Raw genomic sequence first — 144,179 nt, forward strand, 5'->3', positions numbered from 1 at the left:
GCTGAAAGCCTAGCAAATCCAAAAACCCGCTGCCGCTCTCTTATACTGAGTATTTTTAGTCTTAATCTCACCAACAGGCAAACAGCCACCCCTAAGTGGACTGAATTTCACAGCTCTTGAAGCCATGCAAAACTGTAAATTCATAGCATTGCTTTTTATTGCAAAAAAAGGAACAAAAAGAAAACAAAAAAATAGGGTTGTCACATTGTTTGCCTTGCACTTGTTTCCCTCTTTGCACTCCATAAAATAGCCTCTGGAGCGTTTTTGTGTCCGTAGGCTCGTGCTGTACACCCCCCATGAGAGGTTAGCACCTGCTGTCAGTATATCAGTAAGGGTGCGATAGAGACAAGGCTGGGGACACAAGCGAAAAAGATATTCATACATTAACAGATGAAAGCTTCTGTTGCTTTTCACCTCCTCACACTCTGACAGGTCTGCTTTTATCTGCCAAAGCTCAAGGCGAGGACAGAGCTGCTTTATGGCGCTTTGCACTTCAAAACTACCTGGTTAGTCTTCCAAGGAGGGCCCCGCTTCCCTGCAGCAGCCACCCATCAGCACCTCGCATCCTCTTCTCACGCAGATGCTTACACGCGCTCCACCATTCCACCAAACATTCCTATTTTTCCTTCATTTTTCCCCTCCTCCCCCTAGAGTTAGCCTTTGTTACTCTATGCATAATTCTTTTGGGGATGGGTGCATTTTCTCTTCCCTCCTGGTGAAAGAGCGCTCCCTTTCTTCTCTTTGACTTTATTGTGTCCAGACAGGGAGTCCCCAGAGCTTTCTTTATTTTTCACACTTGCCCAGATATATACTGTGTTTTCAGGGAGAATTCAGTGTGGATGAATAAGGCTTTGTGAGGTTTGTGCGTGCATGTAAATGAGTAAGTTTTTTAAAAAGAATGTTTAGTCAATAGGGCTTGGCATGTCTGGGTTTGCTCATGGTTATGGAGAAGGCTTGATGGCCGTGTTGCTCCTGTGGTGGTGTTCTACCTCTCCAGGGGCTACTGGGAGAAAAAGAGGATAGACAGAAAGCAAGAGGGGGAATTGTAATTAAAATTTTCAGTCTTGTTAAGTTGGTGACAGCTTGCAATCGATGGCAAGAATCTGCCTCCAATACTAACGAACTAAAAGATCATTGGAGTTTTAGGTGGGCTGGGACCAGTAGAGGGAAAATAATTAAGATATTTATGGCCTCAATTAATCAGTTCACTGAGAAACTTGCTGCAGGAATACAGTACAGTTGGAAACTCTGAGAATGTACCTCAACTATATATTTTCTAAAACTCTAATTAGGAAGCCAGAGCTCCCTGAAGCAGCGAGCAGTATGACCTTATCATCCTTATTTACTCCTGAAATCCTAGTAGAGGCTATGGTTGAGATCCCCGTCCTGATCCATGCTGGTTTCACAAGGATGAAAACAGCAGTTTCGCCATATTACATTATAAAACTCTAATGAGGAAATATGAGCTCCCTTGTGATTCAAACTGCAGCACCCAATTATCCTTACTTACAGCTGCACAGGCTGATACACCCAGGTTAATGGCATAACAGAAGCTCTCCCCAAGGTGCTCAGCACAATGTGAAAGGCTGTGACATAGATCAATACATTATATCAGTGCGTCGACTCGGTTCTGGGGAATTCTCTCCTTCTGAAAATGCTGTAAAAAGATAAAAGAATGAAAGAATGAAAGTGGTGCTTCAAAGGAAAACGTCACATTGACAGAACCTCCCACGCGAAAATGTTTTAAATTTGTGCTCAGCTGGCGAGCGCCATGTTGATATTCTGCCCCTCATCCCGCCACCTGCCCCGGGCTTGTTAACAAGGTGCCCGTGGCAATGATTGCCTGGCCATCAAACTCCCAGCTGATAAGTTCCTCCGGGAGAAGCGGAGCTCTGTCATTGAATTCACCCCTGATCACCTCCTCATGCTGTACATTTGAGATAACGCTCGGCCATACCCGGCCTCGCATCCTTGGTAACGAGCGCTTTATATATGAATTATTCTGTAAAAATCCCCCCAGCATTTTGCAGCTACTTTGTGTAAGTGCGGGATGTATATTATTTGCTGCATTTGATAATTTGTTGACAAGATTTATATGCACAATTACGGTGTTGTAGCCTGTCATCAACATGGTATCCGGCGAGACACCTGTCACTTCCAATGTTGCAAGGCCCAAGAATGAGATTGGCTGAATGATTGAAGCCTGAGTGCAGTGAGGGTGAGGGACACAGTGACAGCACTGTGATTGACACAAATGAGAGAGAGGAGGAGATGATGGAAGGGAGCGAGGAGAGGACGGGATACTAAAACAATAGCAGGTTAAGAGAGTGGATAGAGGGAGATTTACAGATAGGCCGTAGAAGAGACAGGTGGCGAGTGGGAGAGGTGGGAAAAAAGCAGAGGACTGGGTGGGTGGGTGGGGGATGGGGGGGAGGGTGCTCTCTACAGTTCATCAAAAAGGTTTACTTAGAGAAAGAGAGTGCTGGGAGACAGGAAGCTGAGAGGAAGATGAGAGAGGAAAAGGGTGAAAACTATTCCAGGAGGAACATCCCAACTTCAGTCATGCCCCAGTGAATGTGCTGACAGGGTCTGTCTGTGCCACAGCGGAGCAAGTGTCATACACGCAGACACACCACAACACACTGCACAGGGCAAGAGGAAACTGCCACTGCTTAATCCACAACACACAGCATACACAGCATGTGTAAGCTTTAAATGCAGTTTTGTAGCATTTGCTGGATTAGCCCACAGGTTTACTGAGATTACTATTCATGATTTAAAATTGTTGTAGTTTGTCTTCCATGATCCCGAAGAAAGAAAATGACCTCGAGAATGATGTTAAGAACTTGGGATCAAGTGTTTGAAAGATGTGAGAATTTTACCAAGAAGCCGTGAAATGTGGCCGTGATGTCCACGTGGGGTGTCCCCATAGACTCACATGTTCAAACGTCCATTCTTTAATGCAGTCTTGGTCTTTGTAGCCCTGTCTTTAATGTCCGAGTTGGACCAATTCGCTCTGTTTATGCCTCTTTGTCTGTTATTGTTAATGTATAATTAATCCAGTTATAAAGTGATAGAAGTTTTAGCTCCAATTATTGGTTAGAGAAAGTCGAATATTTAGAAGTGTTTTAATAATTTGTTTGTGTTTGTGTGAATCAAATATGGATTTATGGATCCAGCTTGCTAATCTTCCTAACATTGGCTAATAACTAATACCCCCCCCCCCCCCCCCCCCACACACACACACACACACACACACACAAAACAAAAAGACAATCAAACAATAATAATGCTAAAGTGACACAACTGCGCCGATCTTTTATCTACAGTCTATGGGATTTATTAATCAAAGATGCCTATTGAATTGACACGACTGAATTGCTGTGTCAGAGCGGCATACCAGCAACTAAAATGTTACATCGCTCCCCGCTGCTTTGGTTTTGACCGTTATTCTATCTCACGCGATTTCTCCAACATCTTGAAAGTGTTTTAGCGAATCACTGGCATTTGGAGTTGAATTACACCGTACACATGCTCGTCTGCCTTTGCACACGTAGTAGCAATAAAAAGGTTTTTATGTTAATGCAATCTGGGAAATAGTCACATTATTGACTTGTCAGATGTGTGGGCTGATGTTACTGAAACACTACTGAAGGGCTCCTGCTCTTATCTTTAAACAAGCACACTGATTGATATCTGACATTTTGATTTGGCGTAGGATTTCCATTTGAGGCTTGAGTGCTTGAGAGACATGCTGAGATTCAGATGTTTACCAACCTTTTAGATCGCTCGGGGCCCGACATGCAACAAAGTGCATCCACGTCTACGGCTTGCATCTGAATTGAAATGTTAACTGACTGATCAAAAGACAGTATCAATCGGGGTAATTAATCACACTTTAATATAACATGAATCTAACTTCATGTCATAGCTGGTCTCCTTCCAGTGCAATCTGAAATCCTTGACAGTTGTTCCCATTAATAAATGCCCAGAGCAATATCTAATAAGAGTTACTCTATCACCTTTCCATATACAATACCGCGGTGATAGCTTTGTCCCTGTCTGTCTCGCGTAAAACATTTCAGTGATTATGAAGCTATAAATTGAATTGCGTTCTTGCCCTAAAAAAGGCCTTTGTGAAATTGTGATTGCTGCACTGTTAAAAGGTCTGTCCTGCCTGTCAGTGACTTCTTTTACCTGTCTGTGCCTCTCCACTTTTAATTAACACAGTGCAATGATTAAAGTTTTAACTTAATTATCTTTATCTTTTCTCTCAGGGTGTTCAACCCTCGGCGGGAAACTGAATGAGACACTTGACGAGAGGAGTGGAGGGGAAAAAAGCAGCGGAGAGAAACTTGGTGAGATAGAGGGAGATATCAGGCAGCTGGAAAAAAAACAAAAAGGAGAGGAGTGACTGACACCTGCCCTCCAGCTCGGTGTGAAGGGCATATAATGGGAGAGTGAGAGGAAGGGCATGAGGAGAGGGAAAGGAGAGGAGAGTATGAAGACAACCGGAAAACAAGGCCTGCCTCAAAGCAAACCTGTCTCCAATTAGGACATCTCACCACAAGACAAGATGATTACGAGAAATTTTCTCTTCTTGGTGTCCTTGTGTCTGTGGGAGGGGCTTGCGAGAGGTGCCTCAGCCAGTAAAATTTTACGGAGGAGAGGAGTGGGCGGATCGCACGTGGTGAAGCTGGGGGAGAGCCTTTCTATGGACGCGAACGTGGATTCGAATGCAATGCCCGTGGTTACTCTTCGAAACCTGATTAGCCACGAGCAGGCGAGCGACGCCAGATCTTTTTCTTACTCCAAGATGTTGCAGAATCATCCTGCCCCATCTGTAGCTAATAAGGAGAGACAAACTTTCAAGCCCAAGCGCGAGGTTGACTCTGTGGCCCCGCGCACATTGGCCGCTAGCAAGGAGTTTACCCAGGACGGGAAGAAAGTCAAAAACAACACCAAGAATGCTGACTCTTCCAAAACAGGGAGGTCAGAGAAAACTTTCACAGTTCATCATAAGCCAGATATTCACTCTAATAAAACCAAGTTTAAATCTGGCTCCAGGTCCAAAGGCAGGCCTGATTTCAGCGTCCATACTACGGGCGTGCCAGGGAAAGGTTTCAGCATAGACTCGAGCCGAAAGCTGAACCTCACTGGCAGTTACGGGGTGCTGAAGCTGCTCTCAAAAGACAACCTGGTTAGGATTGTCAATTCCCAAATGCAGAGCGTTCCCAGCTTGAGCTTTCCGAGCAAGGGCAGTCGGAGCAGGAAGCGAGATTTGATTGACGTTAATCACGGACAGCTAGAGCCTCAGAAAGTGCCGAGACAAGATATAGCTGTCACTCAGTCTCATGTGGGATATGATAATCAGACTGCATTTCCTTATGCCAGCCCAGTCGCCACTACAGATCTTAATCGGGACCGGGGCCCTGACACTCGTATTAATCCGCTAAGTGAAGTCAAGCCAGCTTTAAGTAAAGGGCAGGACAACTTGGGAAAACAGGGTTCAGATAGCGGCGATAGCAAGAGCAAACACTTTGCTCGTTTCCTGTCAACACCTCGCAGCGAGGTCAGTTTGAGCCCTGAGAAGGAAGTAATGATCAGCCAAACAGAACGGCCATTCACATCGACAAAACATCTCCCGCTGTACGTTCCCTCTGAAACAAATGAGTCTCCTCCGTCTGTGCTGACAATGCAACCCCTGGGAGTGAGACCGGGGAACAGAGCAGCAGAGTCCCGTGGAGACCCATTAACAGAGTCAGCTCACACTGCTCAAACAGATCTCAGCACAGCTCAGTACTCCGCAGATGAAGACAACAAACTTGTCAACAGCAGTCATGTCCTGAGGCTCCACCCTGCTCACGAATGGAGCCGCGTCGGGGAAGACGCCAAGATGCACGGCGCGGATCCCAAAAACGCAAAGGGCCTCGTATTTGAAGAAGCAGAGTCAGAGGTGGAAGAGGAGGAGCGCGATCGCATGGAGGTGAAGGGGTCACGGTCTCGCAGCAGGAGGAGCTGGATCTGGAACCAGTTCTTTGTGATTGAAGAATACGCCGGGCCGGAACCTGTGCTCATTGGCCGGGTAAGGAAAAAACTTCATTCATCATTTACAAGGGCTGTGAACTGTTTTATGAATGTTTTATGGATATTTAAGACACTGTTACAAGTCTCTTACATGGCTTATTTAACCCAAGGTCCTCGTTTCAGTTACACATCTCATACAAGAAATCATTAGCATACTTTAGCCCCATAGTCACGCTCCAAGTTTTTTTTTTTTTTTTTTTTTTTTTGTGCATCGTTATAATCTCGCAATTGGAATTGATTTACTTTCCTCCAATATGGTACCTTCCAGGTAGCTGTAAAAACGCCAATGAATCTATGAAGTACCGAGGCGCAACAAAAGCCCCCGATCCGGTGAGCCCAGGGGGCTCGTCATGATCACAACCAATCTACAGCAGCCAATGGGAATTGACATATCCAGGCGAATTAATAGCTTTACTTTTTCCTTCCACCATTGATCCTCCCCGGAAGGCAGAGAGCAAGAGAGTAGTCCAAGTGTTCCCTCATTTCCCTGTAGGTCAGTCCTGTCAGCTATCCTCGCTCTTGGTCTCAGGCCTGCAAGATCCTCCTAATGCTATTTCATTCAGACTGATTTATACTTGCTTTGACAGGATTTATCACCGCATTCGCCCTCAGCACAGTCCTATTGCTCAGGTCTGCAATTTATTTAGATCACTGACTGACTGTGTCTTGCCCAGTACACACACACACACCTCCCCTCTCCCTTTTTTTAAAGAGTGAGCAGACGAGCGTGGAAGAGGTCACGTCGAGTGGACAGAAGGTGTCTCGGAGCCCTGCACTGTAATGGCTGCGCTCTCAGTCCTCAGCATGCGCCAACTGTCTCAGTACCCAGCTGCGGTAGATGAGCTAATTTATAAGCCTGTGTGGCCAGTTTGCTGAGCAAATGAATAGTAATGATCCCCGTGTGACTGCTGTAGGCTGTGAGAAGCCGGTGTGCGTGTTTGTGTGTGTGAGCGCTTCAAGTTCAGAGCTTCAGCTCAGTGGGAGGTGCGTTGAACTGAAAAGACCCACATCACATTGCATCTTTAGGTTTTAATATCCAGGTGCAGGCAGATGGGCAGGACCTCGCGGGCTTTGTGCGCAAGCCTCCCTGATGTTTAGCTAATATTTAATGTGGCTCCTTTTGCTTTGTGCTGTGACTGATGAAGGTCTGAGTGGAATGCTGGGAAGCACTGGAGAAGATGTAAGAGCCAATGGTCCAGCTTACAGATGGCACTGCGTGTAAAGCCATTAGTGCCAATCTGCTGTGTCAAGCAGGTATTTATGCCAGCACATTGTATGGCACTCAAGGAGGGAACAACGCCAGGCCACACACACACACACACACACACACACACACACACACACACACACACACACACACGCCCATATGATAGTGCTGACACTTGGAGTACACCCAGAACACTATTGTGACTGTGTATCTGTGTGTACTGGGTTAGAGATGCGTATGATTAGTTCCCTACTGTATGAGACAAGTGGCGGCACACATGTATAATGCTCTTATAGATCTTAATACGCTTATGAATTTTTAATCTCCCGCTCTGGCCCAGTGTAGGCCAGCTCTATAGGTAGAGAGATCAATGCGCGCTTGTCGGGGGTTTTTTTGTGTTTTTTTTTACCCTATTGAGGGCCTGATTGTGTTTTAATGGAGAAGTGTGAAGAAATTGACTGTGCAGGCCAAAACAGCTCCACCTGCCAGACCTAGCCCAGTCCAAAATCAGGCTCAGTCAGCTGCAAATACTGTTGCCTCTGTTTCAAAACAACGCATCTCACCTAAAACCAACTATACTGTCCTTACGCAAATCGTGGTCATGTAAAGGTGTTTTTCTGCGGGCTTGTTTTAAAATACGCCTTGTGACATTGATTCATGCTGGATTTTTGTGTGATCTTGGACAGTTTGTTCCAAATAAATCTCTACTAAAGCTGGAAACTAGAGCCAAGAGTCTAATCTGTGATGTCAATAGGAGACAAAGGCCCTGCTGCTAAACTGATAATGAATTGGTGGTGTGGAGGGGGTGGAGGGGGCAACTCTGTGGACACAGCGCTGGGCGCAGTTTTGAAAGGACATTTATGAGCACTTCCTCTGATTTCAAACTTTCAGAAGCTCTGTCACAAAAAGTGCTAATCTGTTCATCAATCTAAAGAGAATATAAAATGAAGCAGTCTCTGAGCCTTCCACTATCCATCAGCTGTTGCTTGAAATATCTCTGCACTCTCAGAGATGCAAGTTTTTGTTTACTGTAGCATATTGCTTTTGGAGAGTTGTTCAGGTTCACTAGAGTTGCCTAAAAGGGCAAGAGGTTTTCAGCGGTCTGTCTGAGTCAGTTTTCTGCTCTCTACAAACACCCTTTCGCTCTTTATGTCTCTCTTACACCCATGCAGAGCCCTGCACACACACACACGGGCATGCACAGGCACACAAAAACACGTGTGCACACTTGCAGACCCTGCCATGTTACTATATTTCCTCACAGTGGAGTGTCTCTGCCCCATGATAATTGTGAATTTAATTGATGCTGTCACATGGTCTGTAATGGGGTTTCAAGTGATTGCAGAGGCTGTGTGAAAGAAACACAGATTTTTCTTGAGGAGAAAAGGCGCCTCAGCAGAGCTGGGATTAAAATAAAAAAAAAAACGCCCCTTTTCTGATTAGCTTTTCTTCTCCCCTTACTCTCTCGCTGCTGAAATGCAAACTCCCTAACACCTCATGCGGGGGGAAAACGTGACATATACAGCAGCTTCTTCCTCTCTGTTAGGAAATTCCTTCTTGCCCCGTCTTCACCCCGATAACAGCGTAAGCATATGTGAGACCTGGTGTGTTGGTGAACGTGCATATATAATTCACCAGCGCAACAGGAAGTGGACTTAGGCTATCGTCCTCATTAGCATATCATTTACATCATCATGAGCATACATAATTCATAGTTAGTGAAATATGCTGGTAATACGCAATTAACATTGCTGTCTGTACTATACATGGCGCTCACACTAGGGCATGGCAGGAATCTATAACATGTAGGCATCAGTGGGAAATAGTAATTAGATACTTTTAGCTCCTGACATGCTGAACAATACCAGTCATTTCTCATCATTATTTTTAATTTGGTTGTTGTTTTGATCTGTGTTGTTCAGCACTTTGGTCTGCCTGGTGTGTTCTTAAAGTGCTATACAAATAAACGATGATGATGATGATGATGATGATGATTATATTGAATCATTAACATTCACTACTAAAAATTGCTCTGCAAAGTGCATTTAAAAGATTCCCCCTGCCTCGGGGCATCTTAAGATATATAAATAAAACAGTTAGTTACCGACTGTCCTGCTAATGATAAGACCTGAGCCTCTGGGTGCAACATGCGCACACGAGATATTGGAGAAGTGCTTGTAGGAAATCCTCGGTGTGATGCAATGGTGAGAATGAGGTTGTCAGACGAAGTTAATTCTTAGTATGCATGCTTTTTCTCTAATTTTTACTCTTGCAAAGCTTGTTCCTCATTAGCTACAAGTACATTTATTCAGCTGCATGCAGTATTTCTCTTTTATGATAAAACTATACTGCTCAAAAAAATGAAAGGAACATTTTGAAAGCACTTTATTTCTCCATAGAACAATCATGCTGGATATCTATGCCGATATAGACTAAGTAATGTGTTAGAAACAAAAGAATTCAAGTGAAAAAATGAAACAATTTAGTCCATTTTACCAAAATTGCATTGCACCAACTCAAAATGGTTTGTGTGGCCTTGCCGAGACAACTGATGGTGACCTGGGAAATCTTGTCCCAGTTCTGGATCAGGGCATCACTGAGCTCCTAGACGGTCTGAGATGCAACCTGGTGGCGTTAGACGGACCGAACCAGGGGCCAGTCGAGGTATCAGTTCCTTCATCCTCCAGGATTTGCTGGCATACATGAGGCCGGGCAGGGTAGGGTCATGCATCTCATTCTGATACCTAATGGCAGTCATGTTGCCGTTGCCTAGCCTACCTAGTCTTTGTGTCACTCCAGGGACAAAGTAACAGGCAGCAAAACATTTTCCCTGGCTTCTCCAGACCCTTTCACATCTGTCACATGAACCTGCTCTGATCTGTGAAAAACACAGTTTGCCAGTGGTGGGCTGAGAATTCTGGTATTCTGTAAATCCTAATCTGGCACCACGGTGCTGGGCAGTGAGCACAGGGCGCACTAGAGGATGTCGGATCCTCACGCCACACTCATGATGTCTGTTTCTGATTGCTTGGTCAGAGACATTCACATCAGTGATCTGCTGGAGGTCATTTTGTAGCTCTGGCAGTGCTACAAAAGGCACAAAGGAGCAGATACCTGTCCTGCTGATTGGTTAAGGACCTTCTACGGCCCTGTCCAGTACTCCTCGAGTAACTACCTGTCTCCAGAAATCTCCATGCTCCTGAGACAGTGCTGGGAGACACAGCAAACCTTCCGGCTATGGCACGTATTGATGCGCCATCCTGTAGGAGTTGGGCTACCCGTGCAACCTCTGTAGGGTCCGGGTATCACCTCATGCTACCAGTAGTGTAGTAGTGCACCTGTTGTTATTTCATTAACATCAAAGCAGCTGAAACTGATTAACAACCCCCTCTGATACTTAACTGACCAGATCAATATCTCACAAGTTTAAATGAGTCGATGCTACACTCTGATTAAAAAGTGTTCCTTTCATCTTTTTTCAGCAGTGTATTTCACAGCTTTAGTTACTGGGTATCTCACAGGCTCTACATACAAACACAAGGCAAACAAATATATAGATAGTATGTATTTTACTGCTAATGGATTCAGGTAGCGTAGGCGTGGACTCATGGGAAACATTTCATTGGATCAAATTTGGCCTGAAATGTTCGAATCTTAACTGTAATTTTATATGTGACGCAATACTTCTCACTGTACTATTCCTGCATTTCACCACCGTCTGTTTTTGATCCTTGCTTATTATCGTAAAGCTCAGTTCTTATTTTGCTCCTCCTATGCGTCTTTCTTCTCCGTGTGCCTCCTGTGTTCTCTTTTTCTGCATTTCACATTGTCTGAGTTTATCCTCGGTATCTCTGTTAGTGTTAGCTTCTTTTTTTTAAAGTTTACTTCGTCATGTGGTTTTCTGTTTTTACTTCAATCCTCTCTTTCCGTGTCTCAAATGAGTTCACCTGTGCCTTGTTATCCCTCGCTTTGTGTGTGTGTGTGTGTGTGTGTGTGTGTGTGTGTGTGTGTGTGTGTGTGTGTGTGTGTGTGTGTGTCAGTCTTGGTCTTTTGTCAGGTTGTGGTGGCTTGTATTCCTTGTTTTCCTTCTGCTGTCTCTCTGCTTTTGGATTTCAGTAGTTGATTTTTGTTAAATCAACGTCGAACAAAAGTTTCTCTTTGTGTCAACAACTGGGTCCTACTTAATGAACTCTACTGCACATATGATATGTGTGCCTGAAGTGAAAGCTTCACTACTTCTGCAGTAAACAGACACTTCGTTCCATCCCTGACATGCATAGAAGTTGTGGAATAGACAAACACGCGCACACTTGTAGATTCTAAATACACATTTAAGATAAGATAAGATAAGATAAGATAGAACTTTATTAATCCCTCGGGTGGGTTCCTCTGGGAAATTCGACTTCCAAAAAGCACAGCAACGACCGAAGTTACAGTTACAGAATTGTTATATATATATATATACACACACACACACACACACACACACACACACACACACACACACACACACACACACACACACACACACACACACACACACACATATATAAATACAGAGACAAATATAAATAAAATATACAAAGGGGATAAATAGAATAAATAGGAATAAAAAATAAAAATACAAGTGAATTGCACATTTCAAGTATTGAGTCTATTGCACTGTTGACTATTTACAAAAAGTATTGCACAAGGTATTGTACAGTGAGGTGCAGAGGCACTACAGCTTAGTTGTTCCCCCCTCCTTTGTCCTCCTGTTTCCCCTCCCTCTCCCCTCCAGAGAGGAGTTAAACAGTCTGATGGCGTGTGGGACAAAGGAGTTTTTAAGTCTGTTAGTTCTTGTCTTGGGGAGAAGCAACCTGTCACTGAACAGACTCTTCTGGTTGTTTATGGCCGTGTGCAGAGGATGCCCAGCATTGTCCATAATGTCCATCAGTTTCTTTAATGTCCTTTTCTCTGCCACTGTCACCAGAGTGTCCAGCTTCATGCCGACCACAGAGCTAGCCTTCCTGATCAGTTTCTCCAGCCTGGATGAGTCCTTCTTTGCTGTGCTGCTCCCCCAGCACACCACAGCATAGAAAAGTACTCCAGCAACCACTGACTGGTAAAACATCCTCAGGAGCTTCCTGCAGATGTTAAAAGACCTCAGCCTCCTGAGGAAGTACAGTCGGCTTTGGGCTTTTTTATACATGTGCTCTGTGTTGCATGACCAGTCCAGTTTATTGTCCACCCACAGCCCGAGGTACTTGTACTTGTTGACCACCTCCACCTCCTCCCCCTCTATCTGAACTGGCAGTGGACCTTCTCTGGACCTCCCGAAGTCCACAACCAGTTCCTTAGTCTTTGAGGTGTTGAGTTGCAGGTGGTTTGTGTGACTCCATGCGACAAAGTTCCTCACCATTTGTATCAAGAATAGGTAAAACACACTCCGTCGCTGCAGAAACACATCACACAGAAAACTCGTGAGCCATGCTTCAAAGTTATAAATAAAAGTGTGCAGATAAAAGGCTCTCTCATGAGTCTGGAGGAATGAGAGAGGAAAGAGGCATGGAGAGGCAGACAAAAGATGAGAAGAGCGTGTGATGGTGCCAATAGGAGGGCCAATTGTAACTGTAAACACACACACACACATGCCTCCTGACAAGACACTCATCAATAGTTATTAAAAAAAGGACTCGGTGTTTTCCTGTGCTTCCACTCTCCCTGTAGAAATCATTTAGCCTCCGGGTCTGAGCACAGCAGGGGTGAGACAGCAATTAGAGAGTGACTACAGTGCAGGGAGGGAGGGAAGAGGGGAGGGTGAGACAACGAGGGAGAGCAGAGCAAGATTACCATGCAGGACAAAGAGGGGATGATGTGCAGGGGAAAAGTAAGAGAGACTACAGAGAGGGGGACGTACGGCGGCGTTAATGGCGTGAGGATATATGGAGCAGAGGGAGGGAGGGGAAAAATGTAAGTGGTGGAAAGTGAGGAAAGGTTAATGGCTGACAATTGGTAGATGGGAAGAACGTGTGAGACAGTTAAAGGAAAAAGAGAGGAGGGGGAAGGACCACACGTCTCTGAAGCTGACCTCGCAGCCCGTCGAGGCCTGAAGCGAGTCGGAGGAAGGAAGACGGGCCGGGGAGACGAGGAGAGGGTTATGAAAAGAGGCAGGGCATCAGTGCAGGGACGTGCAGGGTTTACAACGAGGAAAATACAAGAGAGCAGGAGAGAGAGAGGAAGGAATTGAGGATGCAGTTAAATACCATTTTATTGCAAGCCCCTGTGGAGGCCAGATTTAAATGTGTCTCAGTGCTGAGTGGGTGCAGGATCACATAGAGAAAATAATAGACAGGAGGAGGGAAGGAACAAGGCTACGAGGGGAAAGAAGAGGAAGAAAAGAGGAGAAGCTGTGGAGTCTATTAAAGATGGAATTCAAAGGAAACACAGCCCGCCGTTCTCTTCTTTTACTTCCAATCTCCCTGCTCCCTTTATAGCCCCTGTTTCATCTCGGGATAATGTCGAACAAATCAGCAAAGCAAGTATCTGAATTTAAAGCATCATTCTCCCGGATGTGAAGATGGCAGTATTTTATCTCAGGGAGTGTATGAGCCCCCTTTAGAATACATCCAGAACATTTTTAACTTAATATAAAAATACATTTGGAGGTAACCCCAGAAATATCGGCTAGCATTTGTGTAACCTTAACAACCCGTAAAGGAGTGTAACGGCCTAAAATAAAGCAAAAAATTAGAGCCGGGGATGCTCCATTACCTGAGGTTAACCCTACAAGGTTAGTCGGTGTCAATGGTGAGAAATACAGTGAGAGTTTAAGTGGTGGAGTATGAAGGGAAGAAGGCTGTGCAGGAGCTGAATTCATGATTATGCATAGCCCAGTGTGAGCTCTGTGACTGTGACCTTGAGCTAATATTTATGCTTTGGCCTAGACTGTGCGCTCCACTTCTCCCCGTGGCCCTGAAGGAGCCCATGAGTCAGAGAGCTGAGGGCATGGGCAACAGTGGAGGGCAGAGGAGGCTAAAGAAGAGGAGACGACACATGACTGAAAGGAACTGAGTGAGAGAAAAGAACAGGAGGTAGTTACAGTGACAGAAGTCATCCTGCTGTGAACCTGTTGGCTGCTCAAATTTGATTTTTGTACCTGTAAACCCGTAACATTAACACATTACTAATATTAAAGCATTAAATTAAAAAAGCACTTCTCTATTCATGTGAACATTAATGCTGTTTGTAAATGAGGTTGTTGCATGAGCACTGAATTTTAGCTTCCTTAGCCTAGACGGCCACGTTACTGTTAAAGCAGCAAAGCTGCCATCCCCAAAATGTCTTACACATTTCCTCATAATCAGGACATTCATTTCTGCTCAGTCATATACAGTAACTGGCCACACATGAGTCTACTCCAGTCAGGTTTTGTTGACCTAAAAAGAAAAGAAATCACTTTTATCGTGTGCCAAACAAGCCCACAGCTACTCAAGCAGCGCTGTTGGTCTGTAAAGAAGATAGACTGCAAGAGTTGTAAAATGTGGGTCCATGATATGTTTAAGACTTATATACACTGTATAAAGAAGATGGGAGCAGCTTCTGGGTCTGAAAAGTCAAACCAGTTTAAAGTGCTTTAACCTCCTAGGACCTGGCGTCCACATATGTGGACATCACATTTTGGGTTATTTAGACCAAAATACTCAATTTTGCCCTACATGGGCCTGATATCCACTTACGAGGACATTATACTGCTACTGTTCTATCAAAATTTTAAACAAATATCCTCATATGTGGCTCTTATTTTTCTTAAAAACAAAAATAAGGTAAAAAAATAATCTGGTAATTCTTTGTTTTTACAAACATCGGGCCCCAATCAGCCCAAATATCAAAGAGAAATTGAAAATGCATGCCGTGGAAGAGTTCGGGTCTTAGGAGGTTAAACATGTATGAGCTTTAATGACTAACATTGGACAAAAAACAACAAGAAAAAAATTCCCAAGAAATTCTGGGAAATTGATTTTTCCATCTCAGTAAGCTCACTCCTAATAAATTTATGGTCTAAATTGCTAGTTCCAGGTCTTTTTAATAAAGCATGATGCTTGTTTTTGGAAAGTATAGTCAGTTTTAGAGAAAAACATAAAACATAAAAAGGTTACACTGTGGGGTGTGGTTTCTCTGCTGCATGGTTCAATTGTGACTTAATTTATTTAGTTGAATCCACACATCACTTGTGACCTAATGTCTTTCAAAAGACATTGTGGCAGTGGCAGAAATGCTGAACTTTGAGACTTCAAAACAAGATTTTCTTATAGCTACACAGAGAATTGTAGTTAATAGCAATAGTGTGAAAAGGCTGTGAGGCGGGCAAAAGGCTCGGTTACAAAGGTGAGGGGGTGCATGGCGAGGGCACGTCAGGAGATGAGATTAAGGTCGGCGTGAGATACGCAGGAGGCCGTGGGAGGGAGGGCAGAGGGAGCTGGTTGGAGCTGGCCACAGATGGGAGAGGGGAACAGAGGTGAACGAGGATGAGGATAGAATCACACAGGGGCACTCATGTTACTTTTTTTTTAATGCATTCTGAGTAGCAAGCCTGAACAAACGGGCATTTTTTCCCCCAGGTCTTCCCTAAAGACATGCAGCTAGTGGGGTTAGGTTAACTGGTGATTTGACTTCTTAGATGTCTTAAAATATGCCAGTACGCCTTTGAACTGGAAACCTTTTAATCTAACTGGTCAACTAGCTGGTTACATCCCAAACAACACATACACTTTAGAAGCTATATTGTATCTCCTGTTTCTGTTACTGGTATATCTTAAGAGCAATTGTGAGAACATCATGTATTATTCTTGAAAAAAATTATGCTTTCTATGTATATTGAGTAAACTAACACTTGACTAACACCTGATTCTCGTGGTGTAGATACACCATCTGTATCTCAGAGAAAAACGCAGGGAGCTATCAATATAGTAAAACTATGATTCAACTTATTCAAGTTTTCTTGTAATATATTCTCTATTGACATGTAAGACGTTGTCAGCCATTCCTCAGGCAATCCTTCAGCTCGACACCAGTAACTGCAACAAACAGGATGATAAACAGAGCTTGAAAATTCCCTTCATTATTGCCCACTTTACGCACACACAAATGCACGCAGGCTCCTTGGTTCCAAGTTGGTAAAAGCCATTCCTCTTGGCAGTGGCACGCGGTGGCATATATGTGGGCGATTTGCCCTTTAAATGTACAGCAGTGAGTTAAGCCTCCAGTGGCCTTTTCCAAGCTCGTCTCCCTCGGCTAAAAAATATGATGTGAAGTATACAACACTAGAGTGGAGCACTGAAGCAATAAAACACAAACAATCATCTGACTAGCCGCCACACACACTCACATACACACACTCTCGCTCTCATACATCAGCTGATTATGATAATCAAAAGTGGGATTTGCATACTCCGAGGCTAAAAGCACAGTTTTGTCCTGAATAATGTATTGCGGAGGAAGACAACAGTGGCGAGATGCATTGAGGAGCTTATCGTGCTAAAGGAAAAGTCTAATAATGATGAATAATAAATGCTCTGTTAGGAAGTGTGCGAGCAGGAGGAAGTGTGTGTGTGTGACAGAGGACTGTTCTGCGTTCTTCGAGGCCACACAGCATGCCCTCCAGAGACAGATTATATTAGATCAAACGGGAACAGGACAGCGTGTCCACACCACAACCGAATTAACGCGCCGACTGACACTAACCAAACTTCTATGCACAATCGATGGCGGATCGATGCTAAACAATTAACTGCGTCTCATGACGTGTTTGAACCTCATTTCGGCGCAAGACAAACAGACAGGGAGCCAGAGGGGACTCGTTTCAATACCGTCTGACATGTTTCCTTAGAGCGTCGAACAAAAAATGGAGAATTTCCACGGATTTGATTGAAAGTTCAGCCGGAATTTCAAACCCGTCTCCATGCGAAGGTTTCGCCTTCTGAAGTCGCAAGTGCTCCTGAGGGTCTCGCTGTATGCTGCTCACATTTCTGGGGAGCGGGCTGGGTCTTGTGTTTGAGTGCCTCTGCATAATTGGAAGGTGTTCTTATGTGTGTCTGCATTGATTAGAGTGGAGAGCAGGACAGCCGAAAGAGCGCTGTGTAAATCGGCATGCACGCGCGTGTGTGTGTGTGCGAGGCCCACCGGGTGAAACACTGCCTGCGTTCTTGTTGTGGCTGCGGTTGTTTTATGCTGTTCTAATGGTTTGCTTGAGACTAGTAGCGGGTGTTTTCTCATCATGACAATTATTGGCTTTGTGGGGATTCTGGCTTACAGTTATGGATAATTAACTTGTCTTATTTTTGTTATTGTTTGGTTAAGACTCACAAAATAATTGCTGCAAATGTGACGGGGCAAGGCACAAGCAGTTGTCTTGTCAGGTGATATGACCGAATTACAATAAAAAAGCATTTTTTGCCAGATTATGTAATCCCCCCCAGTTTGGTAATAATCCCCCCTCAATCCACTGTGAGGCATGTGGACTAGGTGATAGTTGTGTTCCTTCCTCTGGCACCTTCTACGTGCCTGCATTTACAATACAGTGTTATTATTAACTTAAATATAACACAGAAATGTCTATTTGGTTTATTTTAATACGGTCAGTGATTTATTAGGGATTATTAAGGAATTATTACATCCCGTTTGAATCCACTAATGCCCGGTTATACAACTAGGGCATCATGTGTTTGTTTAGCTAGTTATGACGCTATACTGCATATCTGATCTGTTGTAGCCTGATCTAATCTGATCAGGGACAACATAATCTGACATAATTCATTCTTATGTTTATCATTTTGAATCTGATTTGTCTGTGTGTGACGCTGGTAACAACTGTGCATTTAAATGCTGCTGGTGTAAAAACACATTTTAGTGGGTGATGATGTGGTGATGGCTTATTTTATTATGGATTAGCAGGAAAAACCCACAATAATTTAGACGTCAACAACAAGAGACAACACGGTCCTGAATTTAGAGGCTTTTATTAAATGAAATTGGTTGAACCAATCAATCGTAAAGATACCCCCTAAGGATTTCCCTCACAAAACTTGGAATTATTCATAAATTCAGAGTCATTAAATACATTGCCACTTATCCTTACTTGGTCCTCAGTGGTGCAGTCATCAGATTACACATAAAAATTACATTTTCATAAATTAAAGCCGGTGTAGGCCACATGATTGTTTGATGTCACTGTACAAAAAAACAGAAAAAGACTTCCTGCACACCAGCTGTAAGCGCTGACATACTTTAGCACGTATAAAGCAAAGACAAACACGCCCATATGTGGTGGGGCTTAGAACAAACACGTTAGAGGGGGCAGCTGCAGAAGTAGGGCTATCCATTTTCAAATTGGAAATGTGGATTCTTGATTCAGATTCAACACACGAGCACACTGTAGTTTGCACGAACCCTATCGCACATAATTTAACCTGCATGGGAGGTGCGCCAGAAGAAAGCTAAACAAAATGTTTGCCAGTGAACATTAAAGCAAAGACCAGGCCTTTTGGTATAAAGCGCTCTGGATGGCCACATTCAAAATTGAGCTGTTTGGCCACAGTAACAGAAGACATGTCTGGCACAGATCAAAGACAGCTTTTCAGGAGAAGCGGCTCGTGCCAACTGTGAAGCATGATGGTGGAAATGGGATGGTTTTGGGGGTTGCTTTGCTGCCTCCGGGACTGGGCAGCTTGCAGTCATTGATCCTACTATGAATTCTCCATCATATGATTGAGCGCCTGAAGATTATGTGAGGCCATCTGTCTGAAAGTTGAAGCCGAACAAGAAGTGGAACCTTTCAATGGGATAATGATCCAAAATGCACAAGTAACTGCACCAAGACAAGGCTCAAAAAGAAAAAAATGTGGTGTTATGGGCTGGTCCGGTCAATACTTTACAGATTTAAATACCAAATATCCTGCAGCTCAAGGAGTTTTAAGAGAGTTCTGCACACCGATGCTGCAGACTAGTGGGCAATTACGCAAAACAGAAGCATTCATATTAAAGAGAGCTTTTAAAGAATAATATTACCTATATAAATAACTCAAAGGCTAATTTTTATTTTTCTGTGTATCACAGAGGATTGAATAGGACAGACCAGGCCAGGTGTTCACATGCAGTTTGTGCTCTGAATGTATTTTATTGTTTTGGTTTACTTAGGCTTTGCTCTCCTTTGTCGTCTCACAAGCAGAGATGGAGTTGCATTCCTCTCCTCTTGGGACTGACAGCTAAGACACCTGATGATGGCAGAGCCATCAACGCTTACTGATTTTAGTTATTAGTGCTTTGCAGATGCTGGCCTTAGCCCTGCGCTGTGCTTTAGTAACCTTCCCACACTTCCTGGCCTTCCCTCAATGGTTTCTTCTCTCTCCAGGTCAGTCACCACAGGCTCTCAGTGGCACACAAACACAGACTCAGACACACACACACACACACACACACACACACACACACACATTTTCTCAGTCAAGCCTTGGCTCGCTGTCCACTCTGTGCTAGAACTGTGCCAAGTGGAGGTTCAGCCAGGGCACAAGGAGACTCGCAGTCATTACACCTCTTTCTTTAAAGTTACTGGGGCCGGCACACTCACATACTCACCTGGAAGGCCTGTTGTTAAAACGGTCACGTATAGTAAGACACACATGCACAGTTGCGTGCACACATAAATGCTTACACATACCCTCAAGCAAAACTAATGATATTGCGGTGGTAGGTAAGCTGGCCACAAGGCATAGTTTCATTTCAAACGGGCTCTCTGAACTCATGTGGGCTCTGTCCCAAATTAATTTTCCTGACGTTTTCCCTGATCGGCCCGTTTCTTTAGACATCTCTCCGAATCGGTGGGCCTGCTCCAAATCGATTGGCTGACCCTCTACCCTCTGCCCTGCTTGACACTCCCCGGCTGATATGACGGAGCTGGCTCAGCCTCAGCTGCCCCCCTCCCCACTCACCCACCAACGGTAACCCCTCCCTTTTTACCCTCACCCAGCCTTGCTGCAGAATTTGACTGCTGGAGCTGGTGGTGGTCCCATAGACCTCTGGCTCTCTTGAAGTCACCATGCACAAGATGAATAGCTTCCCCTCTTACAGCTTCAACAGGAGACGGGTCGGTATTCTCACACCTGCCTGCGTGACCTTGCAGACGTTTCCTGATGTGTTTGGGAATTGAACCCTGATAGGTTTGTAGCTTGAACCCATCCGCTGGAACGTTGAAGGCAATATAATTACACTGCAAAGCAAGACACAAGTAGGCAAGCTTCTTCATGTTTCTCGTGCACGGGAGAGAACCGGACAGGCACCGTTCCTTCGCTTGACCCCAGTTGCTCTCGTCCGTTCTCCCGTACCACTGTTCTTTTATTGAGGTTACATGAATATGCATAAGTTCATTAACATATGACGTCTACATACACACAAAGAGTACCTTGCCTGTGTGTGTGTGTGTGTGTGTGTGTGTGTGTGTGTGTGTGTGTGTGTGTGTGTGTGTGTGTGTGTGTGGACTGCTGATCAAAGGGTCAAACATCCTTGGTCAGGAAGAGGGTAGCCTCCCCCTCCCCCTAGATGGTTCATCCTAGATAACACGGTGAGGAAGTCCTGCAGTTCATCTAAACAAAGAGCACTTAGACTAGTCAAGTCAAGTCAAGTCAAGTCAACTTTATTTGTCAATTCTGCCACATGTACAGGACATACACAGAATAGAAATTGCGTTACTCTCAAACCCTAGTGATTAGAAAAATGCAAATAAAATAATTAAAAAGTAAAAATTTAAATAAATACAATACAATTTTACGTATAACAAAAAAAAGCTATGCAATATACAATATACAATATTCAAGTAAGAAGGCATAGTGGTGCAAAATAGGCAAATAGTGCAAATGGGGATTTAGTAGTGTACGGTAAGAGATAGTGTAACAACAAAGTCTTATGAGGTCCAATGCTTAAGCAGTCCAATGCTCCACAAAGTGACTGGAGCAGGCCAGTGAGTGCGTCAGAGAGTGAGTGTGTGTGTGTGTGTGACAGAGTTCAGTGAGACCGTGGTGGAGAAGAGGGGAGAGGGGGGCAGAATCGGGAGGGAGTTTAGCTTCCTGACAGCCTGATGGATGAAGCTGTCCTTCAGTCTGCTGGTCCTGGCCTGGAGACTCCGCAGTCTCCTCCCTGACGGCAGCAGCTTGAAGAAGCTTTGCATTGGGTGCGTGGGATCAGCCGCTATGCAAAGGGCTTTTTTAGTGAGACGGGTGCTGTAAATGTCCTGGAGGGAGGGGAGAGAGACACCAATGATCCTCTCTGCAGCTCTCACTATGCGTTGGAGGGTTCTATGGCAGGACGCATTGCAGGCTCCAAACCACACAGTGATGCAGCTCGACAGGATGCTCTCGATGGTGCCTCTGTAGAAAGTGTACATGATGGGGGCTGGAGCTCCTGCTCTTCTTAGTTTGCGGAGAAAGAAGAGACGCTGCTGTGATTTCTTGGCCAGTGCTGTGGTGTTGTACGTCCAGGAGAGATCCTCTGTGATGTGCACACCCAAGAACTTGGTGCTGCTCACTCTCTCCACAGACGCTCCGTCAATGGTCAGAGGAGCATGTTGGGTGTGCATTCTCCTGAAGTCCACAACAATCTCCTTCGTCTTCTCCACATTCAGAGAGAGATTGTTGTCAGCACACCACGTGGCCAGGCGTCTCACCTCACTTCTGTAGTCGGTCTCATCCCTGTTGCTAATGAGACCCACCACCGTTGTGTCGTCCGCAAACTTGATGAAGAGGTTGGAGCTGTGTGATGGAGTGCAGTCATGGGTCAGCAGAGTGAAGAGGAGGGGGCTCAGCACACATCCCTGCGGGGCCCCCGTGTTTAAAATGATGGTGACGCAACTACGTTAATCCTACCATAAAACAATAAGACACGGTATGACCTCTCATGCTCCCAAAGTGCTGTCTAATACACACAAAGTTTGCAGACTATCAAGGATCAAAACCTCTACCAATCTACAACTAATTACAAAACTCTAAGCATATATAAGTAAATATTTCTAAGCATAAATGACAATCAACAATACAAATCTAACATTTCCCCCCTTTTTGACCTTTATGCTTGAAAAGTTCCCAGGTATGAATACCTCATGTCTGACAGTTTCAATGCAAACATTTTTATACTCAGCATACGTCAAATCACCCTAAATTACTGAAAAGGTACACAGTTCAACAAATGTATTAGCAGTTATCCCATTCCTCATTGATCTCATCTCATGGCAAACTGCATCCTATGAGCAAACAAAGAAATTGTTAATTTAATAGTGAAAATAAGAAGATAACATTTTCAAAAACATCCCAGCTTGGTGATGCTTCCTCCGGGTGTGCACATCACATGTCTCTCTGCAGAGTGGGTTTAAGCTCTGCAGGGCGTCATGAATGCCTCTTCCAGTTGTTTCCATCACTGTCCATAGGACCAGAGTCCAAATGTATGTAGAATAAACATTCAAACATACCAGTTGGTTTTGTTGTTCGTCAACATGGGTCTCAGCTATTTCCAAGCTGCAGACCTCTCAGCACTCCAGTTTTATGGCCTCTTACCAGCCCCCATCACCTGACTTCAGACCTTCGTCTTGTGAGGGGGATATTTATGACTCTGCCATTGTCCACGCTCTGCAGAAAAAGCTCTCTGTGGAAAGGGTGCTGGGTTCCGTCATCTTACTGCTGTTATGATCCCAGCAACCTTCAGAGTGTCATCGTATGCACAGTACAGTGGCACAGCATTAGATGATGTCCATAGGAAATTGCTGTCATCACCACCATAGCTTCTGGTTCCTGTGCTTTTCACAGAATCATGATGTCATCCTCGAACTCCTTCTGCGCTGTCGATGGAGCCCTCATCCCTCGAGTTTTCATATCCCAACGCTGCTGAAGATTTAAGGCAGAGCACGTCGTACACCTTAATTGTCTTTCTCAGCGTCAATATTGAATCTTTCATTTTATTTAAAATCTTGCTGTGGGAAGTCTCCTCTTGATCTCCTGGAAGCTCAGTAGCACAGCTCTCTGTGTGATGTCTGCTGTGCTGAAGATGATCTCTGATCCTCCTGAAGTCTCTCTCCTGGCCTCAGCTCCCATCCTGTGGACGATCCTCTCAGGCACTCCTTCTCGTAATGCATAGTCCTGATTTTGGGCCTGCTGGATCTGTCTCTCTTAGGTGAGAGTTGTCATGTGTCCATCTCCTCTGCCTTCCTCCTGGTTCAGCTGTTTCCGGCACCAGCTGGGGTCCTATAAGGATGAGCGTCGTAGTCAAGGTAACCAAGAGGGTCCTGGTCGCACACAGGTCCGTCACGCCTCGCACTTGGTTGCCCTAGAGTTGATCAGAGGCTGGAGGTTGAAGTGCGAGCTTACCCTACGGGGGCTCAATCAGCACTCCCCCCTCACCACTGAAACAACCAAGTGTGAGATTTCTCTATTGTGCTGTCTTGAGGGTGCCGGGGTTTCCTGGGCCCTCGACCTCTTGCAGTGGCTCTGATAAATCCAGGAGGGTCTCTCGCTATTTTGCAGGCAGTTAAAATGGTCCTTGCTGTGGCTCCAAGGTCTGATCTCATGATGGGCCCCAACCAGCTTGACCTTTGACCTCAACCACTGCCTGGTCCTGTCAGCTATGCGCTTCTCACTGGGCCTCTGAAGATTTCTCAGGAGATTACTGCTGCACCTGTATTTCCTTGCTAGGAAGACAAACTATTTGGAGAGTATGTCAACAATCATCAAACCACATTCTTTAGTTCAGTGAACTTCACTTATAGGCCATCAAAGCCTCATCTGAACATGGGTGCACCACTTGCATAGGTTTAATATTTGTAAATAAAACGGCTAATCACACAAATCACTGCAACAATAATAAAAAACATTGTTTAATGTTAATCCTTGGACCCCTCCTCTTGACGCATGGACACACCCATGCGTCAACTCACCAAACCTGGATTCCTGTCTTAAAGAAAAAGATTAGCTAGATCATATCCCAGGCAACATCAGGGCATCTCCTCCCCTGGAGCAGCACCACCCTGGACCTATAATCCTGCAATAAAAATGTTAGTGTGTTTTGCATAACACCTGGCTCTGCCAGGAGCCTGCATACACACCATCATGGCCTGGAAAGCAAAATCTGGAAGTGAAATCAAACGTCATACCTGTAAACAATTATATCATAAAAGTAATAAGCATTCAGCACTAGCAAGACAAGTGTCATGTGCAGGTTTTCTCAAATCAGTAAACTACAATTATTACCATAATTTGCCTCAGACATGGATCATCCCATGTACTCAGTCAACAGTAATGTAATCAGTGACTTCTCGTAAGCAAAGTCACTCCACTCATATATTATTTATGGGCTCAAGAGTGGCCAGCAAATGAGCCCATATTAACTATTCCATAACACTGCATCTCTTATTTGTTTGTCTCATGTCACTTGTCCGCTTCTGCTGAATCTTGTACATGCAGTCTCAAAAAACAAACATTAGCAACACACATTGATTATCCTGGTGGGCAGGCGTCGGCCATCCACATTCCAGAGGTGCCATAAAAACACCATAAAGTTAGCCATCCCTAGCTGTAGAAAGAATGTCATACACATATAAACCCAGAAATCCTATAGTAAAAAAAACATTAACTAATCCTCTTATAAATCACATGATCAAACACATGAAAAACTGCAATGCTGTAGAAAAGAAAATGCAAATGTTAGCGCTTGCGCAGGCGTATTGCATACTTTGTCACCATTACCTCTGTAAGCAACACAAGGTAGTGAATAACACACACATAGTAAATTCACAGACAGAGAAAATGGCATTTAAAAGATTAAATCATCATGCAACCTCGAATGTTGCTGTCATCTTTCTGCTCCTGTAACAAAAACACATAAAATCATCCACCCTTTTGTCCTGTCTAGGTGGAGGTTAAACTTGAGTCGTGGTCAAGTCCTGTCAGCTTTTACCAGTCAGTCAGTTTGTTTTTATTCTATTTCCATTCATTCATTCTTTCTTTCTTTGCTGATAGTGGAACCTATCGTCGCATTTAGTTTCCACTCTCAGCAAAATGACGTCATTTCAAAAAGAAAAAGAAGTTTAGATAGGATTACATCGCTGAATCCTTTTTAGGACAGGGACTCTCATTTAATATTGTCCCAATAAGTAGCTTTCTCCTGAGCCCATTTCAATGTGGAGAAAACTCACTTGTAACAGCTTTCTCGACAGGTCGTATAGCACTTTTAATTCCCGACGTGCAGATCTGCTTAAAGAAAAGAAATAGACAAACAAAATCAGTGCCTGTTCAAAAAATAAAAATGAAAAATAACAGAGATTATCAAACCAAACTTTCAGTGCACTGTGAAAGTATCAAAATAAAAAGGCCTTGCTAAGTCATGACACAAACTCCTCATCAACTTCACAACAGGAGAAGAATCATCAGCTAGATTCACTCCAAACCAACCATCAGCTGCACAACTCACAACATAAGCCTAATGTCTTCTTTAACTTATGAGTTTAATCACCAGGTCTGTGCTCTTCACTCATTTAGGCCACAGATCTATTTTATTCAGTTTTCCTTTTTTCCCTTCATCATAAAACATGTGACATGCTGTCATGCACTTCACAAAAGAAGTTTGTTCTGACGTATTCAGAGTTGTGTATCTAAATACAGGATTCACTCGCACGTCAAAACAGGAAACTCCACTCAACACACAACAAACTCCAACACATCTCATTCACTCGTGCTAGAATTCAATCACCTTTCATTAATCTAAAACCGATCAACTAATTTGCATATCAGCTATTAACCCACTAAGTTGACAGGACGACAGAAAAGCATGTTCAAAATAGTATCACAAAAGACAATTTCCCTCATACAGTAAATTACATGTGCTGCCTCAATCAAGCAGGAAGCTTCTCCCAATTTACCATTTTAACAACTAAATTTATTGTCTGATCACTGGTTGGTCAAACCAGGATCTTTTTTCCCACAAAAGTTAAACTGTTGTCCTGCAACCTGGAGAGTCAATTTTTTGCATTGGATAAATTCAGTATTTAATAACAAGTGTCTGCTAAATTGACACTATTTTAACACTGATGAAAGATAACAAGCTAATTTTCATTGCATGGGTGTTTGTGCCTTTCCTACACATTTCTCTGCTATTATTTAATCATTTCTTAACTAATGTGCTATGAGTCCACTGGTCTTTGCATCACACTAAGTGACTTGGACAAGATGATAAACAGACTCACATGCTGAAGATGTTGTCTAATCTTCATGAGCTCTCTTGTGTTTGTGTTAGTAGGGTTAATGCATGTTCTGCTTGTGTGTGTGATTTTGTATATGATGTATATGTTTTTTATATTTGCATATATCCAGACTCCTTCTCAATTTTCCAACTTAAGCAGTCAGTTTTCTTTTCCCCAGGTTTGCTAACCCAAATTTTGATTTCCCACATTAAATAACAGCATTCCTCTGTGTTCTCACCTAGTCTTCTCACTCTGTTGTCCTCTCACTCTTTTGTCCTCTCCCACTTCAACAGTCCAAACAGCCGGCAGTTCTCCTTCAGCTTTGTCCTGTGTTCCACTGTCTCTTCTTGCCATTTTACTCCACAGGTGGCAAATGTCAAACTCCAACTGTTCAGTTCTCCTCAAACGTTTTCTTCACATGCACAGTGAAGTCACAGCCTGTTGTAAACACAGTGCCATCCATCCGATCAGTCAGGATGATGGGTTTGCTCTTCTTCTCTGATGCTGTTTGTCCACATTGCTGCTGCTTTGCTGGGACTCTTTGCTCAGGACTTGCTGCTGTCTCTTTATCATGTTATTGCTTTGGAGCTGCATTCCTTGTCTTCAGGGAGGGGTGAGAGCTTGCTTGCTTGTGAGGTTGAGAGACACATGGCGCTGTAAATAAGTCAGCCAGAAACTTGGCCTGCATGTTTCCAATGATGTTAAACTATAACTTTCTTCCGACTGCTGCATGTGGAAAATTGATTCAGGTCTGCTTTTCACCTGAAAGTGACAAACTAAGACATTTCATTATTATCATCACTGCTTAATCAACACACATCTCTCTCTCTGTGTGTGTTTTTGTGAACAGTCTTTTCTTAAAAGCAGAAAATGAAATTGTAGTTGTTTTTGGCTGATCAACACAAAACCTTTTTCCTATGATTTTTCTTTTTCACTCTTTTTTTTTCTTTTTTTTCGTTACAATAGCTGGTGACCTGCAGAATCACCGCTCTCACTCACAATCAAAGGCAATTACTTTTACACAGCGCACAAAAACACTGTGACATCAGACACATTCACACTCACTTTGTCATCTGCAAAAATAAATCACATGGCTGATGATATGTGCCATGGTGATCCGTAAATATGATCACCAGTTTATTTAACTATTTTTCAACCCAACAAACAAATAAACAAAAACATGATGCTGATGTTATGAACACTCTACACACAAGTCAAGATGCAGGAAAACTGCTCATGGAAACGCTGCACACTCCAGTTATCACAGTTATCCTAGCTCTGTTTCCCTCTCTTTGAGTAGTTCTCAGACAGCTCTTGATCTGATAATGTGTAGCTTGCTCATCAGCTCAGAAGAAAAAGAAAAAAACGCAACGCAACATCACACAGTAGTTGCATGCTCTTCCCACAGCGGCAAAGTCTTACACTTTCATATTCAATACAGCTTCTCCATCACGTACTTTTAGATGTTTCATATAGGGTTCAGCATATTAGTTGTTTTCACAGGTGTGCTGTATATCTCAACAATGGCTCATAATAAGACGACAGTCTTTCACACAGGTCAAGTGCCTCTATGCACTTCATTAGCTTAAATATTTATCTATAACACTTCACCTCATATGTCATTGTACTGAATTTGAGCAACCACAAGCTTAATGTAGATTACTTTTAACAACTATCCACCTAAATTAAATCTATGGTCTGGCACACAGGCTGTTGTCGATCAGGGCAAGCTAAAGAATAAACATTGTGTCAGCAAGGGGTGGGGGGAAAGCCATTCACCAGAGCATATCTTAAGTGCTGTGGACTGGCCTTCTCCACACGCTCTTCAAGGCTGGTGTGTTTTCTGAAAACTTCTAACATTTGAATCTCTTCCATTTATAAGCCTGCGATTAACCGCACGGCTCAGGTCCGCGTGACCGCGCTCGCGTGAACCCGCGCAGCTAAGGAGCCATCGCTCTCTCTCTTTTTTACATAAATACTTTGTGCTGCCAGGAGCAAAGTCCAGCACAAACGTCTGTCTCCCTCCGACTCACTCTTGGTTGCTTAGAAACCCATGATAACAACAGCAGTCGGTGTCACAGACCACATGTTCTGCTCCGCACACACTCACACAACAACAACAACAACAACGACGACGACAATGACAACAACACAAAATAGGCCTACTGTCCAGCACAATCTGGACCCCGCGGAACCTCTCAACGCCTCACAAAGTGGCGGAGAACTCACCTCTCGCTGCACAAAGTAGCGAGGAACCTCTTACCCCACAAAGCGGTAAGGAACCTCTTACCCCACAAAGCGGTAAGGAACCTCTTGCTGCACACAGTAGCAAGGAACCCGGGTTTCGCTCCACAAAGCAGCGAACTTCTCAACGCCTCACAAAGTGGCGGAGACTGCACAACGACACGGTTATAGAGTCGGCCTCTGTAAACTTACTTGGTGTTGCTTAGCGTGTAATATCAGCATCGAATCCCGCCGATCGCCATTCATCGAGGAGAAAAGACAGACAGCGAATCCACAGGAACTTCCTGGCTGACGTCAGTCTTTCAGCGTGTCCCTCCTCCCCTCGGTGAATGCGATTCCAGGGCTCCGGCTCTCGAAGGACCAATTAATGATAGGTTTGTAGCTTGAACCCATCCGCTGGAACGTTGAAGGCAATATAATTACACTGCAAAGCAAGACACAAGTAGGCAAGCTTCTTCATGTTTCTCGTGCACGGGAGAGAACCGGACAGGCACCGTTCCTTCGCTTGACCCCAGTTGCTCTCGTCCGTTCTCCCGTACCACTGTTCTTTTATTGAGGTTACATGAATATGCATAAGTTCATTAACATATGACGTCTACATACACACAAAGAGTACCTTGCCTGTGTGTGTGTGTGTGTGTGTGTGTGTGTGTGTGTGTGTGTGTGTGTGTGTGTGTGGACTGCTGATCAAAGGGTCAAACATCCTTGGTCAGGAAGAGGGTAGCCTCCCCCTCCCCCTAGATGGTTCATCCTAGATAACACGGTGAGGAAGTCCTGCAGTTCATCTAAACAAAGAGCACTTAGACTAGAACAGACGCAACTACGTTAATCCTACCATAAAACAATAAGACACGGTATGACCTCTCATGCTCCCAAAGTGCTGTCTAATACACACAAAGTTTGCAGACTATCAAGGATCAAAACCTCTACCAATCTACAACTAATTACAAAACTCTAAGCATATATAAGTAAATATTTCTAAGCATAAATGACAATCAACAATACAAATCTAACAAACCCCACTGCCAATCACAGGGCTCGGTGGTGTACGCCTATCGGCATTTCACGTGAGCCGCCACCTGATTTACCGCACTTTATCTTTTTTATTTTCTATTACTGTAACCTAACCACCATCTTAGCCTCAAAGCACACAAGCACATCAGACGCACACACACACACTGAAGTTGTAGGGAATAACATCCACATTCATTAGGCTAATGCACAGCTGTGGAAAAAACACATTTTCCTGGTGTTTTTATGATTTATTGTGCAGCAGAAATGTGAAATTGTGTATACGGGATATTAGTTATTTAAGTGATTTAGAGGTTGGCAGAGAGTACTTTTCCTCCTCGCTTCATGATTTATGGTTATTGCAAAAATGTGAAATTGAGTATATGAGTATAAGCATATTACCTTATGATAATATAAGTAATTGAAGAGATTTAGGAGTCTGGGGAGGCTGGGTGTTGCATACACAAGAGGCGGTGAAGAAAATGGGAATGGCAGCTTGTCAGGCTGAAATCATTCTGCAAGCAGAGGTGACACAACAGTAAATTTGGCTTTTGTGGCCAGTGGCTTCATATTGTTTGGCTCTTGATATATTTGATGGTATATCAGAGGGATATGAAATGTACGAGTTATGAGATGTCATATCATTCTGATGTGAAATATGGTGATAGCCAGTTGTGTTATATATAAAATTGTTTGGTTATTTTCACACGTTTCTGTAGCCATAAATTACCCATAGCCATTATGTGGTTAAATGCATTCCCTTATTATACTTTCCTATTAATCTTGGAAGAACAGATAAGGGTGAGAGGTCAGCCTTAAATGGATTTGGTTTCCTTAGGCTGGTCTCTCCTGCTTCAGAATGACTCTGAGCAGTGCTTTCAATCAGTGCTGCCACCACTCACTGTGGTAATGATGGCTGGGGCTTCATTAAGAAGCTCGTTAAGTCCCCTCGTTAAGCTGCAGGGCCGTTAAGACTTTGATTGTTAATGGCTCTTCGTTAAGGGGAGTGAGGAACCGGGCTCCCGTGGTGGTCCCGACCAGCCGGGTGTTTTGGCCAATTGGCCCCAGTTGGCCTGCTTAGAAGATGAGAGGAAACCTAAATACTGTGTAGGTCATAATTTAAATACTTTTTAATGAACTTTTGAGACCCTGACTGCAAAAATACTTAATTTGTTCAAATATCAAAACCTTTTGAACCTGCAAATTTGCACTGGTGATGGACTAAAACAAATAATTAGATCTGGAAAACAAGTGAAAAGAAAATTAGTTTGCATATAAACCAGTGCCACAACAATGTCTTGGCCCATTGTCAGCTGTGTGGATGCAGATTTTTTTAAAAGACAGTGATTAGTAAAGTGTCTTTCTAATAAATTTTTTGCCTCATTGGTGCTTTGCACAATTTCCGCGTGTCATTTTGAAATACACTGAAAGTGAGGTGTGCACCAGTTTGCCTGAATGTTTACAACACTGCCTCTAATAGGGTTGCTATATTGTACCGAGGGTATGAGGTACATGGAGAGACCATTTATCTGCTTTATTACTATAGGTGGTGCAATAACATATATTTGAGTTGGGAAATCTGATCTCAAGTGGTGGCTGGAAGTTCATCCATATGGATGCCATGTATGGAGTGTGTTCGACAGAAATGAGACATGCCATAATTGAATTTGCACGGTCAGGTCCTAATTGGGTTGTAAATAATGTGCCTTGTCAGAGTTTATGTAGGTGTTTTGAGAGCTCAAAAGCAGACAGGCAGTGAGGAACCAGGTTCTAAAGCAAAGGTAAAATCAGGCGGTAGCCCAGGGACAAGCATTGTAGTGAAAGACTGGTAAAGAGTTTGTGCTTATGGGCAGGTAGAGATAAGGAGTGGCTGAACTGATTAGGGGGAGTGACAGGCTAGTCATATAACTTGGGAACAGCTTTCTTCACAATAGTATAGGTGTAGTAAAAGGTGTAAAAAAATATATATATAAAAAAGCATTAATTATGGCCTGATTCATTTTAACACCTTTTTTTCAGAGTCGTGAGACTGTGGCTTCCTTCATACTGTAACTCATTGAGATACTTGAGTGAAACTGAGGCATCTTTAATGTCATTAGCAGCTCTTGAGCTTTTCATGCTGTGACTACTCAGAGTCTGCTGTGAAAGAGGCCCATTCAATGAAGGTTAGTGGTGGGAAGTGAAAGTGGGTAAAAGAGAAACTAATTAATAAAAGTAACATGATGATTCATTATTGAGATGTTAAGAATATTAAACACTCACTAAATTTTTGCAGTGGAAAATGTCAGCAGCGAGTTGCATCATAATCAACTTGCCTCCTAAATGTCTCTGTTTTGGGACCCTACTCATCCACGTGCACAGACAGAAAGCCAAAAGTAGGGAGGCGTTGGTAAGAGGCCATGACAAATGGAAGCAGGGATCCTTGACAACAGATATGGCAGTAATATGACCAAATCAAATCATACACAACATGGAACTGAAATGTAGAGGTGGGTTGCAAAGCAGCTTGCAGATGTTCATCACCTATAGACAGGTTAAAGCAGCTTAAATAAAGCCTGCCAACTGAATGGTATCAGTTGGTATCAGATCATGTAGTCTAGCACTGAGGTCAGCTGATGTTTCTTCATAGTGTGCTTCAGCTAATGCTATGTTCAGTTTGGGGTTTTTTTGTTTCTTTTCTCAGCCTGAGCAGCTGCCACTCCTTACACTTGGTCTCTTGGACAATTGCATCAAAATTACTCAGATTACTTGCCAAGGTGGTCTTGGCTACAGGGGCTACATGTTATTTGTAATGTAAATTCTAAACCCCAACAAGGACATATGAGAGAAATATGTCGGAAGTGATCCTTTTCCATCATGTCCTGTCACAAATGACTGGTCATCCAATTTCAAAGAGTTGCAAGAACCCATACATATACATGTTTCCAGTCAACCAGGCATTTGACTGGAGGTAGAAGGAGAAAATGTGCTGGGCCCCCAGAGACAATGAAGACAATTATAAACTCTGAACATAAATAGTCAGCTGGACATGCAAATGTGACAGACGTGAATGTTGATCTGTCTTGTCTGTCAATCCGTTTGCCCAAGGCGATCAACGTGCAGAGAGGGTCATACATAAAGGAGCACGTCTCCTATGTGATAACTAAAGTAGCTTAGAGGAACTAAGCTAACATGAAGATTTTTAAGCTAGTTATTGAAGGCCTTGCATTTTCATTTATAGGTCCATGAAAAGAAAAACATTCAGGAGAGCAGTGCATCTATGTCTAGCTTGTGCATTCTGCTCACGCAACACTCTCTCATGTTGGTGGGTGTGCCTTTAGATTTTCCAATTTACGTTGTCATTAAAATACACAGATCTTCTGAAGGTGAAGTGCTGTTTAACTTTGTGCCATGCTGTTTAATTAGCTTTAACTTTTAACTGACAGTCTAGACTTATGACTGCCATCTTATTTATGAATAAGCCTTGTCACGTGCTTATCGTTTACCCCCCATGAAGCTGGCACATCCACGCCATTCCCCCCCCCACTTGAAAAATAGCAAGCCTTAAAGTAGATGAACATTTCGATTCGCAGTATCCATTCTCATTTCATTTAGCAAATGTGCTTAGCTGTTGCCACGCAACAATGCTTTCCTGAGCTAAACCCACCCATCCCCTCCCCAGTCGCCTCTCTGCTCTCTCCTTTCCATCTAAAGTCACAATGTCACACTTTCTTGCGAGCGGGGCCTAATTTAGCGCTCCTTTTTTTGGTCACAGTTTCTATTCGATCCACGTAGGTTTGGGGGTAATGAGATTGAATCTTGATGTGCTCACCACATCCCGCTGGCTTGTCTCTCGTCGGTCGCGGAGGACAGTGTGGAGCCTTCCCTGATATTACCTCTCCCTGCATGAGAGGACGCCGGTCGCTCTGCTGCTCTGCCATCCCGCTAGGCGCTGATCCAATAAACCTCAAAACAGGGCTGCGATCGATACTGCGTGTCCCATTGCCACACAAACTCCACCCTCACTTATACACACCTATTAGTTACAGAATAATTGATAGGCCTACTGTTTATTATTCCTTTGATTTGGTGCTTTCATTAAATAGCCAAGGCGTTGCATGTGCACAGACTAGTAAACTCTCCTCTTCCACAGCTGCTGGGAACTGAATGGGGGCTTTAAGCGTGAGTACTTGAGCATGTGTTCTGGATAGCTTTAAGATTAAGGAGATCCAGGTTCATAACTGCTCATACTGCAGGAATAGAAAGATGAGACACAGCACAATGGCAGGAAAGTGTGTCTGTGTGAGAGAGGGGGGTATTGTGCCTATTTCTTTTGTCTGCTTCTTTTCAAATTCATTATATCCTAGAGGCATGCAGAAGATAATCTGCTTGTTTTTTGTCTTCACTGACTGGCTCAAAAAAACAAACTTAATTTTTAACTGGTGTTTACTCTTGTCTTTCTTCCCCACTGTTTCCTTACCATTTCCACCCGTTTCCTTCCTCTTTGCTTCCATTTTTCCCTGTCTTTCTTTTTTCCCAATTCTGTCCGTCCTCACTCAGCTCCACACTGACATGGACAGGAATGATGGACGCACAAAGTATGTCCTGCGAGGCGAAGGGGCAGGCTCGGTCTTCGTGATAGACGAGAAAACGGGTAACATCCATGTCACCAAGCCGCTGGACCGTGAGGAGAAGGACGAGTATCGTCTCATCGCCACGGCCACCGACAGGCAGACCGACCGTGCTCTGGAGCCCTCGTCACAGTTCATAGTTCGGGTGCAGGACATCAACGACAACCCGCCTGTCTTTGATGAAGGCCCCTACAGCGCCACCGTACCTGAGATGGCAAATATAGGTACTGGGCGGGTGGAGGGTTAGTTTAGAGTTAGTTTGGGGGTAAGGATTAAACAGTGTGCTGTGCTTCACAGTGAATGATATGAGATAAATAAATGAACAGGTGCCTTTGACCAAACAGTTTTAGTGACTCATTGAGGGTAACTACCCAAGGGGGTTACTTACCTTTAATGGCTTTTTTTCTATTTCACAAAGCCAATAGGAACAGTAAGATGATGCCAGTTGGCAGTCAGTTCGAAACACCTTAATCAAAGCAGTGTGTGTCATATTGTGTGAAGTGGGTTTTGCAATAATAATGCAGTTATAAGGGAGATGTGTAGTTGAGAAAACCCATTTTGTGGTCTTTTAAGTTATAAAATGTAACATTACCAGATATTATTGTTTTTATATTAAGTATGCAAGGAGACACAAAGCATCCAGAGAGGCTTTCTCTGGCAGACTACAGCTCCTGGTGGTGGTAATGATAGCTAAAAGTCAGACTAACTAATCCTTTGTGCCCTCATTAGCAGCAAATGCTGTTCTGTGACCAAGGATAGCTTCCAATAAACCACACCAATTCAGACCCAATATGTGGTACTTTAATGTTAATGCAATCCTCTTTTGGCTTTTTTATATTATCTTTCATTTATGGTGTCCGTATGACCAGGTAGCAAGTTTAGGGGAAAAGCTAGCAGCTAGCTTTAACAAATTAGAATTGCGTTGCAGATCTGCCATTGAGTAAAAAACCTATAATAGACAACTATAGAGACAACTGTGCAACAAGCAAACAAAAGAATATTTTTAGGTCGTCTCAAGTAACGGTGTGCTACTGCTAACATGGCCCATGAAATAGAGTTGGTAGGGTAGGCTGCCACAGCTTCTGTGTAGATGCTGGTAGACTTTTATCAAGATAATGCTTTTAAGACACAAATAGTTGTGTTGTCCTGATGAATTAACGCCGTCTGTTAATGTTACAAACAGTAGCAATGATAACAACATTAATATCACCATCTTATTATTAGCTATAGCACCTCAAAGATAACAACAGACATTTAATGTGGCTATCATATAACTGCTAAAAGTACTGTAGCAAATGAGTACATAATCTTAAATTATTTTTTTTTGCTATACATTTTTTTGACAACTCTGCTGTCGGCTCATTTACCACTGTTTTGTTTCATTTTTGAAGCAGTCTATAATTTATGCCACTAACGTCTTTCTATAGTTCCTCTGCTATTGTTTACACAGACTTTTTAAAGTCACAATACTGTCACTCAAGCTAAAACTTACCCCAGAAAGCACGTTCTATTAACTTTGATCTTTCAACAAGGATCCTGTAGTAAAGACACGGTGTATCTGATATCCCGTGTCTGTCTTGTTCCTGCAGTAGCATAATAGTGTTGGTCCATTGCAACTGACCAATCATATTGTTGCATTGTCATAGCTTTGCAGTGTGGGGGAAAGAAATACCTTTATGCAAACTCTTCTGGAACAAACTGTAAGCATTTCAAGCGCTTTTCTTTCTATTATTAATTTATACAATATAATAACTATTTTTATCAAGTTAAAGGTCTGCTGTTACAGTAGCCAAATTTAGGTAACTCATGTTTGTTTGCTAGTGATCCTTTTTAAAAGCATTAGCTAACTTCTTGGGTAATGCTAGGTGAATGCTCAGACAACTTCATTATTAAAAACACTAACACGGGGATATCAGATCGGGCGTGCCAGCGCACAAACAAGGAGAAGAATCTAGAACTTTGGAAAAGTTGCTCTGGTCCAAAAGCATGTAACAAAATATATGAACCAATTAATAATAATAATAATGGATTGGATTTATATAGCACTATAAGGCACTCAAAGTGCTTTACAATGCCACTATTCATTCACTCTCACATTCACACACTGCTGGAGGCAAGCTACAGTTGTAGCCACAGCTGCCCTGGGGCAGACTGACAGAAGCGAGGCTGCCATATTGCGCCATCGGCCTCTCTGACCAACACCAGTAGGCGGTCGTTGTGTCCTTGGGCAAGTGTCTTGCCCAAGGACACAACGACCAGGACAGAGACCCCGGGAATCAAACCGGCGACCTTCCGGTTACAGATGCGCTTCCCAGCCCCCTAAGCCACGGTCGCCCCGATTAATTAACATTAATTAACTAGTAAAACTAATACAAAACTTTGTAACTCACAATACTTTTCATGATAATGTTGTTGTCACCAGCTGTGCTCGGTCTAAAAGTACTGTTGCCACATGTAGCTACTAGGGGTGCAACGATACACAAAATTCACGGTTCGGTTCGATAGTTTTTCGATACAAAAAAAATGTTCATGCCTTTTTAATTTGTCATTTATTAAAATTATAAATATATATTTTAACTCAAAAGTACAGTTTTTAAATTTAATGTTGCTGAAATAACAAAGTAATAAAAAAATAAATCTATCTGATCGAGAAATCACTCATCTTTGGAAAAGAGAGTTTATTACAGAAAAATGGCTCTTTCCAAAATAAAAGCTATACTATTCGCTTCTTCTGGGCTATATTCTCAGCAGCATATTAAACATATCAGGTCCCCATAAGGAGAATCATGTGCTAACGGCTGTCTAAATGACTCGGGTAAAGTTTGTAGCATGCGTGCTTGTTGTTTTTGTCTGCTTCCACTTGTCTTTGCACTAGGATGATGTCGGAGTAAATGTGCAGTCATATTCGTTGTGTTCCCACTAGTGCTGTCAGCGTTAATCTGAAATGACGTTAACGCCACAACACGGCAAATCTCCGTTAACGAGCTACCGCGGATCGCCCTGTGCGTGGGGCTGGACGGCCAACACGTTAACGAGCTAACTGCGCTAACATACTAGTTCCCACCAATGTAATTGAGCATTGCGTGGCACAACCGACATACCGTTTTACTTTTGTCCATGACGTGCTTACCTTCAGGGTCATACGTCACATGAAAACCAAAATAGTTCCAAACGCCACATCTGAATTAGGGTGGGCGAGGTTCAATTTGCCATGTTGCAAGGAGAGCTTAACTTCTGTCTCGCTAGCCTGCCCCCCTGCGCTCAGTGAATCTGTGTTCGACTACTCCGCCTAGGCTGCACTGTCGAGCGCAGATCCACTGAGCGCTCAACACAGACAGCATCGTCAGAAGGAAAGTTGATAAAATAAATTAAAAATTTTGTATTGTTCGATACATATGCGTACCGAACCGAAAGCACTGTTCAATATCGATACGAGTATCGTTGCACCCCTAGTAGCTACTTGTTGTTGCTCTTATTCACCAGCTCCTCATAGTTTTTGTGTTCACAGACAAGGAAAGCTGCTCAAAACTGCCCTCTAATTTCATTACCTCAACTCTCTGATGTCTTTGGTTTGCTCAGTAGCCGCCTGCAATCCGCTGACTATCTACAAGACAGCACGGACCCTATGCAGTTGTTAGTTTAACAGGCGAACCTCGTTGCAAACATGAGGTAACATATATTGATTTCCACAGGTTTAAATTGTATCTGGAAACTTCATCGCGTCACACATAATCCTTTTTCTCGTCTTTCATGTCCTTTCTCCAGACTGATGGAGTAATAATAGCAAATATGAAATCATAAATAATATCAAGAGCAGGAATAAGATAAAACTTGATAGATCGGGCTATTGAACTTACATTCTGTATACAAACAGAGGCTGAAGCATTTTATTGGTTTACTGTTTAATCAGAATATTGTAGCAGCCAGTGGCTGCTGTCAGGCTCTTAAATGATGGATGTCCCACTTGACCAAAGCTAGACAGTAATGTTTTATTAGTTGTATCTCCCGGGGCTGAATCGTCGGAAGGAATTTTAGTCAACAGCCTAGAATTTGTGGTGTGTATGGCCCTGCAAAGATATGCCAATTATGCAATGAAAAAGTGAGATTTTATCAGTTATTGTCTTTAAATTGAACACTAAAGACCGAAATTTAAAACCTCTGTTAGATCCAATGTATTATAAACACCAATTATGAAAATCACTTCCTTGTGAGCATGAGCTAATAATTGAAATATAATAAGCATATTAATGTAGCCAGAGGAGTCTTTTTGAGGATTTTGACAGCTGCAGCCATACAGTCTTTATACAGTTCAGCGGCCACAACATTAGTGCCTGCAGGGATGCTGTTCACTTTGAATCACCGTTTTGTGCACAGACCTTTTAGCCTTCATCACGATGAAGTTTCAAATGGGTATTGTTTGTGAGAAAACCTGCTGTGGTTAAATGCACACGTTCAGTGTGTGGATAGTTTTTAGTAAAGTAAGCGGGCTCAGGATTTATTTACAACTGAGGACACAGTCTGAATCCTGCATTTAATGCCTTTACATTAAATGCAGCTTAGTAAAGCTTCTAAAAAGAATCTGGAAAGCTGTTGTTTTTTTTAATACGCACTGCATATCACCTGACTGTGTCCACAAGAAGAAAGCAGAAATCTGCATGCTGATGTCACTGGTCCACATTTGCATAATGTTTTATCAGAGTGTGTTTTTTTTGTCTCTCGCAAAAATGGACCTGCTCTTCTTGCCAGGCCACAATTATTGGACTACTTCTTAATAAATGTGCATAAAAACATTTGTTTCCGTGATCAGATTCAAATTCAAAACAGAAAAGGTCCTTAAAAATGCCCTCGAGTCACTGAGTCCCACACGATGAGATTTCTGCCAAACCTGTTTCACGTCGGGGGGATTTTTGGTCACGAGCACTGAACATTTATGGCGTCTTTGGGTGCTGCCGGTTAATTCTGCTTGAACCAGATTTGAATCAAAAGCCCAAATAATATATAACTACACTGAGCATAGAGAGATATTGAAGCTATGTTTGTGAATGCACCAGTGCTGCATAAATAGATACATTAACACTCATGTCAAGTGCTAGAAATTACATTTCATGTGCTGGGTTTCAAGGTAAATTATCACAGTTGTAAAGATTGCTAAGAATAAAGCACCAAGCACATTTTCATTAAGAGCACCCCGGCTTGTCTTCAAGGTTAAGTTATGCACAGGGTGAAGTTTCTTCTGTGAAATTAAAGGGACACACATTCAGGCTGGTTTGCATACAGTAAAATTCAGAGAGACTGCCCTTTCCCAAAGAAGCGACTCCATTAGTTGTTTGCGCAAGCTCTTGTAATGACCTACCCTTGTATTTTAAAGTTAAGCAACCTCTAGAAGCTGTTTGAATAAATGCACATCAAATCTGTCCTGGTGTCATCACCTCTAGATTTAGGGGAACTCTGGACCCTGGTACCATCATGAAAGTCAAACCATGGTGGGTTTATTTCTAACCCTAACCAATAAATTTTCACGGTTAACTCAAACCAAGTAGTGTTTGTGCCTAAAATCAGCAACACATAGATATCACCAGAAATATGAAGAGATATTGAGATATCCAATTCTGTCCCCATCAAATTAGCCTACAAGACAGCCATGCACAGAAATCTAAACAGGCTGCATTTTGATGCAGATGACAGCCACTGTGACTGGTTATTGATTTGCACATTGCCTTTCTGAAACAAAAAGTGGTAAGTTGTCATTGTATCCAACTATCCATCTCCCATTTCCCCATTTTCATAGCTGTGCTAAGCCACGTACAGACAGCCGATTCCAACAGCTTCTCTCTTTTTTTTTGGATTGCAGTAATTTCAGTAAAAGTAGCTGTTGTTCAATATTAGCTCCAGCTCCAACACGACTCAGTTTCAGTCACAATTTGTTGAAAGAAATCAAAGCGATTCAACACTGCAGCGCAGACGTCTTACTGCCAGCATTTTGGAGGGAGGGGCAATTGCAGAGTAAAGAAAGTTAGACAAATCGGAATTGGCGACTGAAAATAATAATCAGCAACAGACCAAGCTGCACATCTCAAGGCAAAGTGAAAGTCATCAGAAAACAAGTCCAGTCTTGTGGTCAAAGCTTGGGTCCTGCATGCTCTTTAAACGTCAGAGGACTGGAGGTTTGGTATGAAGGTTTGAATAGTCAGATGATTTAAATATTAGTCCTGACAGTTTCTTTTTGTGCACTCGAACTGATATTCTATTCAGAACTGGCAGCGAATTAAGCCTCAAGCAAATGACAAATTATCACACTTAAAAGACTGAAAAATAATTAAGTAAAAACAACCTGTTCTGTTTCTAATGAATGTTCAACTCAGTGATGCATATGACATGTTAATGGGGTGTCTATCATTGCTTTATACCTCTTCAAAGTCAAAAAGCACTGTTAAAACAGCAGCACAAACATGTACTCGTGTTATAAATCTGCTCTCCTGATTGACCGCTGGGAGGAGAATATTCTCTGTGCTGTTCCAGCAGAGCTTTGTATTCATGTAGCCGGATACAAAGATCCGGGGACTCACTGGTGCCCTTCTCAGATTCTAACACCTAGATCTAGTTTCTCGAGGGCCAGGCGATGAAGGGCGTTTGTCCTGCTAAAATCCCATTAAAGCATATGGGACATAGAGGCTTTACCTTTCTTTAACGGAGTTTTCAATAATGCATGAAGTGGAACTAGAATATATAAAACACGAAGTCGTGGTTTTAAAGTACTCGATTTGATTTTTGTGAAACTTTTCTGTTAAGTGCTCACGTTCGCTCCCAGTTTTTTCTATCAGGAGTGAACAGGTCAACTGATGCTGTTCAATTTTATTACTCTTTTTGGCATGAAATTGCATCTCTGTTTCTGCCTGCTCACACCAGACACAGAAATTTTCATGGCTGCAGCCAGTAGATATGCACGCGCACACACACACACACACACACACACACACACACACACACACACACACACACACACACAGGCACACACACACACACACACCCACACACACACACACACACTCATAGAGTCACACAAACCTCTTCAAAATCTAAAAAGTCAGATGCAAATACGAACTCATTTTAAATGGGAAGCTTGCAGAATCTGTAATAAGTTAGATTAATAGCTGATTTTTAATGACACTGTCACCAGAGCTGCTTGCAGGATGTATGAGGCCTTTCCCTTTTGTTGATTAAATACCTGTGGCCATCACACAGCGGCAGGACTGAGACACTACATATGTTTCGTCTTTGCTGATTTAAAAGATGTGCAGCATATAATTATGCAAAGGTCAAACCGTGTGGGCTATTAGAAAGATCATACAGCTGTTATTATTATTATGGGAGCTCCAGCTTATGCAATCATGTAAATGACTTAAACAGACTTGTTTTTGTTTTAGCATATGCAGCTGGGTCTTGATTGTGTGCATATAAATGTGGACCAAATATGCCGTATGTAACTGAATACAGAGCATTTAATCGCTCGAGCAAATGTACAAATAGAAACACATTTTAGGGAGCAACATAAAAAAAAGGAGGATAATCTGCCTATTAGGGAGGCCGTCTATTCATACTCGAGTCGCGTATTCTGCGCTGCTGCTTTGGGACTCAGTTTTCTAGCAGCCTGAACTTTCCTCTCAGCTCATTTGGAAACTGACATCCACTTTAAAACGGGATGATGAGCTGATGTGACTGTCCATAACTGAAACCATGTCTCGACTCCAACTGTGAATAATCTATTCCGCCTCTTAATTATGTATGCATACTGCTCCAGCCTCTTTCCCCACACTGCACTGTGAATCAAAATGGCAAGAATTACTTGGTCACACCCACCCGGGCTCGTACCCTGTGATTGCACTCGCACGAGGTTTTTGGGAAAATTGAGCCCCAGTTTGTGAAGCAAAGTGTTGTGAAATGCTTTTGCTGTGACATAAAGGATGGATGGATTTCTCCCAAAAATGAATACATGCAGCCATTCGTGGAAAGGCAATAAAAAGTAGGTTTCCGTGGCAAACACCTTTAAATCCATTAGAAATCAATCGCGAATACCTCGGCCGGCGGGGACCAGCTGCGCAATCTAAAAGCACAATTTTGAAATTCCTCCACAAGGATGAAAAAATCCATGTGAGGGACACTGTTTATCTCAGGAAAAAAAACAGCACACTTCATCTGAATTCATGAGGATGGAGAGGAGGGTTTTTTTTAAAGCCCCGAAACCGACATTTAAATGAAACTGGAAATCCAGAAAATGAAAATACGTTCTAACCTGATCTGCCTCATTCCAAAAAATTATTTCATTTTCACTTGAAACATGGTGATAGAGTTCATGTCACAGCCACGGCGACCCGATAACATTTCTGTGACCGCCGAAAAAGATGTAAGGTGATTGGGATGCGTGGAATAGGAATGAAATACGAGGAGAGGGCAGAGATTAGGAGGGGCGGTCGGGGATTTTTGCGCTCATATTGCAGTGAGATCTCAGAGTGACAATAAGTGTCTAAGATTGTAATTCAAAGCATGACTGCAGAGGGCTTGTAGGAAATAGTTTGTATGTACAAAAAGTACTCTAATCTCCATTTAAACTCTGCTCAGACCCTTGAAAATGAATTCTACTTTAAGGGGCACTCTTCCCTCTTAAAGTGAGCAGAATTACTTTCAGGAAAACTTTAGAATTTGCCAGAAAAGTGGGTATTATTTGAAATAATTCACCCCTAAACTGGTTTGTTTAGAAAAGTTCTGCAAATTTGGCCTGATGTCCTCACCATCTGCCCCTTAGAGGGTTTTCCAAAACATCAAGGTCCCTCTTGCGCTGAATTGTTTAATTCAGATTAGAATAATGACCCCGCCAGCATCCTGCCGGGGCAAAGCCCAGGGATGTGGGGATGAGGCAGACGAGGACTATTTAGTAATCCTATCAGCCACCTTATGAGCGTCTGCTCCGCACAGCAGCTCCGTCTTCAGATTGAGTTGTTCAGTCAATCACAGATTCAATATTTACTTGACGATTCAATATTTACCGAGGCGCTTTGCAGCACGCGTGACTGAGGAATGCAGCGGCGAGGATCCTATCAAACACTCGTTACATCACGCATTTAAGGGTGAGATTGGGAGGGAGGAGGAGAGGATGGAGGATGTCTCATCTATTGCAACGAGACGCTGATGCAAGGTGTGCTGGAACCGAGCCTGATCCGCTGCTCGAAACGTGTTCCCGTTTTGTGTCGGATTCACTCGACTGGTTACACACATCTTGTCAGATGTGTATCAGCATTGCAAGAGAATGACTCACATTTAAAGTTTAACCTTCAGTATAAATATTTTAAAAAACAATATTCTTAGACATATATAGCTGGGGGAATGAGTCTTGTTCCTGTTGCCCCAGAGGACAGATGTCTTACACTACTGTAGGTCTGCTCCTTTTAGCTGGATGCACAGCACTGTGAATATTGGATCCTTGTGGAGTGTGGCTGTATACATGGAGCACGGTTGGAAGGGTGCATGCCAATAGCTTCGCCTCCGCCTAGCACTTGTTGCATCAACCTCAGAAGTATATTGTTTGATCCCTGAGTTTGATTAGTTTTTTATTTTTTATTTTACTGCTGTCAAAAGAAACATTTTGGTCTACTTAGCTCCTTATGTGCATCTGCATTTATCTGCAATAAAGAAAGCCAAAAACATAAAGACATTCAGACGCAGATGCTTTGTAGTCTGGGAGCGAAGCTGCAATAGTGGAGTGCATTGAACTGAAACATAAAGTGCACATAGCGCTGTAATAATTTATGTTCAAGCTCGCAGGAAGATGGGAGAAGTGGAGAGAGAAATCAAAACTGAGAATGGATTAAATTAATGGCCAAACATCTGAAAACATGGGTCCAGAAAAATATTCCTCTCCTGTTCTGCTCTTTTACTGTGTCTCAGTCCCTCAAATAAAATACACACACTACAGGCTTTTTACTAAAACTAAAAGCAGATGTAGGTAAACCATAGATATATAAATATATTTACCATGTAGTTGCACTGCACCCGCCAGCAGGCGTCAATCACAACCCACAGAGTTTGAAATGCCACAGCAGGGTGAGCCGTACTCTGAGATGGATAAATAAATAAATACAGTTGGGTTTTCATTTAATTCGTTTTTTTTCTTATTTCCAAGATCAGACTTCCGCGCAGTTTGTTTAATGTTTTGCCGCTCTGAGCAGCCACTTCATTTCCTTTGGGCATTGCATTGTAAGACAGTAGAGCACATAAATAACACACTCAAAAATCAAGCATTTGCTAGAATGCGCGCCAACTCTCGGGTATAACTCCAGTTTCTTTAATCTCGGTTGTTATTTTTGCCGGCTTCACAGTCATTTCTGTTTACTGTAAAATTATACTTGTCAAGATAACTGTCCAGATGAGATGGAGAAAGAGGAAAAAGTGGTCCAGCTGATTAGACAAACACATCAGAACTGTCAAATGTATTTAGCGGAAGCGTCTCTTGTAAACATCGCCAGCAGCTTCTACCAAACGTTAATCCATTCAACTGACTCGGTAAAGGTTTGTGAGTGACATTATTGATTGTTTGCTTGCAAATAAAATCTAATGACATCTATTTGTCAGAGAAAACTACTCATTCAGCATAAAATGTGTTCCTGTAAATGATGTTTTTGGTATTTTTGTGCACTGGTCAAAAAAAATCAAAGGAACACTTTGGAAACACATCAGATTTCAGTGAGAAAAGACAGTCGTGCTGGATACTGATGACTGGAAATGAAATCAACATACAGAGGGCTGAATTCACAGAAACACAGAAAATCAAAGTGAAAATAATGATGTGGCAAGCTAGAGAGTACAAAAACGATATGTTAGAAGCAGTCAGGATGTCAGGCCCTCAGGCCACCCTCATGAAGTCTGTTCCTGATTGTTTGATCAGAGACATTCACACCAGTGTCCTGCTGGAGGTCATTTTGTAGCTCAGGCAGCGCTCATCCTGTTCCTCCCTGCACAAAGGAGCAGATACCGGTCCTGTAATCTCCTCCATGTTTTTGAGACTGTGCGGGAGACATAGCAAACCTGTTGGCTATGGCACGTATTCATGTGCTATCCTGGAGAAGTCGGACTACCTGTGCAACCTCTGTAGGGTCCAGGTATCACCTCATGCTACCAGTAGTGACACTGACTCTAGCCAAATGCAAAACTAGTGAAAAACAGCCCAAAAATATCAGGAGGGAAAATGTCAGTGTCCTCTACCTGTACAAACATTCCTGTTTTGGGGCTTGTCTCATTGTTGCCCCTCTAGTGCACTTGTTGTTAATGTCATTAACACGAAAGCAGATGAAACTTGTTAACAACCCCCCTCTGATACTTAACTGACCAGATCAATATCCCACAAGTTTAAATGACTTGATGCTGATAAAAGCTGTTCCCTTTGTTTGTTTCATTTTCTGAGCAGTTTATGTTATTATTGTGGTTGTAATGTGTGGCTTCACTTCAAACCCCTTTAAATTTAAAAATGCATTGAGACGAACCAGTTGTCTTTTAGTTTTTTGCTAAAAATGATACAATAAGATATATTTGTGATAAGTAAAAGCATCTTTGTGTGAACCCCTTGTGTAGAAATTGTAGTCGCCACTAAATGTTTCTGGTAACTATCGATCAGTACTTAGAGGAGATTTCGTCTCCTCTAACAAAAGCTTCAGCGTTTGATGTTGGCGGGTTTCCTGCTTCCTTCAGCTCATTCCAAAACATTTCTATAGGATTAAGGTCAGGACTTTGACTTGGTCGTTCCAAACCATTGGCTTTATTCTTCTTTCACTAATCTTTGGCTGTGGGTCATTGTCTTACTGCATGACTCACTTTCTCTTGAAATTCAGTTCGCAGGGAAATGTCCTGACATTTTCTTTAAGAAATCGCTGGTGGAATTCAGAATTCATTGCTTCCCCTATTGAAGGTAAGCTAACCTGGCACAAATGGAGAAAAACAGACCTAAACCATCATACTGATACAGATGACAGTAACTGCAGGTGGGATAAGGTTCTTATGCTGGATTATTGTGTCTTTCTTTCTCCAAACATGAAGTGTCTTATTTAAACCAAAATTTGTTGCATTATTCCAAAAGCCTTCAGGTTTGTTCTCGTGATCTTTGGAAAACAACAGACAGGCAGCAGCTTCTCTTTTTGAGAGCAGAATCTTTCTCACTGCAGCCAAGCTATGCACAGATTCAGATTTCAGTGCTCTCTTGAACTCATGAATATGAACATTAGCCAATGTGAGAAAGACCTTTAGCTGGTTACAGGCTACCTTTGCATAATCACTGACCTCCCACACTATACCTTGCTCTTGCTGTGATCTCTTCTGTGGAGGGCAACAACGGTCTTGAATCTTTTGAATCAATGCACTCGAAACTTTGTCTGAAGCCCTTTGAAAGCGTGTTTGTTTATTTACCTCCAGAAGCTTCCACTTGAGCCCAGTGGTTCTCAAATTCTGGCGGGTGGGGGGCACAACTCAAGCGAACCTTTAATGCTAGTCTGTAGAAATAATCCTAAAGAAAGAAAATAATGGGAATCTGGTCTTTAAGTGATAACGTATGAACCCTGCTTCCGGGTCCAAACTACTCTGCATTTATTAAGGCTACTGTGATTTTAACATATTATAATGCTCGGTATCTTGTTCTATTTAATCTGAACACATCCCATGAAAAAAAGGCAATGATCACTGTTGGGCTCTCTTGGTTTTTATTACCACTGTTCAATTTAAAGCTCTGTTTTTAAAACCTTACAATGTAACTACAGCCCAGCCCATGCAGCAGTATATTAATGACTAACTTCATATTGTGGATGAATTATCTCAATTGTTCACTGTGTTTATATTATGCTAACCATAGCTCTGTAGCCCGCCACCACGTAGCACATCGTTATATACCAGCTAGCCCAACATCAGTAGCACTACAAACATCGCTGCTGTTTAGTTTTCTGTCTTCATTTATTTTGGAAGTGATAGCAGAGCTGTACGTTTTAATTTTTCAGAAATCTCTCAGTCAGAACATGGTGTGTCATCTTTAGATGGAAGCTAGCAAGTTAACTTCCTGCTAACTTCTAACTCTGTTAAATTTCATAAATCCTCTTTTCATGGATGCCTGGATGTTAAACTTAATTGTTACACCTGGTAAAGCAGCAACGCTGATCATTTTATTAAAGATGAAAGGATTTAGACAGTTTTTAACTCTCGGTGATGCCGCAGTGTTTGTTTAACTTTAAAGCGGAGTTTGGACCCAGAAATGGCTAATTATGTCAGACTTAAACACCAGGTTGGACACACAGGTGCGTAAAGTCAGGGAAAATGAGACTAGGGGAAACCTCAAAGAAGGCACAAAGAACAAATAACTATCAAAATAAAGAAGGAAGTGAAACATGATAACTGAATTGAAAAACAAACACGAATTTACTGACACAAGAGGATGAAAAATAAACTCTAAAGAAACAGGAACTGAAAATGGAACAAACCAGCAATATGAACAGAACTATAACCAGGAAAGTAAGTAATACAATCACCAGAAAATACTCAAAATAAAGCAAAACTATAAAGTCCATAAACACGAGATGCTGTGGCAGTATGTTCAAAGCTCATGTTATGTTATTTTCTTGCTGTGAAACCAGTTCAGTCAAGTAGAAAGTAAGACACATCCAGCCAAGCTTGAGCTTTGCTAATATGACAAAGCATAAGCATCAGTAAAATATGTCAAATGTACATGTACTTCGTTGCTTTCTACTATAGATGAAAAGAGCTATAAAATGAGATCCTAGTTGTAACAAACTAAAATGATCTTTTGTTTTTACATGTGCGACTGCATGACGAACTGAATCCACACCAAGTCTTCTTTGAAACAAACAAAACCTCTCTCCCATCAGTCTTTGGCTCTCTGAGGTGCAGCGCTTACATGCTTTACATCTGCTTTCTGTCAATAACCGCTCTGATTCTTAACTACCCACAATGGATCAGTAACCGGTTGATCTCATGCCCCCTTTCTGCTCTCCCTACGCAAGCACACGCGTACTTTAAACTGCACGTTTGTTGTTGTTGCTGTTGGTGGTGGTGGTTGGCTTTTGTTTTTTTTTCTTCCATAGTGATTCTCTCAAGGCTTTGATCAAATAGAATAGAAGCTGCTCCCTCAAATCCACGTCTTCCTCCTCCATCTCATCTGCCTCTGAGTACCGTTGGAAGAAGTCATTCCCCATACACTTCTGTATAAATACAGACATGCACCATACAAATACATGATATATGAAAAGTGTTTACGCTTCATATATTCATATAGTTTCATTTTTTGTTGAAAATATACCCCACAAAAAATTTCCTGGCAAATTGACTCAGCAACAGCCGTAGAAAGAAGATTTAGGAGAGGGTGAGAGAGGGAGAGAGGCCTGTTGAAGGGACAGACAGTCCGATTGAGAGAGGAAGCAAACGGGAATTGGAGACAGAGATGAAGAGAAATGAAGTGAGACAGAGGGAATTGGGGGGGGGAGGAAGGTGAGCGACAAGAGAGAGAGAGTGTGTGTGTGTGTGTGTGTGTGTGTGTGTGTGTGTGTGTGTGTGTGTGTGTGGGTGGGTGGGGGGGAAGGATAAACTATTTGTCACGCTGCTGACGGAGAGAGATTGAAAAAGAAGGAGTGGGAGAGAAGAGTGGAGGTTGTCTTGATATAATGCTTTCTTATGCTCTTAAAGTACTGCTGTAGTCTGTCTACTTAGCTCCAGCTCTGGCTTGTTTTGTTGCTTATTTCCTTTCTCTTCTTCTTTTTTTCCTCCTTTTCTTTATTTCCCTTTTGTCCTTCCTTCCTCGTCTGCCCTCCCCGCAGGCACGTCTATAATCCAGGTGACGGCGACAGATGCTGATGACCCGACGTATGGGAACAGCGCCAAGCTCGTGTACACACTGGTGCAGGGCCAGCAGTACTTCTCTGTCGATCCCCAGACAGGTGAGCGTGCTTATGTGCGTTTGCGTGTAACACACGTGGGCGGACGAATGTAAAAGATGCGCAGATCTCAGAAGGCAAACACGCACGCATGCAGCAGGAAAGCGACATACGTGCAAGATGTTCAGGAGCGAACAGCTGAGCTCGGTCTTCACAGTACCCGACATGTCTGTGCTGTGTGACGGCCTAAGGAGACGCACACGTGTTCGTGTGTGTGTGAGACACAGGTGGAGTGAAACACTGGGGAACCCGTGGACCTGCATGCATGAGTACAGAAACATGTCTCTGACTTTCTCACACACACACACACTGAAAGCAACACTTCCCCCCCAGTGCAACTCCCATTCTCTTGTCACACTTAGTCATCCATCTTTCTCTCTTCCCCTTTTCCCACTTGTGCCCCATCAAACACATACACACTTGCTCTTTCAAGCACACCCCCCCTCCCCCCACCTCCACCTCTTTCCCCCTCTGCGGTTCGCTCCAGCATGAGCTGGCAGAAATGTATTCACGCCGCCAGGCTGCGTGTGCCGAACAACAGCCTAATATTATTATTTCTGGGTGAAGCAAAAGCGAAAAAGACACGTTTAAAGACACACGTCAGCGAAGGCTTATGATCTCTGATGCAGGGCAGATTACAAAAGGGCTTCAAGAAGGCGTCTGGCGTGCCTGTTGTCACCGTGTCGGAGTCTCGCACACGTCACCTGAGGGCAAAAAGTTTTATTGTCGAGCGTTTAGGGGTTGAGGGCGGAGGAGGGTGCTTTATTTATTAATTTATTTATTTAACTTTATGATGATTACTTTTTTAGCAGTCTACCTTGGAGGGGACTTTTAGCTCTGTTTAGTCAGAAATGGAGCACTGACTGTCTTGATGTTGTAGGTGCTGTTTTGATAGGCAGCGCGCATTGAAGAGACATTAAGTTTCACAGTAAAACTCCATATCTATTAACTTTTTCAGATTTTTGTTTTCTGTCTGCCTGTAGAAGTGAGAGCCTCCATGTGAGCGTTTATTTTGCCCACACAGTCACAGGTGGCCAGCACTCGTGTTTTGCTCATTGAATGTCAATGCCTGGTAATTGATTGCCTCGGCACGTGAGGACCTCTCAAATAACCAAAGGGAGCTGCAGGACTCTTTGAAATATAAGCCTAATTCCACACAGTGTGTATTAGCCGTGACACTGTGCTTTCAGAAGAGCTTCAGCATTCCGAACATGTCCGCTCTCCTCTTCTCGACTCCCTATCTCCCTCTTTTCAATCACCCCCCATTTCTCGTCGGTTCCATCACCGAGGGTCTTTTTCAGAATGTGCACTCGGAGGCGAGCGTGTTCGCTCATACATTTACTTTGTTTGTTTATGAATTCTGCTCAGAAAGCTCGACATATTTCTGCCTGTTCGTTCGTTAGCATTCAAAAGCAGCCCAGGCTGAATGTGATTCACCTTGAGCTGCCAAGTCATCCAGGCCGGTGTTTTTTGGTTGATGCTGGGCGAGAGCGGGCAGAATTTGATGTGCAACATCCAATCACATGTAGCAGAATGAGGTCATTTGCACGGGGGAGGTGATCGATGTCGAACGCGAGTAAATGATTCGTCTTTGTGTGCCGCTAAAGAGCATGAGACACAGAACGTGATTTTATGCTCTGTCAGCATGTCTATCTGCTGCAGCGTGGTGATTTGTCTTTTCCAGATGAGCCCCCTTTTCACATATCTGTTTATGTACGTGTGTTTCTGTGCGCCTTCAACGGGACATTAAGTTATATATTGTAGCTGTCAAATGGAAAGTGAGTGTCTCCAAAATGTCAGAAAAACTGCCACATTGTCAGGAAAAGCAGCTCGGTGACGGCGCACGTCGATATCGTCCAATAGGCTGTGAAAGGGCAAAGCAGAACTTTAAAAACACTCCGATTAAACTCAAATTACGGGCTTTTAACACAGAAACAAATTGAGGATTGCTTTGGAAATGATAAAACAACTGCTATAAGTGGTAACTTTACAGTTTATTGTGTCGTAAGCTGAATTTTATACGCCATAAACTGGTCTGTTGTTTAAGTACACCAGTAAAATTACAGTTCTGTTGTCATGGGAAGGATGAGTAAACCACCGTACCAACAGAGATGCCACCATCTAAAATTAAAGCAAGTTTATTTGTTGAAGGTGCTGCCATGCTGTTTGTGTAAAGTTTGAATGAATTTGATATCATTTCTTGTGTTTCCTGATGTTTTCCTTTCACCGCGTCGGCCATGCTCCTCTGTCTCTGCCCTCCTGTTTGTCTCCGTGTTAGTTTTTCGTACTTTCATAGTTTTTTTTTTTGTTTGTTTTGCTTTGATATCTTTTACTTTTTTGTGCGCTTGACAGTTTTCTCTCTCCCTCGGTCAGTTGTCCGTCCATCTGTTTGCCCTCCACTTCTCCTCATGTTCCCAGGTTGTTCTTTGTGCTTTCCTCTACTTTTTTATTGTTTTGTTTTTTTTACCTTATTTGTTTTAAAGCTCACTTGTTGGTGTCTAAACCTTCTACACACATAACAGAACCTTACCCAATTGATTTCAGTGCATTGTAAAAGTAACTTGATTGGTGGATGTCAGGACTTTTAAATTAATCATTTATGAGAATAGTTACACATACAGTCAAGTGAAAAGAATGTTTTCATAGGGCTCTGTGCAGTCCTGTGAGAAATTAAATACGGCTTGTGATTCAATAGTTTGTAAAACTACCTTAAGCAGCAGCTGGATGATTTTATCTGTCTCACAGATCATTGTGGAGACATTTTGGCCCACTCCTCTTTGCAGCATTATTTGTTTATGCACAGCTTAAAGTCCCACTGCAACATTTCAGTCAGATTAAGATCCAAACTTTGACCGGCTCATTGCAACACCTTAATGCTATTCTGTTTTAGATTTACTGCTTCGCTTGGGATCATTGCCTGATTGCATGACCCAGATTTGGACAACATTTGGCTCCAGAATACTTTGATATAAAGAGTAGTTCATGGTTAACTCAATGACCAAAAGGTGCCCAGGTCCTGTGGTTGGAAAACAAGCCCAAATCATCAACCCTCCACCACCATGCTTAACAAGTGTTTGTGTTGATATGCAATGCTTGGTTTGCTCCAAGTGCAGTCCTGTGTGTCTTGGCCAAAAGGCTCTGCTTTGATCTCATCTGTCCAGCAGACACTCCTGGGAAGATTGTAGCATTGCATTAAGCTCAATGCTCCAGACCAGCAAACTGCCAAAACAGTTACAGAGGTGCCAATGATTAGTTACCAATGTTCATTTGATTAGCAGCACCAAGCTGTTACTTACCCTCTTAATTTCTATGGAAGCTCTGATGATGTTTTTCACAGGACTGCATAGAGTCCTATGAAAACATTGTTTTCACATGACTGTATTTATCTGCAAAATATACAAAATAAACTTGCACGGGTTAGCCCACCTGATTTACAGAGGGTGCATGAATAATTCAGAAATTAGTAATTAATCTAGCACGTTACCTATATTTTGCAGAGGCCTGATGGTAGTTTGCCTGCATTAATATTTGCATGGGGGATTCAAGCGGTCCATTTACTGTAATACTATTTTTTATAGCTAACTACATAAAACTACAAATGATTAGCGGCTGTAAAGGAAGAAAGTGAGTGTTGATTTTGTCATTCTCTGCTACAAGTGAGCAACATTTGACAATTCCCAACCCATTTTATTTCATCTTGACTGCTGTGAAGGAATATACAGGCAGTGCATTCCTCAGGCGGCACACACTTGACATTTTTTTCAGTGCTCGTGCAACAGGACTGTGGTTGTGTCGTGCTCACAGGGCGACGTCATCATGGATAAATCTCACAAATCTGAGCCTGAGGAATACATCACTGTGACCAAGCATTTTATAGAAAGCCAGAGCTGACATTCTTGCCCTTTCACATAAAAAGTGGGTTGTTTTATTTTTGGGTGTTATGTATGACCTGTTAACAAGTGGACATTCTTTTGCAATAAAATCAACTGAGTGGTATTTTTCTGCTGGCTTGTGACCTTTTTGTGATACATTTGTTTCATTTTGCATGTACATTGTTTAAGTTTGCGGGAATGTGTACTTTTCAAAACTGGCAACACTGCTAATTAGTTTTTATGTGACTCTAATGGAATAACCAGTACTTAGATTTATAAATAAGGGTTGCAGACCATCAGGACCAAACTGTGTTATATAACAACTTGTTAACATTTATACCTGAAGGCTAAATGGCATACTGGAAATCAAGAATGACCTTTCATTAATGACTTCCTCACAAGTGTAACTGCGGTGCTGATGAAGTCTTTAATAAAGGGTCATGACTTTCTCAGTTCATAACGGGAAGTCAGATCTGTTGTTATAAATGTTAATAAGTCATTAATAAAAGGTTACGGTGTCTGTTTATTAATTTACCACTTCATAGGACATTTAGTTCTTGTCAGATCTATTGGCGGTTCTGACTCAGTCGTCAATAAAGACTTATTACATTAATGCAATTCTTAAAGACTGATCACAGCATGTGGATTTTACTGCAAACAGTCAAATTAACTGTAAACTCGGAAAGCTGTGCCTAATTAGAAAGTGGTACCTTCAAATGTGTAACAGATAGATCCACATACCAAAGGTGTGACTGCAATATTTTATCTGAGAGTAAGAAGACTGTAAGGAAGTTATAGATGTGAAGAGAGCAGGATGAGGTCCTGCTGTGCAGAGAGATTTTCTTCCAAAACAGAGCGCAGGCCAGAAAGTATATTTTTAAAGCCAGAAAGTTCAGTCAATCATAAAGTTATAAATATTGATCACAAAAGAGTTTCAGTCTCACGCAGATGTATTGTGATCATTTGTTGCCAAGTGGTAGAAACCAAGGTTCATGGTCCTTGTGATGCTACCCTATGTGTGTGTTTTCTCCAGGTATTCTACGAACAGCTGTACCCGATATGGACAGGGAGACCCAGGACCAGTACCTGGTGGTGCTTCAGGCTAAAGACATGGGGGGGCACCTAGGAGGATTATCTGGGACCACCACTGTAACCGTCAGGCTTACCGATGTTAATGACAACCCACCACGCTTCACACAGAGTGAGTAACTCAGCAGCTTATACCGCTACCAAATAAAATATAGAACAGGAATAGAGAGGCAGCAGTCTGGGGAAAATTACTGCTGCAGAGAGTGCATCACATCCCACATACATGCACGCTAACTGTACATACTGCCCACTGCTCACGAGAGCACACGCCGTGCAAGAACAGTGGAGCCATCAGCCAGTGTAAAATAACTGTGTGTACTTTTAACCATTTTGTTATGCCTGTGTAAAGTTTCTAGCTTCCGATATAGGGAAGGGATGAAGAGAAAACAAACACTGAGCTGCATAACAGCATAAACACCATGTTTGTTTTGCACCAGAAGGCAGAAGAGTTGTTGGACCTTTCTGACCTGCAGGTCCTGTCAGGATTTTCACAGCAGCAGTCAGGCAGAGGAGATTCCTGCAGGGCTGCAAAGTACCTCATCAAACATTCAGCCATGGATTTAGCTTGCCTCTGCTATGATAGATCGGCTGCTATTTCCAACAGCAGCTACACTGTCAGATTATATCTGACAGCACGTCAATGTAGGAAACCCTAATTGGCTTCCTAATAACTTTGAATATGGTTAATTGAATTACACTGTTTGCAATCATGACATCGTTTTAGTAAAAATCATAGATGTGATAGGTCTTTCGCACTTGCAGTCTATGAAATATGTTTTTGATAAATGAAATCAAATTAAAATTTACTCTTGTGGATTAAACAAAATATAGACCAAATTAGCGGTTGGCATAATGGTGAAGATGATGTAATCAAGACGGGTTATTAGATATTGTCCTGTTGGCGATTATAATGTTAATCATTCTTCCAAATAGGAGGCAGATCTTCTTCTTCATGTACTAGACTGATGTGAATAAGACAGGCTGGGATTAATTAATTCTCTTCTTTGGTATGTCACCAAAAGAATGGTAGGTGTGTTCTTTCATACCCTCGAAAGGTCAAGCTAGTTAGGCCTCCTGTGAATGATCAAGAGAATCATGTGGCCTTGGTCGCCAGGGTTCTCCTCGTATTTTACTTAAGGTCGTCCTTTCTGCCATTTCTCCTCTAAGCAGCTCCGTCTCCTCCAGTTTAATTGCTGACCTTCTTCCAATTAAAGTGACGAGGACAGGAGTTGGGAAATCACTTTTGTATGACTGCTGTAGAGGAGCTGGTAGGAACCATACAGTACTATGCATAGTTTACTTCCAAGGACCTTGACTTTCTTACAATTTTTTAAAATGGTCTTGATCAGTAGCCCTTCAGCTTTCTGAGGGTCTTTCAAAGTTTTTCTTTGGATATTTGCTGATTTCCACTCATTTTCAGTCCAGTCCTTATACTGACCATTTTTAGAAGGTTTATGTATTTATTTAATAATATGTGCTATCACTTATAATGCTGAGATATGAATCATCAAAGCCTGAAAAAAGAAACATCACTCAAGTAGTGAGCCAGTTTTCTGTCTATACATCAAAGACAACTTGGCAAAGAACCCATTTTAAATTGTATCTGTAGGATAGATGATGGATCTTTAGGCACTCTGTTACTCTTAGCCTCTAATAAAAGCATTTAATGTGTAACAGTTTCTTCAGTTGCATCTATAAAAATGTACCAAGAATCTATCATAGTTTGACAAATATAAAGCAGTATTTTGGTAACAAGAACTATTAGCTGAATACTTGGCGTATCTCAGCATAGTGTGCATTATGTAAATAAAAAAATCAGAAGGAACTGCTCAAGTGGAGGACAAAAGAATCGATCTAAAACAGATCAACTGTATGTGACAGTCATGTCCTTAAGAGGTATTAAAAAATTCAGCAAAGACCTGAAACAAGAACTGAGAGATGCATCTTGGCCTTCGGTTGATCCATATTTCCCATTTTCTTAGCGATAGATAGATAGATAGATAGACAGATAGACAGACAGACAGACAGACAGACAGATAGATAGATAGATAAAAAATAACAGCATAAAGCATCTGTGGCATAGCAATTGCATTCTTACACGTTTTTTCTTTTCATTAGAACTTTGGAGCTTTGGTGTGATCTGAAGGCTGTTGTAAAATAGGCGCGACTACAATTTGAAATTCTTTTCTATAAATGAAATTCAAGGCAAAGTCATTTTAAATGTGTGACTGAACCAAGCGTACTCAGACATTAAGTTTGAAAGATACAGCAATTGCTTGTTGTTGAGCTTCTCCCAGTTTTCATACAAGTCACTGAGTCAGAAACTTATAATTAAACGGATTTCATATAATTTCGTTGTCAGAATAAGGATTTTAGCTCACATGGTAGTGGGATTTTAATATTTCCTGGTAATATTTAGACATTTTATTTATCAATAACAGCTGTCGATATGTATGCTGATCATAACAGTGTGTTTAGAGTTTAGATGGAGTTACAATCTTAGTAGCAGTATAACTAGTTTGCATTTCTCTGTGCTGTGCTGAAAAAGTCACTGTTTTCTAAATCAAACAGCATGGGGTGAAAGTGCCGTAGTGTATCAGAAACCACAGGAGCTGTAGAGCATTTCCGATGCTCAAGCACAGGGAAGCTTTCAGCTAAAATCTGATGGAAAACTCGAGATGCATGCATGACTCCATCACCGAATATGGTTATGCAGGTAAAGCCGACAGAACCGCTTCCATTTGACAGTGACATCATGTACCAATTCTTGGAATGAGGTCTAACACGGGAGCAAAGGAAAACAGACTCAGGAGCTTGAGACTTGGTCTGTGCCATGACTGTGCTTTGAAAAATTCATGAGTTTCATTGTTTGTTTTTTTTTGTTTTGTTTTTTATTGTCACATCACATGTGCAGGCACACTGGCACAGCACATGCAAGTGAAATTCTTGTGTGCGAGCCCCACAAGCAACAGAGATGTGCAAACACAACAACACAAACGAGCAAAATACAAGAATGGCCAACCTGAAACTAATAAATATATGTACAATATATAATAGTGTATGCATTTCTGGATGTGTATACTAAATATTTTCCTACGTGTGTGTGTGTGTGTGTGTGTGTGTGTGTGTGTGTGTGTGTGTGTGTGTGTGTGTGTGTATACACATTTTTACAAATTAAATAGTAAAAAAATAAAATAAAATAATAATAATAATAATAATAATAAAATATATAAAATATACAGAGTTGAATATGTGCAAAACAAGTGGCATTTATATACAGTGTGGAGTGCATAATGTTGAAGTTCCAGTAGTGAAGCTGAGGTGTCTATGACGTGTTCAGCAGTCTGATGGCCTGATGGAAAAAGCTGTCTCTCAGTCTGCTGGTACGGGACCGGATGCTGCAGAACCTCCTTCCTGATGGAAGCAGTCTGAACAGTTTATGGCTGGGGTGACTGGAGTCCTTGATGATCCTCCCCGCTTTCCTCAGGCACCGCTTCCTGTAGATGTCTTGGAGGGAGGGAAGCTCACCTCCAATTATCCGTTCAGAGCACCGCACTACTCGCTGGAGAGCTTTGCAGTTGTAGGCGGTGCTGTTGCCATACCAGGTGGTGATGCATCCAGTGAGGATGCTCTCAATGGCACAGCGATAGAAGGTCCTGAGGATGCGGGGGCTCATGCCGAATCTTTTCAGTCTCCTGAGAAAGAAGAGGCGCTGCTGCGCCTTCTTCACTGTTTTGTTTGTGTGTACTGACCACGTAAGATCCTCAGCCAGGTGTACGCCAAGGAACCGGAAGCTGCTCACTCTCTCCACAGCAGCGCCGTTGATGGTGATGGGGGTGTGTACTTCTCTGCACCTCCGGAAGTCCACTATCAACTCCTTTGTCTTTGCGACGTTGAGGGTGAGATGGTTGTCTTGACACCAGTGGGTCAGGGCGCTGACCTCCTCCCTGTAAGCCGTCTCATCACCGTTGGTGATAAGACCCACCACTGTAGTGTCGTCCGCAAACTTCACAATGATGTTGGAGCTGTTAGTGGCTGTGCAGTCGTAGGTGTAGAGTGAGTACAGGAGAGGGCTCAGTACACACCCCTGTGGAGCACCAGTGTTCAGTGTGATGGGGGATGAGGTGATGCTGCCCAGTCTGACCACCTGGCGTCTGTCAGACAGGAAGCTAAGGATCCAGCTGCAGAGGGAGCTGCTCAGTCCTAGATCCTGCCAAATTTTGTTGCCAAATTGCCAAGGTTTTGGAGCTGTGAGAGCACCTCTTGTTAAATTCAGAATTTAAATGAACTGCAGATCTGTTTCACTGATACTTTTATTCACCAATTTGGTTCATTTAAAGTAATTTGTTTTAAACGTAGCTTAAAATGTAATATTTTTGAAAGGCTTTTGTAGCTTAGCTTGCTACGTTAGCTTCAGTGTCATTTGAGGTAATGTAGAATAACTGATGGCTTACTCATATGCTTCCCAAGTAGCACGTTCTAAGCTGTGTAACAGCCTCTGTTATAGCACCACCTGGTCTTCTTTTTTTAATGAGCAGTGAGTAAATCCACAATATGTTCTTAGTGAATGTAGAGCAGTGACACGCACCTGTCCCTTTAGCCAGGTCTCCCTGCTGGAGTCTCAAATACTTCTCTTTTGTGACAGCCATCAAATATCTCATCAAATATGAACACTTTAAAGTACTCCTTGGTCTCACATCCAAACCCATTTGGTAAATGCAATTTTTCAGTGTACAAAGACATGTTTTAACCTAAACAACGACCTGTTTCGAAGTTAATCAGTTAGTTTTTAGTGGCTGAATCTAACCGGTGAATGAAACCAAGGGTAAGCAGCAAGTTAAAACAATAGAAACAAACTGCAGCACTACTCCCACAACCTGTGCAACTGTTGGATCAGTCTACGTTCCACATGCATTACTTGCACAGGGTGATGTGCTATTTGATAAAAGCTTTGCCAAAATTGGGGTAATGATGTACTGGAGTAGCAGATTTGCTAACTGAGCTGAACCTCCATCAAGGATGGTGTTTTGGACCTGAGGCCTGGAGGGCTTCTTGGAGGAAAGCTGGGCCCTGTTTTGATCTTTGTGGGTGATGAGGAGTCTCACGGTGCTGGTGGCGCCTTTAAACCTTCACCGTACACCAAAATCTGTTGGCTGTTACCTCCTCATGTTCTTCTGATGACTCCCTGTATGAGTTTGCTTTGCTGAATGCACTGATGTTAACCTACACGTAACCTAGAGAATTTGTGTGTGTGTCTCGGTGTGCAAACAGTCCACATATTCCTACGTTTTTCTGTATGTCTCTGTGTATCCCTGAGCCTCTGCTTGCCTTTTTTTTCTTCCCCCTCACGCACTCATGCTCTCTTGTGCTTGCGCGAACACCATCAAAGCCTGCCACCCCGCCGCTCTACTCAATTACACACCCAGGCTTTTAAAAAGACACCCTCAAATCCGGCTCCCGCGTCTCCCAAGGTCAACACTGCTTATTCCTTGTGGCATTTAGCAAAGGGAGAGGATTACACTGGTACGTATGAACCAGGTATTGGCTGTACATTATAGCCTTAACAAGAAGGAAAAAAACCAGCCTGCTTTGTGGGCTCGTCTCTTCACAGAGCCCTTGAATTTCTCACTATCCAAAACATGATTTTAGGAACTACGTGGGTTTGTTGTGTGTTCAGTTTTGAAAGCCATCGGGGGATTTCTTGTGCCCGGAGGAGGCAGTATAGCAAAGGGAAAGTAGGCTACGGTGCAGATTGGAGGTTTTTTGTCTAAATGATTAGTGGAGATTGTGGGATATTTTCAGATGCTTCACTGGCAAACATAACGCTCTAAACACTCTTTATCAAATGGCATGCATTGTGCTCCAAATGTATTTGGACAGGACCTTGTTTCTGTTAGATTTTAGTTCTTTGGTGCAGGGAAGGCTTTTAATTTTAGACCCATCCATATCAAATTGTTAAAGAAAAAGCGCTTTTTGAACAGCTGTGTACGGCAACAACGCAAAAGCAGCGAGAAATCGTTTTCTGTAGCCTCCTGACACAAATTCAGAGTTATAGAAGTTTTATGCCAGAAACATGATTCCACTTAGAAGTGTTAATACTGGGAATACCCGCTTCTCAGCGGGTCTGCTTTTTATGACACAAGTAAACTGAAAAATGTTTGTTTTCAGCGACGCGTCGTTAACAAGCCAGACGGCTGTCTGTTACTGTCTCATTTCACATTCCGGCATAATTAACAGCTTAATCAGGAAAAGAGCTTTCCTGATTAAGCTGTTAATTATGCCGGTGCAAAGTGGAATACATGGATGAGTAATTGTGTGAAAGTAAACATGGGTACTGGGTATCAAACGCAAATAATTAACTATCTGTCACCCCGCATCAGGACTGCTATAGTAAATGACTTTCTACTCTTCTGGAAATCCGGCAAAGACGATAGGGCTTTCACAGCTTCATATAATTTGTAGCAGGACCATAGTGGTGTTGTTTGAGGGCTGATTTGAAATTTCATACCCTTGTTTCCATGTAGTCATTTATTCAGACATGTTTTCCCATGTTTACTATAGCTGAATAATTTATGGCTGTGTGTACTCCAAGCTGAATTCTCCCTAGGATAAATTGAAAAAGAGGCTAGCTCAACGGCTGGAAGAGTACCTAAAAATAAGATGACCACTTTATTTATTAACACGTAACACATATTAAGTCCTACCGCTCGATAAGGGAGGGAAACATGGTTAAAATTTTAAGATGCCCTTTTTTTTCTTAAAGCCTTTAAAAAAAATATTAAACTTTTAAAACTTTATCAAAATCATCCAACCTTTACCTTTTCAACCTCATTTTGTTTTAAAAAACCTTTCACACACGCTATCAAAATTAAATGCTAATATCGCCCTGTAGCATTTTCTACACCTGAGAAAATGACACATAAAAGACAGAACAAAGAAAAGGAAAGCAAAGATGTGCAAACACCTGACATCTCAAGAACACAAAAATAAACATGACCCAGTTCTGCCTGTTGCATTAGAAAACTGCAGTGTATTAGAAAACACAGAGATGAATGTTAGATGGAAAACGGGGATCATTTCATTTCATTATAATAATCACATATTGATGGACTTAATATTAGCAGCGACCCAGTTAAGATCAGAGTGTTATACACTAACACGGCCTTTGTGCTTTTGACAGATCAGACTTCTGCCATAATGTTAGCTGAGGACACTGTTTTACTGTATTCATGTAACTTGGTCATGTATGTGCGTAAAGTATTTATAGGTGCACATTACACTGTATAAGATGTAACGTTTATCTTCCCGGCACAAATGCAGCTTTGGGAGCTCTGCACTTTGATCTCACCTGCTAAATTTTTATCAACTAACTTGTGTATTTGAAATGGAAGTGGAAGGTAGCCTCAGGTTCCCTGTGATTATTTATGGAATTATATAGGATATATTGACAATATATACACAATTCAAGGTCCACTTGCAAGCGTCTGGATGTCTCACTTGTGCTGGGTTGAGTTTAAGCTTGAGATCTCATTTTTGACCTTGGATAAAGTCATTTGAGAAATCTCTCACCCCCCCATCCTGAATTTACTAAAAGCTCTTCAGGAGGCTTCAACAATTAATCACAAAATCCTTGCCAGCAGATGGAATTGACTACATTTTTTACTCCAGTTATATATATCGATAAAGAAATCAAAAAGGAGAGAATATGAATAAAAAGCTGAGCCCTGTGATAAAAAATTAAACAGTATAGTGGAAACATATTGTGAAAGCCACTAAGAGACCTTGCTTTAGAGAAATCTTAACTAATGAATACTGTACTGTTTAAAAAAAAAAGGTTTGATTGGTCACCTCTTAACTTTTTTTTAAACTCTTTTTAAAAAACATCCTCAAACATAACATAGGAAGGTTCCTCTTGGGTCTGCGCATTTCTTGTTAATGAAATACATTCAGTAAAGTCCTCGGGCTTTTCACAAAGCCTAATCGCTTTCCTCACATTGCTTTAGTTTGTCCTCATCATACTAATTTAGAATTATGAGATCACGATAAGAAACTCTGTCGTAGTCCTTATTGGTCCTAGCTGTTGTAATTATGTTACGCCGTACTATAACATTTCATGCAAACGTAGTGCTAAAGCTATTGAATAGATAAACACTTTAAAATGTGCGTATAGCACTGTGGGCTAAAAGAAAGGGGCTTGCATTTCAGAGCCAGGGCTTTAAAAGCAGATTGAGAACAATTAAAGCATGTCAAAGAGTGGGGCAAATAATCAAAATCTACTTTATTAAGTGATCGACATCAAAAATGATTCAAAACCACATTTGAAATCAGGACCACTTAAAAAAACTGAAAGTGAAATGTCACTCTGTGTATGCGTCTTCTCGGTGAAATGTCAGCATTTCATTTGATCTGGCCCAATCCTATCTGTACACCAATTCTACCACCTCGAATACGTCTGTCGGCTGTCAAAGGGCAAAACATTGATTCAGAATCTTGTAACGGTTGGAGCAGCAGACTCATAGAAATTCCCAAATGCGTCCGGAGACGCATAACTTGTGCTTGCTGAAATGTACTGGGCATGAGCAGCTACAACTCTGCACGGTGACAACTCCACAGACGGAGGCTCAGGTGCCGCTTTCCTGTTTTTATGTGGTTTCCAAACAACCTTGGCTTGCCAACGGTGCCACATAAAAACGTTGAGGGAGCCATCACTCTCCCAGCAGTTTGATGGATGGAAAGATAGATGAGCTGACAGATGACTACATAGGTAGCGCCGATAAGATCAGTGTCATTTTATGCACCGGGGAGAAGAGACAGAGGGAGAAGGAGCGATAGAGGGAGTAGTTCGGAGAAGGCTTCATCATAAATATTACTAATTCATTTCCCTGGAGAGCTCGGATGTAATAGAGAGAGTGTGAATGGGAGGAGACAGAAAGAGAGAACGGGGAGGTGTGTGTGTGCGAGTGAATACAAAACTCGGTGTGCGTATATGTTCAAGAGCGCCCTTTTTTTCCTGAAAGAGAGGAGAAAAAGAGAAAGATGGAGACGCTGAGGAAGGTGCGATAAAGTTGTCAAAGGAGTGAGACAACAGGAGGGAGCGAACGGGGAGTGGGTGAGAAATGGCTCAGAGAATGTAGAGGAAACCACAGAGAGGCTGAGGAGACAAGGAGACAAATGTGCAAGTACGGGCGCGGGGGTGTAATTGAAATGGAGGGAATCGGTAGGCATTAAAAAGGGTATTATGTCCTTTAGTGAGAATGAGACGCGCAAAAACCAAAAAAGAGGCGTAAGGACAACAAAGGGGGATGAGTGGGCGAGCTAAACGTGTACACACAGATTGACACAATGGCTTAACCTGTGCGTGTGTTCTTTATCTGTGGCTCGAGCTCCTCCTGCAGTTGTTAATGCTTTTCGGCCTCTGATACCTGCGCTCGTGTTTGTGCACGCGCCCACGCGCTTGCGCGATCAGTCAGAGGTTAGGAGACGGGATCGCACACAAGTGACAGACGTTGTCATCTCCTGTCAGACCCAGAGACGTGCACACATCCCTGCCTGCCAGCGCACGCAGACACACACAGGCGCACGCGCGCACGCATACGGACACACTCCTGACTCCCACTCGCTCTCAGTGTGTGCTCTTCACACACCCGGTACCCTTGTGTCCCTTATCACACACTCTCCCATCTGTTCCTGTTTTAAAACACCCTCAGCGCACAATCATTTTTAGTCATTGTGGCAGAAAGTGTCTGTGCTGAGAAATCCCACTCGTCAAACCATTCACTTTCACAGTCCCACCGTAAACTACTGTGGCTACTGTTAATGAACATTTGCCGTCCCCACCAAGCAATAAATTCCTCGCCTGGGGTTAATGTTGGTCATCAAAGTTTAATCATGAAGAATTATTCGCGCAGTATTAATCTTTAAAAAATAACATAAGGAGAACATGAGGGAGGGTGGTGCAGGTTAGAATTTGTGATTTGTATGTAACAGTGAAACCAGCTGGCATGAGCCAACATCATTTTCTCTTCTTATCTTCTTAGCAGTCCAATCACATTCAGCGCAATCTAATGCATATCGAAAATAACACACGTCCCCTTCAATAGGGCATCGATAATGAATTTAGTTAAATGCCATGACTAATGTGCATTTTGTGGACTAGTAATGGGCTCATCAGAGTTAGGGGACACACGCGCAGGCCAATCCGGTCCAACGCGGCCGCCCCCGTCCCCGTCGCACTGTCCAATGATCGCCACCCACGTGCTGACGTCTCCCATTGTTTGGACTGGGACGATAAAGACACGAAGCCGCCACTCTTTAGAATGCATGAAAGCAAGTCCTGGGGGCAAGTTCACCAAAGCGTGAAGGAGGGAGGAGGGAGACGACAGAACGGAGGGATGGAGACGGGGAGAGGAAAGAGGGGCGTAAAAGCAAATGGTTTTGTGGCGACAGTGATAATCAGGCTAACTAAAAATCCCTTCAGCTCACGCAGAGCAGAAGCGATGCTGGGAAATGAAATGAAGCAGGTTTTCACTGATGTGTTTAGGAGCTGCGATGCAGACACACAGATGTGCCTGCAGCTGTTAACGTACACATGTGCGTTTCTCTGCAGTTTATATGACGAGTTTAGGGCTGGATTACTGGATTTTGTTGAAAGCTGTGCGTACTGAAGCGGCCTTTAACTCACAGCTTTTAATTGTTGAGACTAAGTTGGAAATACTATTGTGTGCCCATGGACTGATATAAAGAGCAGTGATGAAACATTAGTCTGTTTGCACAAGCAGCTCTCAGCATCTTTTTTTTCTCCGTTGTTTCTTGTCCTCTGGAGGCTTCGCTGTCCTCGAGCTGCGAGGCGCCTGATTCAGCTGGATTTGGGTGGAAGATACGAGGGGGAACCCTGTTTTTAGCTGATTATATGTGTTTTAAGACCTTCTTGGAGAATTCACACGTACGCACTTGCTCACTAACACGTACAATGGCACATGCAGTGCAGCGCTTAAGCAAAAAAAAAAAAGAAAAAACACTCCGTATATGCAGCCAGCTCAGAGGCGTGAGATAGCGCCGAGACATGAAAAGCCTTTTCCTGAAATGGCTCCCTCATATCACAACGCACAATTAGGCCTGCCATTGCAGTGCCCTGGAGTCAATGGTGGCACAGTACAGAGCTCTGCTTGGATAGATTCCTCTAGGCTTTCACCCTGCTAACCGCATCGCCTGCACGTTACGTGTTCATGCGTGTGCGTGCCATGCGCCCAGCAGTTTGCGTGAGCGTTAAAGTATCAGGGTCAGCTGGCCTTGTTGGTAGTGGCTTTCTTTTTTTTCATTTTACCCCCCTTTTTTCCCCTCTCTTGCACTCTCTTGTTCTTCCTCACATATACATGCACAGCAAATGAGGCTTTACGCTGACATTAGAACCACATCAAATTGGCAGCTCCTATGAGGAATCAGCAGGCAGAGCTTCCCCCTGATGAGGTTTTCTGAAGCAATCCCGTGCAGCCAACAGAGCCTCTGAGCAGAGATTCATTGCGCAGTAATCATCCTATACAACACGAGGTTTCCAAAAGACCTACATGTAGGCAATCCGGCCCGAGAGGCTCTTACATTCTCCACACTTTTCCTGCCATCGCAAGAGGAGAAACTTGGAAATTTAAAACTTAATTAAACTCCCCAAACAGGGCCTTTTCCTGTCCCTGCTTCCTTTTTGTTAGTTTGTGTATCAGCTCTGGCTTCTGTGGAAATTAGGTGAATCCATCACACCTTTTCCAGCAACTCCCGGGCCCTTTGCTCGCAGGGAAAGCACAAAAAATGCAAGGCGACAGGACGCAAAGAGACTGCCTTGACAGTTTTTTTTATTTTTTTATTTTCTGCATTACTTTTTCATCTGACCTGGCAGTGTGCCCCCTCACGCAGAATAATAGGAGCTAAAGCCATTCTCTTTTTGCCGAGCCATCAGTGAGCCATGGAGAGCCGGAGAAGAGGAAGTGATTTCCATGTTAATGGGAACCTTCTCAGCAGCGTCTAAACCTTTCCCTTCTTTCCTTTCCTTCCATCAGTGCTTCCTCGCTTGCCGTCTGCTTTGTGCTTACCTGGCTTTACCTGCTGTCGTTCCTGTGCGCTCAGTCGTTGTGTCTTGCAAAGGTACCTTTCACCTCCCAGTCCCTGTTTACTTCTTTCTTCGTTCCCTCTGCAGCACTCTTTTTCTCTCTGTCGAGCTTGATGAATGGAGTCGCTGGACTGTGAGCGCTACATCCTCAACAGGGTGTGGCAGGCCATTGCTAGCTATCTCACATTAATGCGAGTGTGTGTGTGTTTCTCTTTGTTTTTTTCTTTCATTTACCCTGCCTCCTGTGGTATACATGGGCAAATCCTGCCTCAAACTCTAGGCCATAAAAATGGATTCTTGGAAATGAATTGGACAGATAAGAGCACTCTTCCACAGTCTCTTAAAATCCCTTTTCCCCCGCTACTGCAGAACTACATTGATGTCCACTTGGCTGAACATTTACAATCCCCACCCTAACCCTTTGAGGATCCCTGAGCAGCCAAGTGAACATGCTCCCTGAGGTTTTTTTTTTTTGCCACCCTCTCCTGCCCTCACCACACTCTTGACCCTATTCTCCCTGGGATCCTCAAAAACACAGCTGGAAATGGGCCAGCAAGTCATCTCCCCCAAGATATGATAAGTGGCTCCATCTACTATACGGTCTGTGTCAGAAAAACGGCGGTGGGTAAACTACTCTGCCTCAGGGGTGCAAAACGAATCGCCTCAGTCCTGCATTCTCATCCCTTTTACATAAAGGCAGGCAAGGCCAAACTAAGCTCTCCCGAGACGGGTTACGGCATTCTTATAAATCATAAATATACCTCGCCATATTGGGTAAACAGATGATCAGTCTGTGAGCAGAAGGGATACAAAGTAAACTTTGTAGGATGCAGGAGACAGACGTGATGCCAAGATGGACCCTGCGGGGCCTTGCTGAAATCTGCAGCTTCCCGCTGTTTGAATGGGTTACAGATAGATAGGAGTTTCTTATTGTTTGATGTACATCAGTGGTTCCCAACCTTTTTCATCCAACATACCCCCACAGCCCTGTCAGATGGACAGTTAAACCCATTCCCAAATTAAACTCTTCTTCAACTGGATGTGTAAAACTTTAAGTTTGACATTTCCAAATGTATTGGCAGTTAACCGTACATTTGTCAGCAGTTATTTCAGATGTTCATCCACTGCTTTTACTCCATGTAACAGATAGTCATTGGTCAGTTTTATATGTGTCTGTTTTGAGGTTATTATATTTGTGTTCCTAGGCATATTATAAGGAGCTTTATTTCTTGCGTTATCAGGTTGCTTTGAGTTATTGGTTTAGTTTAGGTTACTCTTTGCATCTGTTTCTGTTCACTACATGTTCTTGTCCTCAGTGTATTCTCAGTTATGCCTGTGGTAGGTTCCCATTGTTGTTTAGTGTGTCTACCTGTCATGTTTCAAGTCTGTCGTCTGTTTTTTGGTTTAAAAGTTCATCTCATGTCTGTGTCTTATTATGGTTCCTGTTTTATTTTGAAAGAGTCTGGTGTTCTTTGCTCATTGTATCCTGTCATTATGTTTTATTCTAGTCAGCTGTGTCCTCATGTGACGCCACTTCCCCTAATCACCTCATGTGTGTATTTAAGTCCTCAGTCTCCGTGTTCAGTGTCATGTCGTCTGCATATACCCCCCATGGTTTCCTTGTCAAGGTCATAGTTTAAAAAGGCATAGTCTTGTTTGCCGTTTTGTTTGTTTATTTATTCTGTCAGCCAAATAAAGGCTCGCTTTATTTTTGAAACGTAGTTTTGTCTCCAACGTGTCTGCTTCTGCGTCCACCTCATCTTCACACCGGCGCACCCCGCTGTGACAGCATCCATAATGTTTAGATTTGTTTGTTCTGTTGTCATTAATTTGAGAAAAATAACTAAAAACCTTTTTATTGACAGTTTTATTCCAGAACCAACACAGATTGTTGGGATGTTACACGTTGGGAGGCATGAGAGCGGGTTGGAATGAATTTATACATGTGTTTTACTGTTGACATGAAAATCAACCTAACAAAGCGTTATGTACGGTAAATCTGTTCACTTTCAGATCCTGAATCACTTTGGAAAACACTGTTAGAATTAAGGTTATGGTTAACGTTAGGGTGTCTGCTCTAAGCGTGTTTTATTGGATTCCATTGAGAACCCAGAGCGTTTCATAAGGACGTGGAGGGGTACTTTTTGTGTTACTATGTGACGCCTTGGGCGTGGCAAATCATCGTTATGTTACGCGTTGGGAATGATAATGCTCTGACTATCCACACTATCAGCCAATTATGTTTGCTACTGTTTACTGTCAGCCAGCTATTCTAACCGTTTAGTCATTTTCAAAAGCATATATGGTTCCATGTGCTCCTATTTTTTCATTGCTTTTAGTTGACTTGTTAATTATAACAGTTTAGATGATCCTTCCATTTACTTCTGGCTGCTGCAGAGACACGTCTGTGGTTGTACACACGGCTGGTTTGAAAAAGAAGAGTAAAGCAGTAAATACAGGGGTAGAGACTGAAGGAAGACAGAAGACTCGTCCTGCATTTATCCACATATACTTGCTTGGAGGAGGAAGCAGACTTTCATCAAAACTCTAAACTATTCTGACTTGAAAGGTGAAAGGAAACATCCACAGTCTGGGCTTCAGATGAAAACATCTGTCTGTTTTTTTTTTTTTTTATCTGTAGGTGGTGTTTTTCTCTCTCCAGACATCGTTGAAGCTGTGCATCTGCGCAGTCATAGTTATTGCACAACTGTACGAGAACTCCCGTGTGGTTTAGCCCGTGTGTTGTAACTGCTGCACTTGCAATTAAGGGTTCAATTCTCATCAGGCTCATTTTGCAACAGTGCAGAGTAAACTGCTTTTCATAGAGTGTGCTAAACAGGAGGGAAAATATTTCTCAAAAGTAGTCTCATAAACTCTTTAAAAACATATTTTCTATATTGTTGTGAATGACAGTTTTTTTTTTTTGTTCTCAGTATACACATTTATTTTAATTGAGGCAACATCTGCCAGCACCATTATTAATAAGTGTAAAACAATGATAATTACGATAAAAACACCAGGTGGAATTCACCGTCTGCTTCTCTTCTCTTTGTATTAGGAGGTACTTGCTGATGGTGTCTAGACAGACATATGTACACGTGTACAGTGGAATCAGAGATATTTGTTAATTATGTTAAGATTCTAAAGATTGCAAGTTGTGTTAAATATTTCTCATTTTTTAATTTTGCAGGATACAAAAGCAAACACATATTTCTTCCACAGAAATGCAAACGTTGCAGCTTGATGGCAAGTGGCCAAATGTAACTGGGCAACACTATGAGAATGCCATAGCCAACTTTTTAATTGGAAAATAGTCTGTAATTGTTTGTACAGGTCCTTATATAAGAAAGATGAGCAGATGTTGTTGTACATGTAGCTTGCTATCGCCAGTGTGTGAATGTGTGTGTGAATGGGTGAATGACTGAATGTAGTGTAAAGCGCTTTGGGGTCCTATGGACTAGAAAAGCGCTATACAAATGCAGGCCATTTACCATTTACAGTAACGTCTGTGTTAGGTTCTCAGTCATCCAGATCATGGTTGCCTTAAGAGCTTTAGAGAGAAGGTGACTGGACTTATTTAAGTTTCTGAAAGCTTCTTCAGTTCTGCAAACAAAAGCTTAGGGGGTCCCAGGTCTTTAATCCCTTTGGGGGTGGCCATTGGTCCACTATTTATCATGTGCTTCATCACATGATTAAAGTATTAAAATAGCACATGCTGCCAAATTTACAGTTTAAACCTTTTAGAAGATGTGCTATTCCCAATTGAAATGAGAGAACCTTTTTTGGGGGGACCGTCCTCTTAGTCACAGAGAAAACTGTGGTGATTATAGCTCTAGAACTGATGCAAGCAAAGGCATGTGTTAGCCCTGTGATGAACTGGCATACTGTCCAAGGTGCATCCATCCTCTCACCCAGGGTCAACTGCCACCAACCTGTGACCCAGAATTAGATAAGCAGTTTACAAAATGTAACCCTGGATGGATGGTTGTCTGTCTTTGTGCTTATGCCAGGAACCAGGTTGCCTCTCAGGCCAATAATCATCATAAGTGCCTCTCACAAGAGGTGTAAGGAAGTCCCGTTTCTTCGTCGTTACGTGCATAACAAATAAGAGTCCTCATTGCATTTCCCAGCCCTGCTGACATTACTTAATGCATTCAATCACAGTAAATTAATTTGCAGAAACAATAATCTACAGTGTTTAATTTAGGTGCTGACAGCTGTTTTGTGGGTCTTCTTCTCCGCGGACTCACAAATGGATGCTTCTTGTCTCAAGAGGAAGCATTTCTCATCTCAGCAAATCTATGTCCAGCCTGCAGCCTGCCTCCAGGCTGGGACAACACTGTGTATTCATTAAAGCTGACCTCTGCATTTGCCTGCTCTTCACTGGTATATCACGACTGAAAAACCCCCAACAACTTTAACTAATTTCGTAGCTCTAATGTGCGCTTGTATTTGCAGAAGAGTAATAATGATTGCACCGATAACATAAACAATTAGGTAATAGGCAATAATTTCCAATAATTGTTAGTCCCTAATTAAGTTTTACATCTTCAGAGACGGAGGAAATGAAATGAAAGGAGAAACTAATTAAAATGGAGGTGGCTAATACCAGCGTGCTTTTTATCCTTTTATTTTCTCTATCCCTCTATTTCTTTTGCTCTGTATTAATATTTCATCTAAAGTTCAGTGCTTTCTGCTTCAATAGACAGTAAAATCACTGCTGGAAACATAGCTCTCAGTCACATCTCTCTCCCTCTCTATCTTTGTCTCTCTCTCTTTTTCACCTCCTCACTCGCAGCCCTCCTTTGTTTCCTTTCACTCTGTTTTTTTCCTTCGCTTTAGCTCTTGCCGTACATTTTCCGGTATCTCCCGTCTCTCACAGTATCTTGTAGGTGGCGGCAAATGTCAGCAGTGAGTCTAACTGGTCTAACTGCACACTCTACTTTCCCATCTCTCAGTCACATCGTTCATTCATCCAGCCAACCAACTAGAGAGCCTGCTTGCACTTTGTCGTTTTATCATTTTGTCAGTGGCGCTCAAGAGTCAATGTAAAGCTTTTTAGCCACCTGATATCCTGGCTGGGCCGCAGCTGGCGCTTGCTTTCTCTTTATAACCTTCAAAGTGGAATTCATTTAAAATGAATACAGAGCAGGTGACTTTGAGCAATACTTAAAGAAAGTTGCTGCAGAACACTTGGTGAATTGTTCGTATGGCTTCTTCCTGCATCAACATAAAAAAGGCATCATTGTGGGATTGATGCAAGGTGCTGGGAGTCAACATTGTTTAGCAGTGAATGCACTTAGGCACCTGGGTGCGCCCACGCTGGCATGGAAGCACAGGCATTCACATACTAATGGATTAATGGACACACGCTCAGGCACACCCTGCCTTTTCCTCCTGCTGCATATGGCATTCGAACAGAGCTCAGTAATGGCTAATGGCCTACCTCTCTGCGCAAGGCAAGTTAAGCAGCAACATGCCGCGCTTATACCCCTGCAGCCTGTAACCAAAGAGATCCGTTTCATTATTAACCCCATTAGCACTGAGATAGAAGGTGCCACTTTCACTTTCTCCGCTGCCACTTGCAGTTTAATTTAACCCCCTAGTGGATCGGAAAGAATAAAAATTTTTGCCTAGGCAGCAGATGCGGCTCTGTTTTCGTCTCTTCATCCCTGCGTGAGCTATCACGTGTCGTGATCGCGCTTAAATTACCCTCTGCGTGCCTTGATCCTGCCTTCCGTCTCTCTTTGGCCTTTTTGCCTTAAGCCCTCTTGGGTATAAGTGCCTGCATGATGGACTCCCTCCACCCCCTTAAATGGATGCAGATTTTATTCAGGCTATTTCCAAAACCAGTCCATGCAGTTTAGCCAGCTAGACATTTTTTTAATGACTCCCCTAACTCGACTCTTTGCACCACCACCACCACCTCCACCACAAGAAACAACCCTCTGCTTTAGATAAGATGCGGTGGAGTCACATCCTCTTATTTTTTATTCCCACTCAACCCCCTGGCTCCTTCACTCTCCCCTCTGTGCTTTTCCAGCACAGGCCCCCGATCCGCGCTTGTCTTCAAAAAGTGCTTCCCTGCTGGGTTTTCACCCTCTTCATTCCCCTCTCTTCCCACCCCCTCTGTCCCTCTCGTGTTGCATCTTCCATTTCATGTGTGCCTGTCCTCCTTACAGTCACCAGCTCTTCCCCTTCCCCCTCCTCTCACCATCCAGCGGTACGTCAATTTAAGCCTATATTAAACTACAACCAATCTAATTAACTCTCACCGCCTGTCATTTTGCTTCATTTCCACATAATCCCCCATGCCAGCATGATCCCAATTCATCCAATCAGCTGCAAAAAAAGTGGCAGTCCCCAGACGACTGTAACATCTCTCACCGAACTCCCGTTTGACAGCAGTCATGGGGAAACAGAGCAGCCCCGTAGGTGAGAAAGAGATGTGAAAAGAGTGTGGTCTTATCTGTGAAGGAGTGCCCAAAATACAGCACAGGAGGGCTTTCGATCCTTCTCTCCCAGGCACAATTATGGCCAGCTCAGTGGGACGCATCTATATTAGTGAGACATGATGCATTGAACCGGCGTGACCACGCTGTTTGCTCGCAGCCCACTCTAATGACTTTACCTGCGCGAACAAAGGCAGAGGACGGGGCACAGCCCCTCTCCATTTCGATCCGACGTGTGATTTTTATCAGGAAACCTGTGCTGCTTTTTGAGGTTCTTTATGTGAGGAATGAGCTGGGAATCTCTCCCTGCCACTCACCATTTCTTTCTTCTCCTTCTCCCCTGCTGAATCGCCTCTTTCTTTCTTTTCTCCCAGTCCATCACAGGTGGAAATGATGTATGACTAGTGTTGCCAGATGCTCTCCTGTGTGAGCAGAAAGCTGATAATGACTTGGTCTAGCCTACTTTACTGGCATCACACCCCTTTTGTCACTCTCCTCTGGAGCGCTCCCTGTGTGTGACAAGTGTGCATGAGAAAGAGCAAGGCTGGGGGACTGCTGGTGTGTATGTGTGCAAAAGGGACTGCCGTACACAGCTTTGCTGTACAAAAACCCGATCAATAGAAAAGACCGTCTCTGACTTGTAAATAACTTCCCTAATTTGCTGTCTCATTAGCAACAGGCCTGTTTATGTTCGAGTTGTCTTCGTCTCAGCCTTCTGGTGCTGTGTCAGTCCCAGATGGTAGGCATGGTAGTCACACCACATAAACTGGCATTTAGCATTGATTCATTGGCACACGCTGTCCCTTTTAGTGGGCAGACCCCTGCAGGGCCACGTGGGAGTAGCCTTACTCTGTTAACGGCAGATTTTTTTTTTTTTTAAATCGCTGTTTCCTAGTTTAATATGCACACGTTAGGGCTCGGGAATGTTTCACTGTTGCAGGTTATTCAACAAGTAAACACCTAATAGAACAACTGTACAGTATGTGCGAGCTTTATCACCCTGCTGTAACATCCTCCGCTCCTCAAGCAAGGCTTTCAGCCAAACTGAGGAACCTGGCTGCAGGAAATTGCTCCCATTCAGCCACAACTGCATTAGTGAGGTCAGGCACTGATGGTTTTTGATAAGGCCTGACCCACAGTCAGTGCTCTAATTCATCCTATGCTGGAAGGTGCTGAGGTCAGGACTCTTTCCCATCAACCTGGGAAAATTCTTTCTTTATGGACCTGCCTGTGCAGAAAGGCACCTCTGCATTGAAAGGAGAAACATGGAGCTTTCTCAAACTGTTGCAAAAATAGTATGTTATGATTAGGGATGGGTATTGTTTAGGTTTTATCCGATACCAGTACCAAATCTGTACTTTTGAAACGGTGCCGGTGCTTAAACGGTGCTCGAACCAGTGCTTAAAGAATGGAGAACACAAAATTGGTCCAAAAACCTCTCATGTTCAGCTGTTTTTTTGTAAAAAGATAACAATGTTAGCCTTTTCTGCAGCTATAGGGAATATATGGTATCACTCTTGGCTGGAAGCAGTGCTTAAACAATGGAAAAAACACAAACTTTGTCCAAAACCTCTCATGTTTAACTGTTTTCCACTTTTTCTTTGGTCATTTTAGCCTTTTTGCCCAGGGTGAAGGGAGCATCTGCCATCAAACAAGAAGACAGCCGCATGTGACTACGACGGTGTTTGCTAGTTCACCTTACATGCATTAATTTAATAACGTGGTTAGCCTACTCAACGTAAATTACACACGGACAACATTAAGCTACTCACGCAGAAAAGAACGGCTGCTGCTGCCATCATCATCCTCATCATTTCTGCTACACTGGCAGGGCTAGGGGCCAGGACTCTACTCTTCGGGTTATTGGGGGGTGTTGCTAACTCCGGGTCCGATAACAGGCAACCCACCCGCAGTAGATGTGCCTGGTGTGAGGTCTTGCAGCAAGCTATCAAACACGGCGCATTTCTCGGCTTTTAACAAAATGCTATACGTCGCCAGGTGTTTCATCAGATTCGAGGAGTTACCTCTTTTGCACCGTATCACCTTAAAGCACTTGTTACAGGCTGCTGAGTTTGCATCTTTTGCTGTGAAGTACAGCCAGATTTGACCGCTTTGCCTTGGGCATTTTTAATCTGTAGCTCTGCTCTAAAAGAACGTACGTACCTGGGCCCGCCTACTATCCTTGGAAAGGTAAAATGATTGGCTAGAATCCAAAGTGTATGACATTTCAGGAAAAAAAGCACCGAAATAAAGCACCGAAATGTGCGCTGGTTTTCGGTCTGGTTACTACCGTTTATGTCTGGCACCGGATACCGGTACCCATCCCTAGTTATGATGTGATATGAAAACTTGCTTTGTTAAGGAAACCTACCTAGCTCAAACTTTGATTAACAGCCTAATGCTTCAACCACAGTAGGTAAAAACAGGTAAAAACAATGGTTGGACACTGCCAAAATTACTGCGACTACAGGTTTGTTGTGTGCAGGGTTTTTTTTCTGAATCCAACTTTCTTGCAACATTTTGGGAAGGCTCCATGTTTCTTGTTTCAACACATCAGTGCCCTCGTGCACAAAGGGGGGTCTATACAGAAAGAATCTTCACAGGTTGATGGGAAAGAGTCCTGACCTCAGCTACTTCTTGCAGTCTTGTTACCTCTGAATGGCTCCTTTGAAGATGGGGACCAGGTTTGCAACTACTCACGGTCAGCCACCATCTTCAAAGAGACTTTGGTGCATTAAGATGACAAAACAGCAACAAGACAGAGTCGGTCTGCCATCAGTTTGTGATTGAAGGAGTCAAATTGGCAATTACATGCAACCTATTTCTGATGACATTCCAAATATATACACAGAAATACACATAAAGTACTCACAGTGAGAGTCCAGCCAGAAACTCACAGATTTAAAAGAGAAATTCATAACATTCCTCCACAAATAGTGACGTGGTTGCTGCAGGGTGGTGATTTAACTCCAAAACGACATAGGCACTTAAATTTGAAATGAGTTGGGTTTTTAAAATCCAAGATAAATCTTTTTTGTAAAAACATTAACCTGATCACGTTCTTTCTTCTTCATCATAGGAGAGGACAGCTCCAATTTGAATTTGTTGAATTATTGGCCCGCCGTTTCGTTTTTGTGTTATTAAGCAACAGGAAGCTTGACGTTTAAATCATCGTGCACCGCTTGAAGGGACGTTTTGCCTGCCTGTCACGTCAATGCATTTTAAGCTATCTACTTGTCATGTAACACTTTTGGTCCACATCTCGAAAATAACCTTAATTTGCCAACACAGAGAGCAGAAATTGCATTAGCGATGGTGGCCTGGGCTGGAAAACACTTCTTTTTTTTTTGATGCCAAGGTCAGCAGTTTGACTCTTTGTCCTTGCCAACACAGGTAATGATTTTACTTTTTTATATTTTAACTCCTAAAAAGGAACAGTGAGAGCAGTAAGAGTGAACCAAAGCAGTAAAATTACAGTAAAATTACAGTGAACAGAGGCTAAAATCTCTGCATGCAGAGATGCAGGAGGTTCCTCAGAACAAGCTACTTCTTTCACAGGTTTTTTGTTCCTTTCTAATAATATGTATATATATATATATATATATATATATATATATATATATATATATATATATATATATATATATATATATATATATCCATAGGTCCCTCATCCTATTCATGTAGCCCCTTCCGCCGGGGTTGTTAATGCAGCATGATGTTAATGCAGCACTACGGGCAATACCTACAACCACGATTACCGACACTAACAAGCTGATCTACAATACGGCAGCAGTGATCAGTGAGATGCTTGGCTACAAGTTGAACAGCCACAAGGGGCAGTACCCTCCATGGAGAAGGAGGCTAGAGGGCAAGATCAAAGTAGCACGGAGGGAGGTTAGCCAACTAACGGAGTTGCAGAAAGGTGCGACAAATAAGGTGCCTAAGAAATACAGCAAGTTGTCCATACCTGAGGCCTTGGAAACTGCCAAGCAAAGACTCACAGCCTTGGCCAGCCGCTTGAGGAGGTACACCAGAGAGATAGAAGGCAGGAGAATAAACCAGCTGTTCTCCACAGAACCAGCAAAGGTGTACTCTCAGTGGCAAGGGAACAATAAGAGAACAGCACCACCAAGGCTGGAGACGGAGCAATACTGGAAGAGCATATGGGAGAAGGATGCAACCCATAACGGCAATGCTCAGTGGCTAGAGGATCTGAGGGCAGACCACAGCGACCTCCCTGAACAGGGTCCAGTAACCATCACAGTGGCAGATATCCAAGAAAGGGTCTCCAGTATGAAGAGTTGGACAGCACCAGGGCCCGACATGGTTCACGCCTACTGGCTGAAGAAGCTGACTGCACTCCACGAGCGTCTGGCAGCACAAATGAACCAGCTGCTAGTTAACGAAAGACACCCGGAATGGCTAACTGAAGGCCGGACGGTCCTGATCCCCAAGGACCCCAAGAAGGGACCGGTCCCCTCCAACTACCGACCAATAACCTGCCTCAGTACTACATGGAAGCTCCTGTCAGGCATCATATCGGCTAAGATGAACAGGCACATGGGTCAATACATGAGCGGGACACAGAAAGGAATTGGCAAGAATACCAGAGGTGCAAAACACCAGCTACTGGTAGACAGAACAATCAGCCGAGACTGCAAGACCAGACTGACCAACCTGTGCACTGCCTGGATTGATTACAAGAAGGCCTATGACTCAATGCCCCACAGCTGGATACTGGAATGCCTAGAATTGTACAAGATCAATGGGACCCTAAGAGCCTTCATCAGGAACTCAATGGGGATGTGGCGTACAACACTAGAGGCCAACTCCAAGCCCATAGCACAAGTTACCATCAAGTGCGGGATCTACCAAGGAGATGCTCTGTCCCCACTGCTGTTCTGCATAGGCCTGAACCCCCTCAGTGAGATCATTAACAAGACTGGCTACGGATACCGACTACGGAACGGAGCAGTTGTCAGCCACCTCCTGTACATGGATGACATCAAGCTGTATGCCAAGAGTGAACGAGACATCGATTCACTGATCCACACTACCAGGCTATACAGCAATGACATTGGAATGTCGTTCGGACTGGAGAAGTGTAGTCGGATGGTAACAAAGAGAGGGAAGGTAGTCAGAACTGAGGGGATTGAACTACCAGAAGGCAACATTGCAGACATAGAGGACAGTTACAAGTACCTGGGGATCCCGCAGGCAAATGGGAACCATGAAGAGGCCGCTAGAAAGGCTGCAACCACCAAGTACCTGCAGAGGGTCAGGCAAGTCCTGAGGAGTCAGCTGAATGGTAAGAACAAGATCCGGGCCATCAACACATACGCCCTGCCTGTGATCAGGTACCCTGCTGGGGTAATAAGCTGGCCAAAGGAGGAGATAGAAGCCACTGACATAAAGACAAGAAAGCTCCTTACCATGCATGGAGGGTTTCACCCCAAGTCCAGCACCCTGAGGCTGTACGCTAAGCGGAAGGAAGGGGGCCGGGGACTGGTGAGTGTCAGCACCACAGTCCAGGATGAGACAAGGAACATCCAAGAATACATTGGGAAGATGGCCCCAACTGACCGAGTGCTCAGTGAATACCTCAGGCAGCAGAAACCCAAGAAAGAGGAGGGAGACGAGGAACCATCATGGAAGGACAGGCCCCTGCACGGTATGTACCACCGGCAGATAGAGGAGGTGGCTGATATCCAGAAATCCTACCAGTGGCTGGACAAAGCTGGACTGAAAGACAGCACAGAGGCACTAATCATGGTAGCACAAGAACAAGCTCTGAGTACAAGATCCATAGAGGCTGGGGTCTATCACACCAGGCAAGACCCCAGGTGCAGGCTGTGTAAAGATGCCCCAGAGACAATCCAGCACATAACAGCAGGGTGCAAGATGCTAGCAGGCAAGGCATACATGGAACGCCATAACCAAGTGGCCGGCATAGTGTACAGGAACATCTGTGCCGAGTATAACCTAGAAGTCCCGAGGTCAAAATGGGAGATGCCCCCAAGGGTGGTGGAGAATGACCGAGCTAAGATCCTGTGGGACTTCCAGATACAGACGGACAAAATGGTGGTGGCTAACCAACCGGACATAGTGGTGGTAGACAAACAGAAGAAGACGGCCGTAGTGATCGATGTAGCGGTTCCCAATGACAGCAATATCAGGAAGAAGGAACACGAGAAGCTGGAGAAATACCAAGGGCTCAGAGAAGAGCTCGAGAGGATGTGGAGGGTGAAGGTAACGGTGGTCCCCGTGGTAATCGGAGCACTAGGTGCGGTGACTCCCAAGCTAGGCGAGTGGCTCCAGCAGATCCCGGGAAAAACATCGGAGATCTCTGTCCAGAAGAGCGCAGTCCTGGGAACAGCTAAGATACTGCGCAGGACCCTCAAGCTCCCAGGCCTCTGGTAGAGGACCCGAGCTTGAAGGATAAACCGCCCGCAGGGGCGTGCTGGGTGTTATATATATATATATATATATATATATATATATATGCTAATCAAATGCTCATTATCAGAACATCAAACAACACCCTGTTTCACGCTTCATATGTCACTGTTGACTTTTTCAGTAACAAACCACAACAACGATCTTTCCCTAAACCTAAACAGGCTGTTTGTGCAACTGTGACAAATATAATCAACACAAAAGCAATAAATGAAAGAGAAACATGTTTCAGCATTTTGAGACTTTTTGAGGCGGAAATACTAATTAACAGTGTCTCTCAGTTATGTTGATGAAACAAAATAAGGGCAGAACTGCGTTTTCCCCTCTCAGAACATGTTTGCTCTTTCCATTCAGAGTGTAAATGTCATTTTGATGAGACGGAGTTGCGAGAAAAGTTTCCTTTTACATGATTTGAATCGTTTGCACTTCATTGCTTTCGACAATGAAGATCCATTTAATTTTCAAAATAAAATAATGTAGGGAATTTGGGAGAGAAAAATGACTGCGTAGTCATGTAGACATAGTTACATTCTGGTATGTAAAGAGTGATGCGTATTAAGACACTGTGGGAGGTCATGTAACTGGGAGTTCTTTTTAGCACTTTAAATTGATCTTAAATCAATCGACTATTTATTTTTTCTATAACAAAGCTGTTAGTCTATATATTATAGTAAGTACATTGGAAAGAGCTATCACATCAGGTATATCACAGATATCAGCTGTGTGAAGCACTCCTTGAAAGAATCTTGAGTAAACTCTGGAAGATGGAGAGAGAGAGGCAGAGGAAGCAATTGTTCACCGGGAGGTAAATGAAGGAAAGTATAAAAGTGGGTAAAGAGCAGCTTGGAGAGCAGCATATGGCAATGGGGCCAGTTCATGGCCCTTTAGAGCCATAAGGCCAGCAGTGAGCTTAATGCGTCTGTCACATTTACTGCTTGTTATGTGTGCAGAGAAAAGTCTGTGGTGCTAGCTAACAGCTAACCACTATTTAACCATGAAAAAAAACCAACTTCCTTTTGAATTTCTGTGAAGCTGTTTCATTTGTGCCGTTATATAATCTCCACTGAGAATCTCCCAGACCATTACAGCAGCGGGCGCAGAAGAACTGCGCAAATAAGCTAATATTAAACGAGTGCCGTCGAGGTGCAGGATTCCAATCAGACAGTGAAAAGGAATTAACACGGTCTAACCAGGTAGGTGTGGAGATCATAGCTAAGAAAAAAATATATTACTTTGAAAGGCAGCTCAGTGAAAAATGGGAAAGTGTTTGATTCACTGTGGTTTCATCTTGATCAAGAAAGAGTTTGCTCTAATCTCATCAAATCCATCTTGGCTGCTGTGTTTTTAGAGAATTTCTTTCCTCTCTGTGTTACTGTGGCTTTACAATGTTGAGTCTTAATTTGACAACTCTTTGTCAAATGACAGGGTCATTAATTTAATTTTTTTATTTTACCCCTGCCGAATCTGTAGCTTTAAATATTTTAATATGTGATCTAAGGTTACATTTCCCCTGACTGATTGAGTTGAGTCTGAAACAGCCCTGAATAACTTATCTCGCAGATAGATGACACAGAGAGGGTGACTTCTTGTTCTGTCACTGCTAATTTGCAGCGCTGTTCATTTTATGCAGAAAAGAGTTTCCATCTGTCCCTTCAGACAACAAAGTAGTGAAGTGGGAGCAACGTCAAGACAAAAAGGAAATTAGTCAAAGGCATTTTGTATATGAACCAACTGTTATAAATCCACACAACTTCAGTTATTTAGTAAATCATCCACATTTAAGTGATGAAAATATATTGCATGCATTACTGCTGGACAAGCATTTGGATAGTTTTTACTTTTTACCTATATTGTTGTTGCAACAGTAATAATGTTCTGAGTGTGGACCTAAATAAATACAAAGGACCACAAATACAAAGAAAAAAAGCAACAATTACAGCCTCAGTTTTGAGCTTTTGCAGTCCCTTACTGCGTTCCTGAGGGTGACAGCTGGAACAGGTGATGTGAAGGATGCATCCCACCCAGCATGGCGCCTGTTCCAGATGTTGCCCTCAGGAAGGTGGTACAGAACAACAAACACTAAAACAAACAGACTGAAGAACAGCAGATATCCCAGGGCTGTTGCAATAATTCATAATAAACAATAGATGACATTGGTATGTCACCTTTTCACTAACCTGTACAATCTTCAGCTTGTGCATTTAGTAATGGTTCAAGCACGCGCACACACACACACACAGATAGATAGCTGTACATATCTATTTGTTTATATTTTTGTACTGTTTGTACTGCGTTTACAGGTAATTCTTTTTATTTGTATTTTTTCCAGAATAGTTAGATTGCTTTCTTTGCACTGACTGGGACAGCAAATAATTTTATTGTGTGTTTTTCACAATGACAGTGAAAGAATAACTTCCTGCGAACTTCAATCACTAAGGAAATAATGCAGTGTTCGTTGCTCTGGGTGAAGTGAATAATAAAGAGGGTGGGGCACCAAAAACCTCAGTGTAACTGTAACTTGGTTGGTTGAGAGGAGGGTGGATTGATCGAAATATCGATAGTACTAATACCAATGCTGGTACTGTTGTGGGACTGATACAACCTCAATAGGATCAATACTTTGTTTCTGTCTTCTGTTTTGTTTTTTGATGAAAATACACCACAGACATACACTATGAAAAATGTCAGTGTTGACAGATAGTATCGACCGTCACATCTATTTTTTAATATCTCATAGCACTTAAAAGTGCTTTAGAGATAGGTACAGTTATAGTCCGGGGCTTCAAGAACACACACAGTTTCAAAACACAAGAAAAACTGGTCCTTTTTTATTGTGTTAACTAATTATTGTCAAAAGTAAAATCACAGTGATTTAGCGGTCATTAAAATGTGTTCAGAATATGCAAACTTATATTGATTTTCATGTTTCTTATAAATGATGACACACTGATTTCCAATTATATGCTACCTATGTAATGTAATTGGTGTCTGTATACTGGACCTCTATTTACTTGGTATCGGATCAGTACCAAAATTGGCAGTACTGCGCATAGTTGCCTGTGGTTTGCATAGAAAAAACTGACTTGTCTGCAAACACTCACTAAATAACCACTCAAAAAAAAAAATGCAACACAAACTGGAGATGGGGAATGTTCACCTTCAAAGTAAAAGTTGTGCCTTACCACTAACATGTTTTAAAGGACACAGCTTTTACTTTGTAGATGAGTGGTGTGTGGTTTTCCATCCCACTCTTGACAGTTTCACTACCACTTGGCAAATAGTTGCCACGTGCTTGCAGACAAGTTTGTGTGTTCCTTAAAAAACAGGCACAACTGAGGCTATGCTAGCAGCCATAGGAGGCTCTCAGTGCAGCACCGCATATGTCACAATGGCTAGTTTCACCTAGTGACAGCAAGCAACCTCTTGCAACCCCTGACTAACAAGCAAGGGGATACTCATTTTTCCTTGACAACCAGTTGTTGCCAGGTGGTTTCCAACTTATCCCTATGTCTGTGTGACTGGGGGCCTAACTAAGTTAAAAAGAAAAGAAAACATAATCTAGACAAATGCACCAGTTGCACCACAACAAAGGCAACGAAAGTTAGTAGTCAGAGCCAAGGAGCTTACATACATGATGCAGCCACAGCTACATGACAGCTCTCTTAAAAATGTGCTTTCTCTTGCAAATGTTCAAATTCAAAAGGGTCAGTAAATGAAAATGTGCTTGAATGAAGTGAAAAAATTATACTTAAAAAAAGTGTGACGTGTGCTAACCGCCGTGCTTATAGTTGAATGAAACCATAAGCACTCGCAATTAACTATTTATTGCTTTTAATGTTTCATAGCGGCACAGCGAGACAGAAATGCTTCAGCCTGTGGCTTTGCTCAGCCCTTCCAAAACATTTGAGGGTGTAAACCTTATCAAAGCACCATCAAGACCCAGCCTGTGGTGTACCCCGAGGTGATAATCATAAACCCATGAAAAATAAAATACAAGTAAAGAAAATGAGAACTATTTGTGATGAATTGGTTTTTTTTACCTACTGTAAAGCCCACGGAAGGACAAATTAGCTATCCTTCTCATGCATCAGTTACTCAGATACAGGATACATATAGGAATAAAAATATCCTGTGCTTCTGTAACAATGTGCAGTTCAAAACATTTTAAGAATTTAAGAATTGCATCATTTTTTTTCTAATGCTGCTCAAAAATTTGAATCCTTGAATCAGGCTTGTGGCAGCGAAAGAATGTGTTTTCCTCTCAATGCCTCCCAGGAGGTCTTAAGATTTGTGTTACCTGAAAAAGGTGACAAGCTACATGTTTCATGTAGCTCTCAGGGCCCTTTGCCCTCCTTGCAGCATAGGCCAGTGACAAATTCTTGTGGGCTCCAGGTCCACGAGTGTCTTGTGATGTTTCTTGTTGTCTTTCTGAGGGTATGCCTGTGCCATCCCTACCTCTTCTTCCATGGGCAGTAAATCCCAATGCTGGAAGAATAGAAGCATTCTGAGGGCGACTAAGAACTAACAAAGCATGAACACTGGATGGAAATCTCTGCATTTTGCAAAAAACTTGTGCGAAGTCTTGAATAAATGTTCTCTCAGCTTGATACCATTAGTTCAAATTGGTTTGTACTGTGAGAACAGTTGATGTGAGAATAGCTCTACGATATCTTTACAGAAGAAAAGTAAAGCAAACATTTAGAGGCCGCACATGCAGCACATAATGCATCTGTCTGCTGTTTCAGTAGCATTTGTCATATCATCTCCTGCCAAAACTAGTTTCTTCAAAAATGACAATGTTAATCTGTTATTAAATTAGCAACATCATGGTGTTAACTGAAATGTTCTGAAAACACAGTGTACCTTCAGATTTAAGATTGCTGTTTCTGTAACAGTGTCTTGAAATTGCCTTGGGAAAACCTGAATAACTGAACAAGTAATATATATATAAAACACCCAGCACGCCCCTGCGGGCGGTTTATCCTTCAAGCTCGGGTCCTCTACCAGAGGCCTGGGAGCTTGAGGGTCCTGCGCAGTATCTTAGCTGTTCCCAGGACTGCGCTCTTCTGGACAGAGATCTCCGATGTTGTTCCCGGGATCTGCTGGAGCCACTCGCCTAGCTTGGGAGTCACCGCACCTAGTGCTCCGATTACCACGGGGACCACCATTACCTTCACCCTCCACATCCTCTCGAGCTCTTCTCTGAGCCCTTGGTATTTCTCCAGCTTCTCGTGTTCCTTCTTCCTGATATTGCTGTCATTGGGAACCGCTACATCGATCACTACGGCCGTCTTCTTCTGTTTGTCTACCACCACTATGTCCGGTTGGTTAGCCACCACCATTTTGTCCGTCTGTATCTGGAAGTCCCACAGGATCTTAGCTCGGTCATTCTTCACCACCCTTGGGGGCATCTCCCATTTTGACCTCGGGACTTCCAGGTTATACTCGGCACAGATGTTCCTGTACACTATGCCGGCCACTTGGTTATGGCGTTCCATGTATGCCTTGCCTGCTAGCATCTTGCACCCTGCTGTTATGTGCTGGATTGTCTCTGGGGCATCTTTACACAGCCTGCACCTGGGGTCTTGCCTGGTGTGATAGACCCCAGCCTCTATGGATCTTGTACTCAGAGCTTGTTCTTGTGCTGCCATGATTAGTGCCTCTGTGCTGTCTTTCAGTCCAGCTTTGTCCAGCCACTGGTAGGATTTCTGGATATCAGCCACCTCCTCTATCTGCCGGTGGTACATACCGTGCAGGGGCCTGTCCTTCCATGATGGTTCCTCGTTTCCCTCCTCTTTCTTGGGTTTCTGCTGCCTGAGGTATTCACTGAGCACTCGGTCAGTTGGGGCCATCTTCCCAATGTATTCTTGGATGTTCGTTGTCTCATCCTGGACTGTGGTGCTGACACTCACCAGTCCTCGGCCCCCTTCCTTCCGCTTAGCGTACAGCCTCAGGGTGCTGGACTTGGGGTGAAACCCTCCATGCATGGTAAGGAGCTTTCTTGTCTTTATGTCAGTGGCTTCTATCTCCTCCTTTGGCCAGCCTATTACCCCAGCAGGGTACCTGATCACGGGCAGGGCGTACGTGTTGATGGCCCGGATCTTGTTCTTACCATTCAGCTGACTCCTCAGGACTTGCCTGACCCTCTGCAGGTACTTGGTGGTTGCAGCTTTTCTAGCGGCCTCTTCATGGTTCCCATTTGCCTGCGGGATCCCCAGGTACTTGTAACTGTCCTCTATGTCTGCAATGTTGCCTTCTGGTAGTTCAATCCCCTCAGTTCTGACTACCTTCCCTCTCTTTGATACCATCCGACTACACTTCTCCAGTCCGAACGACATTCCAATGTCATTGCTGTATAGCCTGGTAGTGTGGATCAGTGAATCGATGTCTCGTTCACTCTTGGCATACAGCTTGATGTCATCCATGTACAGGAGGTGGCTGACAACTGCTCCGTTCCGTAGTCGGTATCCGTAGCCAGTCTTGTTAATGATCTCACTGAGGGGGTTCAGGCCTATGCAGAACAGCAGTGGGGACAGAGCATCTCCTTGGTAGATCCCGCACTTGATGGTATATATATATATATATATATATATATATATATATATATATATATATATATATATATAAAATTAAATATTTTAAGAGTGTCTTAGGATTGATAATGAATGCAGCTGCTCGTCTCCTTACTGAGCGGCGTGTCTCTATTACCCCTGTCCTTGCTGATCTGCATTGGCTTCCCGTTAAGTATCGCATTCAATTCAAAATCCTGCTGCTCACCTTCTGAATTATTAACAATATAGCGCCAAGCTACCTCATTGAGCTACTTAGATTATACACCCCTACTAGAGCACTAAGATCATCTTCCCAGTCACTCTTGGTACTGCCGAGACCCCGGCTGAAGACTAGAGGTGACCGCACGTTTGCCTTGGCTGCACCCGATCTATGGAATAACCTCCCCATCGCTATACGCAAGTCCGATTCCATTCAATCCTTCAAATCGCGGTTAAAAACCCACTTATTTAGCCTCGCCTTTTCTACCAGTTAAAGCTTGCTTGTTAGTTAGCTTAATGCTTATTCTTATCTTTGGTTTATTCTTAATTATTTTTAATCATTTTAAAATTTTTGACTGTTTTATCCCTTACACTTATTGCTCTTTTATGCTTTTATATGCATTTCTTTTGCTTTTGTTTTTTAATGCCATCTAACCTGCTAGCATGTTTTGGTACCTTGCCGTAGCCCTCAGCCTTCCCTCTTACTTCATCTTACCCTCTTACATGTTAAGGGGCGACTGTGGCTACGGGGCGACCGTGGCTCAGGGGGTTGGGAAGCGTATCTGTAACCGGAAGGTCGCCGGTTCGATCCCTGGGCTCTCTGTCCTGGTTGTTGTGTCCTTGGGCAAGACACTTTACCCTACCGCCTACTGGTGTTGGCCAGAGGGGACGATGGCGCGATATGGCAGCCTCGCTTCTGTCAGTCTGCCCCAGGGCAGCTGTGGCTACAACGGTAGCTGCCTCCACCAGTGTGTGAATGTGAGAGTGAATGAATAGTGGCATTGTAAAGCGCTTTGGGTGCCTTGAAAAGCGCTATATAAATCCAATCCATCATTATTATTAAGCACTTTGGTACACCATTGGTTTTAAATGTGCTATATGAATAAAGTTTGTTGTTGTTGCTGTTGTTATAAAACCAACTTAAACCTTGTTATATTTGCATCAACTTATCTCAGAGAAGCTTTGTTGTTGAGGTTTCACAAGCCTGTTTTATCTGACTTTAACTTGGAGGACTTGTTGGAGGGAGAGTACTACAATTACTAGTACGGAAGCCCACATTACAGATTTGATATTAAGAGACTTGGTAAGACAACAAACACGGTGAGAAATAACGTTGGTTTCCATGGATAAAAGACTTTGATGTCTGTAATCCCGATCCACAAAGTCACATAACCTCACAAGTTTGTCTCACTGTGATGTTGTCAAATTTGCCGAATTCTTCAGATTGCGTGTTGTGGGACCAGACACTTGTCAGGGGTGGGCTATCTTTTATTCCGTCAGCCGGTGTGTTTGTGTGATGTTGTTCTCGCTCACATTTACAGGTCTATCTGATTCCTTTAGCTTTAGCTGAGCTGATAACAGCTCTGTTGTGTGCCAAATGGTGATATCTTAACTTTTCCCTTCACTCACTTTCTATCTCCCCTACCTCACTTATTCTTGTCGGTGGCCACTGTGTGCGTGCTAGGACAAAGGTGCTATTTGAATTTAAGTGCATGTGCGTCTGCTTTTTCTATAGAAATATCAGTTTTTTGGGTCCTCCATGCTTTTATCACATACCGGTAGGTGTGCCCGATGGATGAGAAGAGGAACATATTATGTAAACTGCAAAGCCAGCAAAAGGACTGATAATGTACTGCTTTAATGGGCTGACAGCTAAACATAAACCAGCACACATGAACGAGCCTGTTATCTTGATTAATATGTCTCAGCAGAAGGAATGAATGGACAACTCAGAGAGCCAGAGCAGCTTCTCTTAACCGTCTCTTAATCTTTTCTTTTTCTTTATCTCCTTAAACCCTTCTGTTTTTTTAAATCTTAGGCTCTTTTAATTTAGTTTTTTTTTAACAGTAGGTTTTCTGGCCATATTCTACCTGTCTTTTAATAATATCTGTGCGGAGCGCTCAAATGCACACTCTGCTTTTATCTCTCTCCTTCATTCTCTCACTTCTTTTAATTTAAACGCTGCCTTATCGCAGCAAAATGTTGTAAATATTGGCTCAGCGCAGGTGGGGAACAGCAATTTGAATACACTTCAAAAGACAAAATTAAATGTTTAACTGACTAATGAAGCGTATCAGAACTAATGAAATGACAGTGCTCCTCTAATATGTGCCGTTGCGTGTCTCTCCCCAGGTATGTGGTCCTTCTCCGTTTCCGAGCTGGCCATCCCGGGCGCTGAGATAGGACGCATCTCCGCAATGGACGCTGACCTGGGTGAGAACGCCAAGCTGGAATATATCATCCTGGAGGGGGAGAGCGGGGACACGTTCAATATCACCGGACTGAACCAAGAGGCGGTCATCACGCTCAACAAGGTGAATGAAGGATGACAGAGAATGAGGGGTGGACAGATGGAGGGAGATATTGATGAAAGAGTGGGCAGGAGAGGAGGGAAGGGTTTCGTAAAGGTTACCACAGATAGTGGCTGAGGAGGAGAAAACCAGAGCTAGAAGAATGAGCAGTAAAAGAGCGCACATATGGAGTCATTTTGTAAAGGTAAAAGGCAGCAAAGGAGACAGGAAACAGATGATGAGGGGGAGGACAGACGATGACACGGGTAGTGTAGGCCGGTCTGTGGAGAACAGTTTTGTTTTGCCTATGAGTCGAAGCACAGCTAACAACATGCTGCCTAAGCCTATTAACCTGGAATTACCTGGAACTAAACAATAATGCTATATAAACTCACACAATTCATCACTGAACAGCCCTTTCAGCGAGGACTTTAATACAGCTGAGCTGCATTCTTCTTACCTGTTTTCCTTATTTGTCTCCCGTCGAGGAAGAGTGTATTGTTGGGTTTTTTGACAAATGAATCTCCAGCTTGATTCCACTCACTGCGAATCAGCCTCTTTTTATCAGCACGTCCATCTGTTTAAAGCAAACATAATGAAATATCTCCGCAAAACTCAATCCAAAGCGTGACACATCCAAATGCAAATGCTTGCAGTGGCAGAGTTTGCAGCGGTTTGTCTCCGGCCTTTTAGCACATCCTTGCATGAATTGCAGAGCATTTGCATGTACAAGAGAATCAATAAGGCTCTGGCTTTCTATTTTGAGTTCAGTTGGAAAAATGCTATCATGCACAAATGATAGAACAGATCATTAGCCATGCAAATGCAGTCTATATGGATGTCATTTAAATATCTTGCCCTGTGACAGCTGGGATGTGCTCCAGCCCACCGCCGACCCTAAAACTGGATAATCGGAAGAGAATGGATGGATGTATATTGTGATATACTATAAAAAATCATGGTTTGTGTTAAAATAGCTGTATTAACTGCATATCACAGCACAAGCCTCTCCTTCATTTTCTTGGTTATCAGGGTGATGAGTCGTGTAACCAGCGTGAATCCTACCACATCTGATTTTTGATTGGTTACATGAAATTAAGCCACAGCGATGCCACAGATACATTTGAAAAAAGAGATATTTTATTTTATTAACAAAAAGGAACCCAGTTGTCTACATAGACGCCATTCATCAACTTAAGTTGATGCTGGTGTTCATTTTTGTAAATGATGGTCTTATTTACAGAATAAATTAGATAATAAAGCAGGGTTTGCCTTAGCGGATGGTTAGCTTGTGATTGTCTAGACATCACTGTATGAACATGCTGTCTTTGGTTTATCAGTCAGAACCATCTCTCACTCAGGGATTCATGGTTCATGTCTGCTTTAATAAAAATGGGATTGCAACAGCCAAAAATGCTCAAGTTGAGGCTTTAAAATGAGAGGTTGCAGTTGTTACATCTATTCTTTATATACAGTCTCCTTTTTAACCCCAGCAAGAATCCTTCCCAGATGTTTTTTTTTAATGCAGGCTGCAGATGGATATATCCCTTTAGTGTATCCGTATGAGGATACAAGGCACAGGATACAGCAACTTGCCATATGCATTTTAAAAATATACTTTTTATTGTCCTGTGTTTATGGATTTCCAAGCATGTATTGGCAACTGGGACGGTTGCAGTTCCCTCTGGCACTATTCAACATCAACACTACCACATGGTTGAAGGGTGTTTCTCCCATCTGTCTTAAAATTTTTATTTACTGTCCATTAAAAAGGCTGACACAGATATATCAACAAACAGCTCACTTCTGCTGATATATCAGCGTGTCTGAGTAACTGCTGATCCAGTGAGAGAGAGGCCAGAGGCGAATGGCCAGACTGCTTCAAGCTGATAGGAAGGCATCAGTAACTCAAATAACCAAGGTACGCAGAAGATGATCTCAGTAGTTTACTATTTAGTAAAGAAATTAAATTACTACTAATAATAATACAAACAGCAATGCTCTTTTTAATTGTACATAATGCAAAACAAATGCCATATACAGGCAGCTATAGTACATGCTATGGCTCATTGTATGCTCAGACTGTCTGTGTGTCTCTCTTTCAGAATGACTGACAGAGCACTTCTACACTAAATAGGGCTCAATTAGTTCCATCTATTAAAACTGCATAGGCAGAAATGGGTGCTTTTGACTGCGATCCCCCAGGACCCCAGTACATTTGAATGTTTAAAAAAGCACTAGTCACAGCAGATAGCAGGAAACAATGAGTCACAAACTGATTGGCCAAATAGTGACAAACTGGAGCAATAGATCAAAGCATTTCTAAGATGTGACAGACATTTTGCCTCTGGGGTCTGTGAGAACCCCCGTCACCAGGATGAGGTTTTTGTTTGGTTGTAGCATGTTTGACTTTATGGTAGCGCTAAAGCTATTTCTTCAAAATTTGTCACACTCCTCAGCCAACCTGGTGAGTTCTATGCCAGAGTGCTGGAGAGGAGAATCCATCTTTTAGCTGGACAATGCGGTTTTCTTTCTGGTCGTGAATTGCTGAACCAACTTTTAATCCTCTCGAGGATATTGGAGGATGCGTGAGAGTGGGCTCATAATACTTGGCCAGTTATTCCACTGTATCCCTTTGGGAAGTTCCCTTATGGGAGCTTGGTTTGTATTTGCTGGGAGTAAATTAGAATTTTTATATTTTAGATAACTGGATGTAAAAGTCTGCACACTTTGTGCCATTAAATTCCATGAAAAATCTTTGCAAATGCACACGAAGCTTCTGAAACCTTTTCACGTCGTTTTTGGGAAATGCAAACTGAAATCTGGCTAAATCTGCAGAAAAAACAACAACAAAACAGAAAAAAAAGCTATTTGTATTCAAAAATTGATGTTGTTTTTATTTTTGCTGGTGAGTGCCTGACTGCACAAATGCTTTGGTTGGTGTACTGGAAGCCATGCAGGTGTGCATGCGCATGTAAACACTTGAAATTTCTGTGAATTTATCATTGTGTCAGTTCTCAGCCTTGGGTTTGCAGGATTCGTTAAAAACAATCCGCACCCAGAGGTGGCGTGTAGAGCAGGATTTCCAAGTTCCTTTGAAGAGACGCGCCGAGGTAGAGCAAGGACTGGATACGGTGAGAGGTGCAAGAGAAAGAAATCTAAGCCAAGGACCTGGGAACAAGGCGAAAGAGTGCGGGTGAAGAAGGAAAGAAACGATGGGAGAGCTGAAGGAGGAATGTTAAATTGAGGTCCTGCGAGGCGGTGACAGCAGAGAGTGCGGTATAACAAGGGGGTTAGAGTAAGAAGCGACCGAGAGAGATGCGCAAAGAGACAGGGAGAGAGACACAGTGACAGCCATGGAGAAATTAGCTCAGCTATAGGCTGCGAAGCACAGGAGGTTAGAAATACCCATCCGGAGAGACAAGCAGACAAAAAAAGCTGAAAAAAATAAATAATAAAAAAGAGAGGTACAGTTATTAGGAGAGGGGGAGACAGCATGGCGACAATAAGACAGACTGAAGAAGAGTTGGGGAGAATAGGTGAGCATCAGCATGTGGTGAATGGTGAAAATCACATGTAAACAATTACACTAAAGACCTCCCACCTCCAGCATTAGCTGCGCTGGATTCAGCCACAGACGCAAGGCAAAAAAAGTACAATTAATATTTCAACATGGCCTCCTCTGCGCTGCTTTACTCTCTCTGCAAAGGCACCAGAGAAATAGATTAGAATAGATTAGAGCAGGCTTGCTGTTCCAGTTAAATAAAACTGGATAATCACAGGTTACATGTGGATCAATTCTGAATGCTTACAAAGTGGAACATATATTGAATATTTACAGATGCTGCAAGGCACAATTTCCTGAGTATTTACAACAAGCTGTAGCCCCAGCAGTATTGGGATTTAGGTGGGGGGTAAAGGTGGGTGTGTTACACAAACTGTATGTGAATTTAAAATAATCTGACTTCAGTAGGTTAAAAGGATTTAGCCTTTCAGGGAATTCATGCATAACTAATGGAAATCATGTATGATTGGCTACGATTAATAGAATTAAACAAACAAAGCATAAAATTAGCGCTAAGCTCCCCCTCAGTTTATACTTCATGAAACAAACAAAAATAAATAAAACAAAATGTGTGTGTGTGTGTGTGTGTGTTTTCAAGCGTGCGTATGTTTGGGTTGCGTTAATAATGACTCATATGCCCTGCTGTCCGTTTCCCAGAGTCATAAGGCTTTCACAGTGTGAAGAATTTAAACAGAGGAGTGAGATGATCTGTGCGCCTCCGGAGAAGGAAGGATTTCCAAGTGGAACAATTTGTGTTGCCACAGAGCCGGCCTTGACCTCGCTGGTCATCTCGCTGCTGTGGGCTGAATCTCTTTAACCGCTGATCTACGGCGTGCATTCTCTCACAGGCAGAGATACGGAGAAACGAACACGCACATCTGCACAAGCACCAATAAACCACACACATATATATAGATATACAGGCACGCATCAATATTACACACTTGACCTCGCAGCTCCCTGTTTAAACTTTGGAGATTGAAGAAAAAGAGCTACACAGAGAAATGATCGCTTATCTGAGGGTGGGGAGGGCTGCGTCTTTACCTCAGAATGATGGTAGGTGGGTCGGAGCGGCAGGAGGGTTAACAGCAGATTAGAAGGAAACGGGGTCAAAAGAGACGGGAGAAGAGATTTGGGGTGTGTAAAATAAGACAGAGAGAGAGAGAGAGAGCATAAACGAAGGACGCGGACAAAGAATCAGACTCTGGATGGCGCCCCTTTGAATAGAGAGGAGGAGAACATCCCTGTGAAAGGGCGAGGGTTAGGCGGGGACACGCCATAGAAAGCTGGGTCATTAACAGCCTGTAAGTCTGGGTGACGACTGAAGCTGCTTATCATCGCTTATTTACTGTCAGTCCCACAGAGACACCCCCTAGCAATAAAAAGATTTCCCTCCTCCTCTATTTCCACTCTTCCCGTCGCCCCTCTCCTCTTCCTCCTCCCATCATCATCAGCCCCCCCCCCCCCCTCTTTCTGCATCTTGTTACTCTCCCCGTCTGATCTCCATACATGTCCAAAGAAAATGCAGTGCACGGGAGACACACAAGCTCACATGCAAACACACACACACGCCCTCCCCCACCCAATATCTGCCTTGCTCCCTCACCTCGTCCTCGCTCTGTTTTGTGTCTGGAGGCCATGTCAGACAGTGTGTGCTGTTTGTGGCTCTGACTCAGCCTAGGTCTGCCTCATTTGCATTCACACATGGAAACACACATTTCCAGACGCAAACAGGCACAGGCTAATACACACATCAACAACCCATTCACTCTTTTTGAAACTAATTTCCTCTTTCCAGTTTCCTCTTCTTCTATAGTCTGTATTCTATTCCTCTCTGCTCCCTGGCTGGTCAGCGCTGCTTTGCTGCAGCTATTTACGCACGCATCGATTCTAATGAACGTACACATTCCTGCTAATAGATTTTTGATACAGCATGCGAGTGAGGCCACAGACTAAGGAGCAGGTAATTTCAGAATTAGGAATTGCTTGACATTGCTCTGCAGCAGTGCCCCCTAATGGCTAGCAGATAACATTCACGGGGGGGTCGCCTGCTGGTTAAAGCTTCCTTGAATTTTCAATCCACTAATCAGAATGAAATTAACTGGAGCAAGAAGTAGAAAAGAGAAAGACTCAGCTAATAGGCAGAGGTGCTTTACATGCAAATCAGACAGGTGATAAAGGGTCTAGTGTGTCTGGCAAGCTGAGGTCACACATTAAAAAACCAGAGACTCTGAACACAAACATAACATAATAGCCCGTTTTCAAAATACCTCATTACACATATACTGAATTAAGCAGCATCTGTATAACAAAGTGGGATCACTTGACGCAACACTAAACATGTCACAACATCATTAAGAAGAATCTGGCGGCATCCCAATTCAGGAGGTTCCTTTTGAGGTATGTTTACGGGGGGGTGCTGTGAGCTGTGTAAGCCTGCTATTTGCGCGCTTTTCATTTCCTCCTTACCTGGGGGACAAGCAAGCTCACGCGTGTGTCAGTTTGCAGTTATTATTTCCATATGCTCTCACTTAAAACGGCTGGCTAATCCTCGGTCACACGCCAGCAGCGTGCCCAGGATTATCTGTGTTTGTTTTCTCACGCGGAGGAGAGATTGTGTTAATCTCCTCACAGGGAAAGAGAGAGAGAGGGAAAGAGAGATGGAGGAAAAGAAAAGAAGAAGAGAGACCAGTGTATTGCTTGTAAGTTTTCTTAACAAAAAGAAAAAATTGAAAAAGGGAAGACACGAGACCTCTGAGAGTGAAATAAGACAGAAGACGAGACAAGTGACAGAGGGATGGGGAGGCAGCAGAGGAAGAACAAAGTCAAAAGGGAGATTTAGGAGAGTCTTTGTTCTCTCAACTCTGCAGTAGTGCTTGTTGGCAGAAATGTCCAAAGCTGAGTTTGTCATCAGACAAATGTGATGTATGATCTTGATTTAGAATGCACAAAATCAAAAAGGAACTCAATCTGCCAAGGACAGCGGGGTGCTGAATCACACAGGCTTCCATAACCTTTTTTTATTTAACATCTACTACGGTGAAGGCAGGGAGAATCACCTCCTCAGGGATTAGAAGCCTCAGCCGCCCATTAATGTGCAGTTATTGTACAGTACGCTCAATGTGCGCGTGCACACTACCGCGCACTTTCTCAGTCAAGCGTGCAGGCCTATGGCTCGGCCTCTTTGAGGAGAGATGTATTATGTATTGCCAGTCTTGCATGCAGGTTAGCTAATTAATTTCTGCTAACTGTGAAGCAAATTTTAAAAGGTATAGAATTTGAATTTCAAAACAGACCATTGGAGCGCTGCATCACAGGACACGAGGTTACACTTGTAGAGCGTGTGGGCGGGGAAGCAGAGGGGAGTGCTAACTAGGAGTGAGAAAGTATGTATGTGTGTGATGCTGATTTAATGATTATTTTCAGTTTGTTGACTTTTCTGGGTGAATATCTGTAAAGGTCAGGAAATCAAGCCTAGTATTGAGTTTTGAAACTGCTTGTTTTATTTAAACAGTGTAGGACGGAGAGATTCGTCAATTTTCAGTGATATAAAATGAAGGAAATCTACTGGGGAAAAAAAGGCATTTGATTGGTCCTAAATTCATTCTGCAGCAGTGCAACAACCCCAAACATGCAGCCAGAGTCATAAAGAACTATCTACAGTGACAAGAACAGATGGTAGAGCCCGCAGCCCTGGTGTCAACATTATGGAGTCTGTCTAGGATTACATGAAGAGACGGAAGACACCGAGAAAGCCTAAGGTCACAGGAGAACTGTGGCACCTTCTCTGACATGCTTCCAACAGCCTACCTGCCAAGCAAAACCTGTGCATGGGCATCCAGAGGACCGGTGCTTTTCTCAGGGCAAAGGGTGGTCACATTAAATATTCATTTGGTTTGCATTCTGTAAGAAAAGGCAACTTTATGGCATTATTTCAAAGGTATCCAAACCTTTTCTTTTTTTAAATTCTGTATTTCATGCAGTAAGCAGCTCTCAAAGGTGCAGGCAGGAAGTAGAATTAAACAACATAAGGCTCGGGGGCCAGAATTGACCCTGAAAACACTCCAGTATGGCCCATGGGATGGCTTTGGAAAATGTTAAGGGCACAAATTTTGGACTTGTAACTGTATTTTCATTTGTTTTTTAAGCTTTTTTTTTTTTTTACTGATAAAGACCTCCTTAAAACATTCATACTACATCTAAGTAAGTAATAGATAAACAATTAAATGACAGAAAGAGTATTACTTTATTATCTGCTATAGAAATTTTTATTTTTTACATTGCACTTTTTTCTCTAATATTAGGATATATCGGGGATTTAACCTCTAATGACCACAAATATGAGTTTGACATCCCCGCTTTAAATGTTGACACTTTTAAGGAAGAAAGTATTAATAACAGTGGTTTAGCACCTCATCATAACAAGATGATTCCTGGTCCGAACCACCTGAAGGCTGGTGCCGTCTGTGTGGGGATGTTCTTCCTGTGCTTGCATGGACTTGCTCCCACAGTCTAAAGACATGCATATTAGATTACCAGCCAGTAGGTGTGAATGTGAGTGTGAATGGTTGTCTGTCTCTCTGTGCTGGCCTTCCAAAAGACTGATGACCGATGGAGGAATGGATGGATTGCAATGTGCAAGTAGTATTTTTTCTTTCTCTTCATCAAGTCAGACTTGATTTTCCCTCTGTTACTGCAGTCTGCCCATACCTTATTGAGAAAATTCACATTGTGTGAAGTCCCACTACCTCATTTAGCATACAGTGAAATTGTTAAATGCAGCAAGATTGCCATTACCGTGAAGTACAAGCTGCAGGGGGATCGTGACAAAATGTGATATCTTGTCAGCGGTTCAAGAAAGGTAAGAAACTGAATTCATGGACCAGAATATGAAGATTAAGACCTGGTTCAGCCTTAGATGTACAGTATTTTACTTTTACATTAAGCTCACTAAAACAACAGTATAATGGCAACCAAACGGCTGACAGTATTATGCTGTAATGCTCATATTCTATCCAGCACTGCACTATAAGATTTTTTTTGCAGTAAGAAACTCTCTAGATTGCTGTAGGTCCACTGTATAATCACAGTTTCATGCTAGCTAATCTGGCTGACAGTACTTTACTGTAATTTTACAGGGAAATTTGTTACAGTGTATCACTCAGCCCCATCTCCTCTTCTTTTGGTCTCCACTACCTCTGCAACAGCCTTCTTAAATTAATGTTAAGCTAAGAGTTCAAGCTGCTCTAAATCACAGTCTCAGCCTTCAGTGAAGGTGGTGAGCCAAGGGTAAATGAAGTCAGCGTTACTGCTTTCTTATTCGGCGCGTAAGGAAGACGCCTGGGGTTTGTGCAAGTGACATGCAATCAGTTGGTGGCTACGCTGCTTATGTAGCTAATGTCAGCAATCCACAGCAAAAATGCTCTGTCAAATTTCAGGAAAACCATTTTAAATATGAGCTTTCTTTGGCTTGAAATAGACCAGAATTTGAACCTTTGTTCCTTGTGAGAGGACATTTGCAACAACTGCATGTGGAACCTCACAGGTCCTCCAACATGACATGTGTATGTATGTGTACAAGTGTCTTACAAGTAGATGTGAATACATGAGTGAGGATTTTTTTTTTTTATGATGTCAAAAAGTAAAAAGGTAGACGAACAGTGGGGTCGCTGTGTCCTTACTGTAAGGGTGTAGGAAGGAGAAGGATGAGTGTGTGTTGTGGTTTGTCAGAGCCGGTGCCCTGTCGCGCGCACACCAGGGAGGGAAAAAAGATAGGTGTGGGCGGGTAAGTCGGGGACTAGGTGATGGAGTGTGTGAGGCAGCAGAGGAGGGGGAGCGGAGTGATGGAGTGCTGGGTGGAGGGAGGGCGGAGGGTGATGAGTGTGTGCTCACAGTGTAAGTGACACCTCTCCTCCTCAGACAGATTGTCTCTCTCTCCCTGTAATGGGGACCCCGTTAGAGAACCTTTTCCCTCCATCTACCCCCCTTCTGCACACACACTTTGTCACCATTCCCATGTCTCTCTCTCTCTCACACACTCTGTAACAATTTTTCTTCTGTATTTATTTTCTTCTATCTGCCCAGATATGTCCACAAATTGGCTACATTTCTGTGCATTTCAATTCCCCCCATTCTCTGCATAATTTTTAATCAATCTGCACCTCGTTCTGAGACCGCTGATTGTCAAGCAGTTTACGCTGGTTTACAGCTCAGAGAGCGAGAAGAAAAGCGAAGGAAAAATAGCAAACGAGAGATCAGAAAGGAAGGAGAGGGAGGATATCAATATTCCCACTGCCGGTGGGATCCTCACAATGATTTTCTTCTCAGCTCCTGTTTGAATCTGACAGCGAAAATTCTGCATAGCTAGAGAGCCCATTTATCCCCTGTCCAACATAGTTCCCCGTGCCAATCACACTGAGATGAATTATATGCGTACTTGCTTTTAAGGACACTCAGATACTCACAGAGGATCTGAGGATACACAGGCTCAAAGAACCACTTGTACTTCCACGCACAAGTCCACACACACACACCTGCCATTACCTCAAACAGGTATTTTGAACTAGACCCAAACGTGTTCGTTTTCTGAAATTTAATCAACAGCAGGTGTATGTCAGGGTGCGTGTGTGAGACAGTGGATGTATGTGATTGCTTGTGTGTGCCCGTGCCCTCACTAACAATCATCTCAGCAAACCAGATCAGAGGCTATCTCTTCGCTTCAGAGGCGCCGCGCTGGCGGGAGAGCGACGCGCAATCACAAAGACACCTCAGACAAATAGGCTTCATAACTTCTCTGTAACAAACAATCACTGGGGCCTGATCCCCTATCCCAAATGAAATCTCTCGCACCTGTGTAGATGCAAGGATACAAAGGAATTTTTAATGCTCCCCCGAGTCAGGTACGAGTCTCCATGGTGATAGCAGAGTCGCTATGGTGATAAAGAGATGGCGTTCAAAACAATGGAAGCATTTTTATGAAAAATGTGAGGGAGGGGGGGTCTTATCATGAAAATATATTCTTTATAGAGCCATACAGCCCAAACCATTTGTACTCCTAATGAACATATGCGCACAAAAGCAAGTTTCATACACTTTACAGGGTCTGAAACTATGCCAACCAGCATGTTTGCAACATTGTAACACAATATACAACCTGCCAGGTACCCACCAACACACTTCCCACTGTTTTTGCTAACACTGCAGTACCATATGAGCTAGATAAAATGGTCATAGCAACTACTCAGTGTAGCACGAGTCTGCATGCACATAGCAACACTACACTGTAACAAATGTACTTTTTAAAATAGAATAAATGAAGACAATTTTTACAGTGTGCCCACTGTAATTATTCGTGTACTGTAAAAAATCTTTCTGTGCTGTACAGAATTGAAGATTTATTGTATAATAATTGTTCCATTGCTATCACACTTGTTGACATAGTTTGGCTTATACAACTATTTAAAGCTACCTAAAACCTTGGAAGCAGACCATTTACATTTCTGTGAGTCCCAAGTAAAATTGCTGGATTAAACCAAAAGGGCTTCAGTTTGCTGTTAATACTGATTTTTTTACTTAAAGTAGGGTAAAGTATTTAGCTTTATTCACCAAAAAAAACACTACATTGCAATACAAAATATTCTGTATTTTTACTTTTAAGTCTCACCAACACAGTATTCAAACTCTACAGATATACATCATCCATTCTTAGCATGTCAACATTATCCAAACATCAACTCCAGAAATGTCAAACCAACATCCAAACAAGTAGTTACCTCGGTGTTGAAGCTGTGAAGAAGCCTTTCAACTTTTTTTGAGCATCCGGAGTCTCATTGGCAATGCTGTAACATCAACGCCTCATGAATATCTTTTCCAACTTCACACAAAACCCACCATCTAAGCATCCACCCACAACATCCTTCAAAATATCGCTTCAAAAAATCCAAACATCACAACATGTAAGGTAACCAGAATATTATTCACTCTAAATTATTCTTAGATGCTTTAGGATGTGACCGTTCTCTAGCCTGCGCGAGCTCTTATCTGTTGGAAGAATTCATTATTTTCCATCTCTCGGCTTTAGATATGTAATTTAGCAGACATTTGTGGAAAATTTAGTGTGAGAAATAGACCAAATGAAGGCACGTTAAAAAAAAAGGCTTTTGGATCTGATGTTTGTAACAGTTACATTTGCATAATTTCTCGCTTTTAAAAAATGTCTCTATTGCTCATTTCAAAATATGTAAATGCATAAACCTTAGATGATTATACTACGCAGAAAAACCCTTTCATTTTACACAACTGTAAAGCTTACCTCGTTCTTCTCTCCTCCACAGGCTGTAGACTATGAGAGTCGGAGCTCCTATTCCTTCTCTGTTGAGGTCCTTAACCCGATAGTGGACCCCCGCTTCCTACGTCGAGGCCCCTTTAAAGATCGGGCTTCAATCCGAGTTGCAGTCCTGGATGCGGACGAGCCACCGAGGTTCTCTCGGGCCAGATATCACATGGATGTTTCAGAGAACTGCCCGCCGGCCTGCACAGTGGGCCGAGTCAGTGCAGTAGACCCCGATACTGGTCTGACCAATAATATCAGGTAGAGTACAAAGCCTCTGCATTTCAGCAGGACATGTAGTCTTCCTATACATTTAGGTTGTTACTTTTCACTGTTGAGATAGCAAACAGCCTACCTGGGCTCCTTTTGAACAGGTTTTTTTTATTTATTTTTTTTAAAAGCTAGTCTTTCCAGTTTTCATGCTGAGATAGTAGCTGTAACTTAATCTTTGGTGTAAAACATGACACTGGTATCAGTTTTATCATCTGCCACCCAGGAAGAAAGCAAATAAGCCCATTTCTCAAAATGTTCCTCTCAGTATTTGCTGTTTATGAACTCATAACAAAACAGCTTTACAGGAGTTTTATTGCTGAAAGACAAATCAAGCATTTAATGGTGCTGGGACTTATATATATCTTCATTTGTTTTACTGTCCAGCCACAAGCAAGGGATAGCCAGGCTTTTTGAATTAAATTCAAAGCAGGCTCTTCAGCTAAAAGAAACAAGACACAACAATAAGAGCTAACCAAATAAAAATAAGCCAACCAAATGCCCACACAGTGTTCCCACGAGCCAGACAGAAACCACAGACGCTTGCAGCTTCCAGTGCTTCGCTTGTGTTTGCGGTGGGTTTTGTCTCAAATAGTATGAGGAGGGAAGCAAGCGATTTGTCTGTAAAAACCACAGAAAACCGTGTCCCAATTAAAAGCAGAAGTGCTAAAAGCGAGTATGTGGGGAGGAATGATAGCTGGTATATTCATGGAGATATTTAGATAATCGGTAGCACTTCAAAAGAACTCTTATCAGCTGTGATAATCTCACTATATTAATTCTTTGGCCATTTGAATGCCGACTTCCTTATCGCTCCCTCACACACTTGCCCTGTCTGCTTCTTTCGCTCCGCACCCCACTGCCTTCCCCGCTTGCATCTTCCTTTCACTCATTCTTTCGATATTTCTCCCTGCCCTCTCCTCATTTCACCCGTCTATATCCTCAAACCCAACTTTCTCTTCTTCAGGTTCTCCATTGATCCTCAGTCAGACCCAGAGGCTCTGTTTCGTATCACACCAGAGACCGGTCTCATCACCACAGCGATGGAGCTGGACCGGGAGCGTGAGCACTGGCACAACATTACAGTCATCGCCACCCAGAGAGGTCAGAGGTCACTCTTCTTACAACACTTAATCCGGAGACATCGTTAGAAGTCGTTCATTGGATTATTTATTTTATTAGAGCTAACCCTTGACAACGAAGCTAGCATTTTCCCCACCTCTGACACCTTAACCACTGATGAGTAAGAGGTTTAAGAGACTAGAAACTGTGTTTTTTACGCTATCTGAAAGGCACAGTATCCACTGTATGATGCAGTTTACTAAGCGGCTTAGCTCTCAAGTCATCAAACCATGAGAGAAATGCTGTTTGGCGCCATGAACAGTTTGTTACAGCGCGTCAGAGAATCAATTGATCCGTATTGTGCAAGTTATCTGATGCCGCAATAGATCTGTTCTCGTAAGGATTCAACTGGAAACACTGAATTAAAGCAACAAATCGAACTCAGGCCTTGATTTGCCGACAGAACATGATAGCACAGGGGATCGGTAAATATCTTTCTGTTTCCAAGTATGTAGGATGTCAAGCAACAAGACAGTTAAGTTCAAGTTATACATGTTCCCTCAGTAAAAAAATGATAAATAGAAAATGCCAGGGGCAAGATCATCAGTAGGTTCCACTAGTAGCTGCTCTCAAGCTTTCAGTCATGATTAAGGTTATCTAACTGTCTCTTGTCATTTGTGCAATTTAATTAATAATGAATTTTGATTTAATGAGTATATATTTAATGTGCTGTTGATTCTTTCATAAATGTATTCACATCGGCAGAAGTAAAGCCAATTATAGTCCAGTAGGCCCAATTACAGCTCAGCCCCTACATCCTCTAATAACACACTTTAAGTCTCGTTGCTTGCTCACGTGGAGGCTTGGCAACAATAACAGATGTTCCAGAACATCTAGCTTAAAATTGCTGTCAGATATAAATGTGTTAAAGATACGTGTTCATCCATCAGGTAGCAGGATACCAGCCACTTCAGTAGGTACACCAGCTCCAACACTTATTAATCACCCAATCATATGACAGCAGTGCATTCAGACATGGAGATATCAAGAAAACCTGCTGAAATTCAAACTGAGACACTGGCAAGAAAAAGGTGGTTTAAGTAAATTTGAATGTGACATGGTTGTTGGTCTAGACTGAGCTTTTCAGAAACTCAGACTTTGCTATACAACCTTCTCTAGTGAGAACAGCTTTATTAGAAAAAGAGAAAATATCCAGCGAGTAGCAGTTTTCGTGGAGAATATGCCTTGTTGACATCAGAGGTCTGAGGAGAATGGCAGACTTTGGTTGTAACCACTCACTACGACCAAAGTACACAGAAGAACATTTCTGAATGCATAACAGGTCAAACCTTGAAGCAGATGGGCTTCAGCAGCAGACGATCACACAGGCCTCCACTCCTGTCAGCAAAGAACAGGAAACTGTGGCTGCAATTCACACAGGCTCAACAAATCCATCCTACCTTTTATCAACTGTAAGCAGGTGTGGAGGTTATTTTCTTTACACTCTACGCTTTAGATCACTCAACTGAGCATCGTTTAAATGCCACAGCTAACTGAGTATTGTTACTGACCTCTCCATCCCTTTATGGAGGGAGACTCAAACATACTCAAACAGGAGTAAATAGGAATGCATTAGCTGGCTTTTATTGTGTATGTATTAATATACATGCAGTATAGTATTTATCACTGTGTGTATGTGACAGCCTTCACTGCCATGACGGAACATATCATCCAGTTCCAAACTTGCAGTTAATTTATTATTTTTTTATTCTTATTTTAGTACAAGGATACATCGTTAAAGAATATGTTATTTTTTCATTCGATTTCTTGACAAGAAAAATAGTAAATAACACCACATCAGCTTTTCTTAAAATGCCCTTCAGCCAGGTTAGTTAATGGATGGCACAGCCTTCGCAGCTTATTTAAATGTAAATAATTTATTTTAAAGCTTACTTAAGCTTTCGGCTTCACAAACTATGACCCTGAGAAATATGTCTATTAGAAGCACCAAATGAAGTAGTGTTGTGACATTTTCTGATTTTAATGTATATGACAAACTCTACAATAAAGTTATTTTATTGTAACCCAAATATTTATCAGTTTTAAATGAATCCAGACATTAACCTTAAACATAATATTGATGAGAAGAATGAATTTCCATTTGAGGGTATAATTCAATAAACTTTGTAACACATTATTGTAACTGGAACATATCCATTTTACAGTAAATTTGGCTTGTCAAATCATATAATCACATTGATACTGTAATCATCACAATATATTTAATAATCTAGAATAAATTAAATCATATTGTTGTGAAATGAAAACAATATGATGCTTTTATAAAGTGTTATAGATGCATAAATGTAAAAAAAAAAAAGGGTATTTTTGGTTAGTGTTCAGCTGTTAGGCAACATGATAACATAATAAATGATATAGAGAAGAACCTTTATGGGTTTAAGTTGTATCTGTACGCCAACTTTGGTTGTTCAACTTCTGTTCACATTTGCAGACAAACCAAGACATTGAGATTTTGTGTATTATAGTAAAATTCTACTTTTAATTAAGTATTTTAATATAGCTACCTAATTTAAACAAATTCACTCATTTTTTTTCATCTATTAATCTATAAATGCTTTTTTCATCTATTAATTACTGTAGAGAGGGCGACTTCATACTTCTTTAACTCAGAGTATCACTCTGAACACATATCTTTATTTACGCAGCCCATTGCACTCTTGGTGTCACAGCTCCCAAAAAGAGCAAGCTGAGCACAATATTGCATGTTGTGGGGATGCACTTGCGAAGATATTTTGTTAGTGGAAAAAAACAACACAACGTCTTGTGTTTTGGACAAACCAAATGCATTAAGGACTGGATAATTTAATGTAATTATGCAAGCATTTCTTTCTTTTCTTTGATGTCACTGATTTGACTTTTTCTCTCTCTACATTTATGTATTTTTAGAAGTCAGTGACAACCTGTTTTCTTGTTCAGTTTGCTGGACGGACGTATTACAATTAATACCAGCATCCTGTTAAATCCTGGCTTTGCTCCAGTAGCTGTGTCTGGCAGATGACAAGTCATAAAAGCACTCAAAAATAATCCAACTGGTTTGTTTATAAGTAGAAGTATTGTTGGAGAATTCCATCCAATGTCTGCTGTGCTCAAGGAAAAAGAAGTTGTTTTGCTGCCAAGTTTTGTTCTGGACAAACTTAATCTTTACTTAAAATCTACTCAGGGTTCCTTGTGGCAGCAATGTGTTGGTAGGACTGTGGCGGCAGCACACTGAGTGCCTGTCTTGAATAATGAGCTCTATCTAATAAACAGACTGTTGGAGACTGTGTTGACATAAAGCACAGTAGGAGCCCTGCCATGGCCACAGGCAGGCCAGCTCACCCTGTGGCATTACAGCAAGAGCTCATTTTCAGCTTTTCAGCGATGGGAACCAGTTGCTGTCATCCATGACACAGTGTTACTGCTGTTGGTTTAAAAAAACATGGTGTGGGAATGTTGTGAGTGTGTGTGTGTGTGTGTGTGTGTGTGTGTGTGTGTGTGTGTGTGTGTGTGTGTGTGTGTGTGTGTGTGTGTGGGGCTCGGTTTACAGAAAGTGTAGTCCAATGTGTTTCACGGTTGCCTGCCTAGATAAAGGATGTGTGCTGGTGAGCCTGGGTTGTGTCATAGCTGCCTAAAATGTAATGATGAGTGTTCAGAATGCTAACTTCATGTGTTTCGAGCGTGGCTTGTGAGAACTTCATGTTCAAGTGTGCGTATAGCCGAGTGAATGGGGTGTAGGGGACCTTATGCCAATCCATTTAAACTGCGCTCTTGTGTAACTGCATGCAGATTCGCTGCCTTCTGCACCCCTCTTCTGCCTTTTCTCTCTCTTTATTGAGAAAACACAAACACACACACACACACACACACTTTATGCTGCGAGAAGTGCTGGCTATGAAAAGAACAGTTTGATGAGGAAAATTTTAACTGATATGGAAGCATCAGTCATACTCCAGCTGGGAGCCTGCGAGCTGTAACACAAGCCAAATGAAACCAAATGCACTGCTGTTTATTTAGCCAATTGTACGCTCACTAATGTGATGTAATGTGAAGTTTTTGGACAAAGTCTTGAAATACTTGATTATGCCTATGAGGACGACTGCATGGGATTAATGGACCGATGACTTGCACCACTGTATTTGTATTGTACTCAGTAGTGTCTTTTGCCGTTTTAACATTGTCTTCATATTATTTAGTTTATACAGCTGTGTGTGCGCGTGTTTTTGGAGGCTACGTTCTAATATGCTTTTCTCTGGCTCTTTCAGACAATCCCAGCCAAGTCTCCAGAGTTCTAGTTGCAATAGAGACCTTAGATCTGAATGACAATGCACCTGAGCTGGACAGGCAGTACAACACAGCCATGTGTGACTCCTCCTCCATCGGACAGGTCAGTATGTGTTTAAACTACTTGAGGTCTTTATTTCCATTCCAGTGTATATAAAATGTTCATTTTAAAGACATGGAAAGACACTAAAACACATGTTAAGGAAACAAGCCCGGGTTATTACTGGAACTACATTCTGGCACTACACATTTCTCAGTTTAGGTACTTGGACTGCCAGCAGTGCTAAAGACTGTAATTTTTCAAGAAGATGTGAAAAGACTTTAAGTGATGACTACACAGCAGCAGCAGCTGTGTTGTCTTTGTGTCTACATGTGTGGCACTCGTGGTTTTTCGAGGTGTCAGAGCCCAACACACAATCACTGCAGTTGCATGGGTAAAAGCTTACAAATAGAGTGGCAGGGGTATAACGCAATCAGAATGTAAAAGCCAGAGTAGACATCTGGACTGACTGAAAAAGAAGCTGTTCTGTCAGACATGCAAAATGCATGACTGAAAATGCTTTTTAGACACACTGCTAATACTATAGTCTCACATGTTTCAGTCAAATTTGACATATCGTTGGTTTGAATAAAGTCACATAACTGATCACATGGTTACAGTCACTAACCAGTGGCCATTGGTTTGTGGCCAAACTGCTAGCGTTATTAACCTTAAGAAGCTAACATTTTCAGCATATTCATTGTTTTCACCTTTTTATTTTATATTAAGATAAGATAAGATAAGATAAGACTGACTTTTTTATGTATACATATGAGCAGAAGCTTCAAAACCAGTTTTATCTGAAGCCTGAGAAGCTGTGGCTGGATGAACTTTAATCATCCAAAAATCAAACAATATTGATAATCAATGTAATAATTAATAATAATTAATAAAATAATAAATAATGCTTACTTTACATACATATTTTAGAAGTTACAATTTTTAGGTTTGCATTCAAAGCCCCAAATTTCATACCATAAACACAAAACCTGGTTAGTTAGCTTCCCATTAAATAACTATCTTGACAATGTGTCACTTAGCTCGATTGCTACACTATTTCAGTAAATGTTAATGTTACCTCTTCTTTATATTGGCTGAGTCATACAGCCCACCACACGCCACATTTTGCACTAATTATACACATATTCATAATAAATTAGTGTTACTATGTCATATGCAAAACATATGCAAACTTTGTATTTAATGTTCATGTACAGTCATATAATTACAACACAAACAGTCAACGAGTATTCAGCTTGGAGCATATAGAGTGTGGCAGAACAAAGCTGTGTCCCTTCAGATATGGCCACATGCAGCTACAGCATACTCATTCACCATGGAGCCAGGTGAATCCTCCATGGCCTGTTATCAGAACGCAGCAGTTATTTGCATTGTAATTAAACTCGAGCCTCCTCTCAGGCTGCCTCCCTCCTTCCTGCTTTATTTGTGTTCTTGTCTGTTTCTCTGCATCATGTTTTTCTCACTCGATCCTATCTCAATTATAGAAATCATCCCTTTGCTCTTCAGCCTCCCCTTGGAAACCCTGCTTAGCTCTCCTTTCTTTGCCTCCATATTCCGTTTTCCATGCTGGCTCTGTCACTATCATTTTGGTGTCGTGGCCCATCTGTTGTGTGTGTTTTTTGGTTTTTTTTTGTTTCCACTGGTGCTTTCATTGCTCTGCTCATGCCTTTGTTGTGTCACCACGAAATCTGTGATTCTATGGCAACGACGTTGATTTGTTTTTGCCTGTGATGTTCATGTTTGTGCATGCTGCAATTTGAGTGAGCGGCACGCAGTTCATTAAAGAAAGGCTATGATGTCTTCCCAGTGTGTTTGGGATAGTATATGCACATCTCTGTATGACACGCCATTAGGCAAAGCCTGTTTGAATATTCACCCACAGCATCGGATAACATAATGCAACTGTTCTTAGCAAATCTTCTCAAGGCCTACAGACATCGACTAACTCAAAGAGCACGCTGCACCCTTCATCCCCGCATTGAGTCTCGTATCGAGCACTCGAAAGCGTTCCTGAAAGAGCGCCCTGCATAATGACGAACAGAGAGTTTCATTAAAAAGAAATTACCCATCAGCTCAGTCTGCGGGAGATTTCTTTAAGATTAATTTAGTTAAGATTGCCAATGAGGACTTGCGTACATGCCTTTACAACACCGAAAACTGCACGGCACTGTATTTACAAAAAAGGGGATTCGCACACACACACACACACACACACACACACACACACACACACACACACACACACACACACACACACATGGTTATATTTTTGGTGTGAGTATCAAACACAGTTCACTTATGTCACTATGCTAATTGTTTGACTTGTTTTCATTCTGCCAGTGTCGGCTAATGTTTTTTTGTTTATGTAGCTAAAAGCTCTCTCTGTGTAAGTGTTTTTTCTTCCTCCTTTTCTGTTCTCTCTCTATGCTTTTCCTCAAAACACACAAACACACACGCACTCACACACATTCATTCACGCCCTCCCCTCACCCGGTCTCCCTTGCTCTCTATCTCTGTGTTTCAGGTGGTGCAGGTGTTGCGGGCGATTGATAGAGATGAGGGTGGGAATGACAGCACTGTGTATTTCAGCATCCCTCCAGAGTCCAGCGCTGCCCTCAACTTCAGCGTCAGGGACAGCGGTGGTAGGCACTGAATCTTTCCTTCTCTGTGTAGTTCTCTTAATTCTTGTTTGTCTGCTCCTCCCTTGGCAGATAGACTGTTTCTCCCCCCACTTTTCTAAGGCCCTTAATCCCACATATATTTTTTTTCTGCCTTTCTCTTCCCATCTTCATCTTTCCTTCTATTCTCTCTTTCCCGTTCCTCTCAAAACCACTCCCTCTCTGAGTCGCCTTCCCTTTTTCTGTCCCTCCCTCTGTCTCCTACCATCCATCTCCCATGTCTGGTGGCCCCATTGTTTTGCTTTGTTATCCTCCCCTCTTTTGTTTCGTCCCTCTTGTTGTATCCTCTACATCCATCTTCTTCCCCACGACCATGTAAACTTAGTATTTCCACTGAGAAGCTTTTGAAGAAATCAAAGCTGCTTCGTTTAATTAGCGTCAACTGAATCTAATTTAGCTACTTGTTTGTTTTCTGTGCATTTTTCCCCCTGAACACTTCGTGTCCTCGCTCTTTGTTTTGCACAATTACACACGTATAGTCCTTTAATATCATGCAAACATAAATTTGATATGACTATTTTAATTCAGGGATGCAATGTGCTGCCGGTTCTGTGTAACTGTTCACATCAAGCTGTGTATGTGTGGGGATATTTTTGCATCCTTGAGCAAATATGTAGTCTCCTAAAATTGGATCCACAAGAATTTTGTTGTCTTAGCTCACATTTACATTTCTCTACACAAAAACAAGTTAATTGGCTCACAAATACATTTTTTTGCAATTATGTGTCACCTGTGGAGTTTTCGTGTAAACACATACTTTGAGTCAGTGCAAAAACACAGTGTTTGCTTCCTTGAAGCCTTAACGGCGTGCTGAATAAAAGATAAAACATTTGCAAAAGTGACATTTTTCAATATTTTGAAGAGTGCAGGCCTGATTACATCAGCTGGCATTCTTTTTTCTTTTCACGTCTTTGCTTCTGCATTGCTACATTTTTTTCCTTTGACACAATAACTGTTGTGGAACAGCATGAAGCTCTTCAGTTGGTATGTGCTGCACGGTTGCAGTTGAGGACAGTAATGCAAATCAAAACATTGCACCACTAGCGGATAAAAACTCCACAGAATACTTTCATGTGTGCTTATGCATTCTGCACACAGCTCATCTCTCTCCACTTGAAAGTTTGATTTGTGCGTCATATTAGCTAAAGATGTCAGTAGCATATTGAAGTGTATAATATAGTATTCCATGTGCACGCCTTGGACATATGAACATGTGTACTAGTTGTAGGTATACCTGTTCAAGTGCTCATTAACACACATGTATTCTGATCAGCCTCATGCTGATCAGAATACATGATCAGCATGATCATGTATTCTGATGATCACGCAACATTCAGTGTTGACATGAAATTCAAACCGAGTGTCAAAATGGGGAAAAAAGGTGATTTAAGTAACTTTGAATGCGGCAGAGAACTCTGATGTACTGAAATAATGCAACAAAATCTGAATCCCCCCACCTGAAAAAGAGAAAATAGTGAGGGTTGCTTTGTTGAGGCCTTAGAAGAAAGGCCAGACTCCTTCAAGATGATTGGAAAGCAACAGTAACTCCCAAGCACTGTTAAAACCAAGGTATGCAGAAGAGCGTCTCTGAATGCACAACACGGTCAGCCTTGAAGCAGATGGGCTACCACACCAACCCAGGTGCCTCTCCTGTCAGCTAAGAACAAGAAACTGAGACTACAGCTTTCACAGACTCTACAAAATTGGGCAATAAAAGATTAAAAAGAAAACTTTGCTTAGTGTGATGAGTCTCAAGTTCTGCTGCAAAATCCAGGTAGTCGGGTAAAAATTTGGCGTAAACAACATGAAAGTCACCAAATCTAAATCAAAAAGAGCACTTCTGGGATGCGATGGAACAGGAGATTCACATCGTGGGTGCAGCTGACAAATGTGCAGCAGCTGTTTGCTGCTGTCATTTTAATATGGAACAAAATCTCGGTGGAAATGCTTCCAGCACCTCGTTGAATCTATGCCATGAAGAATAAAGGCAGTTCTGGAGGGAAAGGTAGCATGATGTAACTAATCGAGTGGTCTGTGAGTGTAGCTTGGCAACAAATTTCTCAGCCTTGACTTCATCAGTAAACACAATATGGCAAATACGGGGAATTTGAAAACATCCAATTGAAAATCCAGCAAACACAGGATAACATTTACTCTCATTTTACGTCATAGTACTTTGTTTTGTTCTCCATTAATTCTGACCAAAAAAACTGCATTTTAGCTGCAAAATGCTTTGATTGTCTACTAAGTTAGCTGTATTAGCTAAAATATGCTAAATATAGAACTTAAGACAGGGGTGGGGGAACTTCAGCTTCCTAACACCACCTCCAGTCAGTGTATTTAGATTCCTTAGATGCGTCCTAACACGCATCTAAGAGTCCTGCAGGTCTTAGATGCGTCCTTGATCCAACACAGCTGATAACACAGCTGATAAATCAGCTGTGTTGCTAAATTACCTCCTCAACATGTCTTGAAGTTCTCCAGAGGCCTGGTATGGGTGATATCTAGTGATGTGCGGATCGATCCTGAAATATCGATTCCTCCGATACCAGTCATTTATGTTCTAGAATCGATTCTCACATTAAAATATCGATATTTTAGTAATTTAGAGTAAATTTGTAGTTTATCATTAACAGGAACACAGTGGAAAGAAACTATAACATTCGGATTGTCTACATTCAAAGGAACTACTTCCTCTTCTGTCTTTCATAGTCATGTGTGAAATACAGCTGTATAAATGTCTCGCAGCCCCTTGGCGTGCGCACTCACAACAATGGCTGAGCGTCATGTGCGGACGTATTTTACCTCCACAAACAGCTGAGACGTGGTTTGCGATACATGTGGCAAAAAAGTGCTCCAAGAGTGAGGTGTTGTGGCCATACTTTCCCAACCTTGAGACCTCAGAATTTGGGAGACATTCAAAAGGGCTGTTGTGGGGGGGGGGGGGATAAATACATTTTACAGGGTTTATTTATCGGACAAAATACGTTAAATGTCACCGTTATTATTGGCTGGCCCGGAAACAGCGGGGGTGTCCAAATTCAGAGGCTGCTTCCACCTGAGGCCTTTGCGGTCTAAAGAAAGCTGGGAGAAATTCGGGAGAATGGTGGCTCCGGGAGATTTTCGGGAGGGGCACTGAAATTCGGGATTCTCCCGGAAAAATCGGGAGGGTTGGCATGTATGGTTGTGGCAACATCACTAACCTTGTCAAACACCTCAGAGTAAATCATATCACAGAATATGACGAGCGTATGTTGAGACGAACTGAAGAGAAGGAGAGGGACAGGTGCTGCTAGGGCGAGACAGACGTCTCTCACGGAGTCCTTTAGTGCTGCAGGCAGGCAACGTGTTCAAATAGCACAACTTCAGGTTTTTTATTTCTATATGATGAACTCTGCATTATTAAGTGATAAGAACAAGTAATCTGATGTCCTGTAATCATTATGATGCTATAATTTGAGATACAATAAATAAAATACGTTTTTGTACAAAGTATCGGTATCGGATCAGTATCGTCGATACCACCCTGAATATTACTTGGTATCGGATCGGAAAGGAAATCAGTGGTATCGCACATCACTAGTGATATCTAAAACCTGCAGGACACCGGCCCTTGAGGCCTGGAGTTCCCCACCCCTGCCAGATGAAGATATGTGCTTACATTCGTCAGCAGCTGAAGATAAAATTACTCTTTGACTAATTTTACTACCAAACTGGTGACCAAACTCCCAACTCTTCCTAAACCAGACAAAACCAAGTTAACTCGCCAGATCATGGATGAGTATTATAAACTCAGTGACATGTGAAATCAAAGACCTCTTTGATGTGTCATCCAACAGTAGAACAGAGAGACAATAAGAGCATCCTCAGCTCCCGTGTGGACAGCTTGTCTGACAAAATGCTACATTACTTTCTTTGTTTAAAAAGACAATGATTTGATCTATCTTTTGGATCGCTGAAGATCTTTTTGATAATCGCGTTTGTCATGTTTTCATTCCCAGTGCCATTCATGCTAATGAAAACCTGCTTTCGTGTCAGCGGCTATATTTTTGTGGCCTTGTGTGTGTAATTCTAAAAACGTGAAAGTGAGAGTCAGATCAATACAGGCCGTTACCTCTTTTGTTATTGCTGCTCTCTGTCCTTTTAAATTGCTGTATGTGAGCCTCTCATCACTGATGTCCATTACAATATCTTTAAAAAAAAAAAAAGGGCTTGTGATGTATTCCTTTCATACAAGTGTGTTCTAAAAGTCAGTGCTTTGGATGTACAGGCTTTCTTCTGTACATACTTTGTTGTGTCATTAACCAGGACAAGTGTGGGAGTCTTTGAAAAGGATCATACAGATGGATCTAATGGCACCACATTATTCAAACAATAATTTTAAACGTGAAAGTATATTAGAATTTATGTTTAAGTTTTACAGCCTATCTGGAGTCATAAATCATGAAGCGTCTGGCTGCGGCAGCGAAAAATATACTGTCTGCCCAATTTGTAACACTCTAGTAGATTCATCCTGTAAAATTAGTATCACTGTTATTCTGCTGTGGAACGCTGTAGCTCAAATTAGAAGGGAAGTGAACGAAAATAGTAAAAATAAAAGAGAGGCTAAATATTTTTTCCTGCTCAATTCCTTTGTGGTACAAACCCGTCACCAGCTGACTGCAGTCGCACATTTGCAAACATGAGGACATTCATTTCTGGGCATAATTTCCAAATTGGAACGTCCTGCCTCCATTCTGCAAACAACACTGTAGCATGCGGTTAACAGTGGACTCAAAGTTTCTTCCTATCTGTCAACTCTCCTTCAGGCCCCACAGCCAGCTTGGTGTTGCTGTCCCAGATCCAGCCACTGTCCCGTTCCTCATCCTCCACCTTGACCCTCTACGTGCCGCTCGTCCTGAGGGATGGGACGTCTGGCCTCACCAGCACTGGGACGGTCACTGTGTCCGTCTGTCCCTGCCTGAAAGGAGGGGCACGAGCTGGGGAGAAAGACAAGGACAAACAGACCGAGGGCGAATGGGACTGGGAGAAAGAAGCGGTGTGTCTTCCTCAGCAGTCCACACTGCCCTCCCCTGGGCTCAGTACAGCTGCCTTGCTGGCTATCCTGGCTTGTGTTGCTACATTACTGGGTAAATACTTAATAGCTCATAAAGCTTGAGAGAGATTAAATCTGGGCTTGGCTTAAGATAATGCCAAAAGCAAAAGTAAAATGGTGAAAGGCCCTTGTTTATATAACTTACATGATGGCTTTTATAACAGCACTTAGTGTTATGTACATTATGATATAATATGAAGTTATATCATAAATATTTACTCCCTAGAAATGCATTTAATGCCATTCTACAAATAGAAAGTTGAGTAAATAGCGTTTAGGGCTTGTGTACCTTCAACTACATCCCTGGATGCTTAATCTGCATATGAAAATAATGAAAGCAGCAGCGTAAATATTTCTCTTAGTCACAGCTGCTCGATACAGGTTTGCTTTTCCTCGCAATTTTGGTCCAGTTATTTCCCTTGGCAAGGTCAGCTCTAATCACAGCTAAAATAACAATTTTGAGTGATTATCTGGGCCCTTCGGTTTTTGATAGCAGCATAATAAAATGTCACAGCCACCTTTGCAGAAACTCAAATGCTCAATTGGATAATGCCTAGTTGCTGAGGAGACTGGCTGATAGCCAGCATCATTGTCATTTCTATTGAGTCTGTTGAAATCACTCGTGCCTTGTTGATAAAGGCATTATCATTCTGGAAGGGGCCAGTTCAATCAAGTGGGAGACGCGACATGGCGTGAAGGTGATCGTGCTCAGTGGATTTAGTGGAGTTAAGAATTTAGTTCGCTAAGTGATAATGGCATGATCGTGGGCGGGAGTATAATTCTGCTTTTTCTATTTCTAAACACTATAATAACAGGGCCTTCCACAGAATGCCAAACGTCCTTAAAGAACCTCTGTCATCACCTCCATCAGTTATTAAAAAGGAGCGGGGTTTACACGAGGTAGCCATTGAGCCATTTGGCAACTTTGCCCTGTGGATAGAGGCTGTCTTTAACAGATAAATATACACACACCACGCTATAAAGGTTATTCCTCAAACCGTTATAAAAGGTTAGAGTTTTCCCACTCCATTTAGGGATCATTGAATTAGTTCCATAGAAATCAAATAATGTGGCCTCCAACTATATTAAGGCTGTAGATTTACTTACCGCGGCAGCTTAACCTCCTGCGATACAGCCGTATGGAAACACAAACACATTAGTGTTTGTTAAATCAAATCATACACTGCAAATATAAATAAGCACCCGAGCAGATTCAGCACGGTTTGGATTTCTATAAATACCAAAGCAGTTTGTCCAAATGATAGGGAGAGCTGTCTAAGAGTGAGTGAGTGGAATATATTAAGAAAAAAATATGGGCAATGTCAGTCGATCAACTAACTAGCCTTCTAGTAACCTGTGAGGGTCCAAATTCAGAGAGTTGATCAACTTGTCCACTCAGAAATTCTACATTGGAGTGGAAAAAAAAATTGCATCCTTGAAATGTACAAATGAACTGGAAAGCCAATAATGAGAGAAATTATTGGTAAAGGTGTCACCTTCCACAGGTGTACCAGCAGCAACTTTAACCGGATGCTCAATTCTTCTTGTCCTTGATTTCTGACTGAGGTCTTATTTGGATCGGGTGCCTTCCTGAATATTTATGCACTTTTTTTTAAATTTACTTTTCAGCTTGGTTCTCATTTTCTCCCTATTTGCATCCAGAAAGTTCAGCACATGCAAGAATAGGATTTCCCCCACTTAATAAGCATACTAAAGCTATTATCATAGGTGTCCAATATCTGTTTTTCTACCAACTCGATCCTAGTGCAGGAACCTAATCTAGACCTGCGTCTGTGCCTTTCCCCTGGAAAATTGAAATGAAAAAAAAAAAAAAAAAGCCACTGTTCCCAGAGTTTGATGTCAGTGGGTATGGGAAGGCTGATTCTACTGCCCAATGCTAATGTTGTGTTTGCAAACCTGTTAAAAGTCACAAAGGCATCATTTGGTTCGTTGCCACAGTCCAGGGTGAAATTTAGCTCTCGATATTGGGAATATGCAATAAGAGTCATGGAGTCATGGGACAATAAAGCATCCATTTGGCTGGCTGGAGCTCAAAGTCAATTACCTAGTGGAGGCATGCAGTCTGCTGATATGATATACCAGCCCTCTAACCCAAGGACTCTCTGTATTCGTTTTGTCTCTGTGTTTCACCTCTTTGTCTGCTTGAGTTTTTCTCCCTTGCTCACACACACACATTTCTTCCTCCTTTCCTTTATTTCCCCTGTGACTTCTGCCCCCCCCTTCTCCCTTGTTCATCACTCTTTTTCCAATTTCTCTCCTATGCCTCAATATCCGTTATTCCCGTTGCCACCCCTCGGCAGCGGTGAGTGCCCTGTCATTGTCGCTGCGGCGTCAGAAGCGCGACTCGCTGTCACCGCTGGAGGAGGATGACGTACGCGAGAACATCATAACGTATGACGACGAGGGCGGAGGCGAGGCCGACACAGCTGCCTTCGACATTGCCGCCCTGCAGAGTGCCCCGCACAGCTCGCGCTCACGCGGCTATCGCACGCTGGACAGCAGGAACGTGTAAGCAGGCGGAGGGGTGTGTGGGAGGGTTTGTTTGCATGTGGTGATGCATATATATATAAGTGGGTCTGTTTTTAATTTAATCAAACCATCACAGCGGACCTTTCATTACATGCTGAAAAGAAAATATTATTTACGCCTTCAGAGTGAAACCATTCGTCGCAGTCCAGCTCTTAACTGATCCACTTAAGTAACTGTTTAAGCCACAACTCCCAGGTCATAATCAGCCACCAATCAAAACACTCAAACAGAAGGCTATCAAGCCTGGCAGTCCTAGGAGGCCACTTTGTTGTGCTCATTTTGCTAAAACTCATTTATGTTCTGCTACATCAGAGAGTTGTTTGCACCCACTTTGATGTTCCTGTGAAACATTGTTATTGCCTTTGGACTAATAATTAGCTCCCGGATTCATGCAAGCCATATGGAGAGGCCATAAACAAGTACAAAGGCTGCTTTTAGTTGATCGAAAATTGCTTCTCACAGTTTTTGGAGGTGGACACAGCAACATGAAAAACTGTCTAAATCTAATGCAATCCAGTGCAATATTCCTGCAATATTAACTACCTCTGTGAGACTTTTAATTTCTAATTTCTGTTGGCGCCATGTAACAAAGGAGCGCATAGTTGAGTCGAGCGCTGCTGTAGCTTGTTCTTCTTGGAGTGAACTGTAAGATTTGGAGCGTTCATTATGAAAGAAACGTTGTATTAAAACAGAGGTTATTTTGGCTGTAGCTGCACTGGATCACTTTTTTTTTTTCTTTTGAAATTCCATTCATGGAATCACAAGTTTTCAGTCCAAACAAAATCACACAGTACACCCTTCATATTTCTCACCTGGTTATTTTTTCCCACCCCAAGGTGGACAAATGTCTCAGCAGAATATCTTGCAGTGTGAATATAGAGTGCAACACAAAACCACAAGTCGTGGTTTAAAAGAAAAAACTGTTTAAAAAATGACCAAAGATATTTCCTGAGCAGCAAGCAGTATTCAAAAACAGGCATAACATGTTCAGATTTAGCCCAATCATATGCCCTTTTTTTGTCTTGCAGTCGTTACTCACATCGTGCTCAAGACAAATCTCGCACTTATAGCTGGGCTCAGAATCCAGGTGTGGATCACAACTACTCAGGACCAGCAGGACCCCTTTACGGTCGTCTCTGCTACAGCAGTCACACGTTACCCATTCTCCGTCGCGCCCCAGGAGGAACGTTCGAGCCAGGCTTGGCGGAGCTGGCGTACCGCTTTCCTGGAGGCCAGCCAGACCATTCCCTGGTTATCCAGAACCAAGGGGCCGTGGTCGGGCCGATGGAGTCTGGGGCGGTGTACATAGCTCCAACGGATCTCAGCACAGGAAGTCGAACGGGGAGTCGGACGGAAAGCCGCGACGGGACCGCACCCCAGAGCGGGGTGAGCACGTCCGATGGAGGGACACCGAGAACCAGCGACAGCCACGACAGAGGAGGAGGAACAGGAACCGCAAGCAACTGTACAGAAGGGAGCAGTGAGGACAAAGTTAACCTCAGTCAAAATGTGGACTGGGTAAGGATGACAGTGAGCTTCACACTAAACGCATGCTAAACACACATGAGCTTAAATAAATGTGCAAGAGAAACGGAGAGACGATGAAGGACACTAGGGTCTCAAACATAATGCCACTATTTAGCAGTGATGCCCAGAGAACCCAAGATTCCTGTTTGGTAGAATTTTGATGTCCTTACATCTACATCATTCAAACGCACACTTGCATATTTGTGTTGAATGCAGCACAGGAACTCATTCTGCAACACAGCTTAAAACATAGATTGATGGGGGAATAAATATTTCAATAAGATGTAAAAAGCGGTAGCCGTTGCCGTGAATCGTTAATTATAACTGAATAAATTAGTCAATTAGCAGTAGATGGCCACATTGAAGACATCATTAAAGCTGAATCAATGACTTAATTATTCAATTAAATACGCAAACGAAAACGTGAGAAAGTCATTAAGCAAATATAAAATCATTATAAGGTTTTGAAATCAAACTAATATACTGAACTACTGCAGTGATTAAAGCACTGCCACACTTTTAGTCTCTGCACAGTCACAGAAATGTCCTGGACGTTGTTGGGGGATGATGACAATAAAGACATTATCAGCACATCATATCCTGCTTTATTCTTACTTTTTGTTCTTATGCTTTCATTTATTAGGGCCATGGCACGGCTCCTTGGCCCTAGCTTTATTTAATTTTCAAATATTTTATCTCTCTATCTCTTCCCTTTCCATCTCCCTATCACAGTGCAGTGTTAGCTCATTCTAGTGATCAATTAATGTCTATGTCTTCTTCCAACTCTGCTTTCCCTCCGCTCTCCTCTGCTCACTGTCTGTCTGTCTGTCTCTCCTTCACGTGAATCACTTTTTATCATCATCATCATCTCCTGTTTTTTTCCTTCACGTGGGCAATATGTCATCACTTTTCCTTATCTTTCTACGTTTAATATACCTGTTATTAAATTTCCCCTTCCTCCTTGGGCAAATTGTCTCATCCCATTTTATGTTACTATAACCAAACCTAACATCCAACCCCAGCCCCGAACTGAAACCACTCGTGCTCGCCTACATTCCCTCCAGGTGCAGTCGGAGACATTGCCCAGGGAGCACAACCTTGTCATGACCCGATCCGGCTCCCTCATTGGTCAGGGTCACGGCGTAGGAGGCTGGGTGTGTGACTCGGCTACCCTCCCCATGGCAGGACGCAGGGCCTCTCGTACCGGCATGTCCCCCAAACGCACATGTGGCAGTCTGGCTGAATCTGACTCTGGTGGAGGAGGAGGAGGAGGAGGAGGAGGGGGGGGGAGTGGAGGAGGAGGTGGAGGTGGAAATGGAAATGGGACCACCTCCACTGATGGACAACAACAACCACCTGCCAGTGGACGCAACTATGCCACTGTCCTGCAGGGGGAAGTATCTGGGCAGAGGGACTACGCTGGCACTCTGGGGAGAGGAGGACTGGAGATGGGAAGCAACTTTGTGGTGGCAAGGCCAGACAGAGAAAGTGGAGGAGTATCACTGACCGGGACTCCATCTGTCTACCCAGAAGCACCTGGCTTTATTGGGGACTGGCGCGATCGAGTAGGTATGGGAGGGTATGTTTTGGGCAGGAGGGATATGACCCCTCAGCTTTTGCCCTTCCCCGGGCAGCCTCGGGCAACATATGGCAGTGTGATGGGCTTTGGGGCCAACTGGGTTCCAGGAATGGAGGCAGCCAGAGGGGGACCAGGGCACGGGGGTCCCTCCTTGGCACTGCGAGTGGGTGAGTTCCTACGTCTGCGCCTTGCCCAGGTCACCTTTGATCCCTCACAGCCGCCATACGACTCTGTGCAGGTGTATGGGCTGGAGGGAACAGGGTCCAGGGCTGGATCCCTCAGCTCACTGGAGAGCGAAGGGGAGAAGGATTCAGAGAAGGAGGATTGGGGGGCAGGGCTGGAAGAGTGGGGTCCCCAATTCCAGAAATTAGCCCAGCTCTTCAAAGACAGGGAGAAAGAGAGGGAAGATAAGGAAAAGGTTGACGAGGGTGCCAAAAAAGAGAAAGAAATGAATGAGGAGCCTGAGAAGAAAGTGAAAAAAGATGGAGTGCGGGCTGGAGAAGAGGGGAAAGATTGAGGAAGGATATAAATGAAACAAATAGGGGCAAAAGGGGGTAAGAGAGAGGGGAGGAAAAGAAGGATGATGAAAAGGCAACTTGAGTTCGAATAATGTGAAGAGAAGTTAAAGGGGAGAAAGATGAAGAGGCAAAGTAATAAAAAGAGACAGAGAAAAATGAGCCTAGGGAGGATGGAGAATGCGAGGGCAGGGGAGGGAGTGATTGATGTAATTTATAGCAATAAGTGTTGAAACGCTGATATGGTTGAGCACAGATACTGAGACAATGCAGAGCCTGCTTCTGCTCGGGGCAGCAACAATTTGTTAAACGCTTTGGACAGAGAAAAACAACTCAAACATCCAAGACTCGATTAAATTCAGCTCTCACGTATGGAATGAGAAACAGCAGGAGGCGAGAAGGAAGACGTCTGGTGCGCCGATCTGATCCCAGTGTCTGCGTGTTTGTGTGCAAGAAAAGTCAGTGAAAAGTGCGTGAGAACACGTGCGCAACCGAGCGCGTGCCGAAGTTTAGAAAGTAGGATAAGACACAGGGGAGGGGGAGAAAGTGATGTTTGACTATAAAGGGAATGGGCGGCAAGGATGTATAGAGAGAGAAATGGTCTTGGAAGTGAGATGATTGTACAGAAACTGTTGCTTTTTATTCCATCTGCAGTGGCAGAAAAAGTGAATTATTCAGCTTGCTACTCCATTCCAAATGAAAATGATGAATCATTTAAATCCTGCAAAAGATTCTTCCTCCTCTCAGCCCACGAGGAAAAACAGACATTGTGAAAAATTTAAATGGTTTAGGGATATGATCCCCCCCCCCTCCCCCGAACCCTCTCAGTTCTTCGCCCCCCCTCCCATCCCCCCCCAGCTATTTTGTAGTTGAGTGTTGGTATGTTTACAAAGATTCACACACAAACACGCGGTGACACAAAAGAACTGATTAACACCACAAGGCTTTGATTGTACTACAGTAAATTACATAATCCATGAGTATTCTGAGGACTCTGTTATTGATGGCATAAATGTGTCTTTTTTATGAAAGAAGTCTGCTTTTTTCTAATTTGCCCACCCCACTTCCCCAGTCTCACATGCATGATTTTACAACAACAACAATAAAAAAAACCCCACAAAATCAGTTTCCACTCCAAACGCTTGTACGGCCCAATGGAACATTTCCACAGATCTCTAATGAAATTGTAGTGAAACACAACCACAGAGACAGGCTTTTTCGTTTTCATTTTATTTCTTGTTAAAAGGTCAGGATGCAAATGTGCTGGAGATTTCAGCTGGAATGCACTTTTATACTGTGTGATGTTCAATAATAGATAACGAATCATGTCGAAAATTACAGTTCTTTTATAAGATGTCAGCTAAACGAAGATATCATGTTTGACTGTATGTAAAAAAAAAACATTTGTAAATACCACTAAGTATTACTGCTAAAAGAGAGTATATAAAATTTAAAATGTGTAAAAAAAAATAAAATAAAAAATGTCTAGAACAGAACTTAGATGTTGAAAATGGAGCACTGTTGGGATTACCTGTATGTACTGTAGATTAGAAATGGATTAACTGTGCTGGACTGCCTCCTGGACTCAAAACAACACCATGTATTCAACATCTGTGTTTGGGTTTGCTGTGTGCTAGCTCTTTGTCTGAGATGGACAAGCCAAGGATTCAATTATACATGTGGCCTCTGGCAGAAGTTTGTTGTGCAAAATATTAGTTACAGGAAGCCTGTGAGCTAACCTGTTCCAGTGAAGATCCATTTGATGAAAATCCAGTGAAGTGAGGAGAAATCCCCCTAATGGGTATACAAAACAAAATAAAAAAAAGTCAGTGTTCCCTAAAATCTGAATTAATAGCCTGCAAAAGTGGAATAATCTAGAATTTATAATAAATTTTACACTGCCTGAGAGATGTGGAGGTTTTATAGATAGTTGCTTCTCTTGAAAAATATGACAAACACTACATTAAGGAAAAGTGTCTTGTGTGCATTTCAGGCAATGCAATTCAAATGCCAAATTACTGATGCATTATGGTCTACATAAGCAAATTTTCTTGCGTGAAAGAACAACTTAGCTCTATAATGTATTTATTGCTACGGTGGCCCTGAGAGGTCAGATGTGCTGCAACTTAAGGAAACACCAGCAAGTAGAAAAACTCTACAAAAATTCACAAATGACAAGAAAAGTAAAAAAAAAACAAAAAAAACCCCCCAGAAAAAAACAAGTGTTTTTGGGGCGACAGCAACGTAACGAAACAGCTGCTGATGAAGTAAGACACGTTTAAAAGAAGCAGAAGATTCACATAATACCGTAGATTCAGGTTTGCTAGTAGCCGTTTACTGTTAGCTTGTCACGTTAGCTGTTCTGTCATGACATTGTCTCCCCAAAAACACTGACATTGTCTTTTGTGAGTTACGTCTTTTTATTTTGGAGGTTTTTTTAATTTCTTAACCTTTCATAATGTTTTTTAAATTTCTGTTTTATTCACTTCCATTCTGTTTTGTGTGCTTTTGTGTCATTTTTCTATCTGCTTGTGTTTCCTCAAGTTGCAGTGCGTTTGGGCTTTCAGGGCCACCATAGACTAAGCCTAAAAGTTACTTTAGTCTAGAGAGGAATATAGCCACAACTTGAATGTATGGACGTCTTTGGCGCACCATCACAGAAGTGTCATTGTTTCATTCTTTGTAAAGTCACACCAGGCTGCCAGCTTCGCTAGTGTCCGCCAGTTTGGTCCACCATAATCTTGTTGTCAAGGTCTTCTGCAGCATTTTGTTAACCGGTCGAGAAGCCGGTGACATGAAACAAAATCCATATGTGTCTCTCTACCCTTTACCCGAGCCACAGACTTTTCCATACAGTGCCACTGTGCAGACTGGACAGTGTGGGGACCAATATACTGCACAATGACCAGAGAAGACAGGGAGGGGGGTGCAGAACCTCAGGGAGAGCTGATTTGGGATTCATTTGGATGATGAACTGTACCTCCAAAAACTTTCACCTGCTATTTTAGCAAAACATATTTGGACTTTTAGACACTCAGAGGACTGAGTTGTGTTTTTTACAACATGTCTTCATTTCTGCTATATCATCAGTAATATCTGTTCTTCAGGTAGTAAGTTAGTTTCAAAGACCTAGGAGGTGGAAAGTTTTTGCTAAAAACACTGAACCTTGCCAGTTTCTTCAGTCATTCACGTCATTTATATTAATTAAGAGTTAATGCATCTGAGAAGCTCTCAAGAGGGCCTCTTGACAAACATGTTGCATCAAAATAACACAGAGAGGCTTCTCTAGTAATTTGAACTCAAACGTAAAGAAGGCTCACTGTTCTGTTTGTATTTTGAAAGATCAATGTGGGTGAAAGAACTTCGCTTTGTTTATCGTATCCTAGCGAGCCGTGTGAACGAAGCACTAATGTTCTTCTGACTCATTTTTGGAGGTGACTAAGCAGCTTCAAGTGCATTACAGTCCTCTGTAAGGTGCAGTAGGATGGATCTGATTTGCATTTAGCCAATGAATACAAAAACACACATTCCGTTTATACCCAAAACACCGACTTTAAGTAATTTGATTACATGTATTCCTTCCAGTGTAATTTGATTACATAAGGAGGAGGGAGTATAATGTAAAATGTTAAATTTAATCAAGTCTAGTCAGATGAAATCTGCCTGATTGGCATATATTCAGTTTATACTAAGCATATCTTCCTTAATAATTAATTATCTGAATAAGGAAATACATATTCGATTTTATATATTTCAGTTGCATTTTACTCAAAATGATTGCTTCTTTTATGAGGTCGAATCTTTTTGGGTGTAGAAGTGGAAATGAGAACTGATTCAATCAAAAGCACGCATTCCTTTCCGATTTGCCTTCAACTAATCTTCCTAACCTGCTGGTTTTGACTTCGTTGCATGTTAGGTGAGCACAGTGAGCTGAAATAATGGTCAAAATTACAGTTACAATTTACAACAGCCATTTCTAAAACAAACAAAACCAGAGATATCCTTTATTTATCATTCGGGCGGAATAAAAAGTCTCGAATGATTATTTCTCCGGTGCACCTAAAATGACTTGAACCAGTTTAGGAATGAGAATTACTAAATTATATGCGCTGTGTTCTCCCTAGCATTTATCTCTAATGTGCAAACTTTCTGAGCCGCTTTTCCCCAGAACACATGTATTAACAGTCGCCATATTTTCAGAGCAGTATCGTTTTAGGCAGACATTTTATAAGCAATTAGCATGCTATACCAATAAGTGACCCTGTGCACCGTTCTAATTATATGGTCTATTCCTCTGTCTTGATTGGCTCCAGGTGTCTCATCTCTGCTGATTCAAAGCTTTGCTTTGGCTGATTGGTCAAAATCAAAGTGATGATTCTCCTGATTTGTCTTATTTCAGAGTTCTGGAGTGCTGTGCCGACTAAACCACTTGACAGAGCTGATTATCCCACCTCCTAAGCCCGGCAAATTGGTTCAATCAAAAGCGTGATTAGTTGAATCAGTTGTTTTAAATAGAATAAAAGCCTGAAGTCTCCACAGCACTGCGTGGCTCTTTTTTTCACTCTTTTAGCCAGCTTAGGTGCACCAACAGAGGAAAGCGGTCCATTTATCACATCTTCCCCTGAATGAGCCTCGATACTTAGGACAGTGAAGCTCCACTTAAAGGATGGGCACAGATACCTTAGTATCTAGTTAATGTATGTAGCTCAAAGATGCAGAGTAAAGGTCATGACCTCTGGCCTCTGACTCTAAACAGATCGACCCTCACTGGTTCTGCACCCACCTTCCCCCCGTGACTTCATTGCTCCTGCACGATGTTGATACAATTCCACAATTGCGTGCTGAACAAAGTGTATTTATTTCTGTTGTACTTTTTCTTTTTGTAAATTTGAATAAAAAAGGAACTATTTCAAACAGATGAGTCAGACCTGCTCTGTGCTCCTTTCTGCACTTTCCAGAATTTCAGGATAATCAGACTTCTGTTGATGGGTGTGCTTTCTGTTTGTGTGTGTGTGTGGTGTTTGTATATGTGTGTGTGTGTGTGTGTGCGTAAAAGTGTGTCTAAGGGAGAACGAGACAGAAGGAGAGAGCTATTGAGAGACGAGCTGTGCAGTGCATACAAATGTGTGCACACCTTGTGAGCATGTGTCTTGTTGTGAGTAGGTGGGTGTGCCTTGTCAAATTGGCCCCTTGAAATTTCCAAACCACAGACAATGTGTGTGCGTGTGTGTTTTTTTTCTGGGGATACGTGTGCGTCTGACTGCAGGATGAAGGAACACCTTGTCTGGTTTGATCCACCCCGATGGGGGGATGTGAGGTCAGTAATAGAGGACAGACGGAGAGTTCTGCAGAGTAATCACACTATCAGACAGAGGGGGGGAGTTCTCTGTTTGTTGGTGAAAGGAAAGAGAGAGAAAAAAGCGCATTTTGAACTCAGGAGCTGTAGCAAATAGAGCAGACCTGACAGCTGCGACCAAATAATGCGGGCCCCTTAGCCAACCTTTGCAGCTCTTCTGAATTCTGCGTTTGTCCTGCTGAATGATGGATCGGGGAGATGTGCGCCATTGCCGTGTGACTGAATTACTGGTTAAAAAGATTTATTACAATAATCAAATATGAAGGAGGGGATTATTTCTACATGATGGTTTAGAGAATGATCGTGTTAGCCGGGTCCTCGCTTGATTACAATGATAATACCCGCCTCAAGTCAGGAAAGGGAGAGAAGCAGAGGGAGAGAGAAGGGATGGAGCGAACCATATTAACGGTTAATATGCAAGTCTGTTGCATTACATAAAATTGCATTTATGATTGGGTTAGAGATTATTCCGCTGCCTGCTAAAGAAAAAGTCCTTGCCTTCCTTCCCATAATTATGAGACTCACAAGGCTGACTCGCTCCCTGCGGAAGCAGCACCCTGTATCTAAAGAGGATGTGAAATCAGTTGGAGGCAAAACAGAGCTTTGACTCGCTTTAACCCCCCTCCACAAAACTGATAAAACACATCAACATGTAACTAACACAGCACCCTTATCGATTTACAAGTCCTATATAAATATATATCAGTCTCCCTCCAGCATCAACACCGCAATGCAGTATGCTAGGTGAGATGCACTGTCATTGCACTGTCAATAATTACAGCATGCATAATTGATCGTGGCATAATAGCAGAGCTGGAGATAAAATGGACCCTGTTAAAGGCATACACCTGGGAACCACTAAGCACTGTATGTGCTGGAGTGGTGCAAACTCAAAGTGCTGCATGATTGCATCACAAAACTCACAAGTTAGTGTGTGCTGGTGTGTGTAGTCAAGTACATTGAGATTCCTCATTCTGTTTGAACCTTACTGACACTCACAATCCCTCTGGCTATTCAGCACAGTGTGCACGCTTGTGTGTGTATGTGTGCACGCGCTTCTGCACTTGTGCATCTTTGCATTTCAAGTGTGCTTTAAAAGGCAGCATCCAGAGTGCAAGAGACTGCAGAGTCTTTCGACAAGGCAGTGCAACTTTTTGGACTCGACAACACATTACCCTGCAGTTAAATGTCTAACAAGTAGCTTTTAACTCCACCTGTCCCTCCGTTTTTCTTTTTTTATGAGTGCGTGCGCGCGTTTCTTTTTCCCCTCCTGCTCTCGTTGCTCATCCGTTCTGCTCGGAACGGGCTCATTTGAAGTGGAAAATTAAATCTTCATTAACAATCTTAATTAGAGTTCGATCTCCCCATAGTGAGGCGAAAGAGAATCTATAGTGCAACGCGGGAAAGACCTGGAGCTAGAGTTGGTTTCAGTAAAGCAGTGGCGGTGGGGAGGATTGAGGGGTGCTTTTGTGGGGGGTAATTAGTGAATGGGAACTTCAGGGTAAATTACGCGAGAGGTATTTACACTTTACAGGAGGGGTGGATGGATAATTAAAGCGACCTGCTGGTTGATGGTGGACAGTGCGATGATAGTCCCAGATGTGTGCTGTGGTAAAGGTGCAGTTCTTGATTCTGCAAAGCTGGTGAACTAGCGCTCAATAGCACTCGGAGGCTTGGAGGCAGAGGGGTATAGGGAGGGCACTGTTAGTCAGAAATCTTCAATTGAATTGTGTCTTGTCTTGTTTTTTGGTGACATGCTGTAACTTGAGGTGGCATAATCCCTTATCATGCTTCCATAAGCAGGAGAGCATTTCCCTAATACCAGACAGTAATCATTCAAAGACACTGCTAAGCACGCAGTCTCTCTTATCCACATTTACATACTACAGCACCCTATTCAGGGGCTGCGTGTCGCGGATTGGTTAGTAAATGAAACAATAATGTCGGAGCGCAATTAAAACAAGCATTATGTTCCTAAAATGAAAGCGGGGAAGTTGCCTTTCTTGTTAAGCGCTTCCTTTTAACTTTGTTGGTAATTGTTGTGTTTTTGGGGGAGGGGGATTGTGCTGTAGTTCTGTTGTAGTTAGCCACATCCTATCTGAAACCATCAAAATCACCTGTGCAGCCCCCCTTTCTGCGAGCAATGAGCTGAGGAAGAGAGATTTTGCCTGAGGGAAAGCAGACGAGCTGGACTTGCCCAGGATCTAATCCTGTGACAGGAAGTCCACAGCAAAGGAGCACAGCCACACATAGCCCGAGTGAGACTGTATATGTCCCTGTGGGGTAGATCATTTGTCTAGTTGTCCAGGCGCTTCTTTATTTGCAGAGGACATACAGATACACACGACCACAGAATATTTCTAAATGGTGAGGACAGCAGATAGTGTCTGGACCTTGGTTTTATTTATCTGCTCCGCACAGTTTCCTGGGAGCTGTGCTGGTTGACCGCTCCAAGCAGGGGTGATCATATCTGCAGTAATGTTGTCACGGTGGCTGAAGATTCAGGAGAGGAATCTGTGGATGGGTGTGTGTGTGTGTGTGTGTGCCTGTGTTATGGGAGGTGACAGACTCTGTTTACGCAGCTGATCATTAGCAAAAAGAAAAAATGGAGAACAAGATAACCAATTACAGACACACAAACACAGAGACGGAGAGAGAGAGAGAGTTAATTAAGTACGTTCATTAGCCCTTTGTGTCAGATTGGTTAATTGTTCAATGAAGTGAGCAGAATAATAAGTTGAGGGGGTGGATGTTATGCCTTTGGTGAAATGTTCACGGGGATTTATTCTCATCAGCTGTGCCTTTTATTGTCCTACATAGATCATGGAGCAAGTCTAAGAGCTGAAGGCTGCACAAAAGGCAGATCCAGTGTTAGGCCACTGCCCGCTCGCTAAATACCAACAGACTCTCAAGCGGTGTGTGTGGCCATTAATAAATCCCTTGTCGTCTGAGAGAATTTTTGCGAGGCAGCACTGGACCTCGGCTAAATAAACACATCTGCCCATCTAAGTACACACAGTACACAAGTTGCACAGTCAATTGATATATATGTAGTGCGGGGTACAGTCCAGACATCACATCTTTAGCAAGCGACCGAGTGACTTAGAAAAAATTCAGCTTTCTTCCCCATATTACTGTCCATATTTCCTGTTTATTTTCTGCCTAAAAATCTACTCCTCCTTTTTATCTGGACTCATTTATGCCCAGATGCTTTAATAATGTAGAGCAGGAAATAAAGCTGCCTGGAGTCAAGCCCTCCCTGCTGCTGGTAAAGTAACACACTGCCTATTACTTCACTTGTTTTACAGCTAATTCTCTATTTCTTCCAAGACCTGCACTTATTTTGGTTTTTGCTGACTTGTCAGTTTTACTTTTCTTCTCGTGGACTGCTGTAGTCAGTGTTTCTGCTCATAGGATTACCTGTTATCAATTACATTACGATATACAGTACGATGCAGTAATATAATATTTTAAATATTTACAAGGAATTGTGCAGGTTTTTTTTAAAAAATAGAGTGATCAAGTAAAACCCGCTTCCTAAGTGAAAGATTTATTTTAATCACCTGCTTCACTAATCCTTAAGATTCAGTTTCCTTTCAATTAACCATCAAGCTGCTTTACACTTGCTAAAATCGTTTTCCTTTACTCTGATTTATGCTGCTACATATTGTGCATCAGCTCTTCCAGTTCGTGACTGAAGCCATACGACTGAGCTACTTACTCCCCGGCTTGCGTGATGTTTATGCTCGCTGAAGTCGCTAGAAGTCTTTCAGAATTGAACTTTACTGTAACTGATCACACAGCAATTGTCTGCGGGATTGAAAAGGTCCAAGGGGGCCAAACAAACCCTGCTCACACATAAGAAATCAGAATATGAATGATCAAAACATGACACTGTGAATCATCAGCAAAACAACAAGCATAAGGTCAGACAGGCTACATTCATGAAACATCTCTAATCTACCATGTTGTATAAATGTAGAGGATGACGCTGGAACAACCACAGAGTCTGACTGAGACCAAAAACATCTCAAACCAGTCTGACACAAACATGCTCAGCCAGCTCTGTGAGGTACAGCATGCGTGCTTTGGTTTGTGTCTGCTGCCACCTGCTGGAATAACGAGCATTGCTTTTATTCATTCTGGTCTTTTCTGATGCATATTCCACAATCCACAGAGGGAACACCCTTCACAGATCATCTGCTCATTACAGGGCCAACTCACTTCTGCAGACTATCATTCATATTCACACTTGCAGTCGATTAAAATTCTGCACTCTTCCTGACCAGCTTGTCCTTGGAATTTGAGAAAAAAAAAAAAGAGAGAGAAAAATCTCACACAAACCTCGAAGTGTAAAAGCTTACAGGAGGAATGAGACCTTCGTGTTGGGAGATTAACGCAGCAGGAGTTTTAGGCTCCAGAATGTCTTTGCCTTACCGATATACTAAATTAAAATTTGAGTGAATATCTATTTAAATGACTTATTGCATTAATCAAATCAAATGCGAGGGCAGGGATTATAGCTGCGAGATCATTTTGAGGAAGGCTGTTTTGCGGGGATTTACTTCATAATTGCAATTAGAAGAATTTGTGGGTTTGCTTTCTGTTTTTAGACCACTATTTGCTGTTTGCATCTTTAAGCTTACGGCGCAGCAGTCTCTGAACTCAAGGTAACTAAAGGTAAAAGTTCATAAAATCAAGCCACTCAAGAAATGCCAAAGTTTTGTGGGGAAACGAATCCTGCTCTTGCTGCTGACTGAAAGAACACTGTGCACGTTTCACCGTCTTTCTTTAAAATCTAATGTAATAGGAACACGTTCTTCCTAAAAAACACATCAGCGAACAAGGTTATGTTTATTCCAAATCCAACACATACAAGGGAATTCTGTGAGAACGCTACTTTGAGTACATGGTTTTCTTACAAAGCAGCTTTGTGTGCTTTGTGGAATTTAAGAAAGAAAAAAGCTTTTTCTGGATCTGATCATGAAAACCAAAATACTCAAACATAATAACAGGCTCAGTGTAAAATGTAGCCATTTTAGCATTTCTTCCTTTGATTCTGTCAGTTTGTTTAATTGTTCTTTGCTTTGTTCAAAATCCCACAGGAATAATCAAAAAATAGCCCCATTTTTAAACATTTTAAGTCCTTCTAGAAACAATTCTTGACTCTCAGGAGCCGCCTTTGGGTATTTATTTAGGCAGATATGCTGAAACCGCTATTCAAATGAATATTCATTTCAATTCAATTCAATTTCATTTATACAGCGCCAAATCACAAGAGCAGTCGCCTCAAGGCGCTTTATATTGTAAGGCAGACCCTACAATAATACATGCAGAAAAAAAAAATCATATGAACCCCTATGAGCAAGTGCTTTGATGACAGTAGGAAGGAAAAACTCCCTTTTAACAGGAAGAAACCTCCGGCAGAACCAGGCTCAGGGAGGGGCGTGGCCATCTGCTGCGACTGGTTGGGGTGAGAGAAGGAAGACAGGATAAAAGACATGCTGTGGAAGAGAGACAGAGGTTAATAACAAATATGATTCAGTCCAGACAGGTCTACTAACACATAGTGAGTGAGAAAGGTGACTAAGAGAATAAGAAAAGAGTCACAACATGACAGACAGAGAGATAGACAGTCATGTATGGCTGTGTGGTAGGTAAGGCAGGACCCAAACACAAAGGGATGAACTGAAAGAGGCAGCTTTATCGCTGTAACAAAATACTCAGAACTAAAAGATAAAGACACAAAACCCATGCCTGGTGGACGCCAGGGAACTAGGAACTAGGAAACACAACAAATAAGGACACATCATCCTCAACATGGAACACAGGGAAACTGAGGACTTAAATACTAACACCAGATGACCAGAGAATGGGCAACAGGTGGGAACACAGCAGGAAGTAATACAGACCAACAGGACAGGAAAAGCAATACTGAACAAACTGTACAGAGGACAAGAGACTGTCAAAACAAAACAGGAAGTGTGATAAACACAGAGATGAAGACTAAGACTAACATGAAAACAAGACTGATTAAACACAGGAGAAGACTAGACACTGGGGGAGGAAAAACTCAAAAATCACAAAGAACCAAAACCGAAAAATACTAAATATAAGACATAAAAATAACCACAAGTCTAAGAATCACAGAATATTCAAAAATAAACAGTATAATGTCCAGAAACTTAGAAACACTGTATCACAGACCCAGTATCATGATCGATTCATTGATAGATTGATAGATGGATGTGCATTCACACATTTAGTTCTAAACAGAACAGTCATTTGACTGAGTCGAATATGTTATTGAAATAAATGTGTATTGTGTAAGTAAAATAAAGAACAAGAAGAAGCAGCTCACCTTCTGGGTAGCATTTACTTTTAAGGGGATGGTATTGTATTTTCTAGATATTCATTTTCTTTTCTTTGATCTTTTTAAGCTTGTAGTGCAGTAAAAATCAGATAAGAGTAGCATGCCAGATGTTTACTTTGATTACACAAACAGTATATAGGACTAGGTAATAGGTATTGATCTGCAAATAACTGCATATGAATGACTGGAGTTTATTAAATAATATTATTATTTAACTTACTTACTACTAGACAGCTCGTTCTCTTTATGTTGACAGTGCATCAAAGGTAGAACCCAATTTGGGGTCAACTTGAAAGAAAAGCTGCGAGATATTATGAGTCTTTTTATGGTATAATCAAACAATACACACCACAAGTGTAAGAATCATAGCTTCTAAATTATAAAGCTTGATCAATAAATCATTAGACTGGCCTTGAAGACCTTGATTACTGTCACTCTACACTGCTCCACAGCTTTATCAGAATTCAGTGGAAACTTTCGGAGCTGTTTTGTTAACAGACAGAATGACACACGGGCAGGCAAACGCTACATAACCTGCTCGACTGAGGTAATAAAATGTGTAATGTGTAAGAAATATAAACTAAAGAAACAAACCAAAAAAAAAAAACCCTTGGCATTTCAATAATTAAAGAAATTAATAAAAAAATCATCACTGCAACAAGTTAAATCTGATCGAAGAGAAACACTTGTTCGCAGACTTTGTCCCAGTTTAAGGTTTAAAAAGCTTTTCCTTCCACAAGTTACATAACGCTGTGGCTTTATTATTGGCTCAGCCTGAAGTCTTAACACCATTAGAGCTTCCGGCTCATCCCACCAGACTACTCAACAAATGGCATGCTAATGCTCTCATAAATGGGCATTTTCATCTAAAAACCCAGTGGGTAGAAACAACCTCTCCATTTCACACAAACTGTATCATTGCTCTTCCAAATATGTTTACATGTGAGCCCTAAACTTGACTTGGGCGTATATTTTACCCCATTTCATCTTAGTAGTTAGAGTCAGAGTTAGTGCTGCTTGAAAAGACATGGAGACTATATGACAGTGTGAAACTTTATTGCCATTTCATTCCAGCCTTTATAACAGAAGTGCTTCTTGACGTTGGTTTTCATTTCGACGACAGTCCTTTAAATCTTTCAATAACGCTTTCTTTTGTTTTTACAGCATCCTGATTAAATGTGGCTTAAGCAAGAAGGCAGTGACAGACTGCTATAATCTTCAGCTACACACAAGTTTTCCAAAAGTGAATCAGATTTTCTCAATATTATTAAAATACTTACTGGGGTATTACCCGCTTTATCCTCTAGTCTTTCCATATTACAACAACAACCAAACTGCTCCGGTGTATTAGATGTCCTCTATCTTCATAGAGTTGGGCTTTGTGCACTTTCATCGTATAGACTGTATACAGTGCTTTCCACCATCACTCACTGATTTCTGTGCACACCAGGGGTTATTATGTCTCCCTGACATCTTGCCTGGAATGCCTCCAGGTCAGTGAGCATCCTCTTTCATCCGCTGTCCATCAGTCTGCTCTACTCCCAGCCTGTGTCCGCCTGCTTTCTTTAGCAATCAGACAAAAGACGTGGTGCCAAATAACATAAACCGCGGCATGCCGAAAGACTGCTCTCCCTGCAAGAGAAAAGCTTCCTCCCATTTTTCAGGGTGCGTGTGCTGAAGATCAAAAAGTGAAAATTGAAACAAATCAAATAAATTGCTGACTTCGTCTTGGAACAAAAATATCACTTTGACTCTAAAGGCGTGTCTCTAAGAAGGTGCTTAATGGATCGATAATGAAAAAATGAAGTGTTTCCACTGCATGCACAATAGATTTTGGGGTTGGCAGCTTTTCTCATAGCTGTTTGTATTCCATTCGCTTTTCTCCAACTCCAGGGCACAATAATTGCATTTTCCCATTCTCTATTATTAGGCCCAATTCCCCATCGAGTAGCAGCTACAAGAGGTCAAGATAAACTCCTATGAGAGACTTCATCACAAAAAGCCTGAGCTTACGAATGAGAAACAATACCGCATTTGGTCTCAAGATAACAATTTAATAAATTTTACAGACTTACAGACTCAGTGGGTTTTATAACCCAGCTGTCTTGAGTCCTTTCCTTTTGATCGCTTTCTTCAGTCCCCTGCTGATGCAGAGGTGGAAAATATAGACCACAGCTGCTTTTTTGATAGCTGCCTTGAAGGATGGGAAGACATGGCTGTCAATGAAATTAAGGGCATGGAAGGAGGAAATCCTTAATGGGCTCGCGGAGACTTTAAAAGAAGAGATGGCATCGATGAATCAAAACGGAGCTATTGGTCCATAATTAGGGCGACAATAAATCATTTGAAAGTGGATACTTAAAAGTGTTTCCTCTGAAAGTGGTGAAAGGGGAACACTCAGGATCCTTGGGTGAATTCCAAATGGTCCACTAGAAATGAAATGTTTTAAATCCCTAATTATCACATGTTTATTTATTAGGTTTTTTTTTTCATTTCTAATCATTATTTCAAAATTGAGCATGAGCACCATTTCAATAGCCTAACATGTGTTGCAAGGACTAATCTGTGTACTCCAGTGCAGAAAAGGGAAAGAACACACAAAGACACCATACACTAATATCCTAATTACCAAGGAGCTAAACAGGACAACCTAGGTAATATAGAATAAACTCAAGACTAACAAAATGAACTTAAAAATAAACCATAATACAAAATGACATCAAAATACAAGAAAACTCAAAATGCTGGGTCAAATGACCCAGGACCATGACAGATCCCTACTTCTGACAGAGGTTCAACTGCCAAGAGACTCAACCCGCTGGGCCTCAATTTCCCATCCTCCAGACTAGGGATGGGTATTGATAAGATTTTCACGATTCCGATTCCATTTTCGATTCTGTTTAACGATTCGATTCTTTATCGATTCTCTTATCGATTCTTTTAAAAAAAGGAGAACACTAAGGTCGATTAGCTTGGAACTTTGTTTTATATCTTCTCTTTGAACAAGATAGAAATTTAGGAGTAACATGGCCTTACAAACCCAGCAGAGAGATTTTAAGAGATCCACAGCCTACGGCTCTTCGATGGGGTGTCACAGGGTCCCCAGGAAAAAAAATTGTAAATGTAAAATAATAAAATAAATATTCTTCTGTAGCAATAACAAAGTATAACATAAATTATTCTGTAGCAATTACACAAGAATATCCAGTAATGTCCCTGCCTACAATTAAACACATTCACTTACCGAAAATCATCTGCTGTGGCAAATGGGTGCAAGCCTTTGACCACAAACTTAGTCACTGCTCGGTGACATTCGTCTATCCTGGCCTGAAAGGAGACGCTACCGGTAGACTGCAGCGACAACTGCCAGCATCTGAGCCAGACTCTGTCTCTCTCATCATGGTCACCTAAATGCACAGTAATAGCAGGTTTTGTAATAAGGCAGCTAACATAATATGCACTGTTAGTTGATTATTTACCTGCCGCATTAACGGGAGAGGACGTGCAAACGTTATCGCTGCTGCTGGGTTGAGATTCACGAGTCCGGAGCGGAATTAAAAACACGACATTCATTTAAGGTTATCACGTGTTTTGTGAGCAAATGCTTTTGCATATTCGTAGTGTTTCCTCCCTTAAATGAAATATCTACTTTTCAAGTATTGCAAGTTGTCCTGTTGTCATCCGTTCTCGTAAAGTATAACCAAACTTTTGAGCGTTTGAGCCGCTTAGGCCAGGTAAATGACGCTCCGCAACGTGGTGACGTCATTCGGGGCGACTGGAATCGATAAGGGAATCGTTTGTAAAAATGGCAAACAATTCCAAGGAATTGAAACAGTGGGAACCGGTTCTCAACAAGAACCGGTTTTCGATACCCATCCCTACTCCAGACCCACGATGATGTTTTGGACAAATGTGTCAAACGTGTCGGCCGGCTTTGGGTAACTAAGACGCAGCGCATAAATCAATGCAAAAAGCAATGCAAATGCTTCAGACAGTGTGGGGAGATTAATGACGATGTTACCCTCAACTACAACTGCTGTCCTCTCTGGGCAGAAGAATGTGGCATCTGCTGAATTTGTCATGGTCCTGAGTCTGAGGACTCAGTGTTTTGTGTTCCTTATGCTTTTGTTCATTCAGAGTGTGTATTCTGTTGTGATTTTGCCATTTGTTAGGTTTCTGTTCTTTGCCTGCCTGCTTCCACTTCTCTGTGTTCCCTCTGTCTGTCCATGGTGTTATTGTGTCTGCTCATGAGTCTGCCTGTCAAGTTCAGTGTCCGGTCTGGTTCTCTGTGTCTGTTAGTTTCCTGTTTTATTCTGAAAGTTCATGTCTCATGTCAGTGTGTTCAGTTTTACCTCTCCCCTGTCTCGTTAGCCTTATTTCTCCCAGCTGTGTTGCCCTCCTGTCTCGCATCCCCTGATTACTGGTGTGTGTATTTAAGCCCTGTGTGTTCTCCTGCCTGTTGCCGGTTCGTCTGTGTAACGCCGCATCAGTCTGTGTTCCTCGGTGTCCTGCGCGGCTCTCTGCCTCTCACCCCTTTCTGGTACCCTCTCAGGTTTGTCATTTAGCTTTCCCAGTTTAGGTCTTTTGTTTTGTCTTCTCTCTTGCCTGTTTTGCCCTCTCACCATTGTGTAAATAAACATCACCAGCATTATTATCTACTGCCTGCGTTTTGGGTCCTTTCTCCCTCCATTCCCACACGGCTCGCCTCGGCAGCCGTGACAGTACGAACCGGCCACTATGGACCCAGCGGCAGTCAACCCGCCCAAGGAGCTCCGGGAGGACATTTTGTACTCAGTGGACAAATTAATTAACCTATGGCTGGAGCATGAGGGGAGAGAATTCCGCCAAAGCATAGCGGTTCGGCTTCAGCGTTTACTTTTTGGTCTCCCCTGGTTGCTCAGCTCACTTCACCCGCTCATACAGGATTTCGTTCTGAACGAGCTTCATCTTCTTCCCCCTGCTACCACCCACCCAGCAACACATGCTTCACTCCCCGACCCGACGGAGAGCGTCCTGCCCGGCCCGTCGGTCCAGCCTTCAAATGGGGATCAGCACTCACGCCGTCGACACCCCTCGCCACAGTCGGACCCCAGGATATCAGAGCAGCCGACTGTGGTGAGTAGGAAGGATAACAGTTCCAATTCGTACCTTGAGACTTTTTCTTCCGGGATTGTTCGGGGTGTGTCAGTGGGAGCTAATTCGCGAAGCCTACCTACCTTCGTGGTAACCGATCTCTCCCAGGTTGGCATTTTTAAGACTTCAGTGAAAGCAAAGGGCTGTTGTTCTTCTGAAACTGTTAAACCCGTGTCAGCCAACCCAGGGTCTGCTAAAACTGTGACATATAACCCAGAGACCATTAACACTAGCTCTGATAATACTAGGTCCGCTTATTCATTTGAACCGCGGCCTCAGGCTCAGTTAGCCGCACGGCCTCAGGCTCAGTTAGCCGCACGGCCTCAGGCTCAGTTAGCCGCACGGCCTCAGGCTCAGTTAGCCGCACGGCCTCAGGCTCAGGTAGCCGCACGGCCTCAAGCTCAGTCTCCAACTCCACCACCGTTGTCATCACAACCCCTATGTCAGTCACCCTCAGTTCTGCCTCCTGTTCAGCAGCCACCAGCCCTGCATCCTGTATCAGTTGTTCCACCTGTAAAACAATATAAGTCTATTCTACCCGAAAGACACAGCTCCTCGCCCATCCACTCCAAGCAGAGAGACACATCTAACAATACTGTTTTCGTTCCTCAAAAGCTGGCCCGATTAGAGACATTTACTACCTCCAGGGTCTCCCCAGAGTCCGAGTTACAACCCGCAGTTGACTCTGGACCCCTGGAGGCTAAGGAGTCAGCCGAGGACTGCACCCAACTGTTGCCTCCTGAGCCTAATCTATGTGTTGCTCAGCCCCAGTCAGCATCAATGCTGCCAGAGGCCCGTGTGCCTGCTGGTCCTGTTGCGTTCCTGCCAGAGGCCCGTGTGCCTGCTGGTCCTGTTCTGTCCCTGCCAGAGGCCCGTGTGCCTGCTGGTCCTGTTCTGTCCCTGCCAGAGGCCCGTGTGCCTGCTGGTCCTGTTCTGTCCCTGCCAGAGGCCCGTGTGCCTGCTGGTCCTGTAGTGTTCCTGCCAGAGGTCTCCGCACCTGCTGGTTCCGTTCTGTGTGTGCCAGGGGCTCCAGTGCCCACTGGTTCTGAGACTGTTTTTGCTGGGGGGCCCGAGGAGCCCGTCCAGCCTCCTTCCTCGTCAGCTGGGGGGCCCGAGGAGCCCGTCCAGCCTCCTTCCTCGTCAGCTGGGGGGCCCGAGGAGCCCGTCCAGCCTCCTTCCTCGTCAGCTGGGGGGCCCGAGGAGCCCGTCCAGCCACCAGCTGCTCCACCTGCAGCCTCTGTGTTTCCACCCACGCCAGCTGCAGCCTCTGTGTTTCCACCCACGCCAGCTGCAGCCTCTGTGTTTCCACCCACGCCAGCTGCAGCCTCCGTGTCTTCATCCTCACCTGGTCCAGCCACTGCTTCATCCTCGCCTGGTCCAGCCTCCGTGTCTTCATCCTCGCCTGGTCCAGCCTCCGCATCACCTGCAGTGGCCTCCTCTTCAGCATCCTCATCAGCTGCTTTGCCTGGTCCAGCTTCAGCATCCTCATCAGCTGCTTTGCCTGGTCCAGCTTCAGCATCCTCATCAGCTGCTTTGCCTGGTCCAGCCTCTGCATCCTCATCAGCTGCTTTGCCTGGTCCAGCCTCTGCATCCTCATCAGCTGCTTTGCCTGGTCCAGCCTCTGCATCCTCATCAGCTGCTTTGCCTGGTCCAGCCTCTGCATCCTCATCAGCTGCATCATCGTCTGGTCCAGCCTCTGCATTATCGTCTGGTCCAGCCTCTGCATCATCGTCTGGTCCAGCCTCTGCTGCCTCGTCTGGTCCAGCCTCTGCTGCCTCGTCTGGTCCAGCCTCTGCATTATCGTCTGGTCCAGCCTCTGCATTATCGTCTGGTCCAGCCTCTGCTGCCTCGTCTGGTCCAGCCTCTGCTGCCTCGTCTGGTCCAGCCTCTGCTGCCTCGTCTGGTCCAGCCTCTGCTGCCTCGTCTGGTCCAGCCTCTGCTGCCTCGTCTGGTCCAGCCTCTGCTGCCTCGTCTGGTCCAGCCTCTGCTGCCTCGTCTGGTCCAGCCTCTGCTGCCTCGTCTGGTCCAGCCTCTGCTGCCTCGTCTGGTCCAGCCTCTGCTGCCTCGTCTGGTCCAGCCTCTGCTGCCTCGTCTGGTCCAGCCTCTGCTGCCTCGTCTGGTCCAGCCTCTGCTGCCTCGTCTGGTCCAGCCTCTGCTGCCTCGTCTGGTCCAGCCTCTGCTGCCTCGTCTGGTCCAGCCTCTGCTGCCTCGTCTGGTCCAGCCTCTGCTGCCTCGTCTGGTCCAGCCTCTGCTGCCTCGTCTGGTCCAGCCTCTGCTGCCTCGTCTGGTCCAGCCTCTGCTGCCTCGTCTGGTCCAGCCTCTGCTGCCTCGTCTGGTCCAGCCTCTGCTGCCTCGTCTGGTCCAGCCTCTGCTGCCTCGTCTGGTCCAGCCTCTGCTGCCTCGTCTGGTCCAGCCTCTGCTGCCTCGTCTGGTCCAGCCTCTGCTGCCTCGTCTGGTCCAGCCTCTGCTGCCTCGTCTGGTCCAGCCTCTGCTGCCTCGTCTGGTCCAGCCTCTGCTGCCTCGTCTGGTCCAGCCTCTGCTGCCTCGTCTGGTCCAGCCTCTGCTGCCTCGTCTGGTCCAGCCTCTGCTGCCTCGTCTGGTCCAGCCTCTGCTGCCTCGTCTGGTCCAGCCTCTGCTGCCTCGTCTGGTCCAGCCTCTGCTGCCTCGTCTGGTCCAGCCTCTGCTGCCTCGTCTGGTCCAGCCTCTGCTGCCTCGTCTGGTCCAGCCTCTGCTGCCTCGTCTGGTCCAGCCTCTGCTGCCTCGTCTGGTCCAGCCTCTGCTGCCTCGTCTGGTCCAGCCTCTGCTGCCTCGTCTGGTCCAGCCTCTGCTGCCTCGTCTGGTCCAGCCTCTGCTGCCTCGTCTGGTCCAGCCTCTGCTGCCTCGTCTGGTCCAGCCTCTGCTGCCTCGTCTGGTCCAGCCTCTGCTGCCTCGTCTGGTCCAGCCTCTGCTGCCTCGTCTGGTCCAGCCTCTGCTGCCTCGTCTGGTCCAGCCTCTGCCTCGCAGCCCTCAGGTCCCCTACTACCACCTCCACATCGTCGGTCATCTGCCAGGCCGCTTGTTGGGCATCTCCGCCACTGTGGACGCCCTCCTGAACGCCCTCCCGAACGCCGCCACTACCTTCCACGTGGCCGGCCTCCGGACTTGTTTCCACATCGCTGTTGCCGTCCGCACGGTCGGCCCCCAGAGCTGTTTCCACGCCGCTGTTGCCGTCTGCACGGTCGGCCCCCAGAACTGTTTCCACACCACTGCCTACTGCGTGGCCGGCCTCCGGACCTGCCCCACTGCTGCTGCCTTTCACGCGGTCGGCCCCCGGAACTGAACTGTTTTGGCCTCCGGGTCGGCCCCCTGACCTTGTCCGTCTGGGCCTTTTCGGACTGTGTCCCTCCGTCCTGGACCCCCACCGCCCGCCCTGGTCGGGTCGTTTTCTGTTTTTTTTGGTTTCGTGGGGTTTTTTTTTTTTTTTTGGCTTTGGTCTGTTTTTGTGTTTCTGTTGGGCTGTCTGGTGCCAGCCCTTGAGGGGGGGGTACTGTCATGGTCCTGAGTCTGAGGACTCAGTGTTTTGTGTTCCTTATGCTTTTGTTCATTCAGAGTGTGTATTCTGTTGTGATTTTGCCATTTGTTAGGTTTCTGTTCTTTGCCTGCCTGCTTCCACTTCTCTGTGTTCCCTCTGTCTGTCCATGGTGTTATTGTGTCTGCTCATGAGTCTGCCTGTCAAGTTCAGTGTCCGGTCTGGTTCTCTGTGTCTGTTAGTTTCCTGTTTTATTCTGAAAGTTCATGTCTCATGTCAGTGTGTTCAGTTTTACCTCTCCCCTGTCTCGTTAGCCTTATTTCTCCCAGCTGTGTTGCCCTCCTGTCTCGCATCCCCTGATTACTGGTGTGTGTATTTAAGCCCTGTGTGTTCTCCTGCCTGTTGCCGGTTCGTCTGTGTAACTCCGCATCAGTCTGTGTTCCTCGGTGTCCTGCGCGGCTCTCTGCCTCTCACCCCTTTCTGGTACCCTCTCAGGTTTGTCATTTAGCTTTCCCAGTTTAGGTCTTTTGTTTTGTCTTCTCTCTTGCCTGTTTTGCCCTCTCACCATTGTGTAAATAAACATCACCAGCATTATTATCTACTGCCTGCGTTTTGGGTCCTTTCTCCCTCCATTCCCACACGGCTCGCCTCGGCAGCCGTGACAGAATTTCCATTTACTGAGAGGAGCTCGAGTGGCATGTCAGCAATGTCAGGATCGTCAAACTGAGAGAAACTGAGGCTGAGAAATAAATCTGGACGCAGTTAAAAGTTGGCTATCAAACATAATCACAATCATGTGATCTCATCTCTTTGATGGATCAATACTTACAAAAAGAAAAAAAACACATGCATGTCGCAGGTGTACAAAATCTTTCACTTATGTGAGGTTTAGTTGATCCTAAATGAGGGATCAACTAAATCATAAAGATATCAAGTCTTACATTTTTAGGGCAAAAATCTAAACATATTAAAGGATCTGCAGTCACATGATGTTTAGGTTTGTGTTATTCTCCCATGCTGTGCTTTTAAAGCAGCATACAGCATGTAATGACAAGACTGGCAGATAGGACGGAGACCAGAGGACAGCAGCATGTCCCACATGGATTTCAACTTGCTCCTTCAGTGAAAGAAAATAATAAATAATGACTTACTCTGGATACATATTAACACAAGCGTTGTGCTACTTTTTAGGCATCAAGAAATAAGGGAAAAAACCCGGAGGTCGTAAATCCTGAAGAACTGACCCAGGACATCACTTGACCAAGTAATCACAGTCACATAAAAATGAATGAAAGGCTATACGTCTGCTCCAGCATTTTCACCTGTGACTCATTTTGAGGGCAGACCAGCGTTTCAGGATCCCACAAATGCCATTTGGGATCGTTCAGGTATAGTTATACCTGAAACAAGCCAAATAGTCTTAAATCTGACAATAGTTTCTTGTTTTGAGAAAAAATGGGGTGAGCAAAAGTTGCTTGAATAGAATAGTTAAAACTAGCAAATGAATCTATGCCTTAGACAAAACTGTCTAAAATTTATGCTTAATTGAAGAAAATTTGACTTATTACAAGGAAAGAGACTGAATTGTTTCTTTCTTGATTGAGTTAAATATAAGAATTAAATCTCAACTCTGAGAACAATAATTAGAAAAAATTGCTGAGAATAAGACACCATCTGTTCAAAAAGCTACAAAAAACATGGGACTTTATCTTAAAGCAAGACACCAGAAGCACTCTTATTTTTTGCACTTTTATTGACACAGCAACGGGTCAGTAACTCAACTTTAACAGTACTGAGGTCTAATTCCAGGAGACTCATGTCTAACATTACCTACATTTGAGCAGGGTACTGTGTAACATGGCCACTGTAAGAAGTGCATATTCCAGATACTCTTAACAGGAATAATAACAGTATAAAGTACTCATGACTGAATGTATCAAACATACATTTTGCTGCAGCTTGAATAAATCAGTATTCCAAATCCTAGATTTCATAACTTTTTAGAAGAACTGCTTTAAAGATCACACAAACAAACGTGTCTTACATGAAGATGCAGCGATTGAGCATAACAGAGTGGAAAAGGTTACAGCACCTGGTATTGCATAAACAGATTCTTTTGATTTTGTGCAAAAATTATGATTACTTCATATTTTAATATTTTTAATGATAACATTTTTAGGGTTTTAATGTCCCTTACTGCAGAATAAAGATTTCTTATGAAAGTTTGGTTTTGTTTTGTTTTTATCTTTAGCTCCGTTCTAAGAAAATGACCAGCTTTTCTTAGAATGTCCTCAGTGTAGGACACAGGATGTCATGCTGAAATGTAAAGCACTTACAATACAACCCACTGCAAGCAAATTATTCCAGCCTAATTGATGACATTTATGGCATTTGTTTTCTGTGCTGACTGATATGCTGCTCAGTGCTTTGCTCCCTGCTTTTATCAGATGGCACTCTGAACATGAACACAAGCTACATGTGATGTCTCTGATGTGTATCTGTTTCTACCTGTGCTGATGCTAGCATGACTAAAGCTAGCCAAGCAGCAGTAAATATGTGAAGCAAGGCAGAAGGATTTACTCATCAAATGAACAGAATTATAAGAATATAAGACCACAAGCACTGCATATGTAACAAAAACATTTTTGACATCAAATGGCATGTTATTTGAAATCTATGAAACAATGACACATCAATTTTTTTTTTAATTTTTCCAATTTTTCTTTTTACCAATTATCCAAATTAGTCTGTGATTGGCCTTAGTGTCCCAGAAATCATATTTATATACAACTAAATATGACTCAGCAAACATGTTTTAAATGGATGATTCCTCATCCATTTATATATTTGCTGAGTCTTAAATTTGATGTCAGTGAGCTTATCAGTGGTTGGTGTTTAAAAAGCCCCCAAATCCCCCATGAGCAAGCACTTGGCGACAGTGATGAGGAAAAACTCCCTCTTAATGGGGGAGAAACCTCTGACAGAACCGGGCTCAGGAAGGGGTGGCCTTCTGTCTTGACCGAGTGGGGTTCAAATGTTCACTGACAATTTAGTTGTATATAAATATGATTTTTTAGGATGTGATGTTGAGACCAATTATGTGAAATTGGGGACGCAGACAGTTCCGCTTCTTCTTCTTCTTCTTCTTCTTCTTCTTCTTCTTCTTCTTCTTCTTCTTCTTCTTCTTCTCACTCAGCGGAACCTCTGGCAGGCTCTTAACTTCAGTCTCGAGGTCAGCCACCTTCACAGTGAGCATTTTCTGTTTTTCAGGTAGACTTTGCAAAGATTCCTGCACAGACAATGCAGGCGAGTCCTCTTTTTCTATCTTCTGTGCCCGCCCTATGGAAGACATCCTGCATCGTCCCGGTCCCCAAAAAGAACCGGCCCAATGAGCTGAATGACTTCCGACCGGTGGCACTGACGTCACATCTTATGAAGACTCTAGAGCGGCTCTTCCTCAACCTCCTCCGACCACAGGTACAACATGCCCAGGACCCACTACAGTTTGCATACAAGGTGGGTGTCGGAGTGGAGGATGCCATCCTGTACCTCCTACACAGAGCCCACTCACACCTGGATGGGGGAAAAGGCACGGTCAGGATCCTGTTTCTTGACTTTTCCAGTGCCTTTAATACCATCCGGCCCTGTATGCTTCAGGAAAAACTGAACAGGATGGAGGTGGACCCCTGCCTGGTGGCTTGGATCTCCGACTACCTCACCGACAGACCACAAGTACGTCAGGCTGAAGGACATCACGTCTGACACAGTGGTCAGCAGCACAGGAGCACCACAGGGAACTGTGCTGTCCCCTCTTCTCTTCACCCTGT

At 43.0% G+C, this 144,179-nt stretch overlaps 1 protein-coding gene across 2 annotated transcripts; it reads left to right on the plus strand.

Moving 5' to 3' along the window:
- Positions 1-4,576: 4,576 nt before the first annotated feature.
- Positions 4,577-119,984, plus strand: cdh24b (cadherin 24, type 2b). 2 transcript variants are annotated; one of them, XM_085378763.1, is made up of 13 exons: positions 4,577-6,085; positions 34,338-34,632; positions 49,264-49,383; positions 54,286-54,453; positions 88,253-88,434; positions 100,309-100,565; positions 101,542-101,678; positions 105,959-106,080; positions 108,563-108,680; positions 113,525-113,845; positions 116,133-116,340; positions 117,390-117,879; positions 118,911-119,984. In XM_085378763.1, exons 1-13 carry the CDS (start codon positions 4,577-4,579, stop codon positions 119,982-119,984), a joined length of 5,001 nt encoding a protein of 1,666 aa, XP_085234889.1. The 2 variants fall into 2 exon arrangements, with proteins under 2 accessions (XP_085234889.1, XP_085234891.1); XM_085378765.1 differs by having other exon boundaries at positions 118,953-119,984.
- Positions 119,985-144,179: the final 24,195 nt, after the last annotated feature.

The sequence above is a fragment of the Diplotaxodon limnothrissa genome, linkage group LG18 (assembly GCF_057381915.1).
Source record: "Diplotaxodon limnothrissa isolate DT_005_m linkage group LG18, D_limnothrissa_male_GT1.1, whole genome shotgun sequence".
Lineage (NCBI taxonomy): Eukaryota > Metazoa > Chordata > Actinopteri > Cichliformes > Cichlidae > Diplotaxodon > Diplotaxodon limnothrissa.

What these genes read in the sequence shown, in the direction of transcription:
- cdh24b (XM_085378763.1), top strand. Translation starts at nt 4,577, where the DNA reads ATGATTACGAGAAATTTTCTCTTCTTGGTGTCCTTGTGTCTGTGGGAG. An exon ending in TTGTGTTGCTACATTACTGG is followed by an intron (nt 113,846 to 116,132) that starts GTAAATACTTAA and finishes ACCCCTCGGCAG; the next exon opens with CGGTGAGTGCCCTGTCATTG. An exon ending in TCAGTCAAAATGTGGACTGG is followed by an intron (nt 117,880 to 118,910) that starts GTAAGGATGACA and finishes ATCCAACCCCAG; the next exon opens with CCCCGAACTGAAACCACTCG.